Genomic DNA, 140,908 nt, shown 5'->3' on the forward strand with positions numbered 1-140,908 from the left:
AAAGTCCTGAGCTAAATCTTCAAGTCTCCTGCCATCTTCCCTCCTCTTGCAAACCTAGCTGAGATGGGGACTGCGGCTGCCCAGGCTGCATGAGGGTGGGGACCGGAACAGCCAGTGGTCATGGTTCCAGTACATTCCTGCCTTGTCTGGCTGGCCATTGTGTCTCCTGAAGGAGGTCCACATACAGGACACAGTCGGGTTGGAAACCACACATCTGGGAACAAAAGAGGGTGAAAGATACATCTGAAGGCTGTCAAGGACAGAGAACGGAGAGAATGTACTCCCAGGTACGGAGCTCAGGGAGCATGGCTTGATGGGACTCCTGGACCCTCTGGCCAAGACCTTTCCCTTTTGCCAGGCTGGACTGCTCGCCACTCCACTTCGCTATCTGTTCACTTGTTATATCCCTGTCTCCCCTTCCAAACTTGAAGCTCCATTAAGATAGGAAGGACTATCTGTCCTGCTCTCTGGCCACTCCAGGCATTCAATGAGTATCTGCTGAATGAATAAATAGAACATGCTCTGTCCCTTTCCCAACTTTTTGCCTGTGTGTTTTTGTTTTTTTTTTTGAGATGGAGTCTCGCGCTGTCGCCAGGCTGGAGTGCAGTGGCATGATCTCAGCTCACTGTAACCTCCACCTCCTAGGTTCAAGTGATTCTCCTGCCTCAGCCTGTAGAGTAGCTGGGATTACAGGCACATGCCACCACACCCAGTTAATCTTTTTTTTTTTTTTTTTTTTTTTAGTAGAGATGGGGTTTCACCCTGTTGGCCAGGATGGTCTTGATCTCTTGACCTTGTGATCTGCCCACCTCGGCCTCCCAAAGTACTGGGATTACAGACCTGAGTCACTGCACCCGCCTGGCCTATGCCTTTATTCTTAGTTCTTCCCTTGAGATGCTCTGCACCCTCTCTTCTCTCTCTTTCCACATGTCAAAATCCTTCCCATCCTTCAGACCCATTCAAATGACCCTTCATCGTGAAGCCTTCCCTCACCCCTCGGCTTGGAGCCTCCTTCTCCCTACTAACTCCCCATGGCACCTGACTTGCCTTTATTAGATCACTTACACCTTATGCTTTGGATTCTTATTATTTGTGTACCCACCTCTGTCCCCCTAATAGAGCACCAAGATTTAGCCTTTGCTCTCCTCTGGGCCTCTGCCCCTCGCTGATGACTCCCTCTCTCCCCCAGCAGCACAGATGTTGGCCACAGACAGCAGACCCAGGATCGCCCCATGCCTTTCTACTTCCTTGGCACAAGGAAGCACCGCTGCTTGAGGGCAGGGGCAGGGTCATCGGTGTATTCTCTCTTCCCTCTTCCTTCGCCCAGCACTTTCTACACAGTAGGTGCTCTTTAAGTACTCAGTATAGGAAGGCAAGAGTACAGATTGCATTCGGCAACTTTTTACCCCAGATGCTGCTTCCTTGGAGCCCAAAGCAGCCTCCCTGAGTCTCCTTTTCCCAGGCTGGGAGCTCACTCATGCAGACTGGGCCACCTCCAAGGTCTTCCTCCTTCCTCCCCACTCTGTCACTGCTAAAACTTTGCTTAAACCGGGTCCCAACCCAGCACCATTTCAGACATTTGCATGGCCTGACCACAGCCAGTAGGTGGGGGGAGGCTGAGCTGCAGGGATTTTTCTGGTCTCACAAGATCTCTTGGCTAGAGCCCAGGAGAACAAAAGTTGCCTGATGAAGGGGCAGGGCTCCAGGGTTGGGAGCATCACGGCGGGGGGGGTGGGGAGGGGGTGAGGGGTGCTGTATTTCCTGCGGTGCTGAGGAAGTAGAAAAGCATGGGGGTGAACCTGAGTCTGCTTCCTTTAGCCACCATCTGTGCTGATGGAGGCGACCGCAGGGTGTCTGGGGGTGGGGGTAGAAAGTGGGGGCTAGATGAGTCATCAGGGAGGGGCAGAGGCCCAGAGGAGAGCAAAGGCTAAATCTTCCCCAAACCCTTCCTGTTCAGGCTGCCAGAGATGGAGTGGCAGTTTTTTTGTTTTGTTTTGTTTTGAGACAGAGTCTCACTCTTGTTGCCCAGGCTGGAGTGCAGAGGCACAATCTTGGCTCACTGCAACCTCTGCCTCCCAGGTTCAAGCTATTCTCCTGCTTCAGCCTCCTGAGTAGCTGGGATTACCGGTGCCCAACACTACGCCCAGCTCATTTTTATACTTTTAGTAGAGATGGGGTTTCACCATACTGGCCAGGCTGATCTCGAACTTGTGGCTTCAGGTGATCCACCTGCCTCGGCCTCCCAAAGTGCAGGGATTATAGGAGTGGCAGCTTTTCCAGCAGATCTAACACCGGCATTTCAGGGGTTTTTACCCCTGAGCTAGACCCCACAACCCTACTTTGCTCTGAGGAAATCCTCACCAGGGTGCCAACCTCTTGCTAAGGGCAGCAGTAGATACCTCTGGAAATGTCTAGGGGAGGGGGTTGTCTTAGGAAAGAGCATTGTGGAGCTCAGGGCTCAGGCCAGTGGTGCGTGGAAGGTGAGGGAGGAGCCCCTGCCCCCGAAGGGGAGTGGAGCTGCTGAGAGGAGCTGCATCTTGAAGGAGGTGTGCCCAGGTGGGGCTGCTCGGCCTTAGTTGGCTAGAATTGGTGGGGCCTGGGAAGGCGGGAGCTGGGAGGGTTAGTTACCCCCTTGACATTCAACACAGAAAAGTCCCTCAACCGGAAACTATAAAAGAGTCATCTGTAGTAGCCAGCAAGAGGCACTAACTAGTGGTTTCAAGAGGAACTCAACTAGCAGAGCTTGCTAGAACTTACTATGAGAACCTTGGTAGAGCTGCTAGAAACCGCAGAGAATTAAAGGCAATTACACAGGCTGGGCCAGTGGCTTATGCCTGTAATCCCAGCACTTTGGGAGGCTGAGGCAGGTGGATCACCTGAGGTCAGGAGTTTGAGACCAGCCTGGCCAACATGGTGAAACCCCATCTCTATTAAAAATACAAAAATTAGCTGGGTGTGGTGGTGCATGCCTGTAATCCCAGCTACTCGGGAGACTGAGGCAGAAGAATCGCTTGAATATGGGAGGGGGAAGTTGCCACTGCACTCCAGCCTGGGTAACAGATCAAAGCTTCATCACAAACAAAACAAAGACAATTACACAATGAAACGATTTAACTATTTAGGCCGCAGACTGAGGTAGGAGCTCAGAGCCAGAGCCAGCCCTCCTGGGATGAAATTCCAGTTCTTTTTTTTTTTTTTTTTTTTTTTGAGACGGAGTTTCGCTCTTGCTACCCAGGCTGGAGTGCAATGGCGCGATCTCGGTTCACCGCAACCTCCGCCTCCTGGGTTCAGGCAATTCTCCTGCCTCAGCCTCCTGAGTAGCTGGGATTACAGGCACGCACCACCATGCCCAGCTAATTTTTTTGTATTTTCAGTAGAGATGGGGTTTCACCATGTTGACCAGGATAGTCTCGATCTCTTGACCTCGTGATCCACCCGCCTCAGCCTCCCAAAGTGCTGGGATTACAGGCGTGAGCCACCGCGCCCGGCTTAAATTCCAGTTCTTAGTCGGGTGATCCTGGGCACCTTAACCTCATTTTTCTCTTCTAAAAAAATGGGGTTAATCATCAGACCTATTTTATTATCATGAGGATTAAATGAGTTAATATAGGTAGAGAAATTAGAACACTGCCTGGCACCATAGCAAGCACAGTATAAGCATATACTGCTATTATTATCATCATTATTATTATTTAGAATTGACATCTAGAGACCAGACCCCTGGCAGATGTATTTAGATTCTTGCTACTCAAAGATTGGTCCACTGACCAAAAGCATATCAGTATATCGCCCGGGAGCTTGTTTAAACTGTGGAATCTCAGACTCAGTCCTGGCTGCACTGAGTCTGAACCTGTACTTAACAAGGACCTCGGTGAACCGAGTCCACATTAAAGTCTGTGAAGCACCTGGACGCCACACCAGGCAGAGATTGGGCTACTTTAAAAAGGAGGCCAACAAGACTTAGGCTGCTTTGCTGTGGGGTCCCCACTGGCCTGGAAAGACCCCAGCGCGGCATTTCACCTGGGAACACTGCAGCTTCTAGCCTGGCCGGGACCCTACACGTCAGTGTGCTGGGACAGCCTGGTGCCCAGTGCCAAGGCAGGGGCGCGGTGGCTCAGGCCACCCCCCCAGAGCCCGAGAGATCCAGCGAGGTCCAGGGGCGGCTTGCTGGAGTACCAGGTGCTCAGGAGGCGGTCCACCTGCTCCCGGCTGGAGATTGCGCGCAGATGGGCCTTCCCGCTGCCACTGTCCAGGTCTTCTGGGGGCTCAGGCACTGTGCAGGGCTCAGGGCTCCCGCCTGCAGGGTGGCGGCGCAGCCCCCGCGCCTGCAGCTCATTCTGCATGCTGGCGAAGAAGTGCAGCACGCAGCGGTGCGCGAAGTCCCGCGCATGCTCACAGCAGGTCTCGTCGAAGAGCTTCTGCTCCAGGTCGACGTAGTTGCTCCAGTATCTGCGCTGCAGGAAGACTGTCTGGTCGAAGAAGGGCCTCAGGCAGCGGGCCAGGAAGGCCAAGATGATCAGCAACAGAGTCGCACTCCAGCCAATGGCCTACAGGGTAGGGAGGCCCGAGGTTAGGTGTGGGTGGGGCCTAATCCTAAAAATATCTATTTATGAATGAGTATATGAATGTTGCATATTTGACCATGTCTACATAATAATATTCTGCATTTGCCAATGGATTCAAATACTCCTTAGAGAATTTGACAGCAGCATATCACTCCAAACATCGTAGTTCATTAATCAGAGTATTGGATGAAATGGGAGCAAATAATGGGCACAAAGAAAATTAATGTGATCATCAGATTACATGTCCTTTTTTGTATCCCTGTAACCTTGTAAATTGAATTAACTCTTAGAGCATCTGCTACCTGAGGAATTGTCCTGTATAGTGTGGCAAAGATATTCCAAAGTCCCTCCATTTACATTTCCCATCCATCTTTCCTCAAATCTATCCACTTTCCTATTCAGTCATCGTCCTGCCAACCATCCTCCATCCATCCATCTATCCTCCCTTCCATTCATTCTCTCATCCTTTCATCCATTCACCCGTTCAACCATCTCCCCACCCATCCAATCATCCATCCTCCCTTCCATTCATTCTCTCATCCTTTCATCCATTCACCCGTTCAACCATCTCCCCACCCATCCAATCATCCATCCTCTTGTCTGACTGTAAATCTGTCATCTTCCCATCCATTCAACCTCCTAACTATCCTTCCATCTGTCCATCATCCATCCTTCTCTTCTCCCATCCATTCATGCTGCCATATGCTCCTCCTTCCTTCCCTTCATCTATCTTCGCATCCATCCCCTCATCCAACCATTCATCATCCATCTTCTCATAGTTTTATTTATTTATTTTATTTTTTGAGATGGAGTCTGGCTCTGTTGCCCAGGCTGGAGTGCAATGGTGTGATTCGGCTCACTGTAACCTCCGCCTCCTAGGTTCAGGCGATTCTCCTGCCTCAGACTCCTGAGTAGCTGGGACTACAGGTGCATGCCACCATGCTCAACACATTTTTGTATTTTCAGTAAAGATGAGGTTTTACCATGTTGGCCAGGCTGGTCTTGAATTCCTGACCTCATGTGATTCACCCACCTCAGCCTCCTAAAGTGCTGGAATTATAGGCATGAGCCACCATGTTAGGTCCCTGTCATCTTTTTTATCCAGTCCCTTGTCATCCTTGTGGGTGCTTATCTGTCTGTCTTCTCATCTAGGCATCCACTGTGCTATATTTTGTGGGAGGCCCTGTGCTAGGAACTGGGGGCTCAGTCTTTGCTCTCACAGAGCTCATACCTTAGTGGAGGAAATAGATAATTAAATAGGTGATGACTGGGTACATGTCATAGAGAAGGAGTCCAGAGGAGGGACACCCAAGTTGACCTTGAGGGCCAAGACTGACGGATGAATGACAGTGACACACAATATGAACAGAGGACAGTGTTCCAAGCCAGGAGTGAGAACAAACTGGAAGCAGTTCTCTAAAGCTGGAGCCCACACCCGGCAGAATCCTCTTCCTCCTCTCCACCTTCCAAAGCCATAGTCTCTTCAAGGCCTAGTTTGAGACCTGGGCACTTATGTGGACCTGGAGCAGGGAAGTCATGCCGCTAAACCACAGGGACATATTTGAATCCTTATCATTTACAGAAGTGATTTCCATGATTTATAAAGCTCTCTCATTTGGCATCTCACAGGACTCACCCCCATCAGCAAATTTAAGGTAAGTAAAACCAAACAACTTGCTAAACTTTACATGATTGGTAACTTACAGCTGAGTCAGGATTCAAACCCTGGTCTCACTGCAAATTCCATGCTCATTCCACTGAATTAGGGAAAGCCTAGAGTGTTGAAGCCTGCAGGGATTATCAAGATGGGGGAGACCAAGCTCCCCTGTATTTTGCATGAGAAACAGGTTCAGAGGGGTAGTCCTGTGGCCAAGGGACTACCCCTGCACCCTGGTCCTCCCTCCACTGCACTGTTGGCCAGCCCATGAGCCTGTCAGACTCCCCAAGGGGCAGGGGCTATGTCTTTATTATCTATAGCCCTGGTGGTGCTCCGTGTGTAGTGGGTTCACATGCATACTTTTTGGTGGACACAGCCCAGTGCTGGGGCTCTGGGAGCAGTGGTGGTGGAATCTGGAGTCTGGGCTGGGAGTAGAGCTGGGGTGTGTCCCCCAGGATAATAGAGTTGGTGCCTTTTGGGAAGACAGGCATCTGGAAAGGACCTACATTGTTGGAAGGTGGTGAAGAGGAATAATGAAATTTCATCAGATCCCTGCTCTGCCTCTTATAAGCTGTGTGACTTTGGCCTTATGAACTAAATTCTCAGAGCCTGCTTCCTCACCTGGAGAATGGGATGATAATTTTTTCCCCAAATTAAATGAAATAGTACATATAAAATGCTCACTGCATTGCCTGGCACACAAATGCCCAACAAGTGGAGATTAGTATTATTTCTCACGGGTGGGAAGAAGGTGTGCAGTGCCTCCTGGGGATGGGCTGAACCCATCATCTGTCATTCTTCATCACCCGCAACCCCACCCCAGAACCAATGCAGGGGATTGGTGAGGGTGCAAGGGCGAGGGGAGGATCACCCCAGTTACCTGTGACAGGCACCGCAGGTAACGAGACACCGCCTTCCGAACAGGGCTATCCCTGACCAGCTCATCCTCCTTGCAGGGAACCTTGGCCAGGAAGAGCTGTACCTGACTGGGGGTCATGTTGGCAAAATCCAGAAACTTCTCAGGGTCCACAGAGCTGCTGAAGGCACACACAAAGCACTTCCCATCAAGGAGGGCCAGCAGGATCCAGACCAGGGGGGCGGCCAGCGCCCTCTGCAGCACAGAGGAGCACATGTACCTGGGAGCGGAGGAAGGAGGGTGTCACAGGGGGCAGCCCGAAGTCAGCTGCAGCGGGGTGGCTACAGGGGGAGTGCAAGGATGGACTGCTGGGAAGTCCCAGGTGGGGTTACATCAGGCTGCAGCTCCCAGTGTAGAGCTCTCAGCAACCGAAGGCAGGGAGGAAGGAGGGCTGGGGGCCCTGGGATCCCCAGGGCTGTTGCACTGAGGAGTTGGTATTCCTCCTGTCCTAGGCCTTGCAGCAGACACTCTGGTGCCCTGTCCATGCCTGAGGCATCTGTGGCTTTGGTGGCTTGTTCTATTCACCTCCTACCTCAAGCACCTGCATTGTTCTGCCCGCAGGGCTTTGGAGGATTTTTTGCTCCAGAGAGGGGTAGGCTGAAAGCATTCAAAAGTTACCTCCCAAATCAATCTTCAACCCCAGACAGACAAGGCCTTGTGGATAAATATCCCAGTTTCTTAACTCCTCAGTGGGACAATTCTGAGGTGTGTTCTACGCATGCTCTGAGGGGGACCCCTGAGGGATTGAGCCCCAGTTGCCCACTCATTATCACATTCTTTCCAGAGCCTGCTTTTGGAGGAGAGCCTAAGCTAAGGCAGCTCTGCCGGTAACCCTCCAAAGGCAGCACCTCTAACACCTCTGCCCACAAGGCATTCCAGGAGCCCACCCTCCGACTGGCCTCAGGCATATTTTTTGACCAACTCTGCCCCTGCCTGTAGTGACCTTGATGGGGTGCTGGCCACAGGACAGGAGCCCAGTGGAGCTGTGCCCGCTGGACCCCAGAGGAAAAGCCAAGGACACACCCAGTGCCTGTGACCCACCCTGCACAGCTGAATTGCAGGGAGATGTTCCCCAGAACACGGAACAGAGGCTCAGGGTGCACCAGGTGCAGATGTTGTTTCTGCCTTGGATTGTACACAAAACCTCTAATGGTGGCCAGGCATCGTGCCTCACACCTGTAATCCCAGAACTTTGGGAGGCCAAGGCAGGTAATCACCTGAGGTCATGAGTTCGAAATCATCTTGGCCAATATGATGAAACACTTGCTCTACTAAAAATACAAAAATTACCCAGGCATGGTGGCAGGCACCTGCAATCCCAGCTACTCAGGAGGCTGAGGCAGGAGAATTGCTTGAACCCAGGAGGCGGAGGTTGCAGTGAGCTGAAATCACACCACTGCACTCAAGTCTGCTTGACAGAGCAAGACTCTATCTCAAAAAACAAACAAACAAAACAAACAAAAATCCAATGGTGTGTGCATGACCAGGTGTGTGCATGACCTACCCACCAGTGTGAGCTATAAATATGTTCTAGGCAGTGGTGGCTTTAGCATTTTCTTTTCTCTTCCTTTTTTTTTTTTTCCCCAGGGAGTCTTGCTCTGTCACCCAGGCTGGAGTGCAGTGGCACTATCTTGGCTCACTGTAACCGCCACCTCCTGGGTTCAATAGATTCTCTTTCCTCAGCCTCCTGAGAAGCTGGGACTATAGGTGCCCACCACCACACCTGGCTACTTTTTTGTACTCCTTAGTAGAGATGGGGTTTTGCCATGTTGGCTAGGCTGGTCTTGAACTCCTGACCTTAGGTGATCCACTCACCTCAGCCTCCCAAAGTGCTGGGATTACAGGCATGAGTCGCTGTGCCTGGCTTTGACTTTAGCATTTTCTATGGATGGCAATGTGGTTAGACGATGTACCTGGACACTCGTTATGAAGTTACATTAGATGTATTTGAGAACACCTCTACTGTCTATATCAGAGAATGGGGGAGAGGAGGAGGTGGTGTGTGAGCGGAAGCCCACTAAGCCCTCCTGTCACTGCCTGCAGATATAGAGCACTTAGAGATTTTTTTCTAAAACAGGAAGGGCAGCTGTTCATCTTGGCCTGTTCAGTCAGCCTGGGTTTGAATCTGAGCAATGACACTTCCTGGCTGTGGGAGCTTGGTCGAGTTACGTAAATTCTCTGTGACCGAAGTTCCCTGTCCTTAAAAATGGATCCAAGGTGCAGCTTGAGGACTCAGGTAGAATTCAGAGAGGCCGTGCACTCAAAGCTCTTAGCACTGAGCTTGGCCCTTCGTGAGTGTCCGATGAATTGCTCAATTCCAACTGACTCTGCTACAGAGCGCCATGCATGTGCTAGGCTCTGGGGACATAGAATGCAGTAGGTAAGGTCCTCGCCCTAGGGAGCTTACAAGAGAGGGATGAAGCCTTTTTTTTTGAGATGGAGTTTTGCTCTTGTTGCCCAGGCTGAAGTGCAATGGCGTGATCTCGGCTCACTGCAATTTCTGCCTCTAGGGTTCAAGCAATTCTCATGCCTGAGCTTCCCAAGTAGCTGGGATTACAGGCATATGCCACTATGCCTGGCTAATTTTTGTAATTTTAGTAGAGATGGGGTTTTGCCATGTTGGCCGGGATGGTCTTGAACTCCTGACCAGGCGATCTACCTGCCTCAGCCTCCCAAAGTGCTGGGATTACAGGTGTGAGCCACCGCTCCAGGGTGCAGCCTTTATGCCAATCATTACCTCTCACTACGTGCAAAAAACTGCTATGCATGTCATGGGATGGCCCTTCAAGCATGTGGTGAATTATAATCCATGGCCAGTGTGACTGATGTGATGTTGGGGCTCAGAAAACAATACCCCAAAATCAAGAAGCAAAAGTTTTTTTTTTTTTTAACCTTCTCCTGTCCCTCTACCTGCTCCCCTTCCCCTTCCCCCTACCCAGTCTCTGGCTCCTTATTCTCCCCAAGACTAGTCATAGAAACTAGAATCCATCTTCTCCAAGATGGATCATAGAAACCAAAACCCCTTTTCTCCAAAGCTGCCTCCGTGAAACCTAAAAATATGACTCCAACTTCCCCTGCCTTTCTGTCTAAAAACTGGCCATAAAGAAATGATCTGACCTACCTAGTTTCATTGTAGGTCATAAGACTCCCTTCTAGAGAGGGTCCTGCCCCATGTGTGGGAGAAAGGAACGCTGTATAGAGAGGCCAGGAAGAACATAGACGGCCTTGCTGAGTTCCTCACTCTGTCTATAGCATTAGTTCATCCCTGTTTTTGTTCAATTCTATTTCTGTGTGGCTATCCAGACCTTGTTGAACCTAAGCATAAAAATGGACCGTTTCCCCTGTATCTTTGGGTCTTATTCTGCCTGTGGCACATAAAACTGTAATCAGATAAATTTGTATGCCTTTTCTCTTTTTTGTTTTATTGAGATGGAGTCTTGCTCTGTTGCCCAAGCTGGAGTGCAGTGATGCGATCTTGGCTTACTGCAACCTCTACCTCCTGGGTTTAAGCTATTCTCTTGCCTCAGCCTCCTGAGTAGCTAGGATTACAGGCACGTGTCACCACGCCTGGCTAGTTTTTGTATTTTTGATAGAGATGGGGTGTCACCATGTTGATCAGGCTGGTCTCGAACTCCTGACCTCAGGTGATCCACTCGCCTCGGCCTCCCAAAGTGCTGGGATTACAGGCGTGAGCCACCATGTCCGGCCCCTTTTCTCTTATTAATTTGCCTTTTGTCAGTTGATTTTCAGCAGAACTTCAGAGGGCAAAGAGGAAGTTTTCCTGAAGCCCCTCAGTGGCCTGGGTAATTGGGAATCCTGTGTGCTGCCTATGTTTACAGCACTGGCCATGGAAAGGTGACAAATGATAGGAACAGAAATAAGTTTCCAGAATGAAAACTGGCAAGTGGGTCTCTGTGAGCCGATAATTCCTAGTTGGGGGAAGGAGGGGGCACACCTGCAGGGTGAGTGGAGAATCCCCTGATAATGGGGATGGCTGGGGTTTGGGGGTGCATCTGGCAGTGCCTGTGGGGTGGCTGGAGAACCCCTGACCATGTTCACATGGAATGATTGGGGTTTGGGGGTGCACTTGGCAGTGCCTGTGGGGTGGCTGGGGAGCCCCTGGCAAAGCCCTTGGGTCACCGAGTGGTGTGGTAACATACCTGATGATGCCTGGGTCCTTCCTCCGGTGCCCCGAGGGCCGGCGCCACTCCTCAACCATCACCACAGATTGCCGGTTGGCGAGGAGGCCACAGAGAAACAGGGCGAGTGGGGGTGTGAGCAGCAGGCCCAGGCCGTAGAGTGCATTGTAGCGCGCCAGGCAGGGACAGTTGAAGTCGAAGGAGGAGTACAGCTTGACGGTGACTGCAGCCAGCAGCAGGCAGATGCCATTCATCACCGACTCTGAGCTCGACTGGAAGTGCTGGAAGAGCATGCGGAATTTATCCATGGCTCCAGCCTGGGTGGGTGGGTGGCTGTCGGGCGGGCACAGTGAGGCTCTGGCCACCTTCCTGGTGTCTGCTGTGCTGGGGATGAGCCTGGGATCTGCAAGCGGTTCTCTCTCTTCTTCCAAGGGCCTGAGGGGCCAAGGAGGAAGCAGTGCTCAGGCCCCAGCCCAGGCTCCCGGAGTCCAGCCGGGCACTTAAGGCAAGGACAGGCTCTCTCCACAGAGTCTCCCCTGCCCTGGTGCCACTCCCCCCATCTCTGAGGGAATGAGTCACCCTCTGTGACCAGCAGCCCAAAGCACCTCTAGGCAAATGGGCTCCGCCCTGTAACTCCATTCCTCCTAGCCCATTTCTCTTTGCTTTAGGGTCTGTATGCTCAGGCCTGACAGCTGCCGGAGTTTCCTCGGGGGATGGGCAAATTCTGGGTGTGGTGAGGCAAAGATGCTGACGGAGCCAAAGTATATTTTCTGGTCTTGATCAAAAACATGACTTTGAACTTGTCTCGGAGGCATAATAAAACAACAACGGCAGCAACAACAAGAAAATATGATGACTCAGTCAGCCCAGGGAGATTTCATGTTGGCTTTCAGGCAGCCGGGAGGAGCCAGAAAGGGCACCTATTCCTGCCTGAAGCCTTCTTGGAAGAGGAGACCCTTGAGAAGAGTCTTCAACTATGTTTCAGGATTTGCCATGAAAGGGGTGGTGGAAGGGGATGGCCTCCCTGGGAGACGTGCTAATCACTGTGCATTAACCACTGGGTGCCATGGGAGAGGCTGCTCAAGTGCCCCACCCACATGGGTTTCCCCTGCTTCTCCCACGTGAGGGATATGCATGTGAAACCACTGCCTCTTCTCTTAAGTCTCCTGATGTCACCAGGTCTCTTCTTGTGTCTCAGTTCCAGCCTCTCTGAAGGATGACAGCCCAGATATTTGAGGGACCCCCAAAACCTGCAAAATGATTTTTTTTTTTTTTTGAGACTGAGTCTTGCTCTGTCGCCCAGACTGGACTGCAGTGGCACTATCTTGGCTCACTACAACCTCTGCTTCCTGGATTCAATTGATTCTTCTGCCTCGGCCTCCTGAGTACCTGAGACTACAGGCATGCACCACCATGCCCAGCTAATTTTTGTATTTTTAGTAGAGATGGGGTTTCACCATGTTGGCCAGGCTGGTCTCCATCCCGTGTCCCCATGATCTGCCCGCCTCAATCTCCCAAAGTGCTGGGATTACAGATGTGAGCCACCATGCCCGGCCACAAAATGAATTTTGTAAAGGTCACTTAGCCTGTAAGTCAGATCATCCCAAATAAGTCCTGCAAATTTCACGACCACCAGTGTGGCCTGTACTTCTGATGAAGACAGAAAGAAACGTGGGTCTTATTATTATTACTATTATTTGAGACTGAGTCTTGCTCTGTCATGCAGGTTAGAGTGCAGTGGTATGATCTTGGTTCACTGCAGCATCCACCTCCCGGGTTCAAGTGATTCTCCTGCCTCAGTCTCCCAAGAAACTGGGATTACAGGTGCCCACCACCACATTCAGCTAAGTTTTGTATTTTTAGTAGAGACGGGGGTTTCGCCATGTTGATTAGGGTGGCCTCCAACTCCTGACCTCAGGTGATCCACCTGCCTTGGCTTTCCAAAGTGCTGGGATTACAGGCATGAGCCACTGAGCTTGGCCACTTATTATTTTTATTTTACATATTTATATGTTACTCTGGGTCCTCTGAGACAGATTTCCCTGTGTGAGGGAATCTGTCTCAGAGATTCCCTCACACAGGGAATGAGGAGGGACAGGAGAAGATGGGGAGAGCGACCAGCGGCCCTGCGAGTCTGACTCTGAGCAGAGGAGAGGGCAGGACATGGGTGAGAAACCCTTCAAGCCAGGAGGACAATCACCACCACATTTTCAGTTGGGTACAGTCCCAGAGGGGCTGTCTGAGGTCACATAGCCTAGTGGGAACAGAGCTAGGGAGGAAGCTGGGATCCTCCGTCTGTGCCTTTCAGCTTTAGTCACCCACTGGGCTGCTGACCTGAAAAGGGGACTGTCCTGGCCCAAGGCCAGGCTTCTTGACCCTGAACCAGCAGGGCGGGTGTGGACCAGGTGGGACGCAAACTGGGCTGGGAGAGTCATGAGCACCCCTCAATCCCATTCTAGTCTCAGGGAGGGATAGAGTGCCCTGAGGGGCCCCAGCCACTTTAACCCTGGGAGTTTCCAGAAAAGAGTAGACAATCCTGGCCTGGCACAGTGGTTCATGCCTGTAATCCTAGCACTTTGGGAGGCCGAGGCGGGCAGATCACGAGGTCAAGAGATCGAGACCACCCTGGCCAACATGGTGAAACCCAGCCTCTACTAAAAATACAAAAATTAGGTGGGCGTGGTGGCGCACCTGTAGTCCCAGCTACTCGGGAGGCTGAGGCAGGAGAATTCCTTGAACCTGGGAGTCGGAGGTTGCAGTGAGCCATGATCACCCCATTGTACTCTAGCCTGGGCGACAGAGTGAGACTGGTCTCAAAAAAAAAAAAGAACAGACAATGCTTCTGGGAGAAAACTGGGTCAAAGGCTCTCCAGGCCAACCTTTTCACAGCTCTTGCCTCTGAGAGGTAAGACAGAGTTCCCAGGTCAGCCTGGGTCCCTGGAGCCCTGCAGGGAAACGGTTGCTGAGTGACTGCAGTAGGGCTGACCCTTGCCGGGTATTTACAGGAAATACTTCAGCAAAGAAACAGGCCAGAAAGAAGCCTACCACAAAAGGGATATTATCTCTCAAAGAGAGGGGATGGTTTTAAAAAAAAATCTCTATTTTCCAAATGGTCTACTTTTATAATAGTAGACATAATAAATGATTATTATAATCATAATGATTTTTAACAATTTCCAGTAAAAATCATAAAATATTTTTTGTTTGTTTGTTTTCTGAGATGGAGTTTCACTCCTGTTGCTCAGGCTGGAGTGCAATGACGGTGATCTTGGCTCACTGCAACCTTCACCTCTTGGGTTCAAGCGATTCTTCTGTCTCAGACTCCCAAAGTGCTGGGATTACAGACATGAGCCGCCACGCTCGGCCAAAATATTTGTATTGGAAAAACATAAAAAAATAAAGGACAAGGCAAAAAGGAGAATCTCATTTTGTTGCCTGGAGCTTGGCCCTGCTGAACGAGGAGAGGAAGAAATAGAGGGTGTAATAAATGGGACTTCTTTTATTCACATGTATGGACCAATATTAAACTGCAGATCTGGCTGGGTATGGTGGCTCACATCCATAATCCCAGCACTCTGGGAGGCCAAGGCAGGCAGAGGCTGGAGCTCAGAAGTTTGAGACCAGCCTGACCAAAACATGACAAAACCCCATATCTACTAAAAATACAAAAAACTGTATTAGCTTCTTGGGAGGCTGAGGCACGAGAATTACTCAAACCCAGGAGGCGGAGGCTGTGGTGAGCCCAGATCACTGCTCTCCAGCCTGGCTAACAAAGAAAGACTTTAAAAATTTTCACATTTTTCTTTTTTTTTTTTTTTGAGAGAGAGTTTTGCTCTTGTAGCCCAGGCTGGAGTGCAATGGTGCGATCTTGGCTCACCGCAACCTTCGCCTCCCGGGTTCAAGCGATTCTCCTGCCTCGGCCTCTCAAGTAGCTGGGATTTCAGACATGCACCACCACACCCGGCTAATTTTATATTTTTAGCAGAGTCGGGGTTTCTGGATGTTGGTCAGACTGGTCTCGAACTCCTGACCTCAGGTGATCAGCCTGCCTCGGCCTCCCAAAGTGCTGGGAATACAGATGTGAGCCACCGCATGTGGCCTACATTTTTCTTTTTAATAATGATTTAAATCTTTTTTTTAAAACCAGTTGTAAATATGTGTTAATTTGCAATTGGAAGATCTTTATAGAATAAATCTTTGGTGTCTTTCTTTGTGTTGTTTTATTTTCAAATTGGAGTTCTGTGGGTATATTCTTGGGAGTCTTCCAGATTTTTTTTTTTTATCTTTGCAAAGGAGTCTCGATATTATTTGAGAAACACCGGCTTTACCATTCTTGGCATTCCTGTTATCGAGAGGGTTTTTTAGGACTAGATGCCCCCTCCTGGAGAAACTCGTTGTATGTGATGTGTGAGAGATGTGTCTATATACCTGTGTACGCATGTGTGTAGCGCATGTGTACATATTTGGTGTGTGTATGCATGTGTGTTTTCGTAAATATGGATGTGGCCGTCTTCCTGCTTTGTATATGGTGAGCATGCTCTACCCTGACGGTTCTTTCACTTCTTTTTCCTCCACAGGGAAGGCATGGAATGTGCGTTCCGCTTCTCAGGACTGGGAGACTATGGTTCTGCGTGTCCAGCAGAGTGCAGTGCCCTTTCTGACTCTCGGTGGCCTGATTCTCTGCTTCCCTGAGGACACAGGTCTTTGAGGGGTCCTGGCAGACCTGGGGAAAGCATTGTGGCACTTCTGTGGGCCCCACTCTGGTGACTCTACAGAGCCACATAGCCCTAAGGGCAGAGAGAGGCTGAAAATGAAATGAGGCCATCTAACAGATGGCGCTGGAACCACTGGAGAGCCATTAGGGAGCAATCTTTACTTCATGCCAAAATAAACTCCACAGGGTTCAAAGATTCAACATAAAAATTAAAGTCATACAAATTCTACAGGAAAACATATATGCATTTATTCATTATCAGAGGCTAATGAAGGTCTTTTTGGACAGACCCCAGAATTTAGTAGCCGTGGAGGAGAAGATGATGGACAAAGTAGGAGTCATAAAAATTAGAAGCTTCTATGGGCAAAAATACCAATAAGCAAAATAAAAATAACAAACGGAAAGAAGGGAATTTGTCATACATAGGCCACACAAAGGCCTCCTTCCCTTAATTTGCAGAAGGCTCATATAAATCAACAAAAAAGATGAACAATCCTATAGAAAAATGGGTAAAGGATTTGAACAGACTATTCAAAAAAAAAAAAAAAAAAGAGAGAGAGAGCGAGACAAGTGACCAAACATCCTGCAAAAATTCTTTTTCGCTCTTGTTGCCCAGGCGGGAGTGCATGGAGTGCAATGGCACAATCTCGGCTCACCGCAACCTCCACCTTCCAGGTTCAAGTGATTCTCCTGCCTCAGCCTCCTGAATAGCTGGGATTACAGGCATGTGTCACCACGCCCAGCTAATTTTGTATTTTTAGTAGCCATGGGGTTTCTCCCTGTCGGTCAGGCTGGTTTCAAACTCCTGACCTCAGGTGATCCGCCTGCTTCAGCCTTCCAAAGTGCTGGGATTATAGGCGTGAGCTACCAAGTCCGGCCACATGCTGCAAAAATTCATAATTAAATAAGAAATGAAACCACCAGTTAGTTGCCTTTAAAAATTGCCAAGTCGTTAGCAACTGAAAGATTGCTGAATGTTGGTGAAGCTTAAGGAAATAGCTACTTTCGTACCTCTATAGTTAGAGTAAGAATTGGTAGTTTTTTTGGTAGAACAGTTTGGCAATATATTTAAAGCAAAAATTTAAATACACATGCCCTTTGACTTAGTAATTACAAAGTCTGAATTCATCCCATGGGTAGATTTGCAGAAGTATCCAAGATAAACAAATAAGAATGTTCATTATAGCTCTTTTAATGACAAGCAAACTGGAAAGAACCTAAATTTCATCGACAGGGGACTGTTTAAATAAAGTATGACACAGCCATAAAATGGGATCCATGCAGCCATTAAAAGACTGAAGCAGGCCGGGTGTGGTCTCCTCTGCTGCTGGAAACCCCACCTAGGATGAAAGGCGAAAAGTGGCCTCAGAGAAGTGCACGTGCTCTGAGGGGAACATCTCAGTGATTGAAGAGGGGGCTAGTTATCTCAACAGCATATTTTCTCTACCATGAAGTAGCTAATGGAAACTATAAGGATATATGTTTCATCAGCAAAACTCTTTTCATTTTGAAGGAGGAAAAGGCTTGGCATGGTGGCTCACACCTGTAATCTCAGCACTTTGGGAGGCCGAGGCGGGTGGATCATGAGGTCAGGAGATTGAGAACATCCTGGCTAACACGGTGAAACCTCATCTCTACTAAAAATACAAAAAATTAGCCAAGCATGGTGGCACATGCCTGTAGTCCCAGCTACTCCAGAGGCTGGGGCAGGAGAATTGCTTGAACCCGGGAGGGGGAGGTTGCAGAGAGCCCAGATTGCGCCACTGGGTGACAGAGTGAGACTTCATTTCAAAAAAAAAAAGAAAAGAAAGAAAAGAGCAACCTGTAAACATTTATTTATTTTTTAAATGTATGTTTGTTTTGAGACAGGGTCTCACTTGCCTAGGCTGGAGTGCCGTGGCGCCATCACTGCTTGATGCAGCCTCAACCTCCTCAGGCTCAGGTGATCCTCCCACCTCAGCCTCCCAAATAGCTGGGACTACAGATGTGCACCACCATGCCTGGCTCATTTTTATATTTCTTTGATAAAGATGAGGTCTCACTATGTTGCCCAGGCTGGTATTGAACTCCTGGGCTCGAGCGATTTGCCTACTTCAGCCTCCCAAAGTTCTGAGATTACAGGCGTGAGCCACTGCACCTGGCCTCGGCCTTGTAAACATTTTTAAGGTGTTTTGATTGGCTTAAGGGCTCTCCAAAAACGTTTGTCAGAGACAAAGGGGATTCTAATGGAGTTCTAGTGTCGCCTAGTGGTAGGTGGAGGGAGGAGCCGGGGGGAGAGGAAGGGAGAGGCGGGACACACAATAGGACTGCTCTTTCGGCTGAGGGAAAACCTTACACCGGCTATGCTCCCTGGGAAGAGAGCCACCCTCCCCTGCGGGCGCCCTTGGGTGTGCCTCTGGGACTGCTCTGGGGAAGGGTGCCTGGAAGGGAGATGTCACACTGCCAGCAGCAATTGGAGAAGCGTCTGCTGCCTGTCCTGGGTCTCACGCTGAAGGCATTTAGTGTGATTTAACACTGCTGGCTTCTTGGAGAGGTGCCGCGTGACTCCTATTTGTCTTTCAACTTTGGCCATGAAGGAGTGTTACATTTTTATGTGGTCATATTTATCATACTTTTCCTTTATGATTCTCTGGTCTTTGTAACATTCTTGGAAGGGCCTCCCTGCCAAGTAAAGGCCATTTAAAACATCTATGAGAGAAAAGAGGATGCTGGGCGTACCGCAGCCATTTCCAGCAGCTTTCTTTGATGTTATTGTTCTTTTACTCTGTTTTGTGTTAATCAGTAGCTGTGTCCTCCCTGGTTAACTTCAGAAAGCTGAGCGGAAGCCACCAGGCATCTTCAGTGTCCTCAAGCAGGAGGGGGCTGGTTCAGGAACTCAGTGAGGAGGCCTCCCATGCCACAGGGGTCTCCCTTAGGCTGGGGACGTGAAGGGATTCCAGCTTGGTGCGGCCACAGTATCATGGGAATCTGGACTTGGAGCGTCCTAGAGCTGTGCCTCCATGCCTCAACCGTCAGCTCCCAGGCAAGCAACTTAGCTTCCCCAAGTCTCGGGATTTTTATTTGTAAAATAGGAATAACATTAGTAATAATAACAAGAACAAAAACAGCACCTACCTCACAGGGTTGTTTTCAGACTTAACTAATGCATCGAAGTGCTTAGACCAGGGCCTGGGACATATGAGCAAATGCTTCATAAATGTCACCTGTCACAATTATCTGAGCAAGTGGCCCTGGGATAGAGCCATTGATGCTGGACTTTGAAGTCAGTACACAAATTTCTCAGACAGAGACACACTGTCCTGTTTCTAACATTGGGCATTTTCTCTCTTTTTTTTTTTGAGATGGAGTCTCAATGTGTTGCCCAGGCTGGAGTGCAGTGGTGCGATCTCAGCCCATTACAACCTCCACCTCCCAGGTTCAAGTGGTTCTCTTGCCTCACCCTCCCAAGTAGCTGGTATTACAGGCATGAGCTACCACACCCAGCTAATTTTTCCTATTTTTAGTAGAGACAGGGTTTTGCCATGTTGCCTAGGCTGGTCTCAAACTCCTGACCTTAGGTGATCTGCCTGCCTCGGCCACCCAAAGGGCTGAGATTACAAGCGTGAGTCACCGTGCCCTGCCAACATTGGGCACTTTCCTTTCTGCTTCATGGAGGAACCTCCTTCTGTCCTTCCAGATGCAACCTTCAGAATGCTTGGCCTCAGGTCTGGATTTTTTCCGTGGTATGTAGGTACTTAAGCCTATGAACTCTTAAAGCATCTGCTTGGGATCAGAAAAAAACATTACTGTCCTCAAGTTATGAAAGGAAAACTTCAAAACCAAAATTAATAAATGTTCACTTAAATGACTTTGTTGTATCAATGTCATTAATTATTAAATGTAGTACTCATAAACATTTCATTATATTTGAAGACAATCATAGTTTTTTTCTCACTTGGCAAGACATCCAACACATGCATGATTGTTTAGAAATAAAACCAGTTGTATATTCAGTGACTCCCTTGCCGTCCAGTGATTCCAAAAGCCAAATTTAAAAAATCCTTTCAAAATGTTTACTGCAAGAAAATTATGTTTAATGTGGAATGTGGTATATTTTAGCACATTTGGTCTGATGGGGTTGGGCTCCAAAATAAGAGTTTGGGGGTCTATGAAGACCTCACAATTGATCCTGGATTCAGGGGCCACCTCCCAGAGGGCAAGTTTGTCTGTGGAGCAGAGGAAGGGGCTGGGATCCCCCCTTGCTACCTCCCTGCACAGTCACCTCTTCCAATAAGGTTAGCCCTGTTGGGTGGCAGCCAGTACCGGCCTGGTCCCCATGGGGTGTCCAGCTTTCCCTGAGAAAGCTGGTAGGCCTTCTTGAAACATCATCCTCACAACTAGAACACGTGACCATGTGGTGCAGTTCCCTAGGTGTGATCAGTAAATGAGCTGATCAGACTCTGCTCAATCTAAATCTCTCAGGGTGAGGTCTGGGAATTTGCATTTTAGTAACTTTCTCCCCCCACTCCCCAAGGCCTCACAGATGATTCTGATGCACATCTAAGTTTGAGAATTATTAGTCTAGAGCATGTGTGTACTCCAGCAGGAGGGCAAGATGATCCATTTTTCAATCTCATTAGTCTATTTAGTGTATGTTTCATAATATACACAATGTGAATGCAGTAGGGTATATATAGAAATTGTAAATAAAGAAATACACATATATTAGTGTACATGCTTTAAAAATTTATTACTGCTAAGGGTGCATGATCAAAAAGTTTTAAAGCTCAGAGCAACCTGCCCAGCCCATAAATGTGATCAGACCTACTATATGTTTGGCTCTGAACCTGGGCCTGGGAGGTGAGGAACTGGGACTGGCATGCACAAAAAGCAGAGGACAGGCTGCCCCATGGTGCCAGCAATGAAACTGCACCTCGCTAGGTGCCAGGCACACAGGTAATGCTCAATAAATGGTCACTGGGCAATGAGTGAAGCTGAATCCCAAAAATACCTTGGAATAAGATGGCATAGGGCCCATTCCATGCTAGCATGGGCAGCACAGATTTCCATCCTTCAGAGGGAGGGCCTGACAGATTAATCTATTCATTTTTTTATTCATTGATTCATTTTGTAACTAGTTATTGAGTATACACTAAGCATCAGGCACAGGCACTCAGGGATCTACCCCTCCAACTTGTCCCCCCACTCCTTGAAGTTCAGGCAGGACACCACCCCTCCCCCCACAGATTTTCTGATAGCGTGATTAACTATGGGTTGGTGGCTGGGTGGACATGGTGGCACATGCCTATAATCCCAGTGCTTTGGGAGGCCTAGTCGGGATCTGAAGCCAGGAGTTCAAGACTAGCCTGAGCTGAGACCTCATCTCCTAAAAAACACAAACAGAGCCGCACGCGGTGGCTCATGCCTGTAATTCCAGCACTTTGGGAGGCTGAGGAGGGCGGATCACTTGAAGTCAGGAGTTCAAGACCAGCCTGGCCAACAATTAAAAATACAAAAATTGGCCAGACGTGGTGGTGTGTGCCTGTAATCCCAACTACTCAGGAAGCTGAGGCTGAGGCTGGAAAACTGCTTGACCCCAGGAGGCAGAGGTTGTAAGACTGCTGTGAGCCTACATCGTGCCACTGCACTCCCACTGGGCAAGACTCTGTCTTAAAAAAAAAGAAAAGAAACGAGCCAGAAGAGAGCAACAGGGAAGGAAGGGAAGGTGGGAGCTGAGCTGCTGTTGAAGGAAGCTTCCCCAGGTCCCTGTCCGGGGCCTCCCTGTCCTGTGTGCCTGTGTGTGCACTCACAACACCTACGCATGCACATACAAGGACTCAGGTGTTTGCAGAAGTGCACACGTATGCACTGACACCACCCTGTCAGGCACTGCCCGCAGAATCCACACTGCTGGGGGTGGGTGGGTGTTGCCACGGTGACTAGTGTTGGAACACCACCTTGTGGGTATTAATAGCTTCCCCCAGCCCAGTCTCCCTGGCAGGGTCCTTCTCCCTCTTACCTTCTAGGATGGGGCTGGGAAGGGTCCTCTGGATAAGAGCCACCACCCAGCCTGTCCCCCACCCCATGTTTCCCAGCAGCTGCCTTGGGGAAGGATGACAGGAAGGCCTCCAGGTTCTGCCCAAGGTCTGGGGGTATGGAGAGTGCTGGCCTTTGACCCTTTGAGCTGTGTCTACCCCAAGTCCCTGTCAGGGAAGAGTTTCTGGGGCACCGGACTCCTCAGAAGGGTGGCGCTCAGCTTCTCTGGGTCCTATGCAGCCACATCAACCTCCTCTAGGTCCCTTCCTGGCCAGAGACCTAGTTGACACCACCAGTGGTGTCCTCTGTTGCAGTACAGAGCTCCCTGAAGGACTAGGGTGGAAGCTGGGGTTGGGGGTGGGCCTAGGGGGTGAAATGCAAGTGCAAAGTTGGTATCTGCATGACCTTGGGAGTGAGCACCTCCTTCAGTTTTGCACCAGGGATGCCTTGGCTGCCTCATCCTATCTCAGCCCTGTTGATCCTCCCATCAGCTCCTCAACCCTCAGTTCCCTGCCTTTGTCCCTGATGCCTCTCACCTTCCTTTAGGACTCCCTGGAATCAGGCTGCCCTGAGCTGCAGAGCCGGAGCTGCCTCTGGACTCAGGTGAGCGCCCACCTCCGGCCCTCACTTCCCTCCTTCCCTTTGACCTTCTTTTTCTCTCCCCTGCTTTGCCCATAGCCCCAGGTCTAGGCCATGTGGGGCCTGTGACATCCCTCACCGGGCAAGGTGGTTCACGCCTGTAATCCCAGCACTTTGGGAGGCCGAGGAGGGTGGATCACCTGAGGTCAGGAGTTTGAGAAATCCGGGCCATGCTCTACCTTTGGAGCCTCATCTTCTCCCCCATTCCTTTGCCCACGCTGGGCTTCCCTGGAGCCACTGTCTGTAAATCCTAGCAAGGCCCTTGTACTTCACACACACTCCAGGGGAATGAGTCGCAACTATGGAAAGTCCTCATATTTGTTCTAACTTGTGAAAGGCCTGATCCTAGTGGCCACTGACAGTGACTTCATTCCAGCAGATTTCAGGGGGAATATAAGTGTGTGTGTAGTAGTGTGTGTGTGCACATGTGTGAGTGTGTTGCCATTCAGAGCCCACGGATTTCTGACACATGAGTCATTAGCTGGGAGTGAGCTTTGGGAAGATACTGCCCATAAATAAGACAACCATCCCTGACCTGCTGTGGCCATCTGCAGCTGCTTGCACACGTGATCCTGGGCATCCGGGAGGCAGGAGGCTGGGGTCGGGTCTGTCTTTCCCTACAGATCCCAGAGAGAGGGCGGCTGTCACAGATATTTCTAGCTTGCTTGGAGTCCCGGACATTTAAGGGTGTGATGTCTGGAATGGGGATGGAGAGAGGAGAGCAGGAGTAGGAAATAAAGGGCGGTTCAGGAGGCTCCGCTCCCAAGGATCTCAGTGGAGTCTCCCCGCCCGCAGCGGGAAGCACACATTCCACAATTATTTTCTGAGAACCTGTGATGTAGCAGGCACTCCCCCAAGGGGTAGGGACACCCTGGTGAACATGACTGACCTGTGCTCTCCCCTCACAGAGCTTATGCTCTAGCAGGGGAGGCAGGAGATAAACAAGGAGGAAAGGCTACTTGTAAACGAATTCCATATACAAGCTATGAAGAAAATAAAATGCAATATCACGGAAAGTAACTTTAGTTGGGAGGGGGTTCTTTACTTGGGACAGTCAGGGAAGGTCAGGACATGAATTCTGCCTAGATAACAAGGACCCGCCAAATGGAAACTCGGGAAAGAGGCTTCTATTATAGAAAAGATAAATGAGACGCCCACCTGCCCACCCATGTCTTCACTGGACTCTGGACCAGAGTTGCTGAAGCCAGGTCAGGGAGCTAGAAATGACTTGGCAGAGCAGGAAGGCTGATTCCCCGGGGAAAGCTTGGAACATCTTCTATCCCTGATAGACCAGGAGAGATGCCCCAGGTGCAGGCAGAAGAATGATTTCCCTTTCGCTTCCTGCAGGATTCTCGGTGCAGTTCTAAGCTACAGGAACGCGCTGACCACATGAGCAGGGCACTTGCAGAAGCCCCTTTCCTCCAGGAAGCCTCCTTTGACTGCCATAGGCCGCAGAGGCTCCTCTCCCCCACCTTGTTACAGCTGATAGAACCACTCAGTTCAGAGCTGGTGGTCTTCTGATGATCTATCCCGGAGATCTCTTCCCTCAGCTTGGCCAGAGCCCCAGGCTCGTGGGTCTGGTCCGTGGGAATTCAAAGGCCCCCAGTGGCATTCGTGCAGCAGGGAGACTGCCCGGGGTTCCTGCTCTGAACCCTTGCCCTAGCGCCCCTACTCAGGCTGAGAGCCGGGGTCAGGTGCCGGAGTCCTAATCTCAATTCCTTTATTCAAGCATCCGCTCCTCATTGACGTGTTTCCCTGAGCTCTCCACTGTGCGCCAGGCGGGGTACCTGGGGCTAGGGAAACCGAACGTTAGCGCTGGCTCGCCCGCCCTCGCATCCAGGGAGCTCGGCGTTCTCGCGGCCCTGCTCCCCTTGTTTTCAAGTGCAAGTTCCACGGTTCCGTGCTGAGAATAAGGCCAGCCCCGGGGGCCGCCATCCTTGCCTGAGGTCTTACTCCAACCAGCGCCGCGTCTCGGCGCCCTCGCGCCGCCGAGAATTTGCAGCTACGGGAACGCGGCGCGTCCCGGGGCCACATCTGGCCGGGCAGGCACGCGCGTGTCACTAAGACGCTCATTCACCGGCGCAGCTGTCACCATAACAACCGGAGAGAGGGAATCCTGGCGACGGCCGGGGCGCGGGGCGGGGGGAGGGGGCGCCGGTAGCGGGAGGGACCCGGCGCGGGCGGGAGCGCGGCGGTCGGGGGACACCAGCCGTGGTGGGAGCGCCCAGCACGCCCCGCGCTCCGCCGAGCCCCGCTCCATGCACACCCGCGGGCGGGAGGGCGCCACGCACGTCGCCGCCGCGGCCGTCCCTGCGGGGCGGTGACAGAGCTTGCCTCGGAGACGCCGAGAGCCCGCGCCGGGGGCCCTGACTCTATGGCCCGGGGGGAGCGCGCCGGAGCCGCCGCGCCGCCCACCCTCAGCCGGAACCCGAGCGCCCTCGGGAGGAAGCCGGGAGCTCCGGGCGCCCCTGGCCCCGGCCCAGGGGCCTGCCAGTGGCCCCCGCTCCCGCCGCTGGGCATGGGAGGCAGGTAGCCCGCTCGCGCCACGGCACCCACAGCGGGCGGGACCCGCCAAGGACCGCGAAGTCCCGAAGAGGAAGCAGAGGAGCGGCCTTCCCGCCCCCGGCCGCAGCCCCAGCAGGGCCCTCCCCCGGCGGCGCGCACCGGCGCGCGCACACTCGCACACCGCACCTCCGCTCCGGCCCGGCCTCGCCCCCACCTGCGAGCGCCAACCCCCCTGGGGCCGGATGCCATGGGTAACAACTTCTCCAGTATCCCCTCGCTGCCCCGAGGAAACCCGAGCCGCGCGCCGCGGGGCCACCCCCAGAACCTCAAAGGTAGGCTGCCTGGCCGGCCAGGCGCAGCCGGAGGACTGGGGCGCAGGTGGAGGGCCAGGGAGGTGTGGTTGGGGAGTACGGGCAGACGACACCTGTTGTGCGTGTCTGGAGGCCGGGGCTGCACCTCTGGCGGTGGAGAGGGCTGGGGTTGGGGGGCAGCCGGCGGCGATGGTGATGGAGGATGGCGTCCCGCGGGGTCTGCGCAGTTCTGTCTGCTGGCGCTGGGAACGTCACTGGAGTCCCCCAGGCCGTGGTGCTAGGCGAGCCTGAAGAGGTGGGGAAGGACGTTTGCCGGGTCGATAGGGGAGTGGGGAGTGAGGAGGGAAACTCGGGTCGTCCGGCTGAGCTTCTCCAGGGAGCCACCTCGGTCTCCTTTCCATCGGCCTAGGGATGGGGAGACCAGGCTGGGAGCACTAGTTGCATTTCCAATGGGAGGGTTTTAAGAATTCAGGATGGGCTTACAGCAGCCTGGAAAAAAGGGTCCGAGCTGCTGGTTCTTGGGATCCTTGCAGTCGTTGGCTTTTTGCATCCATTGAATTAGTTTGATTTCTGGTTTTCCCAAAGACCAGATATCCAGTCAAGAGCCCTAGAAAAGAGGGGCTGGGAGCCTTGAAACACAGGGACATTTATTTACCAGGAATGTCTTTGCTTTCTACCTCTGCCCCCCCACTCAGCACCTTCAGGGTGGCCCTAGGCCCAGTCTCCCAGTTCCCAGCCCGCCGTTCTTGTCTTGGAGCTTCCTATGCTGCCTCTGACCTTAGGAAGACACTGCTGAGTCCTCCTGGGCCCTCAGACCCTACTAAATTCCCTCAAGAAGATGCTTTTCTTTCACCCTCAGAACCAGCGGCACTTGTCCTGGGCATGATGGCTGAAAGCCAGGAAGGGAAGCACTTGGGCGTTCACAAAGAACACCCTACTTCCTCAGCCCCTCAAGTTATGAGAAGGAAAATAATAGGGCCCTTTAACACAAGGCATCGAACTTTCACAAACACGATTTCAGTGAGCATGAACACTGCCTGGGGTAGTCCGCAGAGCAGAGCTATTCACACTATACCCATTTTACAGATGAGGAGAACCAAGGCTCGCTTTAGGCTCCCAAAGCCAGCCAGACCTCGGTGCTGGGTGCTAGGCTGTAGACCCCTATCTTTTGAGCTGAATTCTGTCTTTTTTAACTTTTAAGACCAGGGAAGAGGAGGAGAGACGGGACCATTGTCCTGCATTGTAATACTTCAGCTCTTTCAGAACCTAAGCTCTCACATGGCTCAGGAAAATCAATGGATTTGTTGTGTCTTTCTGGAAATTAATATGGCGATACATGTCAAGATGCTTTAAAAATATCAATTTGTTGGCTGGGTGTGGTGGCTCACGCCTGTAATCCCAGTACCTTGGGAGGCTGAGGCAGGTGGATCACTTGAGGTCAGGAGTTCCAGTCCAGCCTGGCCAACATGGTGAAACTCTGTCTCTACTAAAAATACAAAAATTAGCCAGGGATGGTGGTGTGTGCCTATGATCCCAGCTACTTGGAAGGCAGAGGCAGGAGAATCCCTTGAACATGGGTGGTGGAGGTTGCAGTGAGCCGAGATCGTGCCACTGCACTCCAGCCTGGGCAACAGAGTGAGACTCTGTCTCCAAAAAAAAAAAAAAAAAAAAAAGAAAATCAATTTGTCGACTTTGTAATTCTACCTAGAGGAATTGATCCGAAAGAAGTGGAGTTGCAGGCATGTATACTTACAGCACTAGTCTAGGATGTTCATGGTAGTGTTGTTTGTACGAGGTAGATGACCTAAATGCTCAGTAATCATGGCATATACTCTTGGTGGAGTACTATGCAGTCATTAAAATTATATTTGTGAAGAATATTTAATGACTTGGGAAAATGCTCACAGTATAATGACAGAATACAAAGTTGTGAAGACTATATGATCCCAATTTTGTTTAAAAAGTGATATGAATGCAAAAAACTTTAACAAAAACAAAACAAGCCAAAATGCTTGTAAAGTTTCCAAAGGGCTAACAGTAATTTCCTCTGGGTATGGGATCATATGGAATTTTTTCTTTTTTATATTTTGCTCTTTTCTAAAGTTTCGATAATAAGTATTATTTTTGTAATCAGAAATAAGCTATCAGTGTTAGCAAGTATGAAGACTATTTCTGAGCATTGGAAACAGATTCCTAATGAATCGATGAATATTATTCATTCAGCTCAGCCTTCTCTGCAAGTGAGAATAATGAGGGAAAAGAATAATGATTTGCCCAAATTAAAGTGGCAAAACTGGGCCCTGTCCTTCAGGGGGCAGGGGTTAGCTGGGGTCCAGTGAGTTGACTTGGCCCTTAATATTTGCAGACTATCTTCCTAAGAAGGCCTTGCTCCATCCTTGACTGTATGGAAACCCAGAGAGCACCCCAGTAATTGTACCTTTTTAATCTAAAATTTCGAATCGTGGGAATCTGAGGTCTCTGTGGCTAAGGTCTTTGGCAGAAGGCAGGAGTGGGGTCCCAACCACACACCTACTGTAGGCGGCCATGGGGATTCCGCTCCCGCTCCCACTAAGCCTGAAATGAAGGACAGAGTGTGCACATGAAGGCCACCAGTTGTTGCCTCTGTCTTTTGTCCAGGGTCCACTGATCCTCCTTCTCAGCTTGACTTCTAGGGGCATCTTCCCATCTTTCTACCCTAATAGAGCCATCACCTTTATTCTGTAATACTTTAGTGTGTATTTCCAATTCCCTTCTAAAGTATCAGCATTGACCTACGAGTCTTCTCTGATGTATCAGTGGTCAGCCAGAAGTCCATTCTAATTGTGTTGGTGTTGACCTGATAGGCTGTGTTGCTAACCCAGAGTTCTGCTGGGATGACATCTGTACTCAGCCAGAATTTATCTCTTATCAGTGCTCATCCAGAAATTTGCTGGGAGTAGGGGTAGAGTGACTGTCTTGATTTTCTTCTCACTTTACATAATTGCAATTTCTTGATTCCTCATCATTTTAATTAAAACAGCTGGAAGGGACCTGGTATAATAGGGACCCTGGGACTGATTGGAGATCTAAGATTGGTCCGGCTGTCAGGCTGACGTGACCTGAGACTCCACCATCGCCTCGCAGGTGGTAGACTTTGGTCTTCTTCTTGGGAACACACTGACCCCGCTCTGCTGCTGGCGATTCCCACCAGATTATGAACCGTGTGGGAGTGTTCGGGGAGAGGTCCCTAGTGTAGCTCTGGGCTTAGAACCAACAGTCAGTGCCCAAGGAGCTCCCATGTGCCCAGCTCAGGGGTAAGACATCTCTGGGCCTTTACGGGCTGGAGAGCTACTCGAAAGGCAAGGATAAGGGAGTGAATGGAATCAAGTGTTTGCTTGGTTGGACTGTCGAAACCCAGATGTGTGGGCAGAGAAGGGGCATCAGGGGAGGATCTGAGCTGGACATGGAGGTAACTGGAGGAACTGGAGAGATGGCAAGGGATGTAGCAGAGTCCTAGGGTATGGGAGAAGGGGGAAAGGCATAGACAGTAAAGGTATGGAGGGGCTTGACAGTATATGTGTATATCACATGTAATATAAAGCATATGTATATGGAAGTTATGTGTATATTTCTGGTGAGGGGCACAGAGTGACTGGGGTGGGGTATGCAGGAGGTTCATGTTTCGTGGAGAAAAATACAGAGAATAAAGGTTTTCCTCCTTTCCTGGTCTTTCTGAGTGCCTGCCTGCTCAGTGCTAAGTGTTGAGGGACAGGCATCCTAGGAAAGTCCATGGGTAGAGCTATTCAGCCCCAGTGGTCACCCATAGACAGAGATTGGGTGGGCTACTTCCTGTTTTTTTTTAATTTATTGTAAAATTTACATAACCTAAAATTTATCATTTTAAAGTGTATAATTCAGTGGCATTTAGTACATTTACAGTATTGTGCAACTACTGCCTCTACCTACTTCCGGGATATTTTCATCATCCCAAAAGGAAACCCCATGTTCATTAAGCAGTGACTTCTGTTACCCTTTTCCCTGAGTCCCTGACAACCACGAACCTACCCTTCGTCTCTATGGACTCACCTATTTCAGACATGTCATATACATGGAAGGATACAGTATTTGTCCTCTTGTGCCAAGCTTCTTTTACTTAGCATAATGTTTGTTTTCAAGGTTCATTCATGTTGTAGAATGCACCTCTTTTCCTTTGTGATTCAATAACATTCCATTGTAAGAACATGCCACATTTCGCTTATCTATCCATCAGTTGGTGGACTTTAGGTTGTTTCTACCTTTTGGTTTTCATGAATAATGCTGCTACGAATATCTGCCTCTAAGTCTTTGAACACCTGTTTTGAGTTCTTCTGGGTATACACCTAAGAGTACACCTCTCATCTTTCAAAAGGGGGTGTTTCTTGAATTGGATACTTCACAAAGTCACTGGTTGTGGCGGCTGTAGGGAGGCTGTCCCCCTCCAGCTCTGGCTGAGTGTGATGCCAGCCAGACACCTGTTGTTTCCAGCCTCTTTTCTATGATGGCTGAGGCTCCTGGGGGCTGAAGGAGGAGCTTCCAAGATTGACTAAGGGTCTTGATTCTTGTGGTGGGCCAGAGTGAGCCATGAGAACTCACCTGTAGACCCTGAATTTCCTCACTACTCTCTGGGGTTGAGGATGGGGGCAGGGGAAGGCTCATTTTTGGACAAGGTCTTAGCTATTTTTCTCTTTCTTTTTTTCTCTTTCTTCTTTCTTTTTTCTTTCTTCCTCTTTCTTTGTTCATCTTCTCTTTCTTCCATCTTCCTTCCTTTTCCTTCTTTCTTTATTCCTTTCTTTCTTTTCTTTCTCCCCCTCCTTCCTTCCCTCCCTCCCTCTTTCTCCCCTTCTTTCTCCCTCCCTTCTTCCCTCCCTTCCTTCCTTTCTTTCTTTTTCTTTTTTCTTTCTTTCTTCTCCTTCCTTCCCTCCTTCCTTCCTTCCCTCCTTCCTTCCTTCCCTCCCTCCCTCCCTCCCTCCTTCCTTCCTTCCTTCCTTCCTTCCTTCTCTCTTTCTTTCTCCTTCCTTCCTTTTCCCTCCCTCCTTCCCTCCCTCCCTCCTTCCCCCCCCACCTCGGCTGGAGTGCAGGGGTGGGAGCTTGGCTTATTGCAGCCTTGACCTCCTGGGCTTAAGTGATCCTCCTGCCTCAGTCTCCTGAGTAGCTGAGACCACAGGCACATGCCAGCACACCTGGCTTATTTTTGTAGGTTTTTGTAGAGATGACGTCTTGCCATGTTGCCCAGGATGGCCTGGAACTCCTGAGCTCAGGCACACCTCCTGCCTTGGCCTCCCAAAGTGCCAGGGCCACTGTGCTCAGCCCCTAGCCATTTTTCTGCCTTTGCATTCTCTCTGCTACTTCCCTGACCTGGGTCCTCATCCCAGATATTGCCAAACTGCCATCCTAATTGGGTACTCTGCCTCTGGTTCTTCCTTTGATGCTGCCAGAGTGATTCCCCCAAAGTCCTATCTTCGTCATACCCCTCCCCCCTTCAGTTGCCATAATGGGATATTCAAGGTCTCCATTTTTTGGTCAACCCACAGATCTTCCCTCAGCTCTTGTCTGGGCTCCTTCCTTGGTTGTCATGACGCTTGCAGATTAGGTGAGCTCATCCGGCTCTCCACCCCCGGGGAATGCAGCAGGCGGATCTGGGGGGTGCCTGGTGGCCTCCTCAGAGTGACTGGCTGCGTCAGCCCTGTGTTGAACCTGGAGCACAAATCCTGCATGCCCTGTTGGTTTTCAGTTTCAGTTTTACCTTTGAACCCTGTTATGTTAATTATCATAGTAATATTTACAATAGCTACCATGTACTGGGTGGTTACTCTGTGGATTATTTCTGTTAATACCCTCCCAGCAACCTACGGAAAGAGGTAGCATTGTCACTGTTTTACAGATGGGGTAAAAGAGGCTCAGAGAGGTTAAGTAGCTTATCCCAGTCCACACAGTTAGAAATTGATGGGGCTGGGATTCAAAGCCAGGGCTCTCTGACTTCAGCGTTTATGACTGTGATCACTGTGTTATTCTGCCCCTGCATCATTCAGCCTTGAGTGGGCTCTGTCTTTCATTGCGGGAGAGAGATGGGGGAGTAATTTGTGAGTCTCTGGACAGAGCCCCGGGTAGGGAAAGGGCACACCATGGGGTGCTTAACACTTTCTCCCTTGGCCAACCAGAGGATCAGGAGGGCTGTGCTAGTCTGGAATTCCCAGCCTTCTGCCCCTTACGCCTTCTTCAAGGTTTTAGACAGTAGATCCATCAGACACTTTGGAGGAAACTTGCAGTTCTTTGGGGTCAGTGTTTCTCAGAGTGAAACTCTGGCAAGCTTGGAGGCGGTGGGACCAGGTTTCTCAGAGGAGGAGAGCCCGGGGTTGGATGGGGGAGATTTGGAGGGGAGCTAGAAGGGCTGGCAGCAAAGGCACAGAGGCAGAGAAACACAGGGTGTGTTCAGGGATGGTGAGCAGCCCTCTTGCCTGGATGTGGGGTCCCCAGTGTGCAGTTTAACAGGTCAATCTTTGAAGGTGGGCTGGGGTCATATCTTGGAGAGCCTATGATATTAGGACGAAGAGGTTAGATTTTATCCTGTAGGCATTGGGAGCCATGGACGGCTTTTGAGCAAGATGTATGTAGTGATTTTATTTCAACAGCGCCGATGGCGGTGGAAGGCAGGCTGGGAGAGGAGGGAATGAGGCATCTTGAGCTGCTGAGAGATTCACAGAGGCCATCAGGCTTCTGTCCTAGGCCAAGCTGAAAGGGCTAGGCATGACAGCCAAGCTGACCTGCTCATCTGGGTTCCCACGGGCAAGTCTGGAAGCATTTCCAACCCACATCTATGGGCAGCAGGACCATTGCTCATAGGTGGAAAAAACAAAAAACAAGAACCCAGCAATGAAAGGATTTTTTTTTTTTGACACACCTCCTCCACCTAATTCGAAAGGATTTTTAAGAAGTCCTAGTTCTGATGCTTGACATTATGTGAAGTGTATTCATGTAAACAAATTCATTTAATCTCCCAATAAAAGAGAGGTAGGTATTATTTCCATTTTATTAATTATTAATTAATTAATTTTTTTGAGATGGAGTTTCGCTCTTGTTGCCCAGGCTGGAGTGCAATGGTGTGATCTCGGCTCACTGCAACCTCCGCCTCCTGGGTTCAAGGGATTCTCCTGCCCCAGCCTCCCGAGAGGATGGGATTACAGGTGCCTGCCACCATGCCTAGCTAATTTTTGTATTTTTAGTAGAGACAGTGTTTCACCATGTTGGCCAGGCTGGTCTCAAACTCCTGACCTCACGCGATCTACCCATCTCGACCTCCCAAAGTGCTGGGATTACAGGCTTGAGCCACCGTGCCCGGCCCATTATTTATTTATTATAGAGACAGAGTCTATGTTACTCAGGCTAGATTCGAACTCCTGGGCTCAAGTGATCCTCCTGCTTCAGCCTCCTGAGTAGCTGGGACTGCAGGTGCATACCATTGTGCCAGACTCTTATTCCCATTTTATACATGAACAAGCTGAGCCTAATGGATGGGAAGAATGCTAACCCAGAAATGCTGAGCTGGGAAAGGGCAGGGCTGGGATTTCTGCCCAGGACCAAAAGCTGATCAGGGAGGAAAGTGATCTTGGGGGAGAATTTCTCCATATTAGTACTTTTTTCCTGGGCCCTCTGGGATGGTGTCTTAGTCTGCTTGTTCTGCCATAACAAAATAATACAGACTGGATGGCTTAAATAAATGGAAATGCATTTTCTCAGAGTCCTGGCGGCTGGAAGTCTGAGATCAGGGTGCCTATATGATCAGGTTCTAGGGAGGGGCCTCTTCCTGGCTTTCAGGTGGCTCCTTCTTGCTGTGACCTCACATAGCTTGTCGTTGGTGTGTGTGTACAGAGCGAGAGCCATCTTTCTCTCTTCCTCTTATATAAAGCCACTAATCCTAACAGATCAGGACCTTACCCCTCTGACCGCATTTAGCCTTAATTACCTCCTAAAAGCCCTATCTCCAAATATAGTCATATTGGGCATTAGGGTTTCAATATATGAATATTAGGGGGGGTGTAAAACTCAGTCCATAGCAGATGGCATGTTCTCATTTCCAAGGTGTGCATGGTGAGGTGCAGGCATTGGTTCTAAATCGCAGAGCCCAAGATGGAGGCAGGATGGGCAAAAGCAGTAACGAGGAGGAAGAGTGAGGGTAGGAAGGAGGGTGGGAGCTAGGCACTGCCCAGGGCATGCCAGAGCCTCCTGTTTCCTGTTAGTCTATGCCTGTCTCATTCCTGGACCTGCACACCCAAGGGCTAGAGCTGAGGGGCTGCTTCATGCTGAGCCGGTTGCTTTGGCAACCCTGGGCAGGATGCAAGTGATCTCCTTGGTAACGACTGGGAAACCTGCCTCAGGGATGGAGGGAAGTGAACTGGCCAGCATCAGGCTGGATGGCACAGGCAGAGCTGGCCCTGGCTGCTGAGACAGGCAGGCCCATGAGGAGGGCCAGCTTCCGGAATAGCCTGGGCCACCTTTTGGCCATTTCTAGCAAGCCAGAGTCCAAAGGCCCTGTGGAGCCTGTGGGTCCCACCTGGCCAGACCAGAGGCGCTAATAGGCCAGCCCAGGAAGTGGGAGGGGGTGGAGGGTGGTGGGAGGAGGGAGACTATAGCTTCTGGATGACAGATCCAGCTCCAGGGTTTATTAAAAGATGCTTATCAGGAGTCATTCCCTGCATGGCTTTGGGAAATGAGCAGGTGTTGACGCTTGTGGAGGGTAAGAGGGCAGAGCTCAGAGAAAAAGGGCTAATAGAGGAGGAGGAGGGAATAGGCAGGAGTCACTGGAAGGCAGGTGGGAGGCCTTGGCTTTTTGTTTGCTCTAGTGATAGTTCCAAGGGGAGGAAGGGCTCTGGCGCTGGGCTAGGGAACTGAGGTTCTCCGAGGATGAGGTGGGATGCACTGATAGGGGAGGGTAGGAGGTGGGCGGGAGAGCTCATTTCATTGTTTAACAGACTTGTACTAAGCATCAGCTGAGGGCCAGCAGCCATGGGCCAGACACCCTCCTGGGCATGCGGATATGGTGGGAAACGTAATAGGTGAGGGCTCACCACTTCCTGCTTCCAGAATAGCCTTTAGGGGGAAGACAGATGGAAACAAAAATGACAAATGCACAGAAATGAATCTGGAGATGACAATTGCTAACATTTATGTGCTAGAGCCCATTCCCCTATTCCCCTCCCTTTTCTTTTCTTTTTTTTTTTTTTTTTGAGATAGGGTCTTCTGCTGCTGCTCAGGCTGGAGTGTGGAGTGCAGTGGTGAGATCATGGCCCACTGCAGCCTCACCCCCTTGGCTCAATGGATCCTCCCTTCTCAGCCTCCTGAGTAGCTGAGACTAGAGGTATGTACCATCATGCCCAACTAGTATTTTATTTTTTATATTTATGTATTTTTTTGGAGATGGAGTTTCGCTCTGTTGTCCAGACTGGAGTGCAGTGGCGCCATCTCGGTTCACCGCAATCAAGCGACTCTCCTGCCTCAGCCTCCTGAGTAGCAGGGATTACAGGTGCCCACTGCAACACCTGGTTAAATTTTTTTGTATTTTTAGTAGAGATGGGGTTTCATCATGTTGGCCAGGCTGGTCTTGTACTCCTGACCTTAGGTGATCCCCCTACCTTGGTCTCCCAAAGTGCCGGGATCACAGGTGTGAGCCACTGTGCCCGGCCCTGACTAGTTTTTTGTATTTTTAGTAGAGATGGTGTTTTGCCATGTTGCCCAGGCTGGTCTCAAATTCCTGGGCTTAAGTGATCTGCCTCCTTGACCTCCCAAAGTCCTGGGATTGCAGGTGTGAGCCACTGTGCCCAGCCCTGTGCTGTGCTCTTGACACCTTTTGTCTCATTTCATCTTACAACAACCATGTGAAGTGGGTACAATTATTAACCCACTTACAGATGGATAAACTGAGGCTTAGAGATGTTAAGTAACTTACCCCAAATCACATGGCTGGTATGAGGTGGAGTTGGATGGGATTCTAATCAAAATCTCTGACTTTGGAGGTACCACTCTTTTTTTTTTTTTTGTAATAATCTTTTAATTTTAGAATTCTATTAGATTTACAGAATAACTGCAAAAATAAGACACAGAGTTTCTATATATGCCACGTTCACTTTCCCTGTTTTTTTTTTTTTTTTTTAAAGATGGGGTTTCACTGTGATGGCCAGGCTGGTCTTGAACTCCTGACCTCAGGTGATCCACCCACCTTGGCCTCCCAAAGTGCTAGGATTACAGGCGTGAGCCACCGTGCCCAGCCCACTTTCCCTGTTACTAACATCTTCCATTAGTATGGAAGACTTATGACAGTGGTGATATATTGTTATTAATTAACGTCCACACTTTATTCAGATTTTCCCCATTTTTCCTAATGATCTTTTTCTGGATTAGGATCCCCATCTAGAGTGCCACATTGTAGTTTTAATGGCCACATGATATATTTCATTTTCATGTTTTCTTTTTTTTGAGACGGAGTCTCACTCTGTCACCCAGGCTGGAGTGCAATGGCGTGATCTTGGCCCACTGCAACCTCTGCCTCCTGGGTCCAAGTGATTCTTCTGCCTCAGCCTCCTGAGTAGCTGGGATTACAGGTGCATACCACCACACCCGGCTGATTTTTGTATTTTTAGTAGAGACGGGGTTTCACCATGTTGGTCAGGCTGGTCTCGAACTCCTGACCTTGTGATCCACCCACCTTGGCCTCCCAAAGTGCTGGGATTACAGGCGTGATCCACCGCGCCCGGCCTGTTGTCATGTTTTCTTAGGCTCCTCTTGGTCGTGACAATTTCTCATACTTTTCTTGCTTTTGATGACCTTGACAGTTTTGAGGATGACTGGTTACGTATTTGTAGACTGTCCCTCTGTTGGGATTTTTGTGGTGTCCTTCTCATGATTAGATTGTGGTTTTAGGTTTTGGAGCGAAAAACCATAGAGGTAAAGTGCCATTTCGCATCATATCAACGGCACATGCTGTCAACATGACTCATTGCTGTTGATGTCGACCTTGAGCGCTTGGCTGAGGGAGTGCAGGTCTCTCCATTGTGCAGTTAAAGTTACAGTTTCCTCCCTTTCCATTGCATTCTTTGGAAGGAAGTCACTGTGTGCAGCCCACACTTAAGGGGCAGGGGGATAACGCTCCACAAGGGGTGGCTTGTTACTTTCCATCTCCTGGAGGCTAGAGGCCCCGCTACCTTTAACTGTTCTGCTTCACTGCCACTTTAATTTCTTACTCAAACAATTACCTTTGGGTAAAGGCTTTGAAGGAGAAACTAGGGAGCTGTAAGGGGGGAACTTGACCTGGCTTTGGGGGTCAGGGAAGGTTTCTCTAGGGAAGTGACCTGAAAATGAGGAGGATTGGCTTTAGTTCCCAGAGGGGAAGCTGCTAGCATGTTAGGTGTGAACTATTCATTTCTCATCCTTGGTCCCTGCCGATTAAATGCCACTGGGCGCACCAAATGCCAATGTGCCATTAAAAATAATAGCTCTCTTGTATTTTTTTCTTTTTTTCTTTCTTTTATTAAGAGAGAGAGACTTCTTGCTTCGTTGCCCAGGCTCTGGAGTGCAGTGGTGTGACCTTAGCTCACTGCAGCCTCAACCGCCTGGGCTTAGGTGATCCTCCCACCTCAGCCTCCTGAGTAGCTGGGTCTACAGGCACAAACCACCAGGCCAAGCTATTTTTTTTTTTTTTTTGAGATGGAGTCTTGTTGTCTTTGTTGTTGCTCTGTTGCCCAGGTTGGAGTGTACTGGTGCCATCTCAGCAAACAGAGACCTCTGTGTCTGGGTTCAAGCAATTCTCCTGCCTCAGCCTCCTGAATAGCTGGGATTACAGGTGCCCACCACCTTGCCTGGCTAATTTTTGTATTTTTTCATAGTAATGGGGTTTTGCCATGTTGCCCAGGCTGGTCTTGAACTCCTGACCTCAGGTGATCTGCCTGCCTCGGCCACCCAAAGTGTTGGGATTACAGGCATGAGCCATCATTCTTGGCCCTGGCTAGTTTTTTAAATTTTTGAATAGACAGGATCACACTGTGTTGCCCAGGCTGGTCTCAAACTCCTGGCCTCAAGTGATCCTCCCACCTTAGCCTCCCAAAGAGTTGGGTTTACAGGCAGGAGCCACCATGTCCAGACAGCTCTTTTGTATCTTAAAAAGCATCCTCGAGGGGGCAGTACTACCCCAGTTGAGCTGGGTACGGAGGCCACGTGAATTCAGGGTGTTCTTAGGAGAAGGAGCGCAGGACTGGCTCAGAGCTGCTGCTAGGTACGGCAGGGCTGAGCCCTGGCCAGAGCCGCCCCCGCCCTCCTGGCCAAGGAACTTTCAGCAGAAAATCATTAAGTAGCTGCTTCCTTGCCTCTCAGAGGTGTCCCACCCCCCTCTCACTCATTCTGTCCATGGAAGTATATTGCTGGTCACAAAGACTGTCTATGTGGGGACAGGGCAGGGGGAGGAGAGAGGACCCTTCTTGGGATGCAGGGAGAGGGAAGGGAAGTATATCTGCCGGCTTACCTGGATGGATTTCTTTAGCCTTGTTGCCCTAGAATGCTATCCTGGTTGCTCTGGCAGTTGGGGTGAGGATGGAAAAGGAAGAACGTTGACAGGGAGGTTGCTAGGATTAAGATGATGGCAGGTCCACATGCTCCTAGATTTCACCTTCCTCCTTCCCACTTGGCTTGCCTCAGCCCCTGCCTGGTGTCTGCTGAGAGGCTGATGTTCCCCAGGGCATGGGGCAGTGTAGAGTATGTGCGTTCAAGTATGAATGTCCAGGTGCCCCTGAGAGGGAGGGGAGGAAGCATTCTTCCCTGATCAGGTTAGAATGAGGCTGCAAGGATATTCCAGCTGATTCATTTCATTTGTTGGTGCTTGCTCTGAGCCAGGCATGGTGCTGGGTATGGAGAATTGAGAGGTGAGTACTAGGCATGGTCTCTGCCCTGACTTATTCATGGTCCCGCCTTGTCCAATTCAATCGGTCTATATTGGCAGTAGGGTCTGCCCTTCTTCCTCCTCCTCCTCCACATCTGCTTTCTTTGTTCTTACTGGAGATGGAGTCTCACTCTGTCGCTCAGTCTGGAGTGCAGTGGTGCAGTCTTGGCTCACTGCAACTTCCACCTCCCGGGTTCAAGTAATTCTCATGCCTCAGCCTCCTGAGTAGCTGGGACTGCAGATGTGCACCACCACAACCAGCTAATTTTTGTATTTTTAGTAGAGACAGGGTTTCACCATGTTGGCCAGGCTGGTCTCGAACTCCTGACCTCAAGTGATCTGCCAGCCTCAGCCTCCCAAAGTACTGGGATTATAGGAGTAAGCCACTGTGCCCAGGCCACTTCTGCTTTCTTTTCCTTTTGTTGCCCTGCTTTTCCAGCTAATGTTCCTTTAAACACATTCTTCCCGAGGGGAGAAGGTCTGGCAGCCTGTGCTTGGCGCCTGGTGGAAGGGCGGGTGGCCACTGATTCAAACATCAGAACCCACATGTATCATAGAGATTGTTTTGCCCTACCTGCTTTCTCATCTCAGGTCCCCTTGGCCCCAGAGTGGGAAAGTGACCTGCCCAAGGTCATACAGCTGGATTGGACTGGGCAGTAAGAAAATCCTTAGGCTCTGACCTTGTAGGACGATGCTCTCAGGAGCTGCTGGAAGCTGACTCCTGAGGGACGGCTGAGGGGGACAAATGCTAGTACCAAATGTGATGCAGATGCTGGTCTGCTTGGAGTGTGATGCCTGGGGGGAACCACTGAAGGGCTTTAAGCAGAAGAGTGACAGGATCACTTAGATGTCCTAGCAGGCTCTTGGGGCAAGAGATGGGGAGGGGAGGAGAGGGGCCAGGCAGGAGTCCACGGCAGTCCTCTGTGCAAGGAGAGAGGTGTGACTTCTGCCAGAGTCGGCCAGGCAAGCAGAGTGACTCGGGAGACACTTTAGAAGGTCGACTTGAAGCTTCACAGGAGGGTCCAGGAGAGGGAGCTGCTGGGGAGCTGCTCCTGCTGTCTCTGAATCCTGACCCTGTGGCAATGGTCAGCGTGCACCTGGGAGCTCTGTGGAAGGTCAGGGTGTGAACACTTGGGACCTGTGCTCCTGCCATGGGTGTGAGGTTTTGGAGCCAGGAAGAGAGACAGGTGAGCAGGGCTGGGCAGGCCCTGAGCTGCTGGTTCTATTCCTACCCCAGTAATGTGTCCTCTGCCTGTCACAGGCAGCTACCAGAAGGGCAGAGGCAGCACCTGCGGTGTGATGTACACCTGGCTTTTTCTCTGCCAGGGACCTGCAGCCCGGCCATGGCCAGGCTTTCTCAGGTGGCTCTCCTCCCCATGGGTGCCAGTTCCCGGCCACACACACAAGCCATAAATCAGCTGGGACAGGCCAAGGTTGCTCTGGCTTTCCCAGAGTGGAGATCAAAGCCCCAGACCCCCACCCTGGGACTCAGCACTTATTAAATTATAAAACTGTCAAATGTGGGACAAGCAAGAGGGACTGGATGGATGACCTGTAGTAAAACAGAATGCGGAAGAGTGGCTGAGAACCAGGCAGCAGCTGGTAAAGGAGAGGAGGAAACACCTGCTTGTCTCTGCCCTGGGCCTGGGGACTTCTCACAGGGCCAGGTCCTTCACATTTGAGTAGCACATAAACAACCCCCCTCCTCTCCCATGACAGGATTCACGGCACACTCTGCAGAGGAGACACTGAGTCCGAATCGCCACAGGACTGTGAAGGTCTGATCTTCCAAATCTTGTTCAGATTCTTCCTGGGCCTCTTCCTGGGGCCTCTCTGAATCCACATTAGGGTGACATCCATTCTCCACTGTCAGCCTCAGGATACAGCCAGGACCTCTTCTGCCTCTGAGCGCCCTGACCTCTCTTCCAGCTCCCAGGGACAAAGGCAGACCTTGGACTCCGTGGAGGGCCAGCTCTGTCTGGGTGGACAGACTTCATCACCCACCCCTCCACAAGTGCCACACAGGAAACCCCCTCTTTTGAGGCTGAGAGGGCTTAGCCAGTGCCTGAGAGGGCAGAAGGGCTTTTCCCTTTCTGAGGCAGGCGTTTGCAGATCTGTGGGGCTGAGGAGACCAGCCAGACATGCAGACCCTGATGTGGGCCCAGGGGATGGAGGCAGCGGTTGGGATAGGTTGTGAGGGACCAGAATGAAGGTTTCTGCCTCAGAAGGCAGCCCGTCGGGAAACTAGGGCTCTGCGTGCATGAGGGAGTCCTGCCTCCTTCACTGCACGATGTGAAGGAAGCTGTTTGAGGGATCTTGGGTTACCTCATCTGATCCCCCAAGTTGAGGCTGTGTTAAAGAAACCAAATACAGGGCCAGGCGCCGTGGCTCATACCTGTAATCCCAGCACTTTGGGTGGCTTTGGCTTAGCTTCACCTCCTTAGCACGAGGCCTTGGCGGGTGGATCACCTGAGGTCAGGAGTTTGAGACCAGGCCGGCCAACATGGCAAAACCCTGTCTTTACTAAATATACAAAAAATTAGTCAGGTGTGGTGGCGGGCACCTGTAATCCTAGCTACTCGGGAGGCTGAGGCAGGAGAATTGCTTGAACCCAGGAGGTGGAGGTGGCAGTGAGCTGAGATCGTGCCACTGCACACTAGCCTGGCCAACAGAGCGAGACCGTCTCAAAAAAAAGAGAAACCACATACAGTTATGTGTGGCTTAACAACGGGGACGCATTCTGAGAACTGTGTTGTTAGGCGATTTCGTCAGCACAAGTGCACTTACACAAACCTGGACGGTGTAGCCTCCTGCACACCTAGGCTGTGTGGTGTGGCCTATTGCTCCTCAGCTACAAACCTGTATAGTGTTACTATGCTGGATACCGCAGGCAGTGTTGATGCAAGGGTAAGTATTTATGCATCTAACCATACAAGGATAATGCAATGCATTGCATGATGATCTTATCATGGCTGCGACCTCAGTGGGTGATAGGAGTTTATAATCTTATGGGATCAATGTCTTATATGTGGTCTGTCATTGAACGAAATGTCACTGTACAGCTTATTTCTGTATGAGAAGAGGCCAGATCGGCTTTGGAAGGGGTAGCCAAATTCAGGACTTATTCTGAAAGTGGGAGTTTTCTGTCTGGTGCTAAGGTTCTCAATTCCTGAGGCATGGGGTGGTATTTTGGGGTGAAAATGCTATTTCTGCAGGCAAGATTCTGGGTTGATCTTGAGGCTCCTGTTTGGGGGTATGGGTTCTAGGTTGAGGTAAGGGTTACATTCCTGGAGGGCAGGTTTCCATCTCAGGGGCCAGGATTTGTGATTGCTTTTGAGTCTTGTGGCCAAGAGTCCATTTTGGAGCTCAGTATTCTAGGGTGGGGTTGAGGTTCCCTCTTTGGGCAGGGTAGGATGATCAGGGTGGAGGTCTTGTACCCTGGGAGGAAGGAAAGAGCTAGAACCTCCTTCCTCTTTTAGAGGAGACTTCCTGGGGCCATCAGCAGATGAAGGGGCCAGTAGAGCAACCTCTGAACTGCCTCCTGGGAGGCCAGGCTCCTACCCTGGCCAGGATGTAAGAGTCTTTGTGGATAAGTCACTTCCAAGCTCTGGGTCTCTGCCTGCAAGCCTTGGCCAGACAGTGATGTTGACTCACAAAGCACCATCCGTGCTCACTTGAGCTTCCCAAAATGACACTAATGGTGGGCTCCGTAGACACCCACGGCCATTGCTTGGTGAGTCAAATCCATGGTGACAGGACTCAGGCTGCCCTGGGCACTGCCAGCTTGGTCCAATTAGTGCCAATTGGATCTTAACATGTGCTGAGTGGCCCCTGGAGAGTGAACACACATCGAGTGGGACATGTTAAATCTGGGTCCCTGGGGCTTGGTGTGTGGCTCTGTGGGGCGGGAGATGGGCTGGGTTGGGCCAACAGCCCCCCTCCTAGTGGGCCAGCTCTTACCTAAGCCAGGCAGTGGGTGAAGACATGTGGCAGGCCGGGATCGGAAGGGGCCCGGCTGGCTCCCTTGTGCTCTGCTGAGTGGCTGGGATGCAGAGGGGCTGTCCTTTACCCCTGGCTGGGCTGACCCCTGCCTGAGAAACATCTATGTCTATATAGGGCTGTTGCCTATGTCCCTCCTCTGTTTCTCTCTCTTCCTACCCTCAAGGTAGATCCTTCTCTTGGAGAGCCAAAGTTGCTGGGAAAATAATTTCCATTCCATTTGTCCTTGGCTTTGAGCTCTGGGGAACCCTCTTCCCTCTGGGTGTTGCTCAAGACCCCCTAGAAGTTTCTGAGGCAGGTGGTCTTGGCCTTATTTCCTGGATGTTTCCAGCCCACCTCCCCCGCCACACTGTTTCCCATGCCCACTGCCGTGGTCACACCGTTTCCAGTGGGCTTTGAATGGGGGGCTCCTGACTCAGCCTCTTAGCCCCATCCACCCTGCTGCAGGTGGACTCCCCTCTCAGAGGTCCTCCTTTATTTTACCAAAACAGGTGACAAGACAGGAGTGTGTGGGGGAGATGCTTTCCAGCTCGAGGGCACTCTCTTCTGTGTTCTGAAAGAACATCTCCTTTGGGACAGAGTCCTTTCCCTGCAGCCCAGGACACTCAGGCACTTGAGAAGAGGGGGAGTTTTCTCCAGCAGCAAGTCTGTCCCGGAGACACAGGGGTAGCTCTTTCTGGGTCTGCAGGGACCCCCAGGTCCCCCTCTCTCGGCCTGGCCATGGAACCTGAGAGGCTGAGAGGCCTGGGGGTCCCACTGGGCTATGGAAACCCAGCCCACATGCTGATGCTGGTGCAGCCCAGAGGCCTCTGGAATTCCCCAGCAGCATCTGGGGGAACCTGGGGTGCAAGGAGGGAAGAGGAAAGGCAGGCAGGATAGAATGCGCTGTGGCTGGGGCATAGGCTCTGGAATTGGACTTTGTCTCTGCTCCCTGGGCCTCGCAGCTTAACTTCTCCATGCCCTAATTCCTTATTTGAGGTAATGCTTGACTAGTAATAAAAGCATAATAAATATTAGCTGTGGTTGCCATTGTTGGGCTCATCCTTCAGATCTTGGCTTAGCTTCGCCTACTCTAGGAAGCCTTCCTCGACCACCAGCTGGGTTAGATGGCTGCTGCTGTCCCCCTCTGGCTGCCCTGGGCTCCACCATCCTTGCACTGATCACACCAGCTGCCAGGCCCGTTTGCTTGTCTGTTTCGTTTACTGTCTCTTTTGCTTTCTGCCGTATCACCACCAACAGTGCCTATCACACACAGTAGGCACTCAACTATGTTTTGAAATGAAGGCAAGAATGGACTGATTCTGGGGAATTCAAACTTTTCTTGGATGGGCTCTTCAGGGCTGCCACAGCCACATCCAGTTAGTTCTCTGTTGAAATGACATTTTCTGAATACCAGGCTCTGGGGCTCAGACAAGAGCAAGATGGAACCATTGCTTCATTCATTCATTCATCCATTCATTTATTCATGGATGGCACAGATGTTCTTTGGGTGCTCTTTAGGTGTCAGGCCTTGTGCCAAGCTCTGGGGACAGACGTAGTTCTGCCCTCATAGAACTTGTGCTGCTGATCACCGGGGCAAAGGGAGGTCAGAGGTAAGAGGAGAGAGTGGTCAGTTAGGCTGAATGGAATCAGGGAGAACTTCCAGGAGGAGGGGTTTGCTTTGAAGAATGGTGGAGAAGTTTGGATGGACAGACAGAGGCTTTCTCTTGGGAGTGGGCAAGGGGCTGAGGGAGGAGATGGAGCCACCTGTGTGTGGCCGTGAGGCAAGGCTGACCAGTGACAGTGTGGCCTGAGGCTGTGGGGCCAACTCGCAGGACTCAGACGCTGTAGGGATCACTGGTCCTGGCTCTGCCAGCCACAGATGGGTGACCTTGTGCTGGGCACTTCCCTGTTCCTCCGTGTTAGTTTAGTCGTTTCTAGTATGGGAACTGTGGCTGGGTGAGGTGGCTCATGCCTGCAATCCCAGCACTGTAGGAGGCTGCGGCTGGCGGATTGCTTGAGCCGAAGAGTTCAAGACCTACCTGGGTGACATGGGGAAACATCATCTCTACCAAACAAACAAGCAGAGATAGGATGGGAGCTGTGGTGCTTGGTAGTCCCCCCAACGCCCGCAGGGTTGGGCTGGGCTCGAGGGTAGCTCTGTGTGGAGGGAGGCTTGTGTGGGAAAGCCGGAGGGCAGTCTTGCTTCTGGTCAGACTCTGTTTTGTAAATAATTAAATTCTTATCACAGGCTAGTTGTGTCTACACAGAGGGAGGCAGGAGCGGGGCTGGGAACCAGGTGCTATGTTGTCCAGGAAGTGGCTGGGTCCCTTCTCTCCCCTCTTCCCTCCTTCCTGGCCTCCCAGTCAAGGCAGGTGGTGGGGGCTTCTAGGGTCTTCTCATCGCTGGCTGCCTCACTCCTTCTCTGCGTCTCTTTCTCTCTCCCTCTACCTTTCCATTGTCTGGTTCTCTGTCACATTCCCACCTCTGCAACATAAAGGACCCCCTGCTCCTCTCCACCTATGCACCCTCCCCAGGTCACTGTGGCCGCCATCACCCGGTGCCCACCCTGCTTTGTAGCTTGCTGAAGCCTCGCTCGCTTCCCTGCGCCCTCCCCAGCAGCCCTCAGGTCTGCTGAACCTCTCAGGAGGCCTCAGGGGAGCACCGACCTCTCCCTTGCCCCAGTGCTCCAGAGACAAGCAGGCACATTTTCATTTCTAGTGCTCACTACTGCGAATGTGAAGGTCTGTTTAGTCTTGTCCAGCTAACATAAACCAGCCGGAACTGGGCCGTGGCAGACAACTTTGCTGTAGTTCCCTTATTTGGAATGAAATTCATTGTTTTTCACTGGGAGGCACTGGGGGCTTTGAGGAGGCCCCAGTGGGCTTTGCCCCAGGGTGTGGCCTGAGTGGCCTCTCAAAGGGTCACCAAGGTGCCTGTGGCACAGAGGCTAGCCCTGGGATATCTCGGGCCCTGCCAGATTCACAGACAGCCACAAGCCATGCCTAGTGCCTCAGGGATGGAGAGTGTCTAGGGCCATGTCCAACTCTGTCAGTTCACAGAGAAGAAACAGGCTCAGAGAGGACCAGGAACCTACCCAGACTCACAGAGCAAGTTGAAGCAGTTGGAGGTCTAGAACCCAGGGCCCCTGGTCCCCTGGTTCTCAGACCTCTATACTGTGGGGCCAGGGCACCTCTAGCCTAGGAACTGGTGAGGGTGGGGGGGGGAGCACAGGGGCGCCGATGAATCTGGCTGGAGTGGGCTGCTGCTTGGGAATCCCCCAAGGCCTCTGGGGCAGCTTAGTGTGAGGCCTGGGTCAGGGAGGCCAGGGGAGGGCTGTGGGAGAGGAGGAAGGGATGGTGAGAGGAGAGGGAGAGGTGGCCAGAGGGGTCTGGCCCTGACCCCTCTGCTGTCAGTGTGATTTTGGCCTTGGTCTCCCCGATCTGTTCCAGAGACTCAGTTTTTTTTTCTTTTTCTTTTTGCACCTCTCCCAGGAGATCCCCTGGATGAATTGAGTCAGGGAGCATTTCTTACCTGCCATGGACTATGTCCCTGGGCTGGTTACTATCCCTTTCTGTGCCCAGGCTCCTCTTCCTTGTCAAACAGGGTGAGGACTCTCCATGAGGCCTCTGCTCTCTGACCCCTCCTGCCCCAGCCTGGACCATCTGCCCCTGGGCTTCTCTTCACTCCAGACTCCTGAGTCTTCAGGGTCTGGCCCCTCAGACCCAAAAGTTTGTCTAGGGAAGTCCTCCTGTTCAGACCCCCACCTCCCCAGAGAGGGCAGGGCTGGTGGGGAACAGAGGGAGTAGCACCAGGCACTGTGGCAAGGGAGTGAGCTTGAGAGGCAGATCTTGGGTTCAAACCTTGACTCTGACACTTATTACCTGGGCTATTAATTTGGGGCAGCGACTTTAAAACCCAGGGACCCTAAGGACTCCATAAATAGGATAAGGAGTGGGGCAGGAATCATGCATGCCTGGGGCCACTGACCCAGGTGTGCTTAACCCAAGGTGCCTCAGGCCAGCCTTGGAGCTCTCTCTGGACAGCCTCCCCACCCCTACCACCTCGCCACCCTGTGACCTTAGCTCTATCTCAGTCCTCTACTCAAGAAGCATCAGGCTAGGCACAGTGGCTCACGCCTGTAATCCCAGTAGTTTGGGAGGCCGAGGCAAGTAGATCACCTGAGGTCGGGAGTTCAAGACCGGCCTGACCAACATGGTGAAACCCCGTCTCTACTAAAAATACAAAAATTAGCCAGGTGTGTTGGCATGCGCCTGTAATCCTGGCTACTTGGGAGGCTGAGGCAGGAGAATCTCTTGAGCCTGGGAGGTGGAGGTTGCAGTGAGTCAAGATCACACCATTACTCTCCAGCCTGGGCAGGAAAGCAAGACTCTGTCTCAAAAAAAAAAAAAAAAAAAAGAAACTTCAAGTGTGTGTTTATATATTCTTTACAGAGGAGGTTCCCCACTTCACATCCTTTAAAAGAACTTCTCACTCACTTATTCTTTTCACAGGAAACACACACCTGAAGCATAGGAAGCTGTAACTGACCAGCGGGGGCTGGAAAAGGAAAGAGAGATGTTAGAAAGTGTGGGCCTGGGGAATCCTAAGTAGAAGGCCCCTGGTGCTGGGGAAACTAGGGCAGGAGATCCTGCATTGTTTACTATGAAAATTCCAGTCCCTGCTCTTTTAGCAGTCGTGCTAGTACATTAGCCAAGGCTGTTTATAAAGGTATAGTAAACTTTCGCTTCTGCAAGATCAGTGAGACACTCATTTACAAAAGATCATCTTGTTGCCAAGAACAAACCACCACCCGGTGCAACATTTAGCTCAGCCGTGAAAGTGAAAGTGGATAACGAATGAACTAGTGTTCATGCAGACCCTAGGTGTCTCTGGGCAGTGGGAGCTGTTGAAGTTTTAAATTTGCTCTTTGGAAAGATCACGCTGGCTGTCCTGTGGAGGATGGAGCTAAGAGGGACAAGTTGGTAGACACTTATGAAAGGAGTGAAGTTGTCTAGGGGAGAGATGCTGAAGCCTGAACTACAGATGTGGTCCAAGAGAGGAAGGAACATGTTCGAAACACATTTAAGAGGTGTGCTTGGGCTGGGTACAAGGGTTCAAGCCTGTAATCCCTGCACTTTGGGAGGCCAAAGCAGGTGGATTGATCACTTGAGCCTAGGAGTTTGAGACCAGCCTGAGCAACACGGCAAAACACTGTCTCTACAAAAATATAAAAAATTTAGCTGGGTGTGGTGGTGTGCATCTGTGGTCCCAGCTACTTGGGAGGCTGAGGTAAGAGAATAGTTTGAGGCCAGGAAGTGAAGGTTGCAGTGAGCCGAGATTGCACCACTGCACACTCCAGCCTGGTAACAGAGTGAGACCCCATCTCAAAAAAAAAAAAAAAAAAAAAAAAAAAAAAGACCCCAGGCTGGTCTCAAACTCCTGGCCTCAAGTGATCCTCCTGCTTTGGCCTCTCAGTGTGCTGGGATAACAGGCACGAGCCACTGCTCATGGCCCAGATAGTAGCTTTAAAAACAGTTTATTGTTTAAATTTTTATAAAGGTAATACATACTTTTAGGAAAATCCAAGAACATATGAAGGAAAAAATCAGAACTCACTTTTAAATGATTAACATCAACATTTTGGTGTGTAACTGGGTGTTCATTTTTATGTTCTTAGAAGTCCTCTTTCCAGGGGTGGTGGCTCATGCCTGTAATCCCAGCATTTTGAGAGGCCGAGGCAGGCGGATCATCTGAGGTTGGGAGTTCGAGACCAGCCTGACCAACATGGAGAAACCCTGTCTCTACTAATAATAATAAAAAAAATTAGCCAGGCGTAGTGGCGCATGCCTGTAATCCCAGCTACTTGGGAAGCTGAGGCATGAGAATCACTTGAACCTGGGAGGCGGAGGTTGCAGTAAGCCGAGACCACACCATTGTACTCCAGCCTGGGCAACAAGAGCAAAATTTCGTCTCAAAAAAAGAAAAAAGAAGTCCTCTTTGTCTCATGCAATTAGAATGAAGCCTTATTGGTTTGTTAGGTGAAACACTAATGTGAGGAATAGTATGAAATGATACATACAAAAATATTTTCACCAAAACATACGAATTTGCATTTACTAGTCGGTGTCTTGATGCACAGCCACGATCCGCTGGTTGGAATTCTCTGACTGTCTCTTGTAGGAACTCTCCTAAAGCACTCTCTCCAGTTGTCAGTTTTGGCTGCTTTGAAGTACAACAGGAGCCTAAAGATGCTTTTGAATTAATTTGGGGGCAAAATCCTTCAGTTTTTTTTCCCTGAGGATTTTATAGTTGTCTTGCCTGTATATAATTTGACAGTATTTTTTGGCCTTTATAATTTTTTTTTTTTTTTTTTGAGACGGAGTTTCGCTCTTGTTACCCAGGCTGGAGTGCAATGGCGCGATCTCGGCTCACCGCAACCTCCGCCTCCTGGGTTCAGGCAATTCTCCTGCCTCAGCCTCCTGAGTAGCTGGGACTACAGGCACGCGCCACCATGCCCAGCTAATTTTTTGTAGTTTTAGTAGAGACGGGGTTTCACCATGTTGACCAGGATGGTCTCGATCTCTTGACCTCGTGATCCACCCGCCTTTGTCTCCCAAAGTGCTGGGATTACAGGCTTGAGCCACCGCGCCCGGCCCTAATTATTTTTGATTGTCACATAATAATTGTACATTTTATGGGGTACAGTGTGATATTTAGATACGTGTATTCAATGTGTTATAATCAAATCAGGGTCATTAACACGTGTATCAACTCAAACACTTATCATTTCTTTGTGTTGGGAATATTCAAATCCATTCTCTTAGCTATTTGAAAATATACAGGGCCAGGCATGGTGGCTCAAGCTTGTAATCCCAACATGAAGATCGCTTGAAGCTAGGGGTTTGAGACTAGCATGGGCAATGTAGTGAGACCCCCATCTCTATAAAAAGTAAAAAAATTTGCCAGGCATGTTGGCACATGCCTGTAGTCCCAGCTACTCTGGAGGCCAAAGTGGAAGGATCCCTTGAGTTCAAGAGTTCAGGGCTGCAGTGAGAGATGATGGCACCATTGCACTCCAGCCTGGGTGACACAAGACCTTGTTTCAAAAAAAAGAAAAAGAAAAAGAAAAAAAAATCATTGTTATAGTCACCCTATGTGCTATAGAACACTAGCACTTATCCCTCCTATCTAGCTATGCTTCTGAATCTGTTAACCAACCCTTAGTCATCCCTCTTCCCCTCCCTTTTCCCTGCCTCTCTGGTTACTATTCTATTCTCTATTTCTATGAGAACAACTTTTGCTTTGCTTCCACATATGAATGAGAACATTTGTTATTTATCTTTCTGTACCTGGCTTATTTTAATAACATAATGTCCTCTGAGCTCATTCATATTGTCATGAATGACAGAATTTCATTTTTTTTTTTTTTTTTTTTGAAAAGGAAAAAAAAAAAATAAAAAAAAAAAAAAAAAAAAAAAAAAAAGGGAAGGAAGAAAGAGGAAGAGGAAGAGGGAGAGAGAACAGGGGTGTTGCTTTATTGCCCGGGCTAGAATGCAGTCTAAAACTGGGTATGCCTGTAATTGTGTTTAATAATAGAGACATTAAAAAAAAAAAATGAGGGAAGAAAATAATTAACAAGCAGCCAACCAATATTTCATTTAAACCTGTAAATACGTGTGATGTAGTACTAATAAGAGTGTATATTTTGTGTATTTAAAGTGGAGAGTTCTATGAATGTTAATTAAGTCTACTTGTTCCAGATCTGAGTTCAAGTCCTGGATATTGATGTTAACATTCTGTCTCATTGATCTATCTAATATTGATGTTAAAGTCTCCCGCTATTATTGTGTAAGGGTCCAAGTCTCTTTGTAAGTCTTATATATCTGGGTATTTCTGTATTGGGTGCATATATGTTTAGGATCTTTAGCTCTTCTTGTTACATTGATCCTTTTATCTTTATGTAATATCTTTCTTTGCTTCTTTTGATCTTTGTTGCTTTGAAATCTATTTTATCAGCAAAAATTGCAGCTCCTGCTTTCTATTTATTTATTTTAGCTCTCCATTTGGTTGGTAAATTTTTCACCATCCCTTTGTTTTGAGTCTTTATGTATCCTTGCATGTGTGATGGATCTGGATGTAGCATACCAATGGGTCTTGGTTTTTTTTGCCTGTCTGTGTCTTTGGATTGGGGGATTTAGTCGATTTAAATTTAGAATTAATAACAATATATGTGTGTTTGATACTGTCATTTAATGTTAGCTGGCTGTTTTGCCCATTAGTTGATGCAATTTCTTAATTATGTTGATGTTCTTTATTTTTTTGGTATTTTTTAGAAAGGCTGATACTGGTTGTTCCTTTCTATTTGTAGTGGTTCTTTCAGAAGCTCTTGTAAAGCAGGCCTGGTGGTGATGAAATCTCTGAGTGCTTGCTTGTTCACAAAAGATTTTATTTTTCCTTCGCTTATGAAGCTTAGTTTGGCTGGATGTAAAATTCTGGGTTGAAAGTTTTATTCTTTAAGGATGTTGAATATTGGCCCCCACTCTCTTCTGGCTTGTAGGGTTTCTACTGAGAGATCTGCTGTGAGTCTGATGGGCCTCCCTTTATGGGTGACCTGACCTTTCTCTCTGGCTGCCCACAGTATTTTCTCTTTCATTTCAACCCTGGTGAATCTGGCGATTATGTGCCTTGAGGTTGGTCTTCTTGAGGAATATTTTTGTGGTATTCTCTGTATTTCCAGGAGTTGAATATTGTCCTGCCTTGCTAGGTTGGGAAAGTTTTCCTGAATAATATCCTGAAGCGTATTTTCCAGCTTGGATTGATTCTCTTCGTCACATTCAGGTACACCTATCAAACGTAGATTAGGTCTTTTCACATAGTCCCATATTTCTTGGAAACTTTGCTCGTTCTTTTTTATCCTTTTTTCTCTAATCTTGTCTTTTTGTTTTATTTCATGAAGTTGGTCTTCGATCTGATATCTTTTCTTCTACTTGATCAATTCGGCTGTTAAGACTTGTGCATAGTTCGCGAAATTCTCGTGTTGTATTTTTCAGCTCCATTAATTCACTTATATTCCTCTCTAAATTGTGTGTTATTGTTAACATTTCTTCAAGCCTTTTTTCAAAGTTCTTGGTTTCTTTGCATTGGGTTAGAACAAGTTCTTTTAATTCCCAGAAGTTTCTTATCATCCACTTTTTAAAGCCAGCTTCTGCTAATGGAACACAGTCTTTCTCCATCAGGCCTTGTTCCGTTGCTGATGAGGAACTGTGATCCCCTGTAGAGGGAGAGGCGTTCTGAGTTTGGGTATTCTCAGCCTTTTTAGGCTGTTTTCTTCCCTTCGTTATAGATTTATCCATCTGTGGTCTTCATAATTACCGTCTTTATAGTTGGGTTTCTGAATGGACGTCCAACTTGTTGATTCCCGGCGCTAGAATCTGAGCAACTCACTGTGCCGGTCAAAACAGCGGCTTTAAGATTGATGGTGCTTTTCTGACTGCACCAAGAACTGCCGCACCAAGGCAGCGGCAAAACCGCCTCACCGGCCTCAAGAGTCACGCTGGCGACACGTGGGGCTCCTCCGCTGGCAATCTCCTGGTGTGTGAGCAACAAAAATTGATCTGAAAGTGTGGCGTCCTCTCGTTCTCTGCTCTTTCAGTGGGAGCTGCAATCCCGAGCTGCTAGTGATCAGCCATCTTGGATCTCTCTCTCCCAGAATTTCATTTTTTAAATGGCTAAATAGTATTACATTATGTATATATATGCTACCTTGTCTTTATCCATTCACTTGCTGATCGATACTTAGGTTGATTTCACATCTTGCCTGTTATGAAGAGTGCTCCAACAAACATGGGCATGCAACTCTTTGACCTAGTGATTTCCTTTCCTTTGGATATATACCTAGTAGCAGGATTGCTGGATCATGTGGTAGTTCTGTTTTTAGTTTTTCTGAGGAACCTTGATACTGTTTTCCATAATGGCTGTACTAATTTACATTCCCACCTGCAGAAAGAGTTCCCTTTTCTCTACCTCCTTGCCAGCATTTGCTACTTTTTTTTTTTTTGTAATGACCACTATAACTGTGGTGCAATGATGTTTCATTGTCGTTTTGATTTTCATATCCCTGATGATTAGTGATGCTGAACATTTTAAAAAGTATACTTGTTGGTTTTTGTCTGCCTTCTTTTGAGAGATATCTGTTCAACTCATTTGCCCATTTTTTTAATTGGAGGATTTTTGTTTGTTTTTTGCTGTTGAACTGTTTGATTTCCTTGTATATTTTGGCTATTAACCCTTCGTCAGATGAATAGCTTGCAAATATTTTCTCCCATTCTGCAGGTAATCTCATCACTCTGTTGATTGTTTCCTTTGCTCTGCAGAAACTTTTTTGTTTGATACAATTCCATTTGTCTACTTTTGCTTTGGTTGCCTGTGCTTTTGAGGTTTTCTTTATAAAATCTTTGCCCGGACCAATGTCCTGAAGCATTTCTTATATGTTTTCTTCTAGTAGTTTTATAGTTTTGGGTCTTACATTTAAGTCTTTAACCAATTTTGAGTTGATTTTTATATATGGTGAGAGATACGGGTGAAGTTTTCATTTTTCTGCATACGGATATCCAGTTTTCCTGGCACTGTTTATTGAAAAGTCTGTCCCATCCCCAGTGAATGTTCTTGTCACCTTTATTGAAAATCAGTCTGCTGTAAATTCGTGGGTTTATTTCTGGATTTCCTATTCTGTTCCACTGGTTTGTGTGTCTGTTTTTATGCCAGTGCCATGCTGTTTTGGTCTTTTTAATATATTTTGAGGTCTGGTAGTGTGATATGTCCAGCTTTGTCCTTTTTGCTCAGGATCGCTTTGACTATTTGGGAGGGGTCCGTACAATTTTTAGGATTGTTTTTTTTCTATTTCAATGAAGAATGCCTTTGGTATTTTGATAGGAATTGCATTGACTCTGTAGATTGCTTTCGGTGGTATGGTCATGTTCACAATATTAATTCTTTTAATTCATTAACATGGATGTCTTTCAATTTTTTGTATCCTCTTCAATTTTCTTCATCAGTGTTTTACAGTTCTTATTGTAGAGATTTTTCACTTTCTGGGATAAATTTATTCCCAGATATATTTTTTGTAGCTATTGTAAATGGGATTGCTTTATTGGTTTCTTTTTCCACTAGTTTGTTTTTGGTGTATAGAAATGCTGCTGATTTTTGTATGTTGATTTTGTATTCTGCAACTGTACTGAATTCATTTATTAGTTCTAAGAGTTTTTTGTGGAGTTTTTTGTTTCTCTCTTGTTTGTTTGCTTTTTTGAGACAGACTCTCACTCTGTTGTTCAGGCTGGAGTGCAGTGGCACTACCTTAGCTCACTGCAACCTCCTTCTTCCCTGTTCAAACCATTCTCCTGCCTCAGCCACCTGATTAGCTGGGATTACAGGCATGCATTATAATGCTGGGCAACTTTTTGTATTTTTAGTAGAGATGGGGTTTCACCATGTTGGCCAGGATGGTCTGAAACTCCTGACCTCAAGTGATCCTCCCACCTTGTCCTCCTAAAGTACTGGTATTACAGGTGTGAGCCACCATGCCTGGTGAGTCTTTTGTTTTTCAATGTATAAGATAGTTTATCTGCAAACAGGGATGAGTTGACTTCCTGTTGTCTAATATGGATGCTCTTTGTTTTTCTCTTCCTTAATTGCTCTGGCTAGTACTTTCACTACTGTGGTGAATGAAAGTGGTAATAGTGGGCATTCTTGTCTTGTTTCAGATCTTGTAGAAAAAACTTTCAAATTATCCCCTTTCAGTATAATGTTGGCTATAATTTTGTGCTATGTGGCCTTTATTGTGTTGACATATAGTCCTTCTATATCTAACTTGTTGAGAGTTTTTTATCATGAAGGAAGGGATGCTGAATTTTATCAAGTACTTTTTGTGCATCTATTGAGATGATCATATGGTTTTTGTCCTTCATTCTGTCGATGTGCTGTACCGTGTTTATTGATTTGTATATGTTGTATCCCTGAGATAAATTCTGCTTGATCATGGTGAATCATCTTTTTGATGTGCTGCTACATTTGGTTGACCAGTATTTTGTTGAGCTTTTTTTGCTTCTATATTTACTGGGGATATTGGCCTGTAGTTTTCTTTTTTTTGTTGTGTGCTTGTCTGGTTTTTGTATAGGGTAATGCTGGCCTCATTGAATGAGTTTGGAAGAATTTTTTTCCTCTTTAATTTTCTGGAAGCATTTGAGAAGAATTGGCATCAGTTTTTCTTCAGATGTTTGGTAAAATTCAGTAGTGAGGCCATCTGATCCTGTGCTTTTCTTTGATGGAAGACTTATTACAGATTCAATCTTGCTACTTGGAATTAGTCTGTTCTGGTTTTGTATTTTTTCTTGGTTCAATCTTGGTAGGTAGGTTTCATATGTCCAGGAATTTCTCAATTTCTGCCAGGTTTCCTTTAAAAAAATTTTTTTTTCTGCATACGAATGCCAGGTTATAGCCACTAGGTTTTCTAATTTGTTTGTGTATAGTTGTTTGTAATAGTCTCTAATGATCCTTTGTATTTCTGTGGTATCATTGGTTTTTTATTTATTTTATTTTTTATTAAAAGCAAGTTTATTAGAGAAGTAAAGAATAGGCAGAGACAGAGCATAGGCAGAGCAGCTCTGAGGGTGCCTAGTTGGCTATTTTTATGGTTATTTTTTATCATATACTAAACAAGGGAAGGATTATTTGAGTTTTCCAGGAAAGGGGCAGAGAATTTTTGGAACTGAGAGTTCCTCTTCCCTTTAGATCATATGGAATAACTTAGGGATGTTGCCATGGCATTTGTAAACTGTTATGGCACTGGTGGGAGTGTCTTTTTAGTATGCTATTGGCACTTTCATTGCTATCTTGGTTTTGGTGGGTTTTGGCTGGCTGGCTTCTTTTATTGCATCTTTTTTTTTTTTTTTTTGAGACAGAGTCTTACTCTGTTGCCCAGGCTGGGGTGCAACTGTACTGACACAATCTTGGCTCATTGCAAACCCCACTCCCACGTTCAAGCGATTCTCCTGCCTCGGCCTTCCAAGTAGCTGGGATTACAGGCGTGCACCACCATGCCTGGCCAATTTTTATATTTTTAGTAGAGATGGGGCTTTACCATGTTGGCCAGGCTGGTCTTGAACTCCTGACCTCAGGTGATCTGCACATGTTGGCCTCCCAGAGTACTGGGATTACAGGCATGAGTCACTGCGCATGGCCTGTTGCATCTTGTTTTATCAGCAGGGTCTTTGTGACTTGTATCTTGTGATCCCCATCTTATCCTGTGATGAAGAATGCCTAGTCTTCTAGCATGCAGTCCATCATTTTACCTAGACCCTGTTGAAGATGGAGTCACTCTGGTTTGAACACCTGTGACACATTTTCCTCTCTCTTTTACAAGGGAACTCTTAATCCTTTGGATTGTAGAGGGATGAATATCCATCTTCTCTAACTTCTGCAGGCTGAATAGGGTGATGATGTTTCTGTCTATAAGGGCCTCTTGTATTTAGAGTAGAGAGGAGCTCAGTCAGAAAATACTGATATAAAGACTGGGCGCGGTAGCTCACGCCTGTAATCCAGCACTTTGGGAGGCTGAGGTGGACTGATCATCTGGGTCAGGAGTTCGAAATCAGCCTGGCCAACATGGTGAAATTACGTCTCTACTAAACATACAAAAATTAGGCTGGATGTGGTGGCTCACTCCTGTAATCCCAGTACTTTGGGAAGCTGAGGAGGGTGGATCACTTGAGGTCAGGAGTTTGAGACCAGCCTGGCCAACCTGCTGTAACCCCGTCTCTACTAAAAATACAAGAATTAGCTGGGCATGGTAGCAGGCGCCTGTAATTCCAGCTACTTGGGAGGCTGAGGCAGGAGAATCCCTTGAACTTGGGAGGTGGAGGATGTAGTGAGCCAAGATTGCACCATTGCACTCCATCTGGGCGACAGAGCAAGACTCTGTCTCAGGAAGAAAAAAAAAAGAAAAAATACAAAAATTAGCCAGTTGTGGTGGTGTATGCCTGTAGTCCTAGCTACTCAGGAGCCTGAGGCAGGAGAATTGCTTGAATCTGGGAGGTGGAGGTTGCAGTGAGCCGAGACTCCGTCTAAAAAAAAAAAAAAAAAAAAAAAAAAAGACAATGTTGCGATGTTGGTATGGTGAGGGTCATTTATAACTCTGACTTCTGACAAAAGGTGATATCAGGAAGATTAGTAAGTGTTCAATTTAAGAAAATGTTGAGTAAGCTTATCCTGCATTTCTACACAGAGTACAACAGCAATATGTTTCACAACAGTACATCAATGTAAGTAAAAGTATTCCAAATAAACTAAATGACAAAGCTTTCCAGGAACTGGGCAAGTGTTGGAACGAAGCTGATTTGGGGTTGCTAGTCATTTCTAATATATGCCCAGAATTAGAATACTGACCCGGATTTTTATATTACCTATTCCTCTTGTTTCTTCTGAGCAGCAGCCAGAGATCACTGATTGGTTCACAGGAATAAGCAGAGTTAGTCTAAATTGCAACAGATAAGACTAGAATCTAATAAGAGACAAGACTAGAATCTAATAACAGGTGTACCATAGTTTTTGAAACACAAGTTTTCTCTCTCCAGTCTTCATTTTTATTAAAGCAAATCATGGTTTTGTTTTCAAAATAAGCTTTAGTCTTATTATAATTGGCTTGATTATTTGTATCAAGTGTAGTAAGAATAATTATTTGCTATATAGGCACCTTTTAAAATTGGCTTTGGAGTCTCACTCTGTCACCCAGGCTGCAGTGCAGTGGCATGATCTTGGCTCACTCCAACCTCCGCCTTCTGGGTTCAAGCAATTCTCCTTCCTCAGCCTTATGAGTAGCTGAGACTACAGGCACCTGCCACCACCACTGGCTAATTTTTGTATTTTTAGTAGAGACAGGGTTTCACCATATTGATTAGGCTGATCTTGAACTCCTAACCTCGTGATCCACCCGCCTTGGCCTCCCAAAGTCCTGGAATTACAGGTGCGACCCACCGCGCCTGGCTGGATTAGACTTTTTAAAGACTTGAGCCAAGCCATTGGTTTGTGACTGCAAATACCTGTATGAAACGGATATATTTCTCTCCTCTCAAGATCCCAAGGTAATTTGCGGGGCGGGGGGTGGGGGTTGCTTCTAAGCCTATTAGAAAATGACATTCTATACTTATCACAGGTGAGGAACCCTGTACAGGGACTGTGTAGACAGGATATGAGGCTAGTATTTCCGAGGAGCTTTTATTCCTTAAAGGAATCTGTTTATATCTGAAAGAATGCCATTCTAGTCATAGCCTTGGTAAAAGAACTAGTCTCCAACTGTGTTGTTACAAAAGAAAATGGTTTTTTATTCCACTTTTGTAAATAATTGTATTGCCATAAGTTAAGAATACTCACAAATAGTTTCCAAATTCTGGAGAAATCAAGTAGAGAGAAAGAAATATGCTCCAATTTTGCTTACAGGAGGATTCTTTACTCAATTGCTAAATGCTGTAAATAATTGAAAAGTTTTCTTCACTCTGAAGTTGATCGATTGATGCTGCAATCTATTTTCTTTGGGTCCGGGGTCTCTTCAGTATCATCCCTTTGTGGTTCACCATGGAAGATGTTACTGGAAAGTGGTCCCAATTCAGACCCCAAAAGAGGGTTCTTGGATCTTATGCAAGAAAAAATTTGGGGTGAGTCCACAGAGTAAAGTGAAAGCAAGTTTATTAGAGAAGTGAAGAAACAAAAGAGTGGCTTCTCTACAGACAGAACAGCCTCTGTGGTATCAGTTGTAATGTCTCTTTTTTAATTCCTGATTTTATATATTTGGGTCTTTTATCTTTTATCTTGGTTAGTCTAACTAATGCCGTATCAATTATGTTTATCCTATCAAAAACCCCCAACTTTTTGTTGATCTTTTGTATTTTTTTTAGTCTCAATTTATTTTATTTCTACTCTGGTCTTTACTATTCCTTTTCTGCTACTAATTTTACATTTTGTTTGTTTTTTCTTTTCTAGTGCGTTGACATGCTTCACTAGATTATTTTTTACCGTATTCATTTATTCCTAGAAACTTTCCTCTTAATATTGTTTTTGCTGTATCCTATAGGTTTTGCTTTGTTGTGTTTCTATTTTATTTATTTATTTTAAGACAGAGTTTCACCCTTGTTGCCCAAGCTGATATGCAATGGTGTGATCTTGGCTCACTGCAACTTCTGCCTCCCAGGTTCAAGTGATTCTCCTGCATCAGCCTCCCAAATAGCTGGGATTACAGGCATGCACCACCATGCCTGGCTAATTTTTTTTTTTTTTTTTTTGTATTTTTAGCAGAAATGGGGTTTCACCATGTTAGCTAGGCTGGTCTTGAGCTCTTGACCTCAAATGATCTGCCCACCTCGGCCTCCCAATGTGCTGGGATTACAGGCATGAGTCACCATGCCTGGCCATGTTTCTATTTTTATACTTTTCAAGACATTTAAAATTTTTCTTCCTAATTCCTGTATTGAACCATTGATTGTTCAGGAGCATGTTATTTAATTTCATGCATTTGTACAAATTCACAAGTTCTTGTTACTGATTTCTAGTTTTATTTCATTGTGATCAGAAATGATAGTTGATATGATATGATTTCAACTCTTTTTTTTTTTTTTTTTTTTTTAGATAGAGTCTTGCTCTCTCACCCAGGCTGGAGTGCAGTGGCACAATCTGGGCTCACTGCAATCTCTGCCTACCAGGTTCAAGCAGTTCTCCTGCTTTAGGCTTCTGGGTAGCTGGGATTACAGGTGTGTGCCACCACACCTAATTAATTTTTGTATTATTAGTAGAGATGGGTTTTTTTTTTTTTTTTTTTTTTTGAGATGGAGTTTCGCTCTTGTTACCCAGGCTGGAGTGCAATGGTGCGATCTTGGCTCACCGCAACCTCCGTCTCCTGGGTTCAGGCAATTCTCCTGCCTCAGCCTCCTGAGTAGCTGGGATTACAGGCACACGCCACCATGCCCAGCTAATTTTTTGTATTTTTAGTAGAGACGGGGTTTCACCATGTTGACCAGGATGGTCTCGATCTCTTGACCTTGTGATCCACCCGCCTCGGCCTCCCAAAGTGCTGGGATTACAGGCTTGAGCCACCGCGCCCGGCCTGAGATGGGGTTTTATGTGTTGGCCAGGGTGGTCTCAAACTTCTGACCTTGTGTAATCCACCTGCCTTGGCCTCCCAAAGTGCTGGGTTTACAGACATGAGCCACTATGCCTGGCCGTGATTTCAGCTCTTTTAGAATTGTTGAGACTTGTTTTGTGGACTGAAATGTGGTCTATCCTAGATAATGTTTCATGTGCTGATAAAAATAGTATGTATTCTGTAGCTGTTTGATGAAATGTTCTGTAAATGCCTATGCAGAGTGCAGTTTAAATTTAATGTTTCCTTGTTGATATCCTATCTAGATGATCTATCATGTGCCGAGAGTAAGGTGTTAAAGTCCCTAACTATTAATGCATTGGGTTTTATCTCTCCTTTTTTTAAAAAAAATTTTTTTTTATTTATTAGAGGTGGAGTCCTGCTATGTTGCCCAGGCTGGTCTTGAACTCGTGGCCTCAAGCTACCCTCCTGCCTTGGCCTCCCAAAGTGCTGGGATTACAGATGTGAGCCACCATGCCTGGCCCCCACTTTTTTTTGAGACAGGGTCTCATTTTATTGCCCAGAGTGAAGTGCAGTAGCATGATCATAGCTCACTGCAACCTTAAACTCCTGGGCTCAAGTGATCCTCCTGCCTCAGCCTCCTGAGGGCATATACCATGCCTGGCTTTTTTTTTTTTTTTTTTTTTTTTAGTAGAGATGAAGTCTCACTATGTTGCCCAGGCTGGTCTTGAACTTCTGGCCTCAAGTAACCTCCTGCCTCAGTCTCCCAAAGTGCTGGGATTACAGGCCTGAGCCACTGTAAGGGAGGCCACTGGGGGGCATAGAGCCTGGACTTTATCTCTCCCTTTAGATCTAATAATTTCTGCTTTATATATCTGGGTGCTCCATATTTGGCACATATCATATAATTTTTGATTGTTATATCTTCTTGCTGAATTGATCCCTTTATCATTATATAATGACCTTCTTTGTCTCTATTTAGCATTTTGACTTAAAGTCTGTTTTATCTGATATAAACATAGCTTTTTCTGCCAATTTTGGTTTCTGTTTGCATGGAATATCTTTATCCATCCCTTCATTTTCAGTCTATATGTGTCTTTATAGGTGAAGTAAGTTTCTTGTAGGTAGCATATAGTTAAATCATTTATTTTCTTATCCATTCAGGCAGTGTATATCTTTTAAGTGGAGGAATTTAATCTGTTTACATTCAGGTTATTGTTGATAGGTGAGGACTTACTCTTGCCAATTTGTTAATTGTTTTCTGATTATTTTGTGTATTCTTTCTCTCATTGTTTATCATTGTGGTTTGGGTTTTTGGTGTTTTTTTTTTTTTTTTTTTTGGTAGTGATAAGGTTTGATTCTTTTTCTCTTGTGTATTTGTTCTATCATTGAGTTTTACACTTTTATGTGTTTTCATGATAGTGTTGATTGTCTTTTTGCTTCCAGGTGTAGGACTCCATTGAACATTTCTTGTAAGTCTAGTCTAGTGGTGATGAATTCTTTCAGTTTTTGCTTGTATGGGAAGCAGATTTCCTTCAGAAATTAAGGATAGCATTGCTGGATGTGGTATTCTTGGCTGATGACTATTTTCTTTTAGCACTTTGACTGTATCATCCCATTCTCTACTGGCCTGTAAGGTTTCTGTGGAGAAATCTACTCTTAGTCTAATAGATATAACCTTATATGTAACTCAATGCGTTTCTCTTGCTGTTTTTAGAATTCTCTGTCTTTTTATTTTCTTCTTTTTTTAGAGACTCGTTTTGTGGCCTGAAATGTGGTCTATCCTGGATAATGTTTCATGTGCTGATAAAATATGTGTTCTGCAGCTGTTTGATGAAATGTTCTGTAAATGCCTATACACAGTGCAGTTTAAACTTAATGTTTCCTTGTTGATTTCCTATCTAGATGATCTATCCCATGCCGAGAGTAAGGTGTTGAAGTCCCCAACTATTATTGCATTGGAATATCTTTATCCATCTCTTTTCTCTGTGAATTCTCTTTGTCTTTGACTTTTGACAATTTGACTATAATGGCCTCAGGGAGGGCCTTTTTCGTTTAAGTCTTTTTGGGAATCTTTGAGTTTCCTTGATCTGGATGTCCATATCTTTCCCCAGACTTTTTTCCTTTTTTTTTTCTGAACATCTTTCTTGAATTAATTTTCCCCAGACTTAAGAAGTTTTCAGCTATCATTTCATTAAATAGGTTTCCTTCTCTTCTCCTTTTAAAACTCCTATAATACAAATATTTGATTGCTTAATAGTGTCTCATAAGTCTTGTATATTGACTTTTTCATTCTAATTTCTTTTTTTTCTCTGACTGGGTAATTTCAAATGATCTATCTTTCAAGTTTAGAGAATCTTTCTTCCACTTGATCAAGGGCTGTTGAAGCTCTCTATTGCATTTTTTATTTCATTCATCAAACTTTTCAGCTGCAGAACTTCTGTTTGTTTCTTTTAAAATTATTTCTATCTCTTTGTTGAATTTCTTTTTCACACTGTGTATTGTTTTCCTGATTTTTGTCAGATTGTCTATCTGTATATATTTTTTGTATCTTGTTGATTTCCTTAAGACTCCTTTTTGAATTCCTTTTCTTGAATTTGTGGATTTCCTTCCCATATGGGTCTCTTACTAGAGAGTTACTATGTTCCTTTGGTGGTGTCATTTTTTTTTGATTTTTGAGTTTCTTGTGTCCCCACATCCCCACATTGATACCTATACATCTAGTGGATCAATCATCTCTTCCAGACTTTTTTAGCATGGCTTTTGCAGAGAAAGGTTTTTATCTGCAGTTGGGTTGTAGTATGCCAGTTGGGAAGAGTGTGATGACTCTGTTTCCAGATTGGTCCAGTGGGATAGTCTCTGTGCAGCTTCTTCAGCTGCACTGAACATCAGCGACAACTGTGGGCACCCCCTTGGCCTAGGCTGTAGATGTTTGTGCAGTGGCATCATAGGTTGTTAATGTCACTTGAGGTCCTCCTATTCTCGTTTAACCTGTAAGGGGAAGACTTAGCCAAGGGGATCTCTCTTGGTATCAAGTTTAACATGGCCTGCAAGCATATGCAACAGCCCTGGGCTCCAGGTGCAGGTGCTTAGAGTGGCTGCGGGGCTGGGGTCCTAGGCTCAGGGTCTTGCAAGCCTATTGTGCCACCTGGGTCATGGGGTGCAGCTTTGCTCTCTTTGGCAGGGTTGGATGTATGTTGCCAACAGAGCCAGCATCTATGACTCCGAGGCACCCCCTACCAGCTCAGACCCATAGGCTGGGTTGTACCTGTGATTCTACTTCTAGGAGGGACAGGACACAGTACTTGTCTGATTCCTGGGAAGAAGTGCTCTAAAGGTTTGGGCCTGGGAAACAGGGTATGGCTGCAGTTCAGGAACTTGAGCCAATAGGGTTCAACGGCAACTCAGGTCCCAGGGGATGAGGCATTGTGTAGTGTGACTCTAGAACAAGGAATTGTGGGGCTTGGCAGTATTCCAGACGGTGTGATGCCAGGTGTAGTGGCAGCAAGTATCCCAGAAAGGTGGAGCACAGCTGTCATTTGGGCACTGAGAGGGCAAGGAACAGCAGTGATGACTTTACTCACCAGGGAGAGGGGAATGTCAGCAGCTGAGGCTCTAGAGGGCTAGCCCAGCTCTGGGGAAATGGAGTACTAGGGTTGTTTGGCCTGCAAGGCGAGATGTCTCAGTTCAGCCACAGCTCTATTTCCCTGGGACAGGGGGTACTAGGTCAGCTCAGTCCTGGGATGCACAGTTGCTCATGTTGGCCAGGGTGGTGTGCTTCTTCAGCTCCTGTCTGTGGGTGATAGGAGACATGACTGTCCTGGGCAGCCGAGGAACTGTTTCCCTGGGATGCAGGGCACCACTTTAGCTTAGACACTGGGTGAGTGACTGCTCCAGGTGGCCAAGGTAGTGTTTTTTGGGATGTAAGGCACTCTTTCAACTAAGGCACCAGAGAGATGTGACTGTCCTGAGCAGCCAAGATACTGTGTTTAGGAGGTGGGGTACCTAGGGAACTGGTTAGGCCCTGGCCCACAGGGGCCGGAGGAGGGGTAGGTGGAGTGGCTCTACCTCTGCTTGACCCTGCAGGGAAGGGTGTAATAGCTGCTGGCAGCTTGGCTTGGGGACACTGGGCTACTAGGCTGGGATGGCTTAGGGTGGCTTAGCTTCAGGGATGAAGGGGACCCATGGCAACTCACCCTGGCAGCAAGACATGCTCCAGCTCTTGTTCCAATTCCGAGATGGCATAGCAGAGTAGTCAGATGGGCCACAGTGGGGGCTGGCACAGTGTTGGCTTCTTCTTTGGAGGAGCACTGCTCTGTGGACTCCAGGCAGCTTTGTCAGCTGAGCTGATGCCTGTAAGAATTGCAGGGGACCACAGTGGTGAGCTCTGTAGGTGGCAAAGGTGTTGATGGGGGTTGCTGGCACTCCCTTGCTTACCTCCTGGTTCCCAGCTGATCCTGGTTGGGGAATGGAGTGATAAAGTCCCAGCATTTTCTTCTGTTCTCTGTGTAGCCATCCTAAGTTTCTGTTACTCATCTGATGAACTCTGACACTCTCCCTCAGTTATTTTTGTTAAAATATTGTTGACTCAGCCTGGTGACTCATTCCCGTAATCCCAGCAGTTTGGGAGGCCAAAGCAGGTGCATCACCTGAGGTCAGGAGTTTGAGAGCAGCCTGGCCAACATGGTGAAACTCTGTCACTACTAAAAATACTAAAATTAGCTGGGCGCGGTGGTGGGCTCCTGTAATTCCAGCTACTCTGGAGGCTAAGGCAGGAGAAGCTCTTGAACTCAGGAGGTGGAGGTTGCAGTTAACCAAAATTGTGCCATTGCACTACAGCCTGGGTGACAAGAGTGAAACTTTGTCTAAAATATATATATATATATGTATATATATTTGTTTATTTATTGTTTTGGCTATCTTTGTGATGGGTAGGAGCACTAGAGGGTTCCAGTCTTGTTCTACTCCTGAGTGTGATAGCATTTTTTTTGAGATAGAATCTCGATCTGTTGGCCAGGCTGGAGTGCAGTGACAGGATCTTGGCTCACTGCAACCTCTGTCTCCTGGGCTTAAGCAATCCTCCTGCCTCAGGCTCCCAAGTAGCTGGGATTACAGGCGTGCACCACCACACCCAGCTCATTTTTTTGTATTTTTAGTAGAGACGGGGTTTCACCATATTTGTCAGACTGGTCTCGAACTCTTGACCTCAGGTAATCAGCCTCAGTGCTGGGATTATAGTTGTGAGCTACTGCGCCCCGCCCGTGATACCATTTTTAATGGACCATCCTTTAGGGCATCTTTCTAAAGCTTTCAAGTTAGTTTTTGTACTTAAAAAAATAATTAGGGTAAAATACACATAACATGAAACTTAAATATTTAACTTTTTTTTTTTTTTTCTTTTTAAGAGATGACTTCACTACGTTGGCCAGGCTGGTCTCAAACTCCTGACCTCATGATCTGCCTGCCTCAGCCTCCCAAAGTGCTGGGATTACAGGCATGAGCCACCACGCCCAGCCCTTAAACATTTAATTTAACCATCCTAACCATTTGTGAAGTGTACAGTTCAGTGGTATTAAGTACATGTGTTATTTTGCAACCATTGGCACCATCCATCTCCAGCACTTTGTTCATTTTTCCAAACTGGAACCCTTTACCCATTAAACAATAGCTTCCATTTCCCGCTGCCCCCAACCCCAGGCAAGCACCATACTACCTTCTGTCTCTGTGAATTTGAGTATTCTAGGTATCTCAGATAAGTGGAATCATACAGTTTGGTTTTTTTGTGACTTGCTGATTTCACTTAGCATAATGTCCTCAAAATTCATTCTTGTTTTGGCATATATTAGAATCCCTTTCCTTTTTAAGGCTGAATGATATTCCATTGTTGTCTGCGCCACATTTTGTTTATCCATTCATCAGTCAATGAACACTTGGGTTGCTTCCACGTTTTGGTTATTGTGAAAAATGCTACCACGAACACAGGTTTATGAATTCTGTTCAAGTCCAAGTCCCTGCTTTCTGTTCTTTTGGGTATGCACCCAGAGTGGAATTGCTGGATCATATGGTAATTCTATTTTTAATTTTTTGAGGAACTGATTCATCTTAGCTTTTATAGAAGCAACACTTTTTCCCTCTACTCCCTCCTCTCACACTCTTACATACATATATTTTTTTTCCGATTTATTTATTTTATTGCATTTTAGGTTTTGGGGTACATGTGAAGAACATGCAAGATTGTTGCATAGGTACACACGTGGCAGTGTGATTTGCTGCCTTCCTCCCCATCACCTACATCTGGCATCTCTCTCCTTGCTATCTCTCCCCAGCTCCCCACCCCCCAACATACATATTTTTTGAGACAGGGTCTCGGTGTGTCACCCAGGCTGGATTGCAGTAGTGTGATCATGGCTCACTGCAACCTCCTGGGCTCAGGTGATCTTCCTACTTCAGCCTCTGAAGTAGCTGGAACCACAGGTGCATACCACCATGCCCGGCTAATTTTTGTATTTTTTGTAGAGATGAGGTTTCATTCACCATGTTGCCCAGGGTGGTCTCGAACTTCTGAGCTCAAGCAATCTGCCCATCTGAGCTCAAGCAATCTGCCCATCTTGGCCTCCCAAAGTGCTGGGATTACAGGAGTGAACCACCGCACCTAGCTCACACTCATATTTAATTTTTAGGTTTAAAAATATACTTTTATTAAACGATGACAAAAATATACTGCACATATTTAAAATGCACCGTTCGATGTGTTTTGACATATGCATGTACCTGTGAAATCAGCACCAAGAAGTTAGTGGACATTTCCATTACCCTCACAAGTTCCATTGTGCCTTAAGTAATTTCCCTCCCCTACTCCTCCCTGCTGCACTCCCCACCCCTGCCATAATCAAGTAACCACCAGCTGCTTTCTGTCACTATAGATGAGTTTACAGTTTTTAGAGTTCTATATAATGGGAAAGATACAGTATGGACTCTTTCTGTAGCTTCTTTCATTCAGCATAATTACTTTGCGATTCATGAATGCTATGGTGTGTATCAGTAATCTATTTATTTATTTATTTGAGACAGAGTCTCGCTCTGTCACCCAGACTGGAGTGCAGTGGTGCGACCTTGGCTCACTGCAACCTTCACTTCCTGGGTTCAAGCGATTGTTGTGCCTAAGCCTTCTGAGTAGCTCCAGCACTTTGGGAGGCCGAGGCGGGCAGATCACCTGAAGTCAGGAGTTCGTGATCAGCCTGACCAACATGGTGAAACCCTGTTTCTACTAAAAATACAAAAATTAGGTGGGTGTGGTGGCGCATGCCTGTAATCCTATCTACTCAGGAGGCTGAGGCAGGAAAATCGCTTGCACCTGGGAGGCAGAGGTTGCAGCGTGCAGAGATAGCGGCATTGCACTCCAGCCTGGGAGACAGAGCGAGACTCTCTCTCAAAACAAACAAACGAACAAACCAACAAACCAAACTTTTTGGAGAATTTTTTCTTTTTTGTTTGTTTCTTTTTTTTTTTTTGAGACAGGATCTTGCACTGTTACCCAGGCTGGAGTGCAGTGGTAAAATCACAGCTCACTGTAGCATTGACCTCCCAGGCTCAAGCAATTCTCCCACCACAGCCTCCTGAGTAGCTGGGACTACAGGCTTACGCCACTACAGTTGGCTGATTTTGAACTTTTTGTAGAGATGGAGTTTTGCGATGTTGCCCAGGCTGGTCTTGAACTCCTTGGCTCAAGCAATCCTCTTACCTCGGCCTCCCAAATTGCTGGGATTATAGGCATGAGCCACTGCACCCAGCCAATGAACATTTTTTCATGTGCTTATTTGCCATTTGTATATTTGCTTTGGTGAAGTATCTGTCTAAATTTTTGCCCATTATTTTTCATTAGGTCGTTTTCTTATTTTTGAGTTTTAAGAATTGTTTATATATTCTTGATTCTCTATTAGATATGTGCTTTACAATGAATTTCTCCCTGTCTATGGCTAATCATTTCATTCTCTTAAGTGAGACTTTTAATGCTTTTTATGTCCTATTTAAATAAGTCACAGTTTCCTGGAATACCAACCTGTTATCAAGTTTAGGGACAACACAGCTTCTCATGTTGGGTGTGCAGTTCAGTTGGAGGGGGTAAAGGGGTGTGTGGGGACACCAGGGAAGACACCCCCAGCTTTGAAGATTCCATGTACTAAGAGCATCAATCAGAATGCTCTCCAGAGGAAATGGAGTTCATCGTATGGCTGAGGACCCTGTTTTTAACTTGAGGGGGCAAGGTGTCCAATGAAAAGATCACATATTTCAGCTTCTTGTCCAGCTTGGAATAGGCATGTGACTACATTCTGGTCAATGAGATGCAAATTGGAATTGGTGGGTGGACTTTGAATAAGGCTCCTTTGAAGAGTGGGCAGGCAGCTAATGTATGTCCTTTGGTTTTGGTTTTTTGTGTTCTGTTTCCTGACTGGAATGTGGGCAAGCTGGCTGGAGCTTCAGCAGTTATTTCAGACTATGAAGCAACCTTGCAGCGTCATGTGGAAGATGGGGTTGAAAGATGAAAGAAGCCCAGGTCCCTGATAATTACAGAGCTGCCACACTAGCTTTGTCTGTGTACTTGTAGACTTTTCCGATGTTAGAGAAAACACCTACTGTATTTTAAAAGCGATGTTATTTCTATTTTTTTATTACTAACAACCAAATGCAATTCCTAACGGACACAGTTGGTTAACATAACAGTGCATCAGGAGGAAGTCAGCTGTACTGCATATATGCTTAGATCACTGAGATCACAATGTGAGAACATTTTAACCCCTGCTTTTCTGCTTTTCACACTTTTAAAATTTTCTTTTACTTTCACACTTTTTTTTTTTTTTTTGAGATGGAGTCTTGTTCTTTTGCCCAGGCTGGAGTGCAGTGGCCTGATCTCTGCTCACTGCAACTTCTACCTCCCGGGTTCAACCTCTACCTCCTGGGTTCAACCACTGCCTCAGCCTCCCGAGTAGCTAGGACTACAAGCATGCACCACCACGCCCGGCTAATTTTTGTATTTTTATTTATATCATTTTGAGTCAGAGTCTTGCTCTTGTAGCCCAGGATGGAAGGCAGTGGCGCAATCTGGGCTCATTGCAACCTCTGCCTCCCTGGTTTAAGCAATTCTCCTGCCTCAGCCTCCTGAGTAGCTGGGATTACAGCGCCTGTCACCACACCCGGCTAATTTTTGTAGTTTTGGTAGAGTTTCACCATGTTGGCCACGGTGGTCTCTAACTCCTGACCTCCCGCCTCAGCCTCCCAAAGTGCTGGGATTACAGGCATGAGCCACCGTGCCCAGCCTGATTTTTGTACTTTTAGTAGAGATGGGGTTTTACCATGTTGGCCAGGCTGGTCTCGAACTCCTGTCCTCAAGTGATCTGCTTACCTAGGCCTCCCAAAGTGCTGGGATTACAGGCGTGAGCCACTGCACCCAGTCTTCACATTTATTTTGAACATGACTTTTTTCTCCAACACTACCACCATCTTTAACTTTATCATCTTCTGCTTAATATCATTATCATTATGAATAAGAATCATTTTCATTATCATAACTGTCTTTAGAGGATTCTCTTCTTGTTGATGGAGGGTGATTTGTGTATAAAATGTATTTTTCTTATTAAATATTCCATTGGGGATGAAGGGAGGTGAGGCTGAGGGAGGCTTTGTCATTGAGGAACATCTGTGGAAAGGGGTGGAATTGGTACTGAGACTTAGGACAGCTTCACTATTCACTGGGCATGGCCCATGTCAATCATTTCTGTGCTGCAAATGGCCAGGATTGCTCCCACATGGGGATGCCCTCTAGGCACATAAGTGGAACAACAGGGATGGATTTCAGTCTTCTGCCAGAGTTGGCTGGTAGGGCAGGTCAGGGTCAGTACTGCTTATGAAGAAAGGCAGAAGTAATTGAACTTGATAGTATAAGAAATAAGAAACTGTTGGAGGCTCTTGAGGTGAGGAGTAGCATGGTTTGTGTCACAAGGATTAGGGATGGGTGGAGGGGACACACAAGTGGGTAGGCCACTTGGGAGGCTTTCATGGTAGTCCAGGCATGAGGTAATACAGGCCATGTGTTAGACAGGTCATGGATTAAGTAGACATCAAGAGAGGATTAAACATACATACATACATGCCTGCATACATATATAACCAGGGGAAATGCCTGTGTGAGGAAAAATAAGGAGGAAGCTGGGGGAGTCTGGGGGAGCCATCAGACCTCGGTGCAAGTGGGACCCTGAGCGAAGGAGAAGGGTAGGAAAGGAAGGAAGTTTGGTGGGAGCATATCAGACTATAGCGCAATTCTAAGAAAAGTTCTGCAAAGCCTTGGGGTGTCGTCCAGCCAGAGCCACAGGCCCTGGCCGGTGGAGTCCCACATCGCCCTGGAATGGGCCTGCCTTAGTATCCCTGCCACCCTGCATCACCAGCTGGGGTCAGCTGTGGGAAGCGTTGCCTTGGAGCAAACATGGGGATGGACTTCAGAGCTCCACAGCTGGGGCCCTCGGTCAAGTGTGCACCTTGCAGTGGAAGATCCAGAGGCCCATTTTCCCAGATGACGTGGGGATGACTGGGGTGAGGGACATGGGAAGGTGGACTGCTGTTGTCTCAGGCCTATCTGTTGCAAATAACAAATGCTGGCATGGACTGGCTTAAGCAGTATGTAGCTGTACTATGCAGAAAACAGGATGTCCCAAGGTGGGTGGGTTTCAGTGCTGGTTGAATCAAGGCTTTATGATGAGGTTCTTCCCATCTCTCTACTCTGCCATCCTTGGATTGGCTTCCTTCTAGACCAGTAGTGACATGGCCACAGCAGTCCCAGAATTGCAGCCGAACACAATGATATCTAGAGAAAGGAGAACGGCCCCTCTGTTCTGCTGCTCTTCTGTGGAGCAAGGATCCCTTCCTCAGAGGGGTCCCAGCAGATTTTCCACAGTGGGAAATATATGGCTCATTGGTTAGAAGTGGGTCACGTGGCCATTCTTGACCCTGTCACTGGGAAGGGGGGTGGAACCATCATGATTGGCTTATGCCAGGGGATGGCACCCTGGCTGCATGTGAGAACTCCTTGGGGAGCTGGGCACCACACTTCGAATTTCTCTGTGAATTGGTCTAGTGTAGATGCTGGGTGTCAGCAATTTTTTTTTTTTTGAGACAGGGTCTTGCTCTTGCACAGGCTGGAATACAGTGGTGTGATTTCTGCTCACTACAGCTTTGAGCTCCTGGGCTAAAGCAGCCCTCCCACCTCAGCCTCCTGAGTAACTGGGACTACAGACACGTACCACCATGCCCAGCTAATTTTTAACTTTTTTTGTAGGGACCGGGTCTTGCTGTGCTGCCCAGACTGGTCTTAAACTCTTGGGCTCCAGTGATCCTCCCACTTCAGCCTCCCAAAGAGCTAGGATTACAGGCGTGAGCAACCACAATTGACTGTACCAGTAATTTTATTCCTTCCTTAGGTGATGCTGATGTGCAACCAGGGCTGAGGACTGCTGTTGTCTTGGGGTGGTGTAGATCGATGTTGGGCATCAGCCACCATGTCCATTACAGTCACTTACTAGTTTTTTGTGGCTTAGACAAGTCATTTACCCTCTTTCAGCTTTGGTTTTCTCATCTGTAAAACGGGGTCTGGCAATAGCCACCTCCTGTGCTTCCTGGGAAGCCTGAAACAGTTCATAGTGCTCACAGGCTTTGCAAACTGTAAGTCACTGACACCCAGGGGATGGCTGCTTATCATTCTCATTCAATTTGGAGGGAAAGCACAGCTCCCTCTGCTGCCAAGAACAGCCAGGGCAGAGATTTCTCTTGCGCACAGCTTCCTGTCATTACAACAAAAAATGAAAAAGAAGGGAAAACGACAGACTGGGAAGCCACAGGCAATTGCAGTGGGCTTTTTTCTTCTTGGAAGGCATGGGTTTGAAGACGCTGCTATAAATGGTTTATGCAAATGAGCTGGAGGCGCTCTGTCCCCCGCTGCTTTAATCCGGGAGAAGCTGGGAGGGAGCCAGGCGAAAGGTTTTCTGCCCCTCCTCCCTGTAGTCCTGCAGTGGGGTGGCTGTGGGCAGGCAGATGCTCTTCTGCTGCCTTCAGGGAAGATGGTCAGATAAGACTCTGCTCTCTGGCTCCCCCCTGTTCCAGGACACACCTGGCTGCGTGGCTTCTTGGCTCTTTCTGCTTGAGTGAGCACAGGCTGGTGCTGCCAAGTAGTACTGCAGGAACAAGGAGGGCCCTGCTGGTGCTTCGAGGTCACGGCCAGACAGTCTGTCAACTTTGGGACCCACTGGGTCCACAGGGGCCTGTGGCACTGTGGCTGGGAGGGTGACCTCAGAGCTGAGGCCTGGAGAGGAGCAGATGAGGGCGGAGAAAAGAACCTGCACCATCGGCCCCAGGCTTTCATCTTCCCTCCCTTCTCCTCTCCCTCTTTTTTTCCTTTCTTCATGAAGTCTACTTTAGCACTAGGGAGGGACCACCTTATCAGATGGTAAAATCTAGAGAGAAAAGATACCTGTCTGCCATCAGGGTGCTCACAGCCTGGGAAGGGCCTCCTGCCATGGATGCCAGGCTGGGGCTGCACAGAGGGCTGGCCGGACAGCCTTGGAGAGGGGAGGTCTATTCTACCCCAGGGCATTGGGATGATCTCAGAGGAAAGGCTCCTCTGAGCTGGGGGCTGAAGGGAAGGTGGGAGTGTTTGTGGGACCAGTGTCGGGGAGGGGCACTCTAAGGAGAGGCACAATGTTCAAAGAACAATGGACATGTGATGTGCCATGTTCTAGAACACACCTGGCTTGTGTGCACCAAGCGTAGGTACATGGGGTGGGGGGTTATGGAAAGTGAGGCCAGATACAGGAGCTGGGGCCAGTTCACAGAGGACCTTGAATAATCCCCAAAGTGGGGGTCAAGTTTATCCTGAGGTGCTGGGGAGCTAAAGGGATGAGTCAGGCAGAGGCCAGCCTGGCAGCCCTATGGAGGGGGATGGAGGCTGGAATGATTGTCCAGAGTAGGATGATGCTGGGGGCCTGAACTGTGAGCAGAGCCAGGGGATGGAAGGAGGGGTTGGACTTGAGAAGGACACAGTGACCTCTTGGATGGGGGAATCTGGGCTGACACCAGATTTCCCGCCTGGATAGCAGAACTCAAGGGGTAAACTGGGCCTCAGAACCTGGCTGGTGCCCACATTGTGTGGGGCAGGACGAGGACCGAGAAGCAGTCACTTCCAGTGAAGAACGTGCTGCTGGCCCGTCCTGGGTTTCCCACCAGACCTTGGTGGAAGAGGGAATGGGAGAAGGAGCTGCTGCTTCAGACAGTTTAGAAATTCTTGATTGCCTCCCCGCAAATGATCCCCATCCCACAGCCCTGATTCAGGGAACTCCTGGTTTGGAGATAAAGTGAACCAGTCCAATGCTTCCATTTCACAGGTGTAAAAAGTGTGTCCTGAGAGGGAATTGACTTGCCCAGGGTCACACAGTGACTTATGGCAGGCGGTGTCATGGTTAGTGAAAGTGGACCCCAAACAAAGTCTGATGTAGCCCACCTCCTTCTCTTGCCCTGAGAACAAAGAGCTCTCTTCTCCAGAGGGGAAGTGGGCTTGGCTAATAAGCAGGGTTGAGGTTGTGAGAGGTGCAGCATTTGTCCTAGAGAGGGGAGGGGCTCTCAGGGAAGAGACCTCCTGCCCTATTTGCCCGCTGGGGGAGCCCAACCCAGGAGCTGCATTTGCTGCCTACCTTCTGGAGCCCTGACTGCCACCACTACCACCAGGAGGGAGAAGCCATGGAGACATTAAAAGGGGCTGCCCTCCCTAAACCCCAGAGCCTCAGGGCCTGCCTGGGACTCAGGAGTTCTGACTCCCAGGGAAGGCTTTGCTTTCTCAATGTTGACCCTGTGCTGTGCTGGGGTCTCTGGAGGAAGTCATCCCGAAGAGCGAGGTGTCTGGGGGGCAGGAGCCTGGGACAAGTTACTAGAGAGGGAGGAAAGGAAGGCAGTGAGCTATGGATGAATGTGTATGCTGAAAGACGGGGCAGCTGCAGGGAACAGCTAGGAGCAAGGGCAGTGGGTCTCTGTCGTTGCCGTCACCCTGTGGTGGCTGTCCTTCTTGGGCTGTCCTCTGTGCAGGAATATCACAGTCCTGACAGCCACCTTTGGTGGCCACACCTGAACTCTGGCTCAGGAGGGTGGGGCAGCCAGCCCTGAGCCAGCCATATGCCCACAGTCCGCAGGTCTTTAGGGACTAAAAGCCCCTGTTTGTGGGGCTGTGAGATGTGAAGTTGTCTGGGGTTTGGGTCAGGGACTCAGTCTGGGGCTAGGACTGGAGGCGGAGTAGTAGGGGACAGAGTTCCTTCCTGGACTCACTGGGGATGAAAGCCATTGGCCTGGCCGGGCACGGTGGCTCACACCTGTAATCCTAGCACTTTGGGAGGCTGAGGTGGATGGATCACCTGAGGTCAGGAATTCAAGACCAGCCTAGCCAACATGGTCAAAAGTACAAAAGTACAAAAATCAGCCGGATGTGGTGGCTGGTGCCTGTAATCTCCACTGAAGAGGCTGGGGCAGGAGAATTGCTGGAACTCAGGAGGCGGAGGTTGCAGTGAGCCAAGATCACACCATTGCATTCCAGCCCAGGCGACAACAGCAAGACTCTATCTCAAAAAAAAAAAAGCAAAGCAGGCCTCCGGCTTTTCTAGAGAGGCACTCCGTGGACCCCGTTACTCACAGGTACCTCTGTGCCTGGGGATCTTGCCTGTGGTCCAGCAGCCGTCATGGCCAGCATCCTGTGGGCTCCAGGTCATGGCCCGTAGTGGTGGGCACAGAGCTGGCATAATGCAGTGGCTGGACCTCAGGTGGTCGGTCTCTCACCTTTGCTGTATGAGAACAGAAGTTCCGGCCAGGCGCAGTGGCTCATGCCTGTAATCCCAGCACTTTGGGAGGCCAAGGTGGGCAGATCACAAGATCAGGAGTTCGAGACCAGCCTGACCAACTTGGTGAGACACCCCCCCCCCCCACCGTCTCTAAAAAAAAAAAAAAAAAGTAAAAATAAAAAAGAGAACAGAAGTTCCTGTTTTGGAGCCGAGCTAAGACCCCTGCTCCTGAAAAGGACCTGCCACTCCCTTTTTCTTTCCAGAGCATTTCCAGGTTTATGCCTTGGGGCCTGTGAGAACTGGCACCCCCTGCTTCAGACCCTACTTTCTCTTTTGGAGACGTGTGTGGTGCTGAAGCTCTGACCCCTAGTGTGGGAGTGGGCCCAGAGCCTGGGTGGGGCGAGGCCTGCAGGTGGGTGCCTGGATGTGTGGCAGGGACTCCTGCAGAGCAGGACAGTGACTGTGGCACACTACAGCTAAATTCCTGGGGAGTCCACATTGGGATCATGCTCCACTTTGCTTTTTTTTGACACAAGGTCTCACTATGTCACCTACGCCAGGTCCAGGAGTGTATTCATAGCTCACTGTAACCTCAAACTCTTGGGCTCAAGTGATCCTCCTGCCTCGGCCTCCCAAAGCTCTGGCATGACAGACATTTGGAAACGTGTCCAGCTCCAATTTTACATTTGTGGCTGCAGTGACCCTGGGCCCCTCTGACTGATGCTGTGTTGATTTAACTGAAGGGGGCTGCTCTCAGGGGCAGCATCTGCAGTTGACAAAGTTCTGGGGCCTGCACTCTTGAGTCTGAAATCGGGTTCTGGTCCCAGCTCTGGCACTCTATAGCTTTAGCAATTCATTTCCATCTCCTTGAGCCTCTGTTTTTCTCTTTCTATGCAAAGGGATGAGCATCTGTCCTGTGGTACCTGATAGGGTACTTTTGCAGATCCAGTAAGATGTTGGTGACATTGCTTCGTAGCTTTTAAGAGCTGGGTCATTATTCTGAGAGGCCACGTGGCAGAGGGGCAGGTGTTGGGCTCTGATGTCCAGTAGGTGTGTGTCTAAATCCCAGCTTAGCTGAGCATTAGCTGTGTGACCCGGGCAAAGTATTCAGTGTCCCCAAGCCTCAATGTCCCCATCTAGGGTGCAGAGTTCCTCCCCTTCTGGGGGCCCAGAGCAGATGTTTCAAGATACTGGCAGCAGATGTAATTTTCTGAATTGATTTGGGTACTTATTTGTTGAGTTCCTGCCTAGTTTTTGCATAGGAGGAGGTACTAGGACCCCCACTGATGGGCTAAAAGCCCCTCAAGGGAGCCAGGTCAGAGGGGGAGGTGGGGAGGCCAGGCCACTAGGCCTTTTGGGACTGAAGAGCTTTGAGGGGAAGAAGCCTCCAGATAGAACAGCTCTGGGCAGACTGACTTGAGATCAAATTCCAACTCAAGTTCCCAGCTCTGTGTCCTGGCTTCCCCATTTGTATGGAAGGGTAAGGTCAGGGCCTTTGTATAGAAGTCAGGAGTAGCTTATCTGTAGTGCTACCACATAGTAGTGCTTCTCATGTACCCCACACTGTTCTGCGCACACCACATGCATGAGCTCATTTCATCTCCCCAGTAGCCCTAGGAGGTAGGCACTATTACTATCAACCCAGTATTTCAGAAGAAGAAATGGACAGTTAATAGATGTCAGAACCAAGGTTTGAACCCGGGAAGTCTGACTCTAGAGCCTACTCTCAACCACCACCTGTACTGTGAAGCCCCTAGTGTAGACAACACTGGTGGCATTGGGCATTGAGTAGTATTTGCTGTGTCACAGCACTGGGATCCGGCTCCCATTGGCCATCCTGAAGTACCCCAGCCAAGGGCTGAGCCTTGTGGGGTCCTGTACTGTCACTTTATTGTAGCTACTAACACCCAGTATCTGAGCCCAAAGGTTGGAGTGAGAGGCCCCAGGAGGGGCAGCAGGCAGAGGCAGGGCCATGACACAGGAGCAGAAGTGGAGGCCAAGTCACCTGGTCCTGGGCTTCACCATCCTTCTGTAAGCTGGACCTGGGAGGGGCAGGAAGCCAGCAAGAGCCAGAGGAAGCAGAATCCCCAGAGGAAGGAGCGGGGCCTCCCAGCTTTGGGTTGACTTCAGCAAGCTAGGGGCCTGGCACAAGAAGGAGTGGGCACCAGGAGCCTAGGCTGAGCTGTGGGGCTGAAGGTGTGTGTGTGAGTGTGAGTGTGTGCATGGGGTGGAGGTGAAGGGAGGGATGAATGCAGGAGGGATCTCTGCCTGCTGAGGAGGGATTTAACTTCCTGTTATCAGCTGCCAGCTTTTCTCATAATCCAGGCGAGCCCAGCAGGGATCAGCAGAGTGTGTTTCCGCATCTCTGATGGACGAGGCCCGTGTCTTGTTCCAGCACATCCTGCACTCACCCTGTCTCCTGCGTCACCCTGGGTCTCCTCCCTCCATAAAGTTTCATTGTCTGCCCTTCCTCACCCTCCCCATCCAGGTTCTGGTGTAGGGAGAAATCTTATGCATTCAGGCCCTGCTAATTTACCACTTGTGATTGCTGGCACAAAGGCTAGCTTCCAGTTTCAAATTCATTCTATTCCTGAACAAAAGCGGCACTAACCAGGTGACAAGGGACTGTTTAATCTACTTCCTTAGAAAAACCGACTGCTACCCAGCACTCTGAAATGGCATTTGCATATGAGGCACGAATGCAATCATACATGCAAAGCTTAGAACGGTGCCTGGTGTAGGGTAAGTGGGTACTGAATAAATGGTTCTTACTTACTAAAGCAGGTCCTCTATTTCTCCTCCTTGGGTAACATGCATTCTTTTTTTTTTTTGAGACGAGGTTTTCACTCTTGTCACCCAGACTGGAGTGCAGTGGTACAATCTTTGCTCACTGCAACCTCTGCCTCCTGGGTTCAAGAAGTGATTCTCCTGCCTCGGCCTCTGGAGCAGCTGGGATTATAGGTGTGTGCCACCACGCCCGGCTAATTTTTGTATTTTTAGTAGAGACAGGGTTTCACCATGTTAGTCAGGCTGGTCTCGAACTCCTGATCTCAGGTGATCCGCCTGCCTTAGCCTCCCAAAGTGCTGGGATTATAGGTGTGAACCACCGTGCCTGGCCGTATTCTTAGTGCTATTCTCATATCCTGCATCCCAAGTCACTCCTCTCCAAGGCTGGGGCAGAGACTTCAGTCCCTCCAGTTCTAAGTGGATTCCTGAGTTCTCTGAGTCTCAAGCATTGCTGTTCTGGATGAAGCCGGGTGGTGGCCCTCACAGGTGTCATGTTATTCAGTGCTCACAAGTTTCTGGGCCACGTGGTCTCCACCATGGAGAAGAGATAGTGGAGGCTCAGAGAAGCTCAGTAGCTTGCCTGCCCGACCTGAAGACCAGAGCTCTCACCCTCCACATGGGTGGGGTGGGCACATCCATTTACCCTTCCTGACCTGTGACACAGATCTTATCATAGGCAAATGTTTGCCTCCAGCTAGGGGCTCTGTGGGTGTGGGCTCTGTCTGGCACACTCTGTCCTGGGAATAGAAATCTGGTTTCTTCCTTGTTCCATCCTTTCTGCCTGGCATGGATGGTGACCCTCTTTCCAGTCCAGGCTGGCCAGGCTGGCCCTGAGGCCTGGAACTGGGGAGCACAAGCAGGTGTGTTTGTGTCTCAGAGACGCCAAAAAAGGGCTACTTGGCGGTGGGCCTGGGCCGGGAGGGGCCTCACCTCCAGGCTGTTTGCTCAGATTCCCTTTCAGTCTCCACCCTGCCTCTGCACCTGTTGTGTTCCCATCCTCCTGGGCGTCTGGCAGCTGTCATAGTTGGGGCACCTGTCCCAGCCCCCGAGGACGCCCTCTGGGCTCCCTGGCTGCAGTTTTTCTGTGGCATGCGGCTTGCCCTCTCTGTGTCTGGGTACTTTTGTTCTCCTCTCCCTCCTCATCCCTCGATCTTCCAGACTCGAGGCAGCAGCTCTGGCCATAGGAGGAAGCTTTCAGCTGGGGTTCCCTGCTTCCTATTTTCTGGTGCCAGGCCCAGCCTAATGGGTAGAGAGAATGGGGCCCTGGCAGGACGGCCATAAGCCTCAAATGCTGATGAGGTGACTCATCAGCTCAATCAAATTATCCCTTGTTCTTGATGAAGGAAACACTATAGCAGCCAAGGGCTGCCTCCTAGCTCCTCCCCAGCACGGTCCTCTTCCTGACCTCCCCAGACCCTAGTCACTTCCCCCTACCCCATAAAAAGTTTCCCCCCTCCCTTGTCCAGTGTTGTCTTCTATACCTCCTAAGCATGGCACCAGAAGACATCACTCCAGGGTTCCAGTCCTTCTTACCTTCCACCCACTGTGCTACCTTGGGAAAGTCTCTATCATTTACTGGGCCTTCTTCGCTACACCTGGAAAATGGACCCAGAACTTCTTTGCCTGCCTGAAGATAGGGGCTGACCCCAGTGCTCTCTGGAGGCTCTTCTCCCTCAGAGAGCTTGGTGACTGTGAATCTGTGGGTTTCTATTCCCCAGAGAATTTGTTCCTTCTGTCCACTGGAAAACGTCTAGGCTCTGCTGCCACATAGGACCCTTCTGCTTCCTTAAGGAGAAGGTCCACTGTCCCCTTGTCTTCTCTTCCCTCAGCGAGAGGGGCCCTTGCCCTTTGCCCTTTCCTCGATAGAGCATGGGTTTTGATGTTAGGCTGGTCTGGGTTTGAAGCCTACTTTGTCTTCCCTTCAGTATAACCTCTCTAAGCCTCAGTTTTATAGCCTGCAAAATGGGGATGATTATAACTCCTGGAGGAAGGTTTTGGGATTAGTTGATACATGAGATACTTAGCACAATGCCTGGCACATAGTAAGTGATCAATAAATGATAGCATTTATACCCTCTACCATATATTTGCTTCTATTCCCCTTTCACATCCTTGCCAAAGTGTAGCTATAGAACGGACCACAGATCATTTAGTCAGAGCCGAAAGAATCTCATTCCTCGATCCCAGCCTGCTCCTGCTGGGATCCGGAACTGCCTGTTTCCCCATCCATGCCCCTGTTAAGCCCTGGCTTCTGCAGCATGTGCACTGGGTCCTGCTCACCAGTTGGTGCATAGCAGGCATTCAGTGAATAGTTGATGGATGAATAAGTGAATAAATGATATATGTTAGTGATTTTCTCACCCCTTTTAGTAACAGAATCCTTTGGCCAAATGAATTTTGAGATCCACTCTCACTCCGTCACACAGGCTGGAGTGCAGTGCCACCATCTCTGCTCACTGCAACCTCCGCCTCCTAGGTTCAAGCAATTCTTCTGCTTTGGCCTACCCAGTAGCTGGGATTACAGGTGTGCACCACCACACCTGGCAAATTTTTTATATTTTTGGTAGAGGCAGGGTTTCACCATGTTTGCCAGGCTGGTGTCAAACTCCTGACCTCAAGTGATCCACCTGCCTTGGCCTCCCAAAGTGCTGGGATTATAGGCATGAGCCGCTGTGCCTGGCCCCAGATGAAATGTTATGGGACGCCCCAGTGAATAAAACAGAGAACGGGTGCAGCTCTTCTGCCATATCCCAGGGTTGCTTCCCTGTCTAGAGGTCCTGGACACTGCCTGGGGAAGTGACAGGAGAGGGAAGCTTCAGACACAGGACATTGCCACATCCCATTTGGGGAAGAAATTGTGGGAAACAGGCCCATACGTCTGTGGGGAAAACCCTTCAGACTGTGGTGTTGAAGGCCTGGAGGCCACTCAGGCCGCCTCCCAGTTCTCTGTTCTGTTTCACTCAAGTGGCCAGAGTGGGGGCTGCTGCTCACCTGAAGGACTCGCAGCTCATGGAGCCCCCAACCTGCTCCCATCCCTGCCTGCTTGCTACTTGGCTGCTTTCCTGCAGTCCTGTGTCTGAAAATGATTTCAGGTATGTTTGTGAGATGTTTTCTGAGTGCCTGCCCTGGGCTGGGACAGGAGTGATGGAAGCCCGAGGGGAGTGAGGCTAAGTCAGGTGAGACCCAACCCTGCCGGATGCGGGATGTGGGATGCCGCTACTGCTCCCTCCCCTGGGGCCTCTGGCCTCCTCTCATCCTTCACAACCAGCTAGGAGAGTGACTTTCTGAAATGCTGTTCTGGTCAGTTGCCGCCCTGCTGCAGGACTTCCCTGTTGCTCTCAGGACGAAGACCAGAGTCTTCACGCTGCTCCTCAAGGCCCTCCTGGCGTACCCCTGACCCATCCTGGCTGGGCAACGGAGTATTTCCCAAGGTTCCCCCTGCTCATCCTGCTCCATACCAGCCTTGCTTCTGGAACATGCCAGCTCCTTCCAGCCAAAGGGCCTTTGCCTGTGTTACCCTCATTCTCCTAAGCCACCTCCATAGCACAGGGCCATTAGCCTTCAGATCTTGTCTTCGCCTTCACTCAGGAAAGCCTGTCCTGAGCACCCCAGAGCCTTGCTCCTTTTTTTCCGACACTTTTTCTTAGGTTGCGATGACATGCTCCTTAGTGAGGCTACTTGATAAATATCTGTTTCCCTCTGGTCTGGAAGTCCATGAGAACCAGAACCTGCCACTGAGGACCACCCTTGCACCCCCAGTGCATAGCTGTGTCTGATACAGAGTAGGGGATCAGTACATGCTGGGAGAGTTGAATTAAATGGTGGAGGTGCACCGAGGAGAAGCTGGGGCAAGCAGACAGGGCTCCAGCCAGGCCATGGCTCACTCTGTGTAGGACAGAGTAATTTAATGGCTAGGAGGTCACTGCCCAGGGGCTCAGAGGAAAGATAAGTGCCAGGAACAGGGACGCACTCTTACCTGGGGGCCTAGGGAGGCTTCCCAGAAGAGGTGTTTCCAGTGCTGGGTGGTGGGAAGGGACTGGGCCCAAGTGAGGAGAAGGCAGGAGCCAAGGTGAGAGGGAGGCTGGCGTCTGGGTATGGGGCCATAGGAAGGACAGGCTGGCCATATGCAAGGGATTGGTGGGCAAGGGCCCAGTCGGGTGTGTTAAAAGGCAGGCAGGGTGAGAACGGTGACTCTGCTGCTACAGGAACAGACTCCAAAGCATCTTCTTTTGACCTCAATTTCCTCATCTGTAAAATGGGCATACACATACACTAATCTCTTAGGGTTCTCATGAGGATTGAGCAAGTTAAATGTGTAACACGCTCAGGGCAGTACAGAGCACGCAGTAAGGCCTCACGTGCACTGTTATTATGATCGTTTCCGACAAAGGGAATTTGGCTTCATTTCTCCTTGTCAGACTGACTTAGCTTCTGTCCCCCATGGGAACTGGGTACGTGTGCCAGGAAGTGTGCGTGTGTGACTCTGCACAGCCACGAACTGGCATGTGCCCATGGAAAGTGGGCTGCCTTGTGTGGGTGTCGTGGCTTCTCCCAGAAGTCTTGGGCATGCCTCTGGCTGGGAGGAGGATTGGCAGACTGAGCTTGCTCTCCCACCCAGGGCATGCCCTGCCCTCTGCTGATGACTCTAGGTCAGGCCTGAATGTCCTTCCTTGTTCTCCTAACCCCTTCCCCAGACCTGCTCAGAAGTAGGAGCAGCAGGGTCTTGAGCTGTGGGCTCAGAACCCAGTCCAGTCCAGTCCCTTACATGGCCCAGGCCTCTGAGTTCCACCTGCTGCAGGGCAGCCCCTGCCTTCCCATGGCGCCTTCCTCAGCCCCCACCCCTTTGTCCCCCAACCTGCCCACTGGCTTTCCCTTCCCACCCAGTCCTTTCCCTGGGGTCCAAGATCCCACACATTGAGGACAGGAGCTGGGGCCATGCCAGGGTTAGGGAGGAGGGTGCTGTCCTGTTGTCCTGGCAGAGGCCCTTGAGCCTGTGTGGGATGATGACATTGTCCCAGACACTGCCCGAGTCCTGGCCCTGCCTGTGACCTGCTGGGTAACCTCAGGCAAGCTCCTTAGCCTCTCAGAACCTCTACCTTCTTCTCCGTAAAACAGACGTAATCATAGCCGCTCCCACCCACACAGTTCCTGGTGCACAGTTCACGCTCAGTGCATGGCAACTGCTCTCTTGATGTTGATCTGGGCTCCCGGCACGCCTGCCCAGGGCTAGAGGGGCCCGACCTCCTAGCCTCCCTCTTCCCCTTCTGTCTGCACCTTTCCCTAGGCCCTGAGTGTGTAGTGCCAGTAGCCACCTTAAGATTTCTCTGGAAACTTTGTGAGTCTGTGGAAGCAGGCGTGTGTTAGTGTGTACATTTTGAGGTGTGCATGTAACCATGTGAGTACATGTCTAGTGGGCAGTAGGTGGCTGAGTGTGCTCAATGGTGAATACTCCTGAATGCTTATGAGCCCACATATATGCACATCTGTGTGACTTGATGCAGACAAATAGTGCAGGTCTGTGTTGGGGTGTGTGGTATGTGTGTATGTGTATGCGCATGATTAAAGGGATAGATTGGTGTGTGTGGGGAAAGCCTGGATTCTGGTGCGGCACTACCTGGGTTCGCATCCCAGCCTTGCCCCCTTCTAGGTGAGCAGCATCTCTCTGTCTCAGTTTTCTCATCTGTAAGACCATCATCAACATCCCAGAGATGGTACCTGTTGATAATGACTGTAATACTGACCTCATCATTCAGCCTGTGAGGACTGAAGGAGTTAATACTTGCAAAGGCCTTGGAACAGAGCTTGGAAGAAGACAGAAACGGTGTTAGTACTTGGTTATCAGCTTGGTTGTGAACCTCTTGAGGGCAGGGACAATGTCTGTTATGTTTCCCAGGGGGTCCCCTCTCACCTAGCTGGACCTCTGCATGGAGTAGGTGCATGAAGCTGGTGAATGAATGGCTGTCGGTCGGCCTGGGTGATTGGGGAGGGGTGTGTGTGTCACTACATCCTTGGGATGGGACTGTGTGTGATGGGGATGTGTGTGCGTGTGCGCGCCTCTGCTTGCTTTCTGGAGCTTGCTGCTATTTCAGGAAGCCTCTAGTCTCCTCCTCCTTATGTAAATAAACATGACAGATCCCATCGGCTGTACCAGCGCGGGAGGTGGGGAGGCTGGAGTGGGTGGGAGCCGGGAGGCGGCGGCCGGAGGGGTGTGCGTGCTGCGTGCGCGTGTGGCCGGCTGGCCGCAGGCGGGCGGCGTGCGCGTGTGCGGGAGGGGGCGCGTGGGGGCGCGGGAGGGGCCTGCCATGCCGGCCTCCGCCCGCGGGGGAGGAGACGGGGGAGGAGGCGGGGAGGTGCCGGCCAGGGCGACTTGGTGACCAGCCGGCTGGCCCAGCAGAGGTGGCTGCGCTGCCTGCCGCCCGAGATGGGGGGACAGATCACCCGGAGCACTCTCCACGGTAAGGCCCCGCGGATGCCTGCCGGCCCGCCCACCGCAGCCCGGGGACCGCCTGGGGAGGCCGGGCGGAGGGGCGCTGGGGCTGAGGGCTCGGTCGTGCCCCTGTCTCTTCACTCCATGTGGGGCTCTGGGGCTGTGTGAGGGGCACCTTTTGGTGGTGGGCTCTGGGGCGGGGGGCAGCAACAGAGCTGGGGAGAGCGGTAAGAGGGGCGCCTTCCCTGACAGCCGGTGCGAGGTCAGGCAGCTGAGGCTCCCCACAAAATCTCCTTGTCCTCTTACCTCCATGTCCTCTTACCAAGGTGCTGACTAGCCCCCAAGTGGGATGCAAGGTCCTAGGTGTCCCTACCTGCCTCTCCCGGGACAGAGGCAGCCACAGTTAGTTAGACAGCTGGGGGGACCTGTTTGTCAGTCCTGGGATGTGGGCCTTGGAGGTGGTACTGGGTTCCATGATGGAGCTCTGCAAAGACCTATGGACACCCACATGTGTGCTGAGTGTGTGTGTGTGCCTGTGCGGTGAGAAGGCACTGAAGGTGCCCGTGGGTGTGCACCTGTGCCCGCTTGTGCCTAAGCACACGGGTGTGCAAGTGACAGCAACTCATATCGCCTGATCTCGCCTCTCCTAGTGCGTGCTCTGTGGGGGAGGCAGTGAACTTCTGATCCCTGCAGTTCACTTCCACAGTCAGACCCACAGCCTGGAGCTGGAGGTGTGGGAGGGAGGGGGACCAATGGTTGGCTCCCCATTTGTAGGGCTCTTGCTTGCCCCAACCCCTGTCCTCTGTTCCCCTGGCTCTAGTAGTGTGGTCTTGGGAGCGCCATGGCCGATGTGGCAGCAGACCCGGAGAGGAGAAGGCTTCCTAGGGACTTGTGTGTCTTCTCTGGGCCCTGGGAACTGGGGTTCCTTTACAAATTGGCCAGAATAGCATGGGCTGACCTTGGGGAGTCCCTGACGCATTCCCCTGTGTCCCGCGCTCCCTGCTCAGATGGGATATTAGGAGGTGGGGCAGTGTCCATCTGCTGAGTCCAGTGGGCACTGAGGAGCCTGGGAGAGGCTCAGGAAGGAAGGAGGGTGGCGGCAGGAGTGTGTGGGCAGCCGCGGCCGGAACTGATGACCAGGTGGCTTCTCCCTTCCAGGCTGTGGACTTTGGGAGAGTAATTTCTAATTAAAAAACAAAAAGACAGGGAAAGATGTAGGAAAAGCAAATCATTGGCTCTCCTACAAGGAAATGAATTCCGTCCTGGGCTTGGAGGGCTAAGTGACAGATGGAAGGCCCTGGAAGACACATAATCCGGAGCCATGCCAGGGGCACTGCCAGTGGCCTGGGCCTTGGCTGGAGACTTGGATTGGGCTGACCTGGGACTGGCCTTGCCTGTCTGTGTGGTGGGGGCTCTCCTCGGGGCTTGCTGGCCCTGGCGGGGCCTGTTGGCAGAGGGTCTGGAGCCAACTGGCATTTTCCACTGGAGTCAGGCTTGGGCAAGCCTGTGGTCTGGGAAGGACAGAGAGGCCCTCAGAGTAGGCTTAGGACACAGTACACTGTCCTCTAGCAGCTGCCTGGAGCACAGGCTCCCTAGAGGGTGGACCTGAGGCCACCCTAGCTCCTGCTCTGGGAGTGGGTAGATGTGTTTTGTAAGGAAGCGAATGTCTTCCTGAGCCTTGGTTTTCTCACCTGTCAATGAGGCTAGTGAAAGCACCCTCCTCCTACAACTGCCATGCAGGCTGGGCCTGGTGGTTCATGCCAGGCAATCCCAGACACTTTGGAGGCTGAGGTAGGAGGATTGCTTGGACCCAGGATTTTGAGACCAGCCTGGGCAACATAAAAAAGAAAAAAAGAAAACAAGATTATATGAATCATGTGAGCAGAGAACTTAACATGAGGAAAAGCAGGAGGGCTTGGAAAGGCATCCTGGCCCAGGGTCATATTCCCTCCCTCTCATTTGTCATTTGTCCCATTTCCCTGGGGGCAGGAGGATCACTTGGGGTGATCTGAGAACTCTAGGAATTGGGCATTCAGGCTAGGTGGCCATCAGTGAGCGCTCATCAAGTGCCCCATCTGCCTTGGCCTCCATTGTTTTGCCAGAACTGTGCACCCTGGTGGGGCCTCCCCTAAGCTCGTCCTGGCCTTTGCCATTGCACGAATAGAGGGGACAGGAGCTGGAGGGCATGGAGAGGGAGTGTTTGCCTGTGCCTACACAGCCACCCCCGCCCTCACCAGAACCCCTGCATATGCGTCCCCATGCGTCCACACCCAGGCGTGCCCACACCTGTACACACACACTGACTGCTCTGGTGGCTCTGGTTTCACCTTCTTCTGGGAAATGAGCTGGGGCCAGCGGGAGATGCAGGGGTGCTCCTTCCTAGGGGTGCCGAAGCCTGTAGCTGGGCTCCTGAGGACACATTGAAATGGTCCTTGATTGTATTTTCTTTAAGGCCTTGGACTTAAGGCTTGTTTCAGGACAAACATTTTGGATTGCTGCCTTAAGGTGGGTGAGAGAGGAAGACCCAGGACTCTGTATGTGTGTCGGGGGTTATCTAGTTGTGTGTTTTGTTTGTGGATGTGTTTTGGCTCTCTGAGCTTCTGATGTCAACAGATGGGTATCTGTGTTTTGGATCTCTGTGTACCTGTGTGACGTGTCTCTAACTGTGGATTGAAGTGACTGCGTGTGGCTGTGCCTGCGTTTCCCTGTGGGGGCAGCCACATCTGTGGTGCTCTGTGCCTGTGCTATGCCTGTGTGTGTGTGTGTGTGTGTGTGTGTGTGTGTGTGTGTCTGTAGTGGGGCTGGTGGTGAGGAGTCAGGCTCCTCTGGGACCAGCCTGGCAGGAGACCCATGGGGAAATGAATTCCCATTTGGAAAATGGTTTCAGCGGTTACACGCTTGATCTCTTCCATCGGCAGGTTTCCAGAGCTGCTCCCGGTCTTGAGGGCAGGCTGGCAGGGGTGGGAAGTGGGGTGAGAGGAGGAAGGCAGCAGTGGCACGAGGAGGTCCCTCTTCCTCTCGCCTCTGCCATCCTCTCCTTCCTTTTTCTGCCCTTCCTCTTGCCTCTCCCTTCAACGCTCCCTCAGGGCAAGGGATGGACCCCTTGCTGATGCTTGACGTGTGGGTGACACACGCACATGCACCCAGACATATGTGTCACCCCCAGGTCAGTCTCTGGATTTAACAACCCTGAGTGTCAGAGGATGCCAGGGTACAGGGACCCGAGACATTGGCTCCCACCCCCTCCTGTCACAGAGGGAGATGCTGCAGCCAGGAAAGGGAAATGGCTAACTGAGGCCACACAGCTGGTACCTCAGCGGGGAAGCCAGGCCTTGTTCCTTCTGTGGCAGGTCCCCCGCTTACCCTTCTTGGATTCCTTAATCCTCAAGCAGGCAGCAGCAGAGAACGCATCCAGTGGCCTTGTGAGACCCAAGATTAGCAGAGGGAGCCGCCCATCTCCCAGCAGCAGCTCTGGGGGCTTAGGCCAAGGGGAGCTCTGTGGCTTGAAGGTGCACACCTGCACAACCCCACGCCCTGCTTGTGCCTGTATGCTCCAGGAAGGTGGGCATTGGGTCATTACAACTCTGCATTCGTTTACCTCAGCCTGGCTCCTGGCATGCTGGCTCCCAGCAGATGCTGGGTCAGTGGTTAGAGGGGGAAAAGTGTGGGGTGGACAGAGGCCCTTGTTGCTGGAGGGCAGGGCAGTTGGAGCCGAAGGTGGCCTGAGGGGGTGGGTGGGGGAAACATCAGGGAGGTGAGGCCAGGGCTGGACATGGAGGCCAGGCAGCATTTGAAGAGGAAGAGAAAGTGGAGCAGGTGTTCTCCTGGTGAGTTTGAATCCTGTTCTGCTCTTGCTGGCTGTGTGACTTGGGATCAGTCCCTTCATCTCTCTGCGTCTCAGCGTCCACTTCTGTAAATTGGGAAGGGTAAGTTTTGCCTTATAGAGTTATAGGAAGGATTAAGTGAGCTGGTAGACGCTAAAGGCAGTAGACCTGGCACATAGTGAGCACTCCACAGGTGGAGTGTGCTTTTATGAAGGCTTTTGTGGAGGCTCTTCTAGGCCTATGTGTGCTTGCCAGTGCACACGCACACACGCGCACACACACATGCACATGCACAAACATGTGCACACACATGCACAATACACACGTGCATGCACACACATGCACACACATACACAATACACATGTGCACATGTCACAAACGCACACATACACGTGTGTGCATATATACATACGGGTATGCACACACGTGCATGCATATATATACACATATGCACATGCACACATATACACAATGTATGTACACATAACATGCATGCCTATACACACATATGCACACACATACCCACAAGTGCACACATATACACACATGCGCATATACACATGCACACACGCATACACACATACACACTCACCTGCTATCTCTGTGTCCCCCAGCCCTTGTGGGCCTGCATAACTGTGCTCGTGTCTGCCATGGGGCACAGCTGCCATCTGTGTGTGTCCACACATGTACATGTGCGTGACTGGATTTGATATGGGGAACTAGGGCTGCTGATGTTACTGAGCTACACTTCCCCTCATTCTCCAGGCCTGGCCTGGGAGGCTTTGGGGAGATGCTGGGAGGACAGGGACAGGGATTGGGAGCTGAGCCCTGAAGAGTTAATGTTTGAGGGAGAGGAGGAGGACTCGTCCTCCTCCCAGCAGTGAGGAATTGGGAGGCACAGCTGTATACACCTCTGGCTGCTAGAAATGTCAGGATGGGGAAAGTGAGTGAGAGAGCAAAAGGCTCAGTTGGGGATTAACTTGGCAATGAAGGTGCCAGTCTTGCCCGTTCCCTGCCACTTTCTTTCACCCACCCTGTCATGATGAGTTCATTTATCTTCCAGGGAGCAGCAAGATCTGCTGTTTGCATGCCAGGCACTCTGTGGGAGGTCCTAGGGTGCTAACATGGCCTCCACCTGGGCATGCCTGGGGGCTGTGGTGTTTATGGAGAAACTGACTTGGGAGGAGATGGGGACTGAGCATGCCAGCCAGCTAGCTGGGACCCACAGAGGAACCTCTGCAGAGTGCAACAGATCTGCATTCAGAGCCCAGCTCTGCCACTTACCAGCTGTGTAACCCTGGGCATTATTACTTCTCAGAGCCTCTGTTTCCTTATGTGTGAAATGGGACTATTGATACTGCTTTAGTCATCTATTGCTGCTTAACAAATCACCTCAACGCTTAGCAGCTTAAAACAACAAACATTTAATGATCTCCCAGTTTCTGTGGCTCAGGAATCTTTGCACTATTTAGCTAGGTGCCTCCGGCTTCGTGTCTGTCGTGAGGTTGCAGTCACATTGTTGGCTGTGGCTGCATCAGAAGGCTTGCCAAGCTTACTCACGTGGCTATGGGCAGTCCTTGGTCCCTCACCACATGAGCTTCTCTGCGGGGCGGCCCCTCACCATGGCGGCTGGCTTCCCTCTGAGGGAGCAATTCAGAAGAGGCAAGAGAGTAACCAAGATGGGAGCCACAGTCTTTTTATAACCCAGTCTTGGGTGTGACGTTCCATTACTTCCTCCCTATTCTATTCATTAGAAGCTACTTTTTAGGCCCAGCCCATGCTTAAAGGGAAGGGGGTCACACAAGGGCCTGAATGCCAAGGGCTGGACACAGGGATAGTTGTTGTAGAGGCTGTTCCCATAGATACCTGCCTTGCAGGGATTGGAGGGTGTGATCAGTTGTGTATAAAGGAAAAATGCTGCAGCATCTGATACACAAGAAAGAATCAACCCTCAGGGCCTTCCTTATCTGCTTCTCTTCTACTGCTGGCAAGCGGGGAACTAGTGAAGATTCTTGAGCAGGCACGGCTATAGTCAGGCTTGCTAGGCAGGGAAGGGAGCTGCTCCCTTCATTCCTTTCTTTTTCTAATTTCTCCACTGGACACCAGAAAGGGCAAGACACAAGGTGGGTGCTGCCTGAACTCCTGCCAATTCATCAGTAGATAGAAGAATCAAACACTAGCAATTCATTCAGCAATTTTTATTGAGGACCTACTATGTGCTGTGAACTAGGCTATAGAAAAACAGTAATAAAAAAGACAATGGTCTCTGCCCTAGGGAGGCTCACAGTCCATCAGGGGGACAGACAGGCACAAATAACCCTGCAGCCTTTCCCAGCGCAGTGCTACTCTGCAGAACACAGAAACTGATGGGAGTGACTTCTCAACTCTCCCGAGGATGGCATATAACCAAAACCATTCTGGATGCAGAAGAGACAAGTCAATGCATAGCATACGAGTGCCCTGGGGCAACTGGGCTTAATCCTGTGTAAGAACCAGGGTTGGGAAAGGCTGCTTGGTGATGGGTGCTCTGTTAGGGGGCTTATGGGGTCCTCAGAGGTCCATAGTAAGGCCCCTAACCTAGTCTAGGGGTCAGAGGGACTTCTGGGAAAAATCTAGGTCTGAAGGATGCATGAGAAAGGCAGATACATGGGGGAAGCAAAGGTTCCCAGCACAGATATGGGGCTGGGCCAAGCCTGGAAGTCAGAGGCAGGTGTGGGAGGTAGAGGCCCCTTTAGGGAACCCAAAGAAGTTTAATTCTGCCCAGTTTTACAATCATCTCTGTCCCCCAGCTTCCATCCCCACCTGTCCTCCTCCCCAGCCTTCCAACCATACTCCTAAATCCTTTCCCCCAGAGGGAGCCCTGTTCCGTTAATGCTGATAAGCGAGTTCAAATCAGGACCATGCTGGCGATCTGAGATTAGAACGTTTGGGGTAAAATAAGACTGAAGTTCCTGGTCTCCCACTGGGCTGAAATGAGCTGATCATTTCCTGCAGTGGTTGTGTTTTCTTTAATTTTTTTAAAAAAGACCTTATGTTGGGATCAAATGATAAGTTTGCAAAATTCTTTCACATCTATAAACTTACCGAGGCCTTACTACAGCCTAGAGATGTGGGCAGGGCAGCTATGATGAACTTCATTTTACAGAGAAACAAATAAGGTCCAGAGAGGTTAAGCAACTCATCCAAAGTCACACAACAAGTCTGTGGCCTGGTCAGGGTTGGAACCCAGGGCCTCTTGCTTCCAATGCTCATTCTCTGTGCCTTGCCCCACTGCCCGGAAAGTGAGACAAGACTGTCTCTTGGATGAAGATGACGATGCCAGCACTGGTTTTCAGGACCGCAGGTTCAGAACAAGATGATCTTGGATGCAGTGGGCTTCAACAGGGCCTTGACAGGTGGGTGGGGTTTAGAGAGGTGCAGGTGAGGCAGGCTTGAGCAAAGGTGTGGGGGCAGGAAGGCAGAGTGATATGAAGAAGAATAATAATGATAGCAACCACTAACTGAGTTTTACATACACCATCTATTTTAATTGTCACAAGAATCCCATGAAGGTCTGCCATAACCCCATTTTACAGATGAGGAAAGTGAGGCTCCCAGAGGTCTTATAGCTAGTGACAAAGCTGCTAGGTTTGGAGGCAGCCAGCTCTGGGTTCAGATCTGGGCTCCTCATTCAATGTGTAAACCTAATTTCAGAGGCTCTGTGCCAGAGTGCCGCTGGGGGCATAAATCAAGACACTGCCCTTGAAGCTGTGAGAGGCTGGGCACTGCTATCAGTATCAGGGCCTCTGCTCTCCACTGGGGTGGCGAGCTCCCCCCAATCTCTCCCTGGCAGCCCAGCTGAGCCCACCCTGGGGCACCTGGGGCTCTGCCAGTGGTTCTGGGGCAGAGCTTGGTGGGGCCATGGGGAGGTCACTCTGGAGGCTATGTGTGTCCAGGCATCTGCCCTGGGACCCTGCTGAGAGGCAGGAATGTGGTCTGCCAGCTGAGGGTCACCTGGAGGGCCAGCCAGGCTTGTGTCTGGCAGCTCATAAATGCCCAGGAGGAATGGGGCTGTGGGGGGAGTTTCCACCCTGTCAGCAGCAGCCTCGCGGAAGGAGGGTGCCCCCACTGGGGCTCACAAGAAGCCTGTAAATCTGTCACTTGAGGGCTCTCCCTGGGAGCTCAGCTGAGAGCCAGGTGGCACAACTGGGGCTCTATCCAGTTGTGTGTGCCCCTGTGGAGCAGTTGTGCTGCCCACACGCCCTGCATTTTGAGGCCCTTTGCTGCAGCTGCTCCCTCAGCCCGGGCTGCCCAGCCCCTCCTGCACACAGCCTTCTCTGAAGCACCTGCCGTCTTGGACTAATGCAGAAAAGGAGCACCAGTACCAGATGCTGAGTAGGGTAAAGGACCCCAGACGTGGCCTCAGGTGCCAGTTCTGCCACGTAACTGCTCTGTGACCACAAGTGACTGGCTTAACCATTCTGAATCCAACTCCTTCATTCGTAGAATAGGGACCTTAAGGGGTGATTGTCCCAGTGTTGGGAGGACCCTGTTGGATAGTGTAGGGAGGAAGCCTCACCCCAAGCTGCCCCCTCTGGACCCTTGGCATCAGAGCTATGCTTAGTTCATTCTCATTTTGCTTTCTGCTCCCCACCCCCCCTTCACCCCCAAGATTTTAATGCCAGCTGGGATGGAGGAGGGCGTAGAAGGAGCAGGGACGCCGCAGTGGGGTAGGAGGGGTCATCCTGATGACGGCTGCCAGATTGGACACTGGTAGTCCATGAGAACAGCGCCCCCTGGAGGACTACTGGGCACAGCGCATCACGGCCCTGGCCCTGGTTCAGAAGAGTGTCGAGGTCTGAGTTAGGGCTGTAGCTGCAGGATGGATAGGAGAGGACAGAACCAAGGGGTGCTTATTCTTGAGGCAGGATTGTTAGATTGGGTGAGGGGTGCTCAGGGGCTCCCCTGGAGCCAGGAGCAGAGAGCGACAGGTCAGGAGTGCAGCTGGGGCCTGCCACGTGACAGGAGCCCACAGTCTGTGGCAGGAGACACCCGGCATACCAGAGAGGGTTTTCAAGTGTTCTCCCCAGAGTGGCTCGGTGGGCGATGATCACACAGGGAGCTGAGTATGGAGAGAAGGGGCTGAGGACACCTGCTCAGGGCGGGCCTGGCCTCCATGGCGGTCCTGTTGGCCTGCCCACACTGTGGGCAGGAGAAGACAGGCACGGTAGTCAGTGAGTGGGCTTTGCAGCTACCAAAGTGCTCTCTCTCCATACCTGGGCAGGGAACCCCCGTTCTGTTTCATGGATGTGGAAGAAACTTAAAGGTTAGGGTGACAGGTCCAGCTAAGCATTGAGAGTCTCCTGGTAGAGGGCCACATCCTAGGCACTGCCCAGGGAAGCTGATGGGGGTGCCATGGTGGTCAGAAAGTGCAGCCTCTCTTCTCTCCATCTGAACGAAGATGTGACTTGTTAGTTGTATTATAGATTTTATTTTTTAATTTAATTTTTTTTGAGACAGGGTCTTGCTCTATTGCCCAGGATAGAGTGCAGTGGTGCCATCACGGCTCACTGCAACCTTCCAGGCTCAAGTGATCCTCCCACCTTAGCCACCTGAGTAGTTGTGACTGCAGGTGTGCACCACCATGCCTGGCTAATTTTTGTATTTTTTTTTTTGTAGAGAAGGGGTTTTGTCATGTTGCCTAGGCTGGTCTTGAATTCTTGGGCTCATGTGACCAGCCTGCCTCTGCCTCCCAAAGTGCTGGGATTGCAGACATGAGCCACTGCACTCAGCCAGTTATTCTTTAAATATACAATATATTTTCTAAATATAGTGTATATTTACTATATACACATTATACCTCATAAACTACGGTATAATGTGTATATAGTAAAACTCGTCCTTTTCAAGTGTATAGTTGTGTGAGTTTTGATAATGTGTACGTTGTGTAACCACTACCACAATCTCAAGATATGGAACATTCTTTCTTTCCCTTTTTTTAAAAAGAGATAGAATCATGCTCTGTCACCCAGGCTGAAGTGCAGTAGTGCTACCATAGCTCTCTCAAATTCAAATTCGCATTCCTCAATCAACCTCAAATTCCTGGGCTCAAGCCATCTTCCCGCTTCAGCCTCCCAAGTAGCTGGGATTACAGGTGTGAGACACCATGCCTGGCTAATTTTTTATTTTTATTTTTACTTGGACAATGAGATGGGGTCTCATGGTGTTGTCCAGGCTAGTTTTTATACTTCCTTCATGTCCCTTCATAGTCAAATCTCGCTCCTGCTTTCATTCTCTGATACCTGCTGGTCTCTGTCTCTCTCAAGTTTGCCTTTTCCAGAATATCATACAGTTGGAATCATACAGCGTACAGTCCTTTGCATCTGGCTTCTTTCATGTAGCATATTTTTGAGAGCCGTTTTTTGTGTGTGTGTCTATCAGTGGTTATGTTCCTTTTTATTGTGGAGTAGTGATTGTGTGGAGGTGCCACATGTTTAACTGTTCACCAGCTGAAGTGCATTTGAGTTGTTTCTAGTTTGTTTGAATAAAGCTGCTGTACATTTGTGTACAGGTCATTGTGTGGACATGTTTTCAGTTCTCGTGGGGAAATGCCGAGAAGTGTTGAGTGCTGGGACCTATGTTAGGTGTTTTTCACTTTATGAGAAATTGCCAAACCATTCTCAACATTGGATTTCCAGGTTGTGTCATATCCCAACAGGAATGTAGGGGGCTGAGGACATGGTTTACATTTCTGTGTTTTGGTGGCATACATACATGTATCATGGAGATAATGTAATAGAATGCCATGTATTGCCCTGTGAGCTACATGACATGGTTTTAGGTGGTACATAAAGTAACCTTTTTTCTTTTCTTTTTTTTTTTTTTCAGGCGGCGTCTTGCTCTGTTGTCCAGGTGGAGTCCAGTGGTGCTATCTTGGCTCACTGCAATCTCTGCCTCCCGAGTTTAGGCAATTCTCATGCCTCAGTCTCCCAAGTGGTTGGGGTTACAGGCATGTGCCACCACACCTGGCTAATTTTTATATATTTAGTAGAGATGGGGTTTTACCATATTGGACAGGCTGGTTTAGAACTCCTGATCTCAAGTGACCCACCTGCCTCAGCCTCTCAAAGTGCTGGGATTATAGGCATGAGCCACACCACCCCTGAAGGAACATTTTTTTCCCATAGTTTATAGGTTATGAGCATTGTTTAATTTGCATTTAAAATTTTATTCAGCATACCAAATCCATGAATTCTTGGCTATTAATGCCTTTTTATTTTTTTGAGACAGAATCTCACTCTTACCCAGACTGGAATGTAGTGGCATGATCATGGCTCACTGCAGCCTTCAACCCCTGGGCTCAAGGATCCTCCCCGCCTCAGCCTCCTGAGTAGCTGGGACTGCTGGGACTCAGTTCAGGCATGCATCACCACATTCAGCTGATTTTTAAATTTTTTCTAGAGATGAGGTCTTGCTTTTTTGCCCAGGTTGATCTCCAAGTCCTGGGTCTCAAGTGATCCTCCTGCTTTGACCTCTCAAAGTGCTGGGATTACAGGTGTGACCCACCTCACCTGGCCTATTAATGGTCAGTAACAAAGGCCCTGCAGTCAGATTGCTGGTTTGGCTCCTAGGTCCCTTTCTTACTGGTTATGTGATCCTGGGCAAGCCACTTAATCTCCCTGAGGCACAGATTTGTCATCTGTAAATGGGTTCATAATGTCTCTCCCTATTTTGTAAGTTTGTTGTAAGGGTGAAACAGTAAGTGTATGTAAAACTCCTAGTTCAGAGCTTGGCAAATGACTACCACTATTATTTGATGCATATGACCCATGTGTGATAGGCATGTGTTTTGTATGTATTGTTTTGCACATCCATGTATATACGAATATGCGTGTGTGTCATAGTACACGTGTACATGTATAGTTCCTGGTCTCAGGGATACAGGAGAGGATGAATGGCCTAGGGTTGGGATTACCTTTGCATGCTCACAGGTGTACCTGTGTGCCCAAGAGTGTGTCTTTTGGAGGCCACATGCCTGGGTGCACATGGTGCCCCTGGACCAGAGTCCCCCTGACCCCACCTTTTCCATCTGTTCTGCTGCCAGCCAGGGTGCTGGGCCTATGCTGCCCCAGCCCCACTCTCCACCCCCTACCCACGCTGGGATTGACAGGGGTCCTCTCTGGAAGGGAGGCCTTGGGGATTGTCCTTCCAGGGTCTGGGTCTCTGGCCCCTTGTGTCTCCACTGTCCTTGCCCAGAGTTTGTGTTTTCTGGACCTTTACTCAGGGCTCCAGACCTCTAGTAGGATGGGTGGGAAAGAGAGGGAGCATTTTGAAGGGATTGCGGCCCTGCAGTTGCTCCATGGATTCTGAGTGGAGGCTGGGGAGGGGGAACCCCAAAGGAAAGGCTCTCAGCAGCAGCTGGGCTCAGCAGGTTTTAAAAAACTGCTTCATGGAGATGTAATTGACGTACACTAAACTGCACGTGTTTAAAGTGTCCAGTTTGTTGAGTTTTAACATACGTGTACACCCATGAAATCATTACCACATTAAGATAAGCAACATATAGGCCATTGAAAACATCTACTAAAAATAAAAAGATAAGGAACACAGCCACGCTGCCAAATGTCCCCTTGTGCTCCTTGATAATCCTGCCTCTCTACCCCGCCATCAGAGGCATCCACTTATCTGCTTTTTGTTTGTTTGCTGTTGTTGTTTGTTGCTGCTGCTGTTGTTGTTTGTTGTTATTGTTGTTTCTTGCTCTGTTGCCCAGGCTGGAGTGCAGTGATGTGATCTTGCCTCACTGCCTGGCCCATTTATCTGCTTTTGATTACTACAGCTTCATTTGCACTTTCTAGAATTTGATAAAAATGGAAGGAGAGGAAGCATTTTGAAGGGAAAGGAGGCCCTGCAGTTGCTCCATGGATCGTGTACTGCTTTTTTTTTTTCTTTTTCCTTGAGATGAAGTCTTGCTCTTGTCCCCCAGGCCGGAGTGCAGTGCTGCAATCTTGGCTCACTGCAAGCTCCATCTCCTGGGTTCAAGCCATTCCCTTGCCTCAGCCTCCCGATGAGCTGGGATTATAGGCGTTTGCCAACAGACCCGGCTAATTTTTGCATTTTTAGTAGAGACGCGTTTTCTCCATGTTGGCCAGGCTGGTCTCGAACTCCTGACCTCAGATGATCTGCCCGCCTCAGCCTCCCAAAGTGCTGGGATTATAGGCTTGAGCCACCATGCTCCGCCTGCTTTGTTTTTAATGTGCTAATTTCACTCACATCATTACTGTGGAATTCACCTATGCTGTTACTCACTTCGGTAGTTCATTGCTCTTTACTGCTGAGTACTATTCCATTGTGTAGATGTACCATGGTGTTTAGCCACCTACACAGCAGGGGTTATTTTTCTCTTTTGCTTCCATTTCTACCTGTGGATGTGAACCTCAACAATGTGTGATGTTGCCTTTCACCAGCACATATTCTATGAAACCAAGAGTCAAGCTGCGTCTGAGGCTGGCCTGAGCGCAGTGGGCATCTTTTCTAGGCAGGGTACCTGTAGCCAGTGCCACTCTCTGCCCTTCGCCCCAACTGTCCCCTTCCCTGAAATGGCCTACCCTCCCCTGCACTATTCAGAGGCCATTCAGCTTCTTCCAGGCAGCCTTTCCAGACTGTCTGGGTCTCTTATGAGCATTTCCAGCCCTCACAGCCTGACGGCTCCAAAGCTCTCGTCCTGTTCAGTTGTTCCCGTCTTGTCTCCTTGGTGAGGACAAGGTGAACTCCTCCTCGTGCCACCCCCTCCTAGTGAGCCTGGCAGGCAGGAAGCTGCTCCAGAGAGGCCTGCGGCTGATGCACAGGGTGTCTGGCTGGCCCGGAGCTGTGGAGACTGCTGTCTGGGGCCTCCGGGGAAGTGAGGAGCAGAGATGCAAAGTGGTGCAGAGGGATGCAGACCAAAGCCAACACCGCTGGGTGGAGGGCCGGGCCTCGCCATCTCCCTTCTCTCCGTCTTCCATCTCCTTCCCGGAAACCCCTCCTCCTCCTCTAGGGAGGCCCAATGCCGAGCTCTTTGCATCATTAAATTCCTGCCTTGGAGGACCAAAATTTGAAACATCCCAGAAGGCCTCTGTCACGTTTTGTGGCTTTCTACAGCTCCACCCCCTTCTCCTCCATTCTTCAAGGCTCTCTTTCCCCAAGATGACAGAATGGGCGGGCTCCGCTTCCTGAAGGACAGGGCATGGATCTTGGGGGCTCCACCTGAGCCCCTAGACCCTGAGGCTGTGTTTTAATTAATGCTGCCTGTGCTGCTGAGACTTGTCTTGGAGCCACAGAGTAGAGGCCACCCGTTGTGCCAGAGAGGGAAGCGTTGTCTTCCCCAAGGTTACAGAGCCAGTTAGTGATGGCCCTGAGGACAGGATCCGTGCATGTTTCACGTCTGTGTCTCCAGTGCTCAGGACAGAGCTTGGCATTCAGCAGACATGTCATAAATATTTATTGAGTAAAATAAATGAACAAACCAAGGATGGTGGAGTGCCAGTGAGTGGTGGTGGAGGGCAGTGGTAAAGGTGCTGTGCTACCATGGCAGGTGGTGAAAGGCAGAGGGTGGTGGTAATACCAGTGGGGAGAGGAGGTGGGAGAGGGTGGAGGTGGGAGGTGATGGGGAAGGTAGAGGGGAGAGGTGGTGGATAGTGAACCAATAGAGCATGGTGGGGATGGTGGAGCGGGAGATGGTGAGAGATGGTGGCAGAAGGATGGTGGCAAGGGGTGGCGGCAGTGGTGGAAGTACTGGGCTCCGGGTAACTTCTGTTTATGCCCAGCCTCTGCCCTTCCCTAGGGGACCCTGGTCTGGCTCTTGGACCCGTCAAGTTCTCTGACACTGTGGCCTGTTCCTTTGCAGACTCCATCGGAGGCCCCTTCCCTGTCACCTCTCACCGATGCCACCACAAGCAGAAGCACTGCCCACCGGTGCTGCCAGGTGGGGGGCTCCCAGCCACACCGCTGCTCTTCCACCCACACACCAAGGGCTCCCAGATTGTTATGGACCTCAGCCACAAGGCCGTCAAGAGGCAGGCCAGCTTCTGCAACGCCATCACCTTCAGCAACCGCCCAGTCCTCATCTACGAGCAAGTCAGGCTGAAGGTGGGCCTGCCTCCCCACTCCGCCCCCGTCCCTGCCCCCCACACCCACCCCCTCACGCTTCCTGCTTCCCTCACTGCAACTCCCGGGCCTCTGGACTCTGTCCCTCAGCCACTGCCTGTTGCCACCCTCACCGCCACACCCTGCCCTCGCCTTTCCTCTCTGTTGCCCCTCTTCCTTCTTTCTTATGCCTTTCTCAACCTCCCTGTGTGACAGGGAAGGAACCGGGAGGGCGGTGGCCACGGGAACCCCTTGCTGTCTTCCCAGCCGGGAGGGCTTCGGGGAGGGAATGGTGCTGGAATGCTGGGCAGGCTGCCGTGGGACACTCCAAGGAGCCCACCCAAGGGGGGCTGCCCTTGGTCCGACTGACCAAGTGGGAGAGGGTAGGCTGAGGCCATCCCCTGCCACCCAGATCACCAAGAAGCAGTGCTGCTGGAGTGGGGCGCTGCGGCTGGGCTTCACCAGCAAGGACCCGTCCCGCATCCACCCTGACTCGCTGCCCAAGTACGCCTGCCCCGACCTGGTGTCCCAGAGTGGCTTCTGGGCCAAGGCACTACCCGAGGAGTTTGCCGATGAGGGCAACATCATCGCGTTCTGGGTGGACAAGAAGGGCCGCGTCTTCCACCGCATCAACGACTCAGCTGTCATGCTGTTCTTCAGCGGGGTCCGCACGGCCGACCCGCTCTGGGCCCTGGTAGATGTCTACGGCCTCACGCGGGGCGTCCAGCTGCTTGGTGAGTGCCTGCCCCTCTGGCCCCTTGGTGCAGGGGACACCCCTCAGCCTCTGGGCACTGCAGCCTGACACTGTTCAACCCCATCAGGCGTAGGGAGCCCTCCCTGATGGCGCTAAGGGGAACAGGGGCAACCCTGGGAGCCTTGGTGTGAACTGCAGAGAGCACCTTTCCTCCAGGCCTGAGGCTTTACAGGGGAACCTGGGTGTGATTTCTGCTCTCTGTAGCATCTCAGGTGGTGCTTTGGGCAGTGTGCACCCGTCACAGTCATAAGTGGCGGCCTCAAAGACCATCACTCCAGAAGTAATTAAATTAATCGTTACAACACAACCACAGTTCACAGAGCACTTACTATGTGCAAGGCACTTCATTCTTGCCTGTTCTTACAGCAACCCTGGGAGGGAGATCCCTCGATTGGGTAGAAACTCACGTCCAGGGAGGTTGCATCATGGTCTCAGGTGCCCCGGCCCCGGAGGGGTAGAGCCAGCCCTGAGTCTGGTCCAGCTCCAAAGCCAGCTCTCAGCCCCTGGGCTCTGCAACCTCCCAGGAGGCTGGGTTCCAAGCCCACCTAGTGCTTTTTCCAGGGATGTTGGATGAAAGGGTGGGATTTGGGGGCAGAAGGCACTGGGGGAGCTAAGACTCTTGGCTGCTCCTGGGTCCCCAGTGTAAGTTAGGCTCTTTCAGGACAGTGAGAGACCGAGGAGGAGGAGCCTCAGGAGGCATCCTGGCACGCTCAGGAGCCAGCTTCCCTGCTACGGCACACATGCCGGGACTGGGAGCGGACAGGAGAATCTCTGACTTCCTTGGGTCACACAGTGAGTTGGTGGTTAAGGTGGGATTAGAACTCAGATAACCTGACTCCCAGACCAGGCTCCTTCCCACCTGGCTCTCCTTGTGCATGGGCCCTCAGGTGCACATGGGCACACGTAGATCTGGCTACAAATCAGGCCATTGGCAAACTGGTTTTGTCTCCAGGCAAAGGCTACACAAGCCTCAGCCTCCTTGTCTGTGAAATGGGTTGGTGGGAAGATTAAATTCCGTCACGGAGGCTGTGAGTAAAGTGCCCAGCACAGTCCCCAGTACCAAGTATACACTCGAGTGACACTTATTCCTTCCATCCCCCATCTCTACCCGCCTCTCCCTGCAGAGAAAGAGGCCATAAAGGTGGTTGAAAAACTTTTTTTTTTTCCTTTCTGACTTCAGAGTTTAGAAACAGTGAAGGTCTTCTTTCCACAACACCTTTATTTGAGCAAAAAGTCAGTGATGGTAAAAACAAAGAAATGAGTCAGAAGCCTTTCTGTTTGTTGCATTCGGAACACCAGGAAGCTGTTTTTATTAGCTGGTAGTTTGGGAACTTTCTGTTTTTTGACTCAATAAAAGTGTTTCTACATTCACAACGACAAGTTAAGAGCCTGGAACTGGGCTGTTCTGGGTCTCAGCAACTGCGGAAGGGAGCCCAGGTGCTTTGCGTTTTCTCTGTGAAATGGGTGTACCTGCAGCTGGGGGCAGAAAGGGCCGTGCTCTTGCCCCTGGGCTACACAGACTGGCAGAGCCTAGCCTTTTGCTGTACTAGGGGTGGGGCCTCAGTTTCTGCATCTGTAAAGTGGGGCTAAATGCTTTCTCAGGGTTCTTTGGAGGCTCAAAAGCTGACTTGAGGAGCAGCTGATGCACAGTAGGGAGTCAGTGGCTGTCATTCGTTCCCACCCATGCTAGGGAGGGCAGTTGTTAACTCAGGCTAGAGCGAATGCCTCGGTGTTGCTCTCATGTCCTCAGGGCCCCAGACTTCAAGGCACGGGAGTCCCAGAGCTTGAGTTTAAGCTCTAACCTGACCACTTCTGCCTGAGCCTCAGTCTTCCCATCTGTATAATGGTTTTGAAGGCTCTGACTTAGCCCAGGACTCAACCGCATGGTGGAAGACAAAGAATGTCTCTGCTCCTGAGGAAGCCACAGTCTTGTTGAGGGGTGGGCAGGTGAAGACAGTGGGGCAACATTCTTGCTTTTCGCTAAGCAAAAAGTGCCCTTCCTTACAGTCCCCACTCTGGCTTCAAGGCCAGCCCCAAAGCCCTCTCCTCCTTGAAGCCCTCCTGCTTGGAATTCTCTTCTCCATCCTGTGTGCCACTAAGTGGTGCTGGTGCTTCTCTCAGTTCTGAGCATTGGTAGAGCCTTGGTCCTCTTCCCTGCAACACTGGGAGGAATCCACATCTCATCCAGTTGGGCAGCTCTCCAGGGTGGAGGCTTCTGCCTGACCTGCAGAGGATGCGGAGGTGGGTAGGGGAGAGTAGTGGGGGGACGAATAGGAGGATGGATGCCTTGTTAGATGAAGAAAAGGGCAGATAGGTGGGGCCGAGGTAGACCCAGCCCTGCCCACAGACAGCCCAGGCTCAGGGGGAAGTTAGGAAGATGAAGCAAACACTCCAGACAATGCCAGCACTCCAACCCAAGAGTAGCCAGTAAATTGCTAACTGCTGTGATCATGGGAGCCCTTCCATCTGCCGAGATGGTTTCTATCCAGTTATCTCATTTAACCCCTCCAAAGCAGGCCCCACAGGGAGTGTTTTTTATCCCCATCTGGCAGGGAGATAACTGAGGCCCACGCAAGGCCTGGCTTGCCCATGTAGGGATGTGGCAGAGCCGGGACTTGAACTGGGTGTTCTGATGCCAAAAGCAATGCCTTTCCCATTACCCTCCAGCTGGCTTAAACATAAAAGGAGGCAGGAAGTCGGAGGAGGCTGAGGTCAGTGGGGGAGGATGGAGGCCAGGAGGGCTTCTTGGAAGAGAAGGCTTGGGCTGGGCCTGCAAGTTCCAGGAGGGTCCTGGCACATGGGAATGAAGTGGAACATGCCAGGTGGCATGGGGCGTCCCACCTTCAGGGGCTGAGGAGGGCGTGGAGAAAAATCTGAAAGGCCCACCCTGGGCCAGAGCCCAGGTGGCCTGACCTTCCAGCCCCATCCCCTGTGACTATAAATGGGTTCACATGCAGTGTTTTCAGTTGCATTTGGAGGTCCCGACAGGCTCCTCTCTGCATACCCGATAAGGCTGAGGCCCAGTTGATTCTGTCCCAGCCGTAAATCACCATAATCCCTGGGTATTTTCAAACACTGATTATGGCCCCTAAATTTCGATTGGCAGATTAAGATATCCCTTCATTTTATTCTTCCTGATTTTTTTTTTTTTTTTCTGGTAAAGAGACAGAGACACACAGAGATTCATCCAGAGATCTCCTGAGGTGGGCATGATCTCTCCACCTTTGTTCTGCACCCGTCCTCTGAGATACTCCCCTCTACCCCAGGCAGCCTCAGGGTCAGCCTCCTTCCCTGCCTCCTCTTCCTCTCTGCCCCACTTCCCGCCCCTCCCTCTCTCCATTGCCTGCCCCTTCACTGCATCTGTATCTTTCTGGGCTGTTCTCGCTCCCTCCACCTAGATCCTCTTGTACTTCTTGCTTTCCCTGGCCTTGGTGTTCTTCTCCCTTCTGCTGTCTCTCCTCTGAAGAAGGTCGCTGTCTGTCTTGGTGGCTCTGAGGCTGGGTCAGTCTTTCCTTGGGTGATTGTCCCCCAAACCAATGTCTGATCTTCGGGGATTTTCTGCCAGGCCTGTCCCTGTCCACTCTGGAACCTGTGGTCAAAGCCCTCCCAACCGCAACTGCTCTGTGTTTGTTCCTTAGACCAGAAGCTTCCCAGGGTAGCTGGCACAGAGTAGGTATGAAAGGCAGGTCATGGGTGGATGAGTTGTGTCCCCAGACAGAGTAGAGGCAAGGGCTAGTGTCTCGCCGGCAGATGGTCCTCCCTGCCCTGACCAGAATCCAAGCCCACAATGGTGCCCATGCTACAGCCCCAGCAGGCTCTCCTCCCCGTTACGCTGGAGTTCAGCAGATCACCTCTCTCTTTGGGGCACCCTGGCCTAAGCCCAGGCTAGTATCTCCAAGAATAACAGCTTCCGACCTCCAGGGAGAAGGACTCGCCAGCAACTAAATAAACACAGGTTTTTATGGGGTGATTAATACATGGAGAAAGAAGCTGCTATCCCTGTGTCTCAAGGTCTCCTTGATCCTCTCAGAAATGTCGATTCAGGAAGAGCGCTGTGAGTCCCGGCAAGAGGCTGCTAGGCCAAGAGCCCACTTATGGGGTGCTCCAGAGCATCCCTTAGTGTCCACCACAGCCTAGGCACTATGTGAGGACAGGTGGGAGACAGAAGAATCGAAAACCCAGCCACTCTCCTGGAATAGTGTTTTCCCTGGGGATCGTATAACTGATGCAAGGCGGTCCAAGTTCAGTTATGCAACCAGGTGTGAGCTGAAGAGTAAAACTGTGTGCATATGTGGGAGGGGAGTGCAGCTGGAAAGTAATCCAGGAGGACTTCCTGTAGGAGACAAGTTTTAAGGAACCAAGCAAGGTGAAAAGAATGGATTGGTTGAGGAACAATTTAGCTCAGATGGAGGGGTGTCCACAGGCACAGAGGTGGGGAATTGGCAGCCGGAAGGGGAGCAGATCCGGGAGGGGAAGGAATGAAGTGGAAAGGTAGTGGGTGACTTCTGGAGGTGAGGGGTGTGCACGGGTGTGAGTATATGTATACATCACAGGGGAGAGAGCCATGAGAGTCCAAAGCTTCCAGCAGCTTCTGTGCTATCAGGATGTTCAGTAAGCGGGACTGGCTGGTTGACAGTGGAGAAGTATGAGACCCAGAGATGGGGAGGGGCCTGCACAAACTCTCCCAGCTGCTCATCAGCCAGGCCAGGCCTGGAACCCAGATCTCTCAGGCTGACCTGGGGGTAAGGTCAGAGGGAGGAGGTTATCAACACATCTAAATTGGTGGGGCTGGGCCCTGGAGGGTTCTAGGAGGGGATGAGGTGGGGGCTCCTGAGGGCTTATGGCATTCTGTTCCATCCCTCACCATGCACAGCTTCCCAGGTCTTGGTAAAAGACCCACGCCTGCCTACTGAGGAGAGACTCTCAGGGTGGGCTTCCGAGGGTCACGGGCTGCTGGGTGGGTTATAGGGCCTGGGTCAAGTCCCCTATCTACGGTGTGCCTCAGCTAGGCGGCACACCTAGCTGGGAGTGAGTGATCCCCAGCCCAGGACCACATTGCCATCTGGGGCTTCCGCTTCCCAGGATAAACCAATATTTACCCTCAGCTGTCACTGCCAGGGGCAAAGAGGCAAATATTAGTTTAAGGAGCCTGAGCCAGCTCTTGAACTGGGGGAAATAGTTGAGGCTGCCGAGCATGATTTCTTCTTTCTTCTGATGATTTTCATTTCTTTTTGATTAAGAAAAAGTCCTGCTTTTCCTTCTGATTCACAGGCTCTCTGGCACTTCCTTTATGCTCACCCCAAATTTTGCCAGTTATATCAGCGCCCCACACCAAAGCCTCCGCTTCACCAGGAGGCTTTCCCAGACCTCCGCCATTCAAAATGACCCTCTTCCTCCTGAGCAGTGGAAGCACATGGAGACCTAAGTGGTAGAAGCAGCTTTCAGTCACATATTGTCCTGCTCTTTAAGGAGACAGCACGTATCCTCTTTGTATACAAAGGAAGGTATTATGGTGCCCATTTTGAAGACAAGGAACAGAGACTCAGAGAGGTCTGATAACTTGCCCGAGGTCACACAGCCGGCAGTTGGTGGAGCTGGGATTTGAATCCAGGAGCTTAGGCTATATTACCTTCCAGCTTCTATAGATGTGAGTCCATCTGATTTCCCTATTAAGTCTGGATACCTGACAAGAGCAGGGACTGTGGTCCTGTGCCTTCCAGAATCGAGCTTACAGGAGCCCAAGGCATCAATCAGCTGCACATGTTGGGCACAGATAGGCCAGTAGGGGCTCAGCAGTGCTGGTACAAGGAAGATGGGCAGTGCGGTGCCCAGTATGCCAGCTTCGGCGGGGAAGGTGGGTCTGCCTGCCTTGTAGTTCCCCGGAGGCTCCCGAGGGCTTCATCTGGTTTGGTTGTTCCTTGTGCACTCTAGTTTTCTACCACAATGGATATATATAAAGTTGAATCACATGTAATGGCCAGCATTGGATTATTTTTAACTTACAGAAATGGCAATCTCATGTTTGCCCCTAGTATCTCTTGGGCCTAAGAGATTGTACTGGGGGCCTTGGAGAGAGTGGTGGGGCTCGAGGTAGGTTGTATGTGGAGGGAGGAGCTGGGCCTTGCAGTATTGGGGACAAAGCCATCATTTCAGATGCAGGAGACTGACTGAATCAGGACTTGACCTGGCCACTCACTAGCTCTGGGCAGCTCTCAGCTTCTCTGTGCTTCAGCCTCCTCATCTATTATTTGGGCATAATTAAACATGCCCCACTTACCTTACAGATGTGGAAACGCATTTACACAAATGTGAAGGGCTTTTGTCTTTAGGATAAAAAGGAATAACTAATTTAAAAACACTGTCCGCTCCTGTCAAAAAAAGCCAACCCCTCAAATCAGCTCTCCAACTGGAAGAGGGAGCCTTGAACCCAAGTCCCTGTATTGGAAAACCATGCAGTTAAAATTGGAACAAGATCTGTGCTTCTCCAGCTGGGTTCCTCAGAGCACTGGGGTTCCACAGAGGTGCCTTGGAGGCTGCAGAGAAGGGCAGAGAGCGGGTGAGGGGACAGGTGCTGTGCCCATCCCCTAGACTTCAGTCAGAGCTTTGGGTTCTGTTGGACAAAAGGATCCCATTGCTTTTTAAAAAAAGTTTGAGACCCACTAGACCAGATGATTCCATAAATCTATGAGATCCCGTGGCTCGAAGATTCTCTGAATCTTAAAGTCTGTGACTGTGAGTGATTCTAGGATGTTCTGCCCTTCCCTCTGTGAGCCCCAGAAAGCATGTTTGTTTCTCCTAAATTTCTCGTGGTTGGGTTTAAAGGGAGGGGGTGGAGGTGGGTGCTGGGAGGAGTGTAGAACCCCCTTGCCTGTCCAAGCCAGGCACCCGCCCTCCCCTCCTCCCTCCCATGCCCCGTGCCAGATGCAGACCAGCAGGAGGATGTTTATGGAGACAGTAAAGGACAGGCAGCGCCTCCCAAACAGGGGCCAGCAGATACCCGCCAGCAGGCCGGGCGGCTGCAGCCTGACCCGCGGTTACAGATCAGCCCGTGCTCCGGATGTGAGAACATCAACAAATAAGACTCTCAGGCTGACAGCAAGCTCTGCCTCAACAGAGGCCTGCCCTGAGGTCCCCATGCCCAGGTCCTGCCTTGGTTACCCTGCACTGCTGGCAGTGTATGGCAGGGCCGATGGCTTTCTGGGCGACAGCTGGCCCTGGGGCCCGCCTCAGTCTGTCCCCTCTCCCTCCCACTCCTGCTCTTCACTAGGTGTTTGCTAACAGTTTTCTCACCTGGAAACCTCTCCCTTCTGTCAACTGAAACTTTCCTGTCCTCCAGCCCAGGTCAACTCCTGTGTCATCCAGAATACCTTCCCTAACCCATTCTGAAACAGGAAGGGGACTTTGGCCTTAGTTGGGGATCTTGATCCTGAAGGGGATATTTATTGTAAAGCAGAGAAGACTCAGAGAGAGCCCCAGGGAGGGTATCTGGGACACATATGGATTCCCACCAGGAGAGTTTTTCTAAGTCATAATTATTCCAAGGTGGGGGATAGGTAGCCTTGGGAGGCGGTAAACTTCCTGACCGCAGGGCATTCTAGCCTCTAGCCAGGCCGAGAGATTGACAGGGATAAATGGATTTCCTAGTTCCTTAGTTCCTCTAAGGTCCTGTCTAATCCTAGATGCTGAGAGTCTGGTATGTAAATTGTATGCAAACATTTTCCTGGCTCTTCCGGGCAGGTGTGGTGGCTCACGTCTGTCATCTCAATACTTTGGGAGGCCAAGGCCAGCAGAGCACTTGAGCTGAGGAGTTCAAAACCAGTCTGGGCAACATACTGAAACGCTGTCTCTACAAAAAAATACAAAAATTAGCCAGGCGTGGTGATATATACCTGGTCCCAGCTATTTGGGAGGCTAAGGCATGAAACTCGCTTGAACCCAGGAGGCGGAGGATGCAGTGAGCCGAGATTGTGCTACTGCACTCCAGCCTGGGTGACAGAATGAGACTCTGTCTCAAAAAAAAAAAAAAAAAAAAAATCTTTAAGCATTGCCCCTTTCACTGGCTCTTGGCTACCAGGGCCCAGGTCCTGGCTCCTCTCTCTCCCAGACCCCCTGCCCAGGGCTGGGCACACAGTAGGTCAGTGAGTAGGGCCCCCAGCACCACCTAGAGGAGAGGAAACACATGCCCCGGACCTCCCTGTCGTGGCAGGGCCTGCTTATTTCTGCTCTAGCCCAGAGTGTCTGTAGAGCCACTGCTGGGCACCAGAGCAGGCGAGAGCTGAAGACTGACAGGTTGTTTCCTGAATGATGGGACATGCAAGGGGAGTCAGCTTAGTGGCTTCTCCTCATGGCCTTGTGCTGTCTGTGTCCTCCAAAGCGGGTGGTTGCGTGTCCTGGCACCGATTATGTAACTTGTTGCTTCCGAATGTGGGGCTACCCTATGGCTTGGGGTGACAGGTTGCCCATCTGGTTTTTCTAAGCCCTACCCATCAAGTGGTGCAGCCCTGGGCTGAGGTTGGTCCCATGGTGTTCTCCCATGGCTTGGGGGTCCCAGACAGTGCCCTGACTTGGAATCGGTTCACTCAACTGTGACCTTTGCAGTCCCTTCTGCGGAGGGTACTCTGACCAGCGCCTGTGTCTCAAGTTTCATCTATTTCAGGGCCTCAACACAGCTGGGCTCACTGATGGGATGGTTATTTTGGAGCCGCTGGCTGCCTGCAGCTGCTCCTGACCCTGAGGGTTGGAGGGGGAGAGAAGACAGACTTGGGCTGGGCACTGTTCTGTTTTTAGCTGTTTCCCAGCGGCTTCCATCCCTCCCCTCCCAACTAGCAAGATTCCAAGCAAGGCTAAAGGGATCTTCTTTCTACCCTCTTCTTCTCTTTGTACATCCTCTGCTGTTTCTCCTTCCTCTCTTCCTTATCCTCTCACCTCTGTGTTTTAGCTGCTGTTTCTTGGACTTCAGTGATTTCATTCACTGAATATTTCCTGGGTGCCCATCATGACTCATGTGGAGTCCTGCATTCAGGTTCAAATTGCTCACCTAGAGAACAGCGGTAATAATGCCTGCCTTGAGTTGTTGTTGGAAAGATCAGAGGTAAAGTGGGACCACTCCCAGCACCCAGAAGCTACCTGATCGCTTCAGATATTAGTATTTGCTTGGGTTGAGCACAGTCTCAACTAAAAGTCAGGTCCACCTGTCCTCAGACAATTTGAGGCTGGAATGAAGGTTGCTTACCCGGCCAGCCAAGTGCAGAGTCAGACATTTAAACCCAGGCCTGATCCAGACCTGGATCACCCTAAAGCCCATGCACTTTCTTCTGAATCATGTGGCATTTCGCATGCCAATAACAATGGCTCATATTAACCTAATGACTATGCTGGGTCTCCTATTAGGTGCCTTGTGTACCTGACTCCTTTTCATCCTCACAGCTTCTCTTTTAAGGGGATTATTAGATACAGATTTTATGTAAATCAGTAGATGTTGATTTCACTGCCAAAGAGGCCTCAAGAAGTTCAGCTATTTTTCCAGCCATATAGCCTTGTCATACAGGAAATAGCAGAGCCAGGGTTTAACCCTAGGCTGACGACTTCAAATTCATTGCACTTAACTGTGCTCCTGTCCTGCCTACTAGTATAGGAGTGTTGGTTACGGAAAAAAACCTAATGTACTTTTAGGTTGCATTATTAGAAGTATAGCATACATACCAAGGGAGGTGATGGCCACACTGTGCCTTGAGCCAGTTGGTGCACATCTAGAGTACTGAGTTTGGTTCTGTTAATTGTCTAAGAGGTTGGAAGGTATGTGGGGAGTCTGAGAATTCCCTGAGAATTGTCTTCAGTACTGGGCTGATAGGCAGCCCAGGAGGTAGTGGGTTAGATATAGGAAGATACATTTTGGTTTGAGAGAAGGGAGTACTCTTAAAGACAGATGAACTCCACAGTGGAACAGGTTGGCTGGGAGTTAGTGAGCACCTGGTAGTATGCATGTGTAAGTAGATGAGGACTCCTGCAAGGGCAGAGAGACCAGGATAGCTTGCATCCAGCTCCATTCAGAGCTCTGTTCTGAGGGTCTGCCTAGTGCCAGGAGCTCTGGACTGATTGTGTGGGGCCCTGTGACAATTGTGTTCCTGGAGGCTCTGGCTGGGTATCTCTGAGTGACTTGATTCCTCTTCTCCCTACTGTTACTGCCCCTTCCCCTCTGTCTTCCACCCTCTGGAGTTCCCAAGGGCCAGTCCCTGGACTCCCGGAGGGGTGAGGGAGCAGGGACCATTCCCCAGGGTCCAGACTGGCCCACAGGCCTTCCCCAGCTCTGCACCATTTGTCTCTCCCACCTCCCCTCTGCACAGGCTTTCCTGGACTCTGCCTCTGCAGCCCCCCAGCCTCTCTGCACCAGCACTGTCACAGAGTCAATTCCCTGGAATAATCACATTTTCTGGCCAGCTCCCTCCTCCTCGCTAACGTGATTCCTGGAAACCCCAATCAGCCAGGCCCCAGGAGGCTTCTCCAGAGCTTCAGGAGACTTGAAGGGAAGGGCCCACACCCAGAGCCTTCTGGGGGCCAGACAACACAGTTCCTGGAAGGGGCAGCGAAAGGGCAAAAGAAAAGAGGGAGGTTTAGCGACCATGTCTATGTTTAGCTGGAGCTGAATTCTGGCGTCTGCTGTCCCTACCAGACCAATCCCCCAAGCTTTGCTATCATACCTGAGAACCCCAGCCATCCTTAACCCCGTTCCTGAAGAGAAAGCACAGATTCTCCCTTGGAGAGGTTGAGAGAAGGCTGGAAGGAAGGGATGGTGTGGCTTATCATGGCACCAGCCAAATTTGGAGAGACTGACTCACACAGAAGGGCTTCAAAAAACAAGGAGGGTCTGGAAGTGAAGAATGTGGCATTGGGAGTTAGACCTTTTCTCAATCCTGGATCTGCCACTTGGTGGCTGTCATAACACCTCTAAGCTTTATCTGTAAAACGGGAGCACTTCTACGGACTGCTGTAAGGATGAATTGCAGGGGTAATTCATGAAACACAGTGATTACTTTTAGTGTAAGTTATAGGACTCCATAAAGCAGAACATAACACAGCCATTAGAAGAATATGGTATTGGAAACAGTTATTGGCATGGAAAGGTGTTCAGGATATAGCAAGTGAAAAAAGCTACCACGTTCTTAGCCTGGAGTCCATGCCCATGGATGGCTTCATGTAGTTCATGCATGCTGAGAAATTTTCCACAGAATTTAGTGAGAATGTGCATTTTTTTGGGGAGATGGGTCAATGTCATAATTACATTTTCAAAGTGATGTATTACATATAAAAGGTTAAAAACAGGTCATGTGTGATGTGTATATGGCATGACACAATTTTTGCATTAAAAAAGGAACCAACTGGGTATGGTGGCTCACACCACTAATCATAGCACTTTGGGAGGCTGAGGCAGGAGGATCGCTTGAGCCTAGGCGATGGAGATTAGCTGGGCAACATGGAGAAATCCCATCTCTACCAGAAAAAAAAAAAATACAAAAATTAGCTGGGTGTCGTGGTGCATCCCAGCTACTTGGGAGGCTGAGCTGAGAGGATGGCTTGAACCTGGGAGGCAGAGGTTGCAGTGAGCTGAGAGATCACCACTGCACTCCAGCCTGGGCCACACAGCAAGACCCTGTCTCAAAAACAACAAAATTATCCAAAAATACCACCTTTAAAAAGGCTGAAAGGTCATACATCCAAATATTAAAAATGCTTTTCTCTCTGGGTGGTGGGCTTACAGGCGATTATTTTTTCTTTTTGCTGAACTGAATTTTCTACAAAATACCGTTTCGTATTTTCTATAACGTGTATGTTTTAAAAAAGAACGAGTTTGATTCCCTGTTAAGCCACTTTCAAAAGGATATCTTGGATAGATGTACTTCTCCCAGCCTGTGTCCTAACGTGGCAATGGTAGCCTTAAACGGTGATTGCTAAGGTTAGATGAGACAATTTAAACAGAGGGGGTGTGAGTGTGTGTGTTTGCGGAGGTGGGGTGTTAGGCCTTCATCAGTGCACTCGACAGACGGTTACTATTTGTCAACGGAGTGCTCGGTGGTAGGCATTAGACGAAGGGAGCCCAGGAGTTAAATTTTTGAAAATTTAAATTATAAGCAATACACGTTTACTGTAGAAGAGGAGTATACACCTATGCATAAAGCAAGTTGGAAGTACCCACATGTTTTAAGTTTCGGTGCTTCCCCCACCAATTCCTCTGTTTAAACAGTTAGATGTCCCGCACGAGCCGTTCCTTGACTGTGCTTGCTAATGTAAGTCACGAGCATCGTGTACTCCATTAGCCATCCGAAATTGTAACGGTGCGCAGGTGCGCGCGGAGAGTCGGGGCAGCGGGGCGCGCAGGCGCCACTGCCCGGGATCCTTGCGTGACGCCGCCCCGTGTCTCCCGTGCAGACAGCGAGCTGGTGCTCCCGGACTGCCTGCGGCCGCGCTCCTTCACCGCCCTGCGGCGGCCGTCGTTGCGGCGCGAGGCGGACGACGCGCGCCTTTCGGTGAGCCTGTGCGACCTCAACGTGCCGGTCGCCGACGGCGACGAGGCCACGCCTGCCGCCGGCTGTCCCATCCCGCAGAACTCGCTCAACTCGCAGCACAGCCGCGCACTACCCGCGCAGCTCGACGGCGACCTGCGCCTCCACGCCCTGCGCGCCGGCGCGCACGTCCGCATCCTCGACGAGCAGACGGTGGCGCGCGTGGAGCACGGGCGCGACGAGCGCGCGCTCGTCTTCACCAGCCGGCCCGTGCGCGTGGCCGAGACCATCTTCGTCAAGGTCACGCGCTCGGGCAGCGCGCGGCCCGGCGCGCTGTCGTTCGGCGTCACCACGTGCGACCCCGGCACGCTGCGGCCGGCGGACCTGCCCTTCAGCCCCGAGGCCCTGGTGGACCGCAAGGAGTTCTGGGCCGTGTGCCGCGTGCCCGGGCCCCTGCACAGCGGCGACATCCTGGGCCTGGTGGTCAACGCCGACGGCGAGCTGCACCTCAGCCACAACGGCTTGGCCGCCGGCATGCAGCTGTGCGTGGACGCCTCGCAGCCGCTCTGGATGCTCTTTGGCCTGCACGGGGCCATCACGCAGATCCGCATCCTCGGTGAGTGCCCGCAGCCGCGCCTGGGCGTGTGCCTTTCTTGGATGGGGGGACGATTCCGGGTAGGGGACAGTGGGTGAGCTCCCTTTCCCCCCAGGCTTATGATGGTGTTGCTAAGGAATCACGGACACCTAAGGGGAGTTCTGGGCGGGACTCGGTCATCTAGTCAGTAACCCTCAAATGTCACCTGGGAGACTCACCTTGGGCGGGGAGGTGGGGGGAAGCGCGGATTATTGAGTTTGATGGCCAGAATCGGATCGACCCATAGTCCCACAGACACATAAACAGTCCAGAAGCACACAACCCAGTGACCGCTGAAAAATGAGAGGAAAAAAGGTTTCCCCCAGCAGTTAACTTTTTTGAGTCTTGGCTACCATTTCTCCAAAATGGAAATAAAGGTCCCCATCTTTAAGGAAGTTTGTGAGTCCAGATGAGAAAAAGAGGCTGGAATGTCAGTAGTAAGGTGGTGCAGGGTGGTGTCTAGTTGGGGGACTCTGGGGAATCCCTGAGTGGGCAGCCTTGGGGGAAGTGGGGTTGCAGAGTTCTGGGCCTGCCTTTTCTGGAGGACACAGGGTTTGAAAGGCCTGGGGGTTGTGCACTGAATTAAGAAAAGAAGGGAGGAAGATTCTTTATTGCAAGACTTGTCAGAGCCTTTAATATGCCGTGTGATTAAGGAGAGGGTGATGGCGGTTTTGGTGTACAGTTTTTCCAAACTAATTTGACCAGAAATCTTTTCACAAAGTGTCTCTTGGTACTTGTGTACCCCAGAGTGAGCAGGTGTTCATGCTTTCAAAGTGCTGGTCTGTGAACCAGCTCTGTGAGATTGAGATAGTTTCATTAGACTCACCTGGAGGACCTGTTAAAGTGCAGATTAGCTGGGTTTCATTAGACTCACCTGGAGGACCTATTAAAGTGAAGATTAGCTGGGTTTCATTAGACTCACCTGGAGGACCTATTAAAGTGAAGATTAGCTGGGTTTCATTAGACTCACGTGGAGGACCTGTTAAAGTGCAGATTCAGCTGGGTTTCTTTAGACTTACCTGGTGGACCTATTAAAGGTAGATCACCCGAGGTCAGGAGTTTGAGACTGGCCTGGCCAACATGGTGAAACCCTGTCTCTGCTAAAAATACAAAAATTAGCTGGGTGTGGTGGTGCGTGCCTGTAATCCCAGTTACTTGGGAGGCTGAAGCAGGAGAATTTCTTGAACCCAAGTGATGGAGGTTGCAAAGTGAGCCAAGATGATGCCAGTGCACTCCAGCCAGGGCAACAAGAGCTAAACTCTATCTCAAAAAAGAAAAAAAAAAAAAAAAAAGTGCAGATTCGTGGATCCCACCTTCAGAGATTTTAATTCTGTAAATCTTGGACAGGTTCTGGACATCTGAATTTTTTTTCTTTAGCAAATATGCTTACCCAAGTTTGGAGACCCCTGGGCTTCACAGCCTCTAGCCTAGACCTCAGCCCAGGAAGTAGATAGATGAGATAATGTGTGTAGATGAATGAGCATGAGGTACTGTATGAGATTGGCATACTGGGTATAGGCACATGTGAATAAATGCACATATGTTAATGTATGTAATGCTGTTGGTTTGTGAGAGCATGCAAAATCAGATAAAAAAACACGGGGGACCTCCAACTCTGGAAAGAGACCAAATAAAGATGGAGTGAAACATAAAAAAGGAATGAAAAAGACTGGGGGGAGTCAAGGCAGCCCAGAGGAAGGAGTTTGAGGACATGGTGGCTCGTGTCTGTAATCCCAGCACTTTGGGAGGCTAAGGCAGATGGATTGCTTGAGGCCAGCAGTTCAAGACCAGTCTGGCCAACATGGCAAATCCCCATTTCTACTAAAATGCAAAAAAAAAAAAAAAAAGCTGGGTGTGGTGGTGCACGCCTGTAAGCCCAGTTACTTGTACTTGGGTGGCTGTCACAGGAGGATCACTTGAACCTGACAGGCAGTGAGCTGAGATGGCGCCACTGCATTCCAGCTTGGGCAACAGTGAGACTCTGTCTCAGAAAAAGAAAGAAAAAAGAGAGAAAATCAGCAAGGAGGCAGGCAGATGAATCAGGATTGGGTGAGGAATCAGGATTGGATGAGAATTCAGGATGGATAAAAAGAAATTGGGCTGGGATGGAAAAAAAAAAAAAAAGTCAAGCTGATTTCACTGACCAGGAGATACTACATCTCAGAGAAAGGAAATTACATAAGAGTAAGGAGGTACTCTGTTCCCTCAGCACCATCTAATAATAGCTAAGCAGCTTTCCAGTAAGGCTTCTATTGCCCAAAGAGGCTTACTAGACTGGAGCAAAGGGGAGGCTTAAAAAAAATCCAGATTTATCTCTTTCAAGAGGGAGATAGGTCAGGGTGGGTGTTGAAGAAGAACCACCCAGAATTCAATATACATTCAACAGAGTGCTCCTGATCTGTTTGGAAAATTGGGCATCTCAAGCAGCAAATTGGTGTTTGAAGATCCTGACTGACTTCAAAGGAATAAGAAACCAGTGACAACATATGAAGGGTCATTATTAACCTTATAGAGGAATGCTTGGCTTTGTGGCTAGCCTAAGTAAACTAACAATAGAAGGTTATTTCCTTCACACATGTGTATCACAAAACGTACAGCCAGCTCCATACTTATTGGTGAAACATTGGAAATATTTCTCATGAAATCAGGAATATAATAGAGATGGTTTATAGACATTGTTCTGAAAACGCTGGCCAATGCAGCAAGGCAAGAAAAGTAAATAGGTGTGAACTCCTGAAAGGAGATGATTAACTTGGAAAAACAACACCGGAAGAGATGCCTTCGGGCATCTTTTGAATATTCTTAGACTTAATAACACCACTAAATGAATTAGAATTAATAGCTGCTGATAAAGATCTCATTGGGCACTTAGGTTTGTGCAGGGCATTATGTTAGGGTTTATGAGAGAGTCACAGGTGAATAAGATTTCCTGTTCTAAGCAAGCTTCGTGGTTTTACTGTAGAAACAAAGCTGGAGTCCTGGGCACAGAACAAATAATATCCCAGCTCTGTGGTTGTGTAGCTGTGTGTCTGTAGTGCGTGTGTGTGTGTACACGTGTACTTGAGGGAGTAATGTGGTCTGGGGGGAGTCAAGGTGGCCCAGAGGAAGGAGTTTGAGGACAGCTCCCAAAGGCTCCCTGGACAGTCAGCTCTTTGAAGGCAGGGGGCTGTCTCCAGCTTTCTGTCTGCACAGAGCCTGGTACCTCGTAGGCCCTTGGTAAGGATTTATTGAAGGGAGGAGAGAAGGAAGGAGGGAAAGAGGAAGGGAGGATTGTTAAAAAGGAGAGGAAGGCTGGGAGCAGTGGCTCACGCCTGTAATCCCAGCACTCTCGGAGGCTGAGGTGGGTGGATCACGAGGTCAGGAGATCGAGAGTATACTGGCCAACATGGTGAAACCCTGTCTCTACTAAAGTACAAAAAAATTAACTGGGTGTGGTGGTGTGTGCCTGTGATCCCAGCTACTTGGGCAGCTGAGGCAGGAGAATCTCCTGAACCCGGGAGGCAGAGATTGCAGTGAGCCAAGATTGTGCCATTGCACTCCAGCCTGGCGACAGAGCAAGACTCCCTCTCAAAAAAAAAAAAAAAAAAAAAAAAAAAAAAAAAAAAGTGACGGAAAGAAGGAGGGAAGGAAAGAATCTAGGATCAGAACAAGGCAGGAGAGGGTGAAGGCATTTTGCAGAGCTGCCGTGCAGAGAAGGTGGGTGATATCTGGGGACAGTGGTGAAGAGCGCAGGGCTCTGAACAGGAGGCTGAGGCTGTGGGGGAGGGAGATGGTAACTTGCATGCCCAGGAAACTTTGCAGAAAGGATGCATAGGAAGGGGTGGAGTACATGCCAGGCAGGGGCCTAGTTTGGAGCAGCTGGTATAACAAGAGGCAAGCAAGATGTGGCCCTCTAGTTTGTAGGTGAGAACAGAGGCCAGGCAGCAAAATCCTGCCTTCCGCCCTGTGGCTGGGCTGTGTGGTCAGGTCTGGGAACCCACTGTGAGGGATGGAGCTTTCTCCAGTTTGACCCTGGCAGGTGGCTAGCATATCCTTCCCTCCCTCCCCTTTCACAGGCTCCACCATCCTGGCAGAGCGGGGTATCCCATCACTCCCCTGCTCCCCCGCCTCCACGCCAACCTCGCCCAGTGCCCTGGGCAGCCGCCTCTCTGACCCCTTGCTCAGCACGTGCAGCTCTGGCCCTCTGGGTAGCTCTGCTGGTGGTAAGTAGGCCAGCCCCTCTGCTCCATGGTGGACGGTGTGGGACTGTGGCAAGGATGCAGCCTCTGTGTCTGGGCTGGGAGTGGAGAGTAGCTGGAGCCAGAGCTGGGCTCAGTGAACCCTTGTTGGGGGTGATTTCTGGGGTCATCCCCTCCTGTCCCCTAGCTGGGCAGTGCCAAAGGGTAGCTCAGGAGGGACCTGCCTTAAAAGATTTTGGATCCTTTCTTTCATCCGTCTTTTCTCTCACTGCCTGCTAGCCTCTCTGTCCCCTTGTCTGGGGGTAGAGCGGGTCAGAAGTGGGGCTGCTCAGAGCTCAGTCTTTTCCATTGTGCCCTGGCAGTTGGGTTGTTAGGGTGAACAGGCAGATCCTGATAAGTGGAAGGGGACACCAGAGGCCGGGGGCTCTCTTCCCATGAATCCAACGCCGGGCTGGGCCATGTCTCCTCCTGACTGGTGCCCCCTTGTCCTCAGGGACAGCCCCCAACTCACCAGTGAGCCTGCCTGAGTCACCAGTGACCCCAGGTCTGGGCCAGTGGAGCGATGAGTGCACCATTTGCTATGAACACGCGGTGGACACGGTCATCTACACATGTGGCCACATGTGCCTCTGCTATACCTGTGGCCTGCGCCTCAAGAAGGCTCTGCACGCCTGCTGCCCCATCTGCCGCCGCCCCATCAAGGACATCATCAAGACCTACCGCAGCTCCTAGCCCATTGCGGTGGGCCACCCCGCACGCCCACCTCCTCGGGCTTCCGCCCAGCCCCAGCTGAGGAACAAGCCAGTGGGGCCCCTTCTCTTCCTCATTTTGGAAACTTTTCCTCCTCCATTAAACATGGGAAACTGAGGCCCTTGAAAGTTTGGGGAGAGGGGGGTATCAGGCAGGGAGGGGCAGAGGCAAATCACCGATGGAGAGGGGAGGGGACAAGGCCACACTCACTGTCTCTCCCTTCTCTGCATCCAGCTCTTCTCTGCATGCTGAGGGCTGAATTGGGATCTCAGCCTGCCCGAATCCTTCCCCATCTGGGACAGGTTTCTAGGAGGTCGCTGTAGTCCGTGTGGCACCTTTGTGAAAATCAGAAAACGGGGACCTTCCTGTGGGCTGCTGCAGCCCTGAGCCGGGGCATGTGGCCTGGCTGGTGCAGTGTGGACTGGATTTTAGGCTCATTTGCTCCTTCAGCCAACTTGAGTGGTCTGCAACCTGCTCAACCTCCGGAGCTGTTGTCCCCCTCTGACCTCTGCCTGCCTTCTCTTTCCTCATTCCCTGCCCACTGGGCATGGCAGCTGGGGGTGAGAGGCTGGTGGGTGCCTCCCATCCTGGGCAGGCTGACGCCATGTCTCTCCCACTAGTCGATGGGCACATGAACAGGCTGCAGAGGGCTCCAGGTTCTAGGCTCCTGGCTGAGAGGGGAGGACCCCGGCCTGGCCGTAACCTTCTTTGCCCCCTCGTCTTGTTGGATGCCGTTGCCCAGGGGTAGCCCTTCGGTATGCGCTGGGGGATAGGGTTGGTCTTCTGCCAGGGTCTCTAAGGACAGGTTTGCAGCTACCCTTTCTGACTTGTTCCCCACAATTTGTGCTGTCAGGGCCTGGGCTGATTGTCAGAGCCTGTGGCATTACCTGGGATGGGCCAAGGACCTGGGTAGGGGTATGTGGTTTCCCTGGGCTAAGACCAGCTTTTTTCCTTATTTTTATTTATTTGGTTTGTGGGTTTGGGTTTTTGTTCGTTTGTTTGTAGGTGAGTTCCTATCCCCTGGGCCCCTAGAAAAGCTGCCCTTGTGTGTGGGCTACCTGGGAGAGGGTGCGGCTGAGGCAGTCATCACTCAATATCTTCCTCTGACTCCAGCCACAAAGCTCATAGCCAAGCCTGCCCACCAAGAATTGCAACTTCATAAGGAGGTACCAAATTGGGAGACTTTTTGGCAAACAGTGTCCATTTACAGAGGCAGACTGAGCCTTCTTAGTGCCCTGGGGCTGGTGGTCACCCAGAGCCACAGAGCGCCCTTCCTCCCAGGTCAGAGCTCGGTTATCATGGTTGGCTCAGGCACATCAGGTGGCCCAGGAGGTCCCTCCTCCATAAGGACATCAAACTTTCAGGAGGGCCAGGGTTCCCAGCGTGGGCCAGGAACAGGAGAGGGGGACCTTCTCATGGCGGGGCAGGGAGCTCATTCGTAGGGAAGGCTCTCCACCCCTGGAGAATGAGCAGGCAGGGACTGCCTCTTGCACTTCCAGGTTCTCATTCTGAGTTCTGGGGAGGGAGCGCCCATCTGCTCTGAGCTTGGTCCTCTCAGCTCTGCCTGCCCTGGCCTCTCCCAGCCTCCCAGCCCTCTGCCCCCTCAGATGGCTTTTTGTTTTTGTTTTGCATCCATCAGAGCCTGCTCCTCTGTGTGGCAGGCAGGGCATGCATTTTAGTCGTGACCACTGACCAGCTGTGTGGCCCTGGCCAAGTCATAGCTGCCTGGAGCCACAGCTTCCACTTCTATAAAATGGTGGTTTGGGGAGGGAGGAGCAGGCTTTCTGTGAGACACTCGGGAGTTCTTCAGTGAGGACTGCCGTGGGGTCGTATACCAGGACCTCGGGCTGGGCCTTTGTGCTGCCCTTGCAGTGGGCTTATGGGGAAGCCACCGCTCCGCTATGGGTCTCTACTCTCCAGTCACTGACAATGGGAGAACTCTTCTGTGGGAGGAAGCAGGTGGGGGGCTGGCTAGCGGGCCCTCCCAGCCAGGGATCCCAGAGGCCAAGGGTTTGGGAGAGGAAACCATCATCCCATTACCTCTGTCAGTGCAGGGGTGGCTGCTGCTGCCCTTGTGCACTCAGGTCGCTGTGATTGTGAATAAAGGTGATTTCGTACCAGCCTGAGGGCTGTGCTGTGCGTGGAGCATGGGGGGTGGGGGAAGGAAGGCCATCGTGTGTGTGCACGTGTGGGGGCGGGCTGGTGTCCTGGATACTAGGGAGTCAGCAGGAGATGTGGCCCTTCCCTCAGGGGTAATTGCAGGCCTCTGAGGCTTCAGGGTGGGCTGGGGCAATGAGGGAAGACTCCCTGGAGTGGGGGACTACAGCGTGATTTGAGGCTAGAATGCCAAGTGAGTCTTGTAAATTGAGAGACACCACTGCATCTGTGAGGAGCAGGGTGTGGTGGGGAAGGCGCCCTGGGATTCCACGATGAAGCTTGGGTTCCCCTTAAGGCAGACCAGAGCCCACATCTGCCGCTTGTGGGGTGTGCACCGCCACCTAGGGGCTAATAGGGTGATGACAAATGCTCCACTCAGGTCATCAGGGGCTGTGCTCTGAGCTCCCTGGGGACAAGGCTTCCACCCCTCTTCCCCAGGCTCAGACCCCAACATCTGGCGGGAGCTCAGCTGTGTTCCCACTGGTGAGTGCAGAGGCCTATGCCAAATGGGTGGCGCCACTGAGGAGAAAAGGGAGGCCTCTGGATAGAGACCTTTGGAGAAGTGTTCTAGATGCGCTAAGTGATCTTTGTGGCGGGGAAAGCTGGGGGAGACGGCTGATGGGGAGGAGGCAGCCAGACTGGCCCCAAGGTGTAGGCACAGTGTTGGAATTGAGCTTGTTTGGCAGCACCAGGCCTCAGAGGCACGTGGGACACCTGCCTGCCCATCCTGTCCCTTCAGAGGATGCTCAAGCTCCCCAGCCTCTGCGTGGCCTTGCACAGCCATGGGCTGTTCCCTGCATCAGAGCTAAGCTGTCCTGCTTACTGGGGTCCAGCAAAAGCAGGAGAGGGTCAGGGGGCCATGCTAAGGGGCCAGCTAGGCCTGCTGGATGTGGGTCCTTGGCCTAAAGATCTGTGTCTTTCAGAGCCTTGGCCACTGCCCAGAAAGCCTCCCCAAAGTGGGGAAGAGGCTGGAGGAGGTTGACCGCGATTCTCACCAGCAAGAATGAGAGCTGGCTGGGCGTGATGGCTCATGCCTGGAATCCCAGCACTTTGGGAGGCTGAGGCAGGAGGATTGCTGGAGCGTAGGAACTTGAGGACCAGCCCTGGCAACATGACAAGAATCTGTCTTTACAAATAATAAAAAAAAAAATTAGCTGGTCATGGTGGTGCGCCTATAGTCTCAACCCCTCAGGCGGCTGAGAGGCTTGAGTCCGAGGTCGAGGTTGCAGTGACCTATGATCATGCCATTGTACCCCAGCCTCAGTGACAGGGTGAGACCTTATTTTTTTAAGCGAGAGCTTACCTACCTGCCCCTACCCTCTAGCATCTTTTCTTTCAGAGGGCCCTGGGATCCTGGAGTCCACCTTGCAGTTTGGGATAATGGGACATTTGCTATTCAGCCGGATGGGTTTTCTGGTGACAGGGAGAATTAAAAGGTGATTCTGTTTGGTTAAAAAGGCCCAAAACTTTATTTAGTTTTCAGGGAAATATAAGATGCATGTAAACATAAAATACAAAACAAAACCCAAATTTTACAGTCTAGAAGCATGCCAAGACAGAGCATTTCTGCAGACCAAAGAGTCCTGTCAAAGTGATAAAGGACACCTGGGAAGTGGTAGGCCAGGGGGCTGGTCCCTTCCCCAGGGACACTGCATTTTTGTGATGAGATAAAAAAAAAAAAACCCAACTCTACTATTAAAAATGTTAGAAACATGGAGATAGTTTAGCACCACCAGTGATTCTGGAAATAGTTCAGCACTCGGAGTGACTGCACTGAGTTTAATGTCCTTTTCTCCAGTTTCTCTGCTGATGAGGAAAGAAGGAAAACCTGGAGGAAGGGCTCCTCCTGACCCCACAGAGCCCACTAAGAGCTGGGAGGGGAATTCCATGAGGAATTCTCCAAGGTTCTGGAGCTCCAGAGATGTCCAGCAATCCCCACCCAGCCATGCAGTCCACATGCCCACGCTTCAGGGATCACTCAAATCTGCCTTGCCTGGGAGTCACTTTCCTGCAGACCTCTGAGTACCTGGCAGGGAAACTCATTTCCCATCCTGTGTCCTGGATTTAAAGAAAACCTGTTGCAGATAACGAGTTGTAAATTCAAGGGTGGCTGTTTTGCTGTTCTCTCTGCAGTAAACTCTTATGGGGAGTATGCCTTGGTTATAAGGCACTGCAAAATGGCAGGTATATCCATGGACGACGTTCATCATACCCTGTCTAATTCATACCAGATGGCAGGCCTAGCCAACGGGACCACCATAGGTGTCAGAGATACTTAAAGATGACTGGTACCAACAGGATGACAAAGGAGGTTGCCTTCCTCCCAGATACGCCCAATGGAGTCTGAACTCTGATTCTAGTTTGTGCAGGTGGGGCCTACTGTGTGACCCATTGTGGTCATGGTCTCTGAGTCATACAACTTGAGCAGCTAGCTTTGGATTAGACAGTCAAAGGGGAAGTGGGCAAAACCAGCTGAGAACCTGGGAGCTGGATGCATGTATTCTGGAATCAGGGCCTGCAAACTCAAAGATTGGTTTGTTGCTGGTGACTTCCCCTCTCAGATAAGTAAATCAGTGACCATTGAGAACCGATGGGGACCCAGCTTGTGGCCCAATGAGTGGCAGTTTTTTTTCCTAGCCAGCTTCTGGGGCCAAATTTGGAGGATTTTCCAACCTGCTGTGGCTGGACCCTTGGGTGCTGAATCACTGAATTCCCTTCTACCTGCACTCTCCTTCCTGAAACACGCAGAGCAGACTTCTTCCTTCTTTCTAACCAACAGACAAAACTCCAAACCCGTTTTCAGTCTTCACACACCTTTTCTTCCTAGAAGACATCCTCTTCTGGAAGCCTCCTTCCCTAGTGAAGGGACAGTAGGCCCCAGCTAAAAACATGCACACGTTCTTCTCACCAACGTGCCTCTCACTTGCCTCTAACATGCTCGAGCCATCCTTTTGCTCTAAATAGTTCTTCCTCCTCTCTCCTTCTCTTTCACCTCTTGAGGCTCAGCCTATTGGTCACGACGGAACTGGGAGCAAGGCAGGGCCCTTCAGTACAGGGGACTCCATTCTCTAAGGCCACTGAATTCTAGGACTGGAGTAGGAGAGGGTGCCGATTGTCAAGTGCAAACTTGAGATTTAAGAAGACAGGATTGGGCCGGGTGCAGTGGCTCACGCCTGTAATCCCGGCACTTTGGGAGGCTGAGGCAGGCGGATCATGAGGTCAGGGGTTTGAGACTATCCTGGCCAACATGGCAAAACCCTGTCTCTACTAAAAAATACAAAAATAAACTGGGCATGGTGGCGGGCGCCTGTAATCTCAGCTACTCAGGAGGCTGAGGCAGAATTGCTTGAACCCAGAAGGCGGAGGTTGCAGTGAGCTGAGATTCTGCCACCGCACTCCAGCCTGGGTGGAAAGTGAGACTCTGAAAAAGGACTGGGGAAGGGGGATTGCGTGCTAAGCCCAACCTTATAGGCAGGCTGGGATCAAGGCCTTGGAAGGTAGAACCCTCCACCTAGTCTGTAAGCACCAGTGTGCCCACCGGCCTGGGGACCCAGGTTTGCAGGAGGGATGTTGGCAGTGGGACTCATTTCCCCCAAAGCTATGGAACACTGATCCTGTCCTCTCACTGGCTCTGATCATGCATCTTGGGAACCACAGAGACATGAGATGGCACCGAACAGGGATGATGATTTAGCCAGAAACTCGGTAAGGTCTAGCAGAGCCCTCTGCACACTTTCCAGGAAGTGCTGGGTCTGGCCCTGCAGTCAGGACTAGATGTATATGTACTTCCATGTCTTGTTGGGCACACTCTGAGCAAGTTCTCACCCTGACCACCTGACTCACCCTCCGAAACAGGGACGAAGGGGCGGGCAGCTCTTTTATTATAAGGGGCTTCTCATACTCATGGCATGGCTGAGGGGCAGAAGTCAGCCTACTTGATAACACATCTGCAGGGGTGACCTAACTGAACCAACTCAGTGTTTCTACACCCAATGGCATCTCTTCTGCACATCTTCATTTTGGAGCTTGGGACAACTGCGTAGGCTGCTTCTGCTAGACCTGTTAATGCCAGTGTGAAGCTTCCAACTAAATACTTACAAAAAGAAAAAAAACACATTGCACTCTCCAGCCAGAATGATGTGTGTGAATGACGCACACACTTGCTGCCAGAAGCTGAGTCCCTTGGGACCTGCCCATTGCTGAGGACTTGTTCAATGGAGACAGCTTGCCGGGTATTGTTTTTTTTCCTCTAACCCCGTGTTACTTAGTTCAAGTGGGAAGTTACCAATGCTTGCATACGCGCATGCATACACAGACACAGACACACACACACACACACACACACACACACACACACACACACACACACACACCCCACATGGCCCTCAAAAAAGTGAGGGAATCTTATTTAGCAATGTGGACAGTTCTCTTCCCAGAGAGCTCTGCATTGAAATTCTCAAAGACTGAATAGCTAGATGGATATCTAGGGAAAGACTCACACAGGGCAGAGTACCACTCTGGGCACAGAGATCCATGTCTGCAGAAATTCACCAAATAGGGGGTTGGAGCAGCAAGCATACAGTACTGGAGGTGGGGGAAGAAGCCACAGGGAAGTCCCTGTCACCTAGAGGGGCAGAGCTCTGGGGACTTGAAGAAGCAGACCTTCTCATTCTGCCGCTTCTCTACTGGTGCTGAGGAAGGAGGCCAGATTGGTTACCTGTTGTGGGAAGCTCTGTCTGCAGAGAAACCTGAATAGACCCCCCCCCCCACCCCGACTCTTCCTGGAGGAGAATTCATACTATCTTGTCTGGGTGTGGAGCACAGACAGGGCTTACTTCTCAGGCTGAAGTCGCTGAGATGAATGGGCGGGCTAGGCTCAGCCCCAGGCCCTGCTATGGGAATTGGTGTCTCACAGGGTGTGCACGGCTCAGGGTTCTTACATCCCCCCCCAAAAGACTTGGTGACCTCTAGGCTTCCTGCCTAGAAATTGAACTGATGGCACCCAATTTTAGAAAGATTCACACATACACCAGAAGGATCACAGCCCAAACATCAGGACATGGGGGTGAGAGAGGGCCGCTGGAGTCATTTTTAGGACAGGTCTCTCTGAGCAGCTGGCTGCACCACAACAGAAATCAAAACAAAGGACAGCTCCTGAGGGCCTGACTCTGCTCCAGGGACTGGGGCCCCGGAGGTCAAGGGCCCCCTGCCTGAATCCCTTTCTTCTGGGTGGATCTGGCAGGGACCCCTATCATCTTCCTAAGGAAGGGGGAGACGAGAAGCCTACAAGATCAAACTCCATCAACCCACCCACCTGTTCTACAGCTAGGGTTCCTTTAGCACCCGGCTCCTTGGATCTTGCTCTCCGAGCGCCCCTGATTTTCCCTCCATTGTCCCCAGTGAGCCCTGGCATCCATCTTGGTAATATTGCACTTTTCCTGTCTCTCAGATTGTTTCCATTTACGATTGAGAATGCAAGGTATTTGTAGGGGAGAGAGGAAGTGAGTAACCTTAAAGAAATAATATATTAGTTAAATACAATAACAGGAAAAATAGGGGTTACTTTATCTTTTTTCCCCTTAAAAACAAAAACTACCAAACCAAGGCCTAAACTTAAATAGCTCTACACCTATTCTGCAAACACTAGTAATATGAAAATAATGCCTGACTGAAATTCCCTTGTCTTTTTCCTTAGATGATAGAAGTAGTAACATGACTTGCTGAGGAAAGCAATGGATATAAATGCCAGTAAAATATGCTGCTCTAACATCTGAAAGTGATTAAAATGATTCTATATAATGCCTTCGTCAAGATGGAAAATCAAGGGGGAAGAAAGAAACCTTTGGGGCCAGGCTAGGGGTAGACAGGGCTGAGGCCTGGCAAGAGAGCCCGTCTAGTCTCTGGGCATGGGGGAACCCACAGGGCGTGGGGCCCACCTGCTGCTCAGGGTTGCCCCTTTCCAGCATGCTCTCGCTGCCCCCAAAGTCCCGTGGCCTGGTGAGAATAGCAAGGAGGAGAGGGGCAACATAGCCAGGCCTGTGTCACAAAGAGGGATGAGGTGGGTGGGAAATGAAGACTTTTTTTCCCTCTGAAATAAAAGAAAAAGGTCTTTAAACGAAAAGGAAAACGAAGCACCAAATGCTGTATCTTCGGGCATTATATGAACCTCAATAATGACCTCAGAAGGGCTCATTATGTTTAAAGTTGCAGTATACAGCAATACAGTGTCATTTCACATTTTCAATCGCAACTCATGGGAAACTAGGTTTGGACACTGCAGAGATTTTTTTTCTTTTTCCGTTTTTAGTCCGATCTGGTTTTCCTCCAGACGGGTCAGAGCCCTAGGCCCCTCCCTCCCTCCGCCTCCTGCCGGCAGTATCCTCCAGCATCACAAAGCAGCTCAGTAGCTCTAGGAAAAGGCCCTCTCACCCTGGCTAGGGCTGGGAGTCCAGGGGCACAAGGCCTGGTATCCCCTGGCCATTTCTGAGAAGGACTGGCATGCACCCTTCTTGCTTCAAGTATTAATCTCTTTGGGTTTGCAGGGTTTTGTGCTGTGAGTTGGGGGGGTGAGGGGGCGAGGGGGGAAGACTGGGGCATGCAATCCCTGTTTACTGCCCAAATCTACATGCTGTCACCAGGTGGCAGCATTCCCCACTTTTCCTGGATGCCTGAGCAACTCCCAGCCATCCTTGGGGCTGGATGTCACAATGTAAACATGACCACACAATAAACTATAATGGGGGTGAGGAGGAGCACAGGATTAACACAGTGGGGAGATCTGCCATTAACTAGCTGTGAGATTTTGGAAAAGTCATTTCCTGTCCTTGGGACGCAGTAACAGGAAGGGATGGGATGGCGTGACCTCTGAGGTCTCTTCGGTCCTGCTTTTTAATGACTCTATCACTTAGAGCATGGGGGATGGAGGAGAGGGGGGGTCCTTGAGGGATGGGAGAATGTGGGAGGCAGTGCAGGTGGTAAGGAAGGGCAGGAAAAGCAGGCTCTGGGGAGCACTGTGGTCCAGTCCGACTGAGATGCTCTGTGCTTGGCAGACATGCTCTGCACTCCGTCCTTGCCTGGCTGGTGCACTAGTGACTGAACTGGCTCAGTGCAGACACGGGAGGAGCGAGGCTGCGGGGCCCTCCCCCTGGAAGATAGCTACATGGAAGGTTCTTTACCTGACAGTCACTCTACTTTTAAATTTTATTTTAAATAGTCATAAATTACTTTTTTCTCTTAATAAATATGTGCTGTTTAAAAATGAGAAAAGTATATACTGCATCTTTAAGTAATGCACTTTGCTCTGAGTTTTTTCCATTCCACCTTATTTAAAGTGCATTAATTAAAAAATAATGAACCACTTCTTTATCATTATTGTTCAAATAAGTACAAATAATAATATGAAGACACTAAACCACTACCATTAGTACTGCAGTCTAGCAGATTAACTCAATATCCTGCTCTATTTAATACTGTCCAGCAGAAGAAAATAACTAATTTCAATTTTAAACATACAAAACAAGGAAACAAAACAATCTCACCACAGGCCTTCGACAAAGAACACGAGCCGTTTGCTCTAGCTGCCAGGCATCAGTGTATGGCGAGGGACAGGGGCTTGGGGTTGCCCAGGCAAGGCCTCTGGGATGGGGTGTGGTAGGGGTGGGAGTGGGTCTCGAAGGCACTGAGACGCTGGGTCCCATCTGCCCTGCCTGGGTGGGGAGCAAGGTGAGGGAGGGCTTTTCCTCCTCTATAGAAACCACCCCCGCCCCAGTCCAGGGACCCTGGCAGCTGAATCGGCGGCTGTGAAGCCCAATCTGTCTGAAATCAAAGGCACGTGTGGAAATCCACTCCCAGTGAAAGGGCAGTCCTTGGGGGAAGCCGGCTGGGCTTCTGGAGGGTCCCCTCTGAAATGTCAACAATTGAAAAACACAACCCAAAGGTGACCGAGGACCTACAGGGAACTTTATTCTCTCGCTTCTGTCTTCACTGGGGCACTGCCCCTTGGAAGACCAGGTTGGCTCCTGGCACAGGGATCCTCCGTCTTCTTGGGCACCTGTGGCATTGCCAACAGGCCAGAGGAGGCAACTGGCTGTGTTGGCTCCAGTCTGACCCCCAAAGGGCCAGCCGGGTCCCCTCTGCCCATAGTGGGGGCGATGACTGCTTCTCCACGCTTCATACATAAGGCTTCCAGCCCTGCCTGGCTGGGAACACATGCAGAACGGCGGTCACCCAGCAGACTGGGAGCTGCCTTCTCTCCAAAAGTCTGGCTCCTGAACATCCTCCTCCTTCCTGGGGAGGTTTTTTGCCCCTCTGAGGTTGTGCAGGAACCAGAAGGACAGTTTCTCTGCTTCACCATGTCTGCGACCTGGGGCTTGCCTAGCCCCCCATTTTTCTGGCAGGCAGCAAGCTCCAGCACAGTCCACACAGTGGAAACCAAATGAAACGACTTTGGCTTGTGGAGGGGAAGAATGTGAAATAAAAGCAAAATCACCCACCCACAAGATACAACAGAAACCCCATCCACTAACCATCCCCTTCCCATGTGAGGCCGACCACCCAAGCCCCCAAACCACCCCTAAAATAAGACGCAAAGGCCTGACGTATAAGCCCCAAATCAATAGACCTCTCCCGAAACATGCAAAGGAATTGCCCGCCCAGAAATACTCAAAATAGTCTGTGCAGATTATGAAGAGACCGGTGGCTTCGCACACCGTCTCTGTAAACTGTGGTACTGTGTCCTCCAGGGGATGCCCGAGGAGAGTGCGCTCTCTTCTCAAGGCCAGGACAGTGACAGCTACAAAAGATGGTCCTTGCTGGCACCTGGAAACTGCTTTTTCTTCAACTGACAGTGACAATGGCCTGCCCAGGACAGGCTTGAGCTCATAAGACTCCTCCAAGCCCCAAAGCCAGAGGTGGCTTCTAATATACCCACCTGTGGCAATGCCCAGGAAACCAGCACAATTCACAAACACAGATAAGGACAATACCAGGGCTACCTGGGGTGGCAAGATGCCAGCAACCAAAACTGGTCCAAGCAGGGACAGGACACTGGAGGCCCCCCACGACCACGTCTTTTCCAGATCTGTAGCAAAGGCACAACTGGGGTCTCCCACATGGCCTGTCCCAAATGGCATGTAATCCACTAGTGAAGTCCCCACAGTGCACAGGGGGTCTCAGCTTTCTTGGCCCTGGGTCCCAGGCGTGGGACTCCCTGGTCCATTCCTTTCCTTGCTCAGTGTGGGCTCCCCCATCCCCTACCTTCCACCTGTAGGACAACTTGGATGCGGGGCATCTTTGAGGTCACCCATTCTGCAGGGTTGAATGTTGTCCAGCCCCCACCCCTCCCTTTTTTTCCTTTTCCTTTTGTTCGTCTCACCGCTCATCCAGTGGGCGGCCAGAGAGGCACAATGAGGCTGGAAGAGCCCAGGCCCTCTGCTAGTTCTTTTTCTCAAGGTAGTTGGAGGGCACCCAGCCTTTGAAGGGCTTCACACCATCCAGGATCTGGCAGTACCACCAGCCATTAGGGTTCCTCTCCAGAACCTCCATGGACACCCCCTCCTGGAAGCCTGCTGTCTCCTCATCCCCCTCGTAGTCGGCGATAGAGACGTAAACGTCTTTGAGGTTATTGTGGATGAACTGAGACTTCTCAATGGGCTTGGGGCGCACGGGGGACACGGGGATGCCGTTGCGCTGGGCGGGCAGCAGGGGTGAGTCTGAACCCTGGCTGGCGGCCCGTTCGGCCAGGCGGCCCTTGGTCTCGGGGGTGGCAGCGGAGCGAGCAGTGCTAAAGGAGGAGTTCCGTCGGACACCTCGGAGGCCATCAGTGGCTGTGAGTGACTCATTCCTCCGCAGGGCGCAGGACAGGTTGTTGTCCTTGGGTGGTGGAGAGACAAACACCGACTGGGGCCTGACTGCCACCTGCCGCACACCATTCCTCATCTTCACTGCTGGGGTGCCCGAGGTCTTGCCGAAGCCCCCAGGGGGTTTCGAAGGGATGGGGGGCGTGGCCCTCTTGCTCTGGTTGACGGTGTTCAGCGCCTGGACCCGCCTCTCAATCTTCTCCAGGCTGTCTGACTTGCCTTCGTTCTGCCTGTCCTTGGCAGGCCCTGCATCTGGCTCTTTGCCAGAGGGGTCGGGTTGCTCGTTTTCATCCAGCACCAAATAGTGGGAAGGGGCCCAGCCCTCCAGCTCCCCAAACTTCACGTACCACCACCCACTCTCCTGCTTCTCCAGCACCTGCACCTCCACGCCCGCGGGGAAGCTGATCTCCGAGTCCTGGACCTTCTGGTAGGCACTGCATGTCACGTATGAGGTGGCTGGCCCTTCCCATTCCTTCTTGGTGGGACATGGGGGAGTGGCAGCTGGGAGGGTGATGAGGTCGGATGAGCCTCTCCTACACCCCTCACTGGGAGCCTCGGAGGCCGTCTGCGGAGGCAGCTCCGAATCCTCACTCTTGGAGCCCTTGAGACCCCCGCGGAGCTGGCCTGTGGGTCTCAGCTGGCGCCGTAAAGTGCTGATGTCCATCTTCTCTTGGCTCTGCGACTCTGCTCGGTTCAGGAATGGCTTGGGCCGGACTGATGGCTTGGCCCGGGTACAGGAGGTCAGCCCAGCTTTCGCATCAGCATCCTTCTTTGCCTTGACCTTAGGAGTGCCACGGATGCCTGCGTCTGAAGCAGAGCGGGGCTTCAGCTCGCCACTGGTTTTGGACAAGGAAGAAGAAGAGGAGGAAGAGGAGGAGCAGCAGGTGGTATTGATGGTGATGGAGGAAGAAAAGGAGGCTGAGGAGTGGTTCTTCCCCAGTTCTGCCTGGGCATTCTTTTCTGCCTTGAGCTTTAGGAGTGACGATGACTTGGGGGAGCCTGATTTGGGGGAGTTTTTCCTGACCAGGGACAGTGAGGAGCTGCCTGGGGAGTCACTGTCCCCAGAGGAGCCTCTGGCTGACAGGGTATCCTCTGTATACGGCTGGAAGCCCTCATTCTCATAGATGGTCTCCTCTTCCAGGGCCACGTCCTCTGAAGACTCGCCCACTTTGAAGCGGGCCCGCTGCAGAGAGGAGGCCGGTGACGGCCGGCAGGGCTGAGCAGGCCGCCTGTCCCCTGAGGCTCTGTCCTCCACGGGCTCCTCACTCGGCTCGGGCTCTGAGTCAAAGCCAAATGCAGGGATGTCATACTCAGGCTCCTCGTACTTGAGCTTCCGTGGGGAGTCCTGGCTCTCACTGGCCCCTGGCAGGCCCTCCTCGGCCTCCCTGGGCTTGCTGGGGGGTGCTGGCGGGGGCACCTTGGGCCGGGTCAGCGTGCTTGTGCGGCGGCTCAGGTTGGGCTTCTTGCGCTTATCGATGTATGATGCAGGGGCCCAGCCCTCCTTCTCACCGATCTGCACGTACCACCAGCCGCCTGAGTTCTTATCAATGACCTGGGGGATGAGTGCAGACGAGCCAGTAAGTTGGGAGGATCTGGGACCCTATGACATCCCGAAGTAGGAGTGTCATACTTTGGCTTGGAGATACATCATCTCCATTTTACAGATAATAAACTGAGCCACTGAGTAAGTGGCCCAAGAACCAACAGAGTAAGTAATGCACCAGAATTCAAACGTAGGTCTCTAGCATCTCATGGTTGGTGGGTTCCCCTTGCCAAGTTACCTCCCTGGTCCTCCACATCTGTGTTAACACCTGGGTTGAGCTGGCCACTCCTTCCGCTAAACTGCACTGTTCCCAGTCCCTATGATGCTGCCAGTAGACTCACTAAGGACACGTATGAATAAAACGCTGCCCTTCTGCTGCCCCTTCCCTCCTTGTACCCTCGATGTTGCTAGGTCCATCCTAGGAGGCCTTTGGAAGGGTCTCTAAGGTCAGAAGAGAATGGGAAGATGCAGATGAAGCGACTGGGAGGTAGAGGCCCAAGGCCAGGGCCTCTCTGCAGAGGCTCTTCCCAGTGTCTACCACCTGTGGCCATTTTACTGAAATCCCAATGAAATCCCGCTAGCTGAAGAGGTTTCTATGGGTTGAATGGTTTCCTGTGGGAAGTGTAGAGGACTTTCAGTAATTTCCACGTTAGTATAAACTGGCTTAAGGGGCTTCGTCCTTAACTTTTGAGATCAACCAATGGCCAAGAGTGTGACTGCTGGTTGTGCTGGGGTCCATTTGGACTGGGGAACGTAAAGGGCAGGTAATTGGGGATTGTGGGACACTCCTGGTGGGAGAGATCCTGGGGTGGGGAGGGGTAGCGTGACAACACTGGCACCATGAAAGAGGCCAAGGAGGGAGGGAAGGATGGAGAACGCAAAGGCAAGAAGAGACCAGTCCTCTGTACTCCACCAAAAGAGAAAGATGATTTTCTCCTTCTTTGGGTCCTTCATTCTGTCCTTCACCCTGCCCCAGCCCTGGACCTACAGTTCAAGCCCTCCTTGAACCTGACGGTTCTGCCACATTATGCTTTTTAGACTCTCCTGGAAACCTAAGCACCGAGAGGATGATTTTTCTTGGAAATTTAGTTCCAAGTTCCAGGCATGTGATTTAAAACATTCATATTGGGAATGTCACCGCTTTAGAGGTAGAGACTGCCCAGTGAATCTGATAGTACATCACTTGTACTAGTTGAAGTTAACTCAATTACTACACAAAGCCACTGAGAGAATTGACCGAGTTACAGCTCTTCTCTGCTGCTGGGAATACCATGCTCAGCACCAGCCACAAAATACAGTGGCCTGAATGCTGGAAGACAGGCTGGGAGGGGGCGTCCCAGGATCTATCACCCCATTTGCAGAGAGAAATGCTTGAAGTTGGGGGGGGGAGGCGGGAGAAGTGACTGCATCAAAGGCCAGGGGTCATGTGGTATGACTTGGCCAGAGCCCAGGTCCCCAGTATCTCATTCCACCTGCCTGGTCCACATCCTCGTGACCACATTTCCTACTGGGGCGCTGCAGGATCCTGGCCCCGAGGTGCTCCTGGGAGAAAAACTTGTAGGGTAGTGCTGCCTATTCTAGTCCCCTTGTAGATAACACTCCCAGTGACATCCTTGTATCCTAGGCTCTAGGAAGCCCTGAAATTAAAACAACAAACGGGTTGGATGTTGTTTAATCCACTGTCCTGGAAGCTCATTTGACCACAGAAGCCCTTTGTTTTGAGGCCCCTGTCACAAGCTCCCGCACATGCTCTGGGAAGTGTCGCTGTGAGACGAGCCCTGTGAGCTCAGGGTGGAGCATGAGAGCTGGGATCTAGTCCAGGCTGTGGGGCTGGCTGGCACCAGGCAGATGCTCATCCTTGTGGTGCTTGTTTCTGTACCTTTCCTGGCTGCCACTCAGGAGTCTTACTAGCAAGGCCTAAATGGGAAGTGCAGTTCTGCCATGATGAGTTAAAAACCTCGGCCTCATGGCCTGAGGCTTACCTCTGCCTTCTGTCCACCCCGAAAGCTGATGCCATCAGAAATGCACGACTGGAATTCGGCAATGGTGTAGTACTCCACTTCAACGGAAGGGGGCTCTGGTGGCTTTGGCAGTTGGAACCCCTAAGGTTGAAGAAGACACAGTGGGCAAAACCCTCCCAAATCAGAAGAGTAACATGGCCAAGTGTTGGTCCCCCCAACTCAGTCCCCAGAAGGTGTGGATGGCTATTTACACCAGCCGGACAGCAGCTAGCCTAAGTATATATCTATCACCGGAGTCTCAGGGTATACCCGCAGGGGATTGCTCTGATGAGGCTTTCTCATACTCAGGATTCACGGGAGGCTTGTCTGAGCTATCAAAATGCTCACATTACGATTACAATCATCATCGTCATCACTCTGAGACAGGATCTTGCTTTGGGACCCAGGCTAGAGTGCAGTGGAGTAATCAGAGCTCACTGCAGCCTCCATCTCCTGGGCTCGAGTGATTCTCCCACCTCAGCCTGCCCAGTAGCCGGGACTATAGGCACATATCACCACACCGTTTTTTTTGTTTGTTTGTTTGTTTTAGAGATGGCCTCTCTCAGGATCTGGAGGAATTTGCTTAAAAAAAAAAAAAAAAAAAAGAGAAACAAAAGTAGAGATAGTGCTTTGCAATGTTGCTTAGGCTGGTCTCATACTCCTGGGCTCAAGCAGTCCGCCTGCCCCAGCCTCCCAAAGTGCTAGGATTACATCATAAGCCACCCTGCCCAGCACAGAATCCTCACTTTTAAGACAGTAATTTCTAATCTTACATCTCTGGAGGTCAAATTTTCAGATGCCTCAATAGCTGAGTCACAAAATGAAAATTAAAAAGAGAAATCTCCTATAATCCTAGTGCTTTTGGGAAGCCCAGGTGGGAGGACTGCTTGACGCCAGGAGTTTGAGACCAGCGTGGGCAAACAGTGAGACCCATCTCTAAAAACAAAACAAACAAATTAGGTGGGCATGGTGCTGTGCACCTGTGGTCCCAGCTACTCGGGAGGCTGAGGCGGGAAGATAGGTTGTGCCCAGGAGCCCAGGAGCTCGAGGCTGCGGTGAGCCACGATCAGACCACTGCACTCCAGCCTGAGTGACAGTGTCTCTGAAATTAAAAAAATAAAAGGAGAGAAATCATTCTAAAAAAGCCCTTGCACACTGTGCTGTGGGAGAGGAAGGAAAGCCACTGTCCTGGAGTCTAGGGGCGAGGGCTGCAGCTGGGACTTCGGTAGCACAGGCAGGGTGAAGGAGCACAATGGTCTCTAGTCTGGGGTGGGTGTGTATCGAGGCAGTGCAGTTGGCTGAGCAAAGTCTTTAGCTGGTCATCATGACGAGGCCAGATAGGCAGGCACTAAATAAAACTCGCAATATTCTGTGGGCAGGGCAGAACCCACTGGAGATACTCAACGCTTTTCAGACACCGGCACAGCAGCATCTAAGCATGACATTCAAGGACATTTAGAAGCTGGCCTTTGCCCATGGTTTGCGAGCCTCACCTATTCACTTAACAACTGTGTGTTGTGCATCTACAGGGTGCCAGACACTGGTCTAAGGCACTGAACACCCACTAGGAAACCAAACGGACAACCCCTTGTCCTTGCGTATTGTACGTTTTTGCTTCAATGGTCTTTTCTCTCCTCAGCTAAAATGGACTTTGTACCCTGCTATTTATGTTCTCCCTTATGCAAAGAGGTTCAAATAAAGCAATTGGAAAAAAAAGGTGGGAGGGACGAGGGGATGAGAAGCTTGGTGTAGCAGGAAGACCTGGAGAGACCTTAACCTTGGCTCTGGATCCCAATCCCAGCAATTCGCCAGCTGCGTGGCCCTGGGCAAAGCCCCTGACCTCTCTGAACTTCAGTTCTCTCATCTGTAAGTTGGAACTAATACCAGCATCATGAAGAGGATCCCTGAGATAATGTGTAACACTTTGGGCCTGGCCAGGGGCAGAGAGAGATCTCAATAAATAGAAGCGGGAGCTCAGCACTCCTCCTGAACTTCTCTTCTTCCCAGCCTTCCTCATTCTTCAAGGCTCTGCATGTCCTAACCCTGCCAGTTGAAACTCAGCTGGGTCAGAGTGAGTGAGGGGTGGGAGGAAGCTGGTTTGAGGGATCGGGTGAGAATCTGCCACCCTTCCCGGTCCCAGGACCTGGCTGTGCAGCCGTGCATGTGCGCAGAGACAGCGCAGACACAGCACAGGCCACGTCTCTGGCCAGGTGGGATTCAGCTGGGCCTAACTGGAAACAGCAGCCCTGCCTCAGCAATCCCTGCATTTGGTAAGTGTGGAAGGAATTACCCCATTCTTGCCAAAATCAAGTCTGCCTGAAAATAATTAGCCGTGGCTAGAAGAGATGATAGGAAGGGAGAATACAGTGTTTGGGCATATAAAACACAAGGGGAAAAAGAGAAACCCCAGTGGGCCCCATGGCCAGGGCAAGGAGGGTCTCATTTCCAGGGATGAAATCTTTAAAAACTGTATTTTTAAGGAGGGCCTACTCTTCCACAGACTGGTGCCCCCTAGCCAAGGCTGATGTCACTGACCACGGTAACTTTTGCTGCTCGGCCCAGATGTGACTTCAGAATCCTCCTTAATCCAGTGCACCAGGTAGTAGTACCAAGCAGGCCAGAGGGGACGCAGGAAACGGAAGCCTGTTTGCTAGCCCTCCACAGACATCCTCTCATTTCACCCTTACAACAGCCCGACGAGATGGCTAGTACTGTCCCACCTGATAAATAAGGGCACTGAAACTTGTGGAGGGCAAGTGACTTACCTACAGCCTCTCTGCCTCTAAGTGTCAGAAGTGGAACAGGAATCCACGCCTGGCGCTCTCGAAGACCCGCTCTTTCCACTACATCCCCCTGTGCCGACTAGCAGTTCTTTGTTCCAGGGCTCTCGGCCTGCCACCAGCATTGCAGGCACCCAAGCCCCGCACCCTTGATTGCATATCTGCCTGCATGAAGGTCTGGACGCCAGGAAACCCTACCCATGTGGGCCAGGGACCCTGGCAGTGTTAACCTCTTGAAGCTTAGGCATGAGCCAGTCCTGGCCACTCACACTCCTCCCTGGAAGAGGCTCACTGATCTGCCCTCTGCCCTCCCAGACTCTGACATCCATCACCTCCACTGGGCATTCCTGACCAGGGAAAGCTGAAAGGCGTCCAGGCTAGCATGGACAGCAGCCCCATTTCCAGCCCCTGGCAATGCCCCGGCTGGACACTTTTGCCGGGCAGTCTAAATGTTTATGTCTGCCAATGCAGTGAGAGGGATGGATTTATTTAGCTTTGGAGTGCCGTGTGTTTCCGATTATAAACTGTCCAGCCAGGCCCCCAGGAAGGCTGGGATCCGCGGCTTCCCTCCCTGCCCCCAGCTCTACAAAACTAGAAGCCCCAGCAAGGCCCTGGAAAACCCCTGGATCAAGAGGCTCTGCAGCAAGATAGTCAGTTGATCAGGCAGCTATAGTGCATCCACAGAATAGGAAGGAAAGGGAGAGAGATTTAGTACACATACCAGGCTGGATTCTCTGCGTGGTGGAGGTCTTGTCCTTAGGTTTGGGGAGCCTAGAAGAGACATGGCTTCAGTAATCCCAGTCAGACAATGGGCCACAGTGCCTATACCTGCCTGCCTTAGGTGAAACTAACTCCTGATCCTTGCAAGTTCATGCTTTTGCTCAGCCTTTATGAAGGACTTGATGCTCTAAGTTACTACGGGCACTATAGTTGGGCTTCCTCAAGGGGAAACTGTAGACCTTTACCTTGGCTGTGCTGCCAGGGAATCTGTGAACCCTCTACAATTATGTGCACTTTTCAAAATGTGCAGATATGTGGGCATTTTTCAGGGTAAAGGGTGTATAGCTTTATCAGATTTTCAAAGTTAGGAGCACAGACCATGTCTATTTTTTGCTCACTATTAAGTCCATAGAAGCTAGCACAGTGCCAGGCAAGAGGAGGTGCCCAACAACTGTTTCCCAGCTGGTTGCCTAAAAGATTTCGCGCATGAGAGCTAACTTAACCCAGTGGAGCAAAACTAAAGAAACAGCTTTCCTCCAGATTTTAAGAATGTCTGGACACAAACAAAAGCTAGGCTCCTATAACACAGAAGTTTTAAGACACGACAAAAGGCAACATTGGGCCAGAGATGGAGGGTGCCAGATTGCCCGGAGTCTCCTGTAGGAATGCAGGTGATTCTTGAAGAACGCCCTGTTGAAACTGCCTGTGCAGAGTGGTAAAGCCTTATTTTCCACATCTTTTAGGTTTCTAGTAACCAGTGGAAAGTCATAGGGAAGGAGCTGCTGAGGCCCAGAAAGATGTTTCTCTACAGACCGTCAACTCCACAGAGCAGCCGTGCATACAGCGCCCACATTCAATAGCCTAGGGAAATGTGTCTTTATTTTTTTTTTTTAAAGTCAGCTACACATCATCTATCTTGACTTATAAAGCCTTTACTATAAGGAAAAGATATGTTTCTTGTTCTTGGAACACGTGTATCTGCAGAGTAACCATTGGTGGCTCTTCGGTAGAGAAGGAGGGAACGCTATCACCTACATCCTTGTGATTTAGCTTCTGTGGAGCAGATGGGAGCCCCTGAGTCATCACACTCCTCTGCCTTCACACTCCTGTGATGAGCATGACACATTTTGACAGAGTGCGGGTCAAAGGCCAGTCTGTAGCCCAGGAGGAAAATGCCATGGGGTCCTGCACCCTTCCCCCCCCCCTTTCATGCACCCATGCTCATTCTCTAAGGAGCTTTACAGTGAGGACCCAGGTTAGAGAGACTCTTACTGATCTGGGCCCGCTGAGGGGCAATCCTGGCCACAGCTGGAGAGCCCTGGGCCAACCTGGAGACAGTCCTGTCAGGGATGCCCACAGCGCTGCCATTGGAGGCATTGCAGAGGATGGGCAGGCTGATCTCCTTCTTGGTGATGGGGGCCTCATGGCCTTCGCCTTCGGCTGGTGGGGTTTCCTTGTCTCCAGACGCCTTCTTATTCAGCAGGTTGCTGATCTCCATGATGTTCCCGATGATCTCCACTGGGCCGGCCAGGTTCTTCTTCCGGGTTGGCAGGTCGTCCTTGGCCTTCTTCAAGTAGGATGCTGGTGCCCAGCCCTCTTTGCCCAGGTATCTGTGGGGAGGAGCAGGATGACCTCACACCCACTCCCAGACCCTAGGATCCATTTGGCCTTGCCCAGTGGAGGCTTCCTTACCATGTTCTGCAAGGCTTGGCAATCCCACTACTCTGGAGAGAAATGGCACCAAGAGTAGGTGGAAAAGACCCAGAACACCAGTTCCCGCTGCCCCCCCCCCCCGCCCAACTGCACTCCTTTTTCTTTGTCTGATCGCTCTTGGGGTGGGCTCTCACTCTCTGCAAAGTTAGGCAAACGTGGGAACTTGGGATCAGATCTATCAACTTTTGGGTTGCCCCAAAGGAGGACTTCATAATGGCCTGCTACTTCCCAATCAGTTGAGGAGAACTGGAGAGATAAGAACGAGAAGGTGTGGATGTGGTATGTAGAGTTAAATCCCCTGTAGGAAGGGGAGGGATTAGAGAGGGAGTTGATTCCACAGGTGAGAGTCAGGCAGTCTGAGTTCTAGTCTATGGCACCTTGCAGAAGTCCCTTCCCTGGAGCTCAGTTTGTCTCTCTTCTGCAATATGCAGGGATAGAGTCACTGTTAAAAATGTATCCCGAAGGACAGACACATTGAGATCAACTAAGATGTCTCCAAAGAAGGCTGACTGAATGGGAGAGCTGTGGTGCCACTGTAGGTGGATCCGCTATAGACTGTCATAGACCACGTTCGTAAGCCAGACTCAATTTAATGTAGTGGAACAAGGATGCATTATTCAATAAATGATTGGGGACTGGGCGAGGTGGCTCACACCTGTAATTCCAGCACTTTGGGAGGCTGGGGCAGGAGGCTCACTTAAGGCCAGCCTGGGCAACATAGTGAGTTCTCGTCTCTACCAAAAAAAAAATTTTTTTTTAATTAGCTCGGTGTGGTGGTGCATACCTCTAGTCCCAGGTACTCGGGAGGCTAATGTGGGAGGATTGCCTGATGCCAGGAGTTTGAAGCTACAGTGAGCTATGATCGTGCCACTGCACTCCACTCTGGGCAACAGAGTAAGACCTGATCTCCAAAAATGTAGTAAGTGGTCTGGGGAAAACTAATGACCCAGTTAGGAAAAACAAGACAGACACTGGCTTTACACCATATAGCAGAATGAAAAAATAAAAGATTGACATAATGCTGGGGGTTGAAAAAGTCTATGTGGGGCTCCAAAAGCAGAAACCATAAGTGAAAAGACAAAAGCACATGACTAGATGAAATGCAAACCGAAGCAAAACAAAAACAAAACAAAAGGAAAGAAAACCAAAAGCTCATAAACAAAGGCAAAAGGCAAATCATAGGGCTGACTTAATTTCTGGTGATTCGATGACTTCTGAAAACAAGCTTTTCCTTTTTTTCCCCATGGTGTTGAGTTTTCACCCAAACCCATGGGGACTTCACTTCCTGGTCCAGTAGTTGTTGGCCAGTACCCTCAGGTCTGGGTTGCAATGTCCCCATCTGCTCTCTAGAACACATCTGGCTCTTTGGAATGGCTCCTCCATGCCAGATGTCTGAAAACCTCCCTGTCTCCCTGATCTGACCTTGTTCTTGGACACTCATTAGGTGGGAGAAAAGGAATATGAAAGCTGAGGTTCCTATCGACATGTCTGAGCTTTGCAGAAAACGTGCAGGTAGGAGGTGGCTTCTTACGTTCATGTCTCAGAAATGTACAGGCAGGCTGACCCAAGCTTGCCTTCCCAGGGCTTGGGAGACAGAGGAGAGTTAACACGTGGGTGAGAGTCAGGGGCCTGTCTTGAGTGCAAATGAGTGCAAACAGAAGCACAGAATTTTAAGGGTGGATGGGAACGACTAGTAAAAATACCTAATCTTCATGTGAGCCAACAGCCATGGCTCAGAAAAGCAAAGCAGGCAGCAGAGGGTCACACAGCGAGCTCTTAGCAGCATCTGGCCCACAGCCTGGGGCTCTTGCATCTTGGAGAAGAGACAAAGATGAGCCCACTGGCCCTCGCTGATGGTTCTTCTACATGGACACTGTGGAGCTATGGGGAGAGGGGGCTCATGAGGTGACAGTCAGGCCTGCTTAGGGCCCCGAGTGCTCCTATTTGTGTTCCTTCAGTGTTACATGGGTAAAATCAGATTTCAGGAGAAGAAACGCGAGGGAATCAGGAGTGGCTATGTGTGTCTGGGTCCAGCTCTGCTCACATCTGCTTTCCAGCTCTGGAGAATGAAATGACTCCAGAGGGAAGCAAGCTGGAAAGGGCGCGATGGGGAGAGGGGGGGAGAGAGAGAGAGAGAGAGAGAGAGAGAGAGAGAGAGAGAGAGAGAGTGTGTGTGTGTGTGTGTGTGTGTGTGTGTGTGTGTGTATGTGTGTGTGTAGGGGTGGGGGAAGGAGAAGAAAGGAAATGAGGATCAACGCAGAGCCTGGAATGTTGGGAAATGGCATATTTAAGGGGGTGTCTGGCAGCCTTCTTAAGGTGGAATCCTTTCAGCAGGGTTTTCTCAATCCAAGCTCCTGCTGGCCGTAAGACTAGGCCATGGGGACAGGAATGGACTAGAAGCAGCTCAGAGTGACTTTGTTGGTTATTTTAGAAAACTAAAAAATAAAATAATGAAGCAGCCTTGTAGATAAGCTTCAGGCAAGTGAGCTAGGCCACCAGCCTGCCAGAATCTTTCCTGGCTTTCTCATGTGAGACTCGTGGCTGGCAGATTATTGGGTTGGCTCTAGTTTCCATTGCTTAGAGAACATAAAAGTCTAGGGGCAGTGGCTTTCCACAACATACGTCCATATACACAGTCCATCCCACCCAACGGGACAGAAAGGGACGTCTCAGCCCTCCTGACTGATATGCACCAGGGCTCCGGGGCGAGGCGGGGTAGGGGCAGCAGGGGTGGCGACTGTGATGGAGCCGTGTTCCATCAGGTCACACTACGGTGCTATCTCCATGTGTCCAGTGACCTCAG

The 140,908-nt window shown here is 50.3% G+C and overlaps 3 protein-coding genes across 14 annotated transcripts in view; 1 reads left to right on the forward strand and 2 right to left on the reverse strand.

Annotated features, from left to right (window-relative positions):
• Nucleotides 1-3,679: 3,679 nt before the first annotated feature.
• CALHM3 (calcium homeostasis modulator 3) lies at nucleotides 3,680-11,828 on the reverse strand. The gene is made up of 3 exons (XM_032281133.1): nucleotides 11,299-11,828; nucleotides 7,103-7,358; nucleotides 3,680-4,547 (listed from the first exon to the last, which is right to left on the reverse strand). Exons 1-3 carry the CDS (start codon nucleotides 11,583-11,585, stop codon nucleotides 4,056-4,058), a joined length of 1,035 nt encoding a protein of 344 aa, XP_032137024.1. The 5' UTR covers nucleotides 11,586-11,828; the 3' UTR covers nucleotides 3,680-4,055.
• Nucleotides 11,829-24,797: 12,969 nt separating this feature from the next.
• NEURL1 (neuralized E3 ubiquitin protein ligase 1) lies at nucleotides 24,798-119,456 on the forward strand. Of its 4 annotated transcripts, none has more exons than XM_032281511.1 (6): nucleotides 24,798-25,482; nucleotides 98,284-98,525; nucleotides 98,935-99,256; nucleotides 111,700-112,389; nucleotides 116,463-116,609; nucleotides 117,079-119,456. In XM_032281511.1, the coding sequence occupies exons 1-6, from the start codon at nucleotides 25,398-25,400 to the stop codon at nucleotides 117,315-117,317; spliced, it is 1,725 nt and encodes a 574-aa protein (XP_032137402.1). In that variant the 5' UTR covers nucleotides 24,798-25,397; the 3' UTR covers nucleotides 117,318-119,456. The 4 variants fall into 4 exon arrangements, with proteins under 4 accessions (XP_032137402.1, XP_032137404.1, XP_032137405.1 ...); XM_032281513.1 differs by lacking the exon at nucleotides 24,798-25,482 and adding an exon at nucleotides 83,450-83,625; XM_032281514.1 differs by lacking the exon at nucleotides 24,798-25,482 and adding an exon at nucleotides 85,493-86,102.
• A 7,973-nt stretch (nucleotides 119,457-127,429) lies between these two features.
• SH3PXD2A (SH3 and PX domains 2A) overlaps nucleotides 127,430-140,908 on the reverse strand; it is a 252,953-nt gene continuing 239,474 nt past the window's right edge. For all 9 annotated transcript variants that reach the window (XM_032281516.1, XM_032281520.1, XM_032281517.1 and 6 more), the window contains 4 exons: nucleotides 137,665-138,002; nucleotides 136,394-136,443; nucleotides 132,875-132,994; nucleotides 127,430-130,901 (listed from right to left, as the gene is read on the reverse strand). In XM_032281516.1, coding sequence (XP_032137407.1) covers nucleotides 128,925-130,901; nucleotides 132,875-132,994; nucleotides 136,394-136,443; nucleotides 137,665-138,002 — 2,485 coding nt within the window. In that variant the 3' untranslated portion in view covers nucleotides 127,430-128,924. The remainder of the gene's footprint in view (nucleotides 130,902-132,874; nucleotides 132,995-136,393; nucleotides 136,444-137,664; nucleotides 138,003-140,908) is intronic.

Source organism: Sapajus apella, unplaced genomic scaffold, assembly GCF_009761245.1.
Source record: "Sapajus apella isolate SASKATOON/1434 unplaced genomic scaffold, GSC_monkey_1.0 scaffold13, whole genome shotgun sequence".
Lineage (NCBI taxonomy): Eukaryota > Metazoa > Chordata > Mammalia > Primates > Cebidae > Sapajus > Sapajus apella.

Excerpts from the sequence above, each read along its gene's own strand:
- CALHM3 (XM_032281133.1), bottom strand. The coding sequence starts at position 11,585 with ATGGATAAATTCCGCATGCTCTTCCAGCACTTCCAGTCGAGCTCAGAG. Across the intron at positions 7,359-11,298 it reads AAGGACCCAGGCATCATCAG|GTACATGTGCTCCTCTGTGC; the intron begins GTATGTTACCAC and ends CTCCGCTCCCAG. Across the intron at positions 4,548-7,102 it reads ACCTGCGGTGCCTGTCACAG|GCCATTGGCTGGAGTGCGAC; the intron begins GTAACTGGGGTG and ends CCTACCCTGTAG.
- NEURL1 (XM_032281511.1), top strand. The coding sequence starts at position 25,398 with ATGGGTAACAACTTCTCCAGTATCCCCTCGCTGCCCCGAGGAAACCCG. Across the intron at positions 99,257-111,699 it reads GCGGGGCGTCCAGCTGCTTG|ACAGCGAGCTGGTGCTCCCG; the intron begins GTGAGTGCCTGC and ends TCTCCCGTGCAG. Across the intron at positions 112,390-116,462 it reads CACGCAGATCCGCATCCTCG|GCTCCACCATCCTGGCAGAG; the intron begins GTGAGTGCCCGC and ends CCCCTTTCACAG.